This window comes from Aquarana catesbeiana, linkage group LG03 (genome assembly GCF_042186555.1).
Source record: "Aquarana catesbeiana isolate 2022-GZ linkage group LG03, ASM4218655v1, whole genome shotgun sequence".
NCBI lineage: Eukaryota > Metazoa > Chordata > Amphibia > Anura > Ranidae > Aquarana > Aquarana catesbeiana.
The window spans coordinates 126,050,089-126,194,267 of NC_133326.1; the positions used below are offsets into that span (position 1 = coordinate 126,050,089).

The following is a 144,179-nucleotide window of genomic DNA, read 5'->3' on the forward strand; positions in this document are numbered from 1 at the left end:
ATCAACATGGGGACAAGGTGCTTTGGGGGGACCCCAAAGCACCCTCCCCACATTGAGGGCATGTGGCCTGGTACGGTTCAGGAGGAGGGGCACTCTCTCGTCAACCCCTTTTCCTGTGGCTTGCCAGGTTGCGTGCTCAGATAAGGGTCTGGTATGGATTTTGGGGGGGACCTCTATGCCATTTTTTAAAAAATTTTGGCGCAGGGTTCCTCTTAATATCCATACCAGACCTGAAGGGCCTGGTATGGAATTTGGGGGGACCCCCATTGCAATTTTTTTTTATTTATTTTTTTTATTTTTTTATTTGGGTGCGGGATTCTCCTTAATATCCATACCAGACCCAAAGGGCCTGGTAATGGACTGGGGGAGGGAACCCATGCTGTTTTTTTCAATGATTTTTATGTATATTGCCGGGACCCGACAATACATTACAGCCGCGAGCAGTTTAATGAAATGTAATTTTGCTGTGGCACTGTTATAAACATGGGAAAAATGCGCTACTTTACAGCCATACTAAGGACAACTCCCAGGCACAATATTGAAAGGAATATTTCATTTTTATTGTTTCACTTTAAGCATTAATAAAATCACTGCTCCCGAAAAAACTGTAATTTTTAAACTTTTTTTTGCAATGATACATGTCCCCTGGGGCAGGACCCGGGTCCCCAAACACTTTTTATGGCAATAACTTGCATATAAGCCTTTAAAATTAGCACTTTTGATTTTTCATGTTCGCGTCCCATAAACTTTAACGGTGTTTGAGTGTTCGTACAATTTTTTTGCCTGTTCGCAAGCTCTGGTGCGAACCGAACCGGGGGTGTTCGGCTCATCCCTATTATCAAGGGTAACAAAGGTTTCTCTAGCAGCCTGTCATAAGTGCGTATATGTGACAGGTGAAATGTTGTAGGCACTCCTTCTGCATTGACCCGTCTTCTATGGGAACAGGAGCAGATCTGCACCACCGGGGCCCTCAGCCTGTGCACAAGTGCGGAAAAGCAACAGTTAAGTGAAGAGCACCCATGGAGTCTGTGATAGGTGCACAGCGGGACCCCATCCTAGATACCAAGCAATTGTGCTGCAACTTTAAAAATGACTTGCTAAGCTATTGCTAGACTTGCCAGGCTGACACTAGTTTGTTTCACAATTGCAGCAAGTCCGCATTGTATGAATCTAGATCAACTTTCTTTGCAATTATTCAGCAAGTCTACTGCAAGTTCTGGTTCAGTTATGTTGTGCAATAGTCATCCCACCACAGGGGTCACTGTGGCTGAATTTTCATGCTGTAGACCTGCAGAGTTCTTGCTGTAGACTCACCACTGCAACTTTGCTCTTGCTAGAGGCTTGCCATGCAAATTGGCTACAAATTGGAAAAGTGTCAACTAGAACTTGTGCTTCAAGTGCTCTGCAAGTGTACAACTTCCCAGTGAAAATGTACAGCAAGTTAACTGACTTACAAGACAACACTGTCACAAATTTGTGGCAAGTTATTCTTGCTATCTGGGATACCGTTACTGGGAGTGAGATAGCGGTAATACGCTGGATAGATGGAGTGGGTAAGGGCTCTGCATGTTCCTCCTAATTGCAGAAGTGACTGTGGTGATGTACATTAATGTGATTAACATCAGGTGAGTTTATTAAAGTTTAGTCATCTGTTCAAGTAAAGGTATGCCCCTTGTGTAATATAGTGACCCTATCCAAAGTGCCTAGCAGAGCCCAAAAGGACCCACCCTGGGGTAGGTCTCTCATGTGACCCTTGCTTGGTGCCCAACGAGGAGGGGAACCACCCCATCATACTACAACCTGCCCTTGCTAACAGGTATCCCTCCAAACAAGAGTATATGTTTCTTTTTTTTTTTTTAAGTGCTTCAAATTCACAATGAGGCATTAAAAAAAAAAGTGTGGACACTTGTTTAAATTCGATGCACTTTTATTATTCACAAAGTGGATACACATTCTATTGCTTTATTAGCATTTGTGTGGTATTTTGTGGATTTTAATCAGTGGCACATGAGACAATTAGGTTGGTGTGCATAGGTTTAATGTTTAGTAGGGTATATTTATAGTTTTATAGATCACGAGGAAGCGCTGCTGTGTATTCACTTATTTATTTTCATTTGATAATAAAGTTGGCAGTGCCTCCACCAAGGACAAGGCCTCTATGAACAAAGGAGATTTCCTTTCTGGGAAATTAACCAGTAATCTATTCAGAGTAATTGGAAGCAGAGGAACTACTGCAACCAGTATATATAGTATCTCACAAAAGTGAGTACACCCCTCACATTTGTAAATATTTTGTTATATCTTTTCATGTGACAAAACTGAAGAAATGACACGTTGCTACAATGTAAAGTAGTGAGTGTACAGCTTGTATAACAGTGTAAATTTGCTGTCCCCTCAAAATAACTCAACACACAGCCATTAATGTCTAAACCGCTGGCAACAAAAGTGAGTACACCCCTAAGTGAAAACGTCCAAATTGGGCCCAATTAGCCATTTTCCCTCCCCGGTATCATGTGACTCGTTAGTGTTACAAGGTCTCAGGTGTGAATGGGGAGCAGGTGTGTTAAATTTGGTGTTATCGCTCTCACATACTGGTCACTGGAAATTCAGCATGGCACCTCATGGCAAAGAACTCACTTTTGTGAGATACTGTAATATTGAATCCCAACCACGACACTACCTGCCTGGAGTTTGCATGTTCTCCCTGTGCCTGCGTGGGTTTCCTCTAGGTACTCTGGTTTCCTCCCACACTCCAAAGACATGCTGGTAGGTTAATTGAATCCTGTCTAAATTGGCCCTAGTATGTATGAATGTGAGTTAGGAACCCTATATTGTAAGCTCTGTTAGGGAACGGACTGATGTGAATGTATAATATATATATGTAAAGCACTGCGTAAATTGACAATCTTATACAATTACCTGAAATAATAATAATAATATTAACTATAACTATACAGATACACATCAGTATGGGAATAATGTGAGCTTTATATAATAGCTTAATAATAGTACAAAGATCCAATGAATAAACAGGTTTAAACAGCAAAGGGCCCAACAGGAGTCCTGGTTAAATTGTGCACATATACCTGGATACAGAATATATGGTTATTAATAAAAATACCTCCAGGTGAATTTTGCAGTAAAGTTCAAAAGTTTGTTTGCAGTGGCCCTTGAGGATGATCACGATGTTGTGTCTGTCTTGATGCTGAAGAATTGATGACAAGATCAGCAATAATGGGGCGTCCTTCACCTGTTGTACAACCGGCCTGTAACCCAGCTTTTTACCAGCAGAAATCTTGGTGTGGCACTCAAATTCAGAATCAGCCTATCTACTTCCTTGTAGCTTCTAATCTGTCATGCAACCTGACCTCTAATTACCAAGTGACCATCAGATGCCCAACCTGACTCTAGTCTATGCTGGTTATTGAGCTCTGAGCTAAAACTAGCTATAGAATCCCAGACCAGAAGGGACAAGGTTATCTAAAATAACAGAAGCTGCATATAATTTCAATTGCAATACACAGGTTCAACTACAAATATATTGGATGGTGACCACTACACACATACAGTAGCACAGACCTAGCTATCTGGCACTGTGCATGTGAGATAATAACAACAATAGGTTAGAGTTATGTCTGTCACAAGCATTCAGATACATACTCAAGACGCTATGGGCAGCTGCATTTAAACTATTAGAAAATAGGAATACGTGCCCAATAGTCTCCTCTTCTGGTCTGGGTAAAATACAACAGCAGCTCCTGTGTGTGTGTGTAAGGTTGTATGGCTCAGTTCCTCTCTCTCGCCACTTCTTTCTTCAGGGGTTTCCAACCCAACAACCCAGAAACAGGAAGTGCTATAATTCATTCTGTGAAAAGCAGCATAGTTAGGTTATTCACAAATACAAATACAGTAGAGGGCGTATATATATATATATATATATATATATATATATATATATATATATATATATATATATATATATATATATATATATATATATATTATATAAAAGGTCCAGCCATTGTTAATATAATGAGAATGGTTTGTGTGACATCAATATAACCTGGTAGCCAAGGATAGTGGACTAGCATGCGCGTCCGTGAACAGTGATGGCTTCACTGTACTAGTCAGTCGGGGCACTAAAGGTCATTGAACGAGCATGTGTATTGTGTGGCCGTCACATTCAAATTTGATGCAGATCTGAGCAAAGAATCTGCATCAAATTTTGCAGTAAGCTTGAACATTCCTTTGCAGAACCTATTCAGAAGGCTTCGGGACGATGCAATGAGTACAGCGCAAATAGTTTGGCGAGTATAGTCCAAACACTTCAAAGATAGTTGAGAATTTGTTAAATGTGATCCACATTCTGGAAGGCCTGCAACAAGCAGAACACCTGAGATTGTTGAATGTGTATGGGCTGCAATTAACAAAGATCGGCAAGAGCTAGAAGCTGATTCCAAAAACGACTGTTGAGATTGTGATGCAGGATCTTGACATAAAATGTGCCGTCACAAAAGTCGTTCTGTGGTTTGACTGAGGCCTCATTGTCCTATGTACAATGTTTCTTGTATCTTCTTCAATGAATGTTATAAATTTCATATCACATGGCTGGATACTTTCCAGAAGAAAAAAAAGTAGGATAGATAGATATAGTCCTTTTAGTCAGGGTTTGAAGGTTCTTCCCTCCCAAAACTCTTCGAACCTGGATCTGGATCCCTGATAGGAACTTACAGTACCAATTCAGAGAGTACTGACAATCAGTCCTCTCTTTCCAACCAGACTACCCTAAAAAAACCTCTCACCCTGCATGGTTAAGAACCCAAGTACCCCCAGTACTCAACCAATTCTTCAAATTGCCCCACTTAAAGAGACTACAACTCAAATATTGGGGAACTATACCTGACATTCAGGCCACACTTATGGTGTCTTATATATGGTGCCTTCTGTTTTGTCTCTAGCACTGTTCACAGCAGAAGGAGACTGAGAGCTAAAGGCAGAGAACACACAACAGGAAGGTCCTCAATGCTACAACGCACTTACAGGTCCATGTGAAACCCACCTGGTGGACCTGGAGCTGCTCAGTGACACATGCATGGCGGGAGCTGTGAGTGAAATCGCACCTGCAGAAGACAGTTGTGCATGCATATTGGGAGGAACAGATAATGTAGATTGGCAGCCAACTGTGAAGTTGTGCCCCACCCAAATTTTAAAACTATACAAAAAAGGAGGGTTCCCTTAGTAGTGGACTTTACAAGCACATATAAAAGAGCGTAAAAGAGTATATAAAGTACAAAATATGGTTTTGTAAATGGAAAAACAATAAAAAAAATGACAATAATATAGCAACAATTATTGGGAATGCGAATCAAGCAATTTTACATTGGTACAGTGTTTAAAGCAGCCGACGCGTTTCGAAGTTAATTAGCCTCCTTCCTCAGGGGTGGGTGTGAGTTACAGATAGTTCTACATTAAAGCAAATATGTTGAAAAAACAGTGGTAAGCATATAGGTATACATATACGTAAAAACAGTACATGGTGTGCTTTTCATTTCATTTTCACTTACGTTAACACTGTATTAAAAAAAAACTCACTCGGGATAGAAATGCCTTCAAAGATGGCAAAGCATACAAATGGACCCAAAGTAGACCCAATCAAAATAAAAATAATCAATACCAGGGACATCAACCTACCCCCCTCCCAAATCCTTCACAAATCAAAAACAGGGCAAAGCACAAAACACACGTACCACGGTGATCCCACTGAGGGACAACAGGCTAAGAAATTAACTTTGGACATCCCTAGGAAAATAAATCCCCCCACATCAACACACGAGTCAATGACGAAGACATTGAACACACAAACCAACACGCACACCCAAGGGAAGCCACTTCCCAATCCAACATTTCAACCACTGGTTCACTAGACACAATTTCTAATGATCCTTCTTTTTTAGAAAAGATCTTGATGGGTGCTCAACCCACACAACCCAATCTCAACACATACACACAGATAGCACTTTAATCGCCTCTGAATTTGCTAATGAGCAAGAAGCAAATGAGTTGAACATAATCAATTTATCATCGTACAAACTTTCACAAGATGAAATAGCTGTCCTTAAAAAAGACCTAAATTTCTGCCCAAATCAAGATGTAAATAAATTCAAAATATATAAAGATTTTCAATTCTTTGTACAAAAACTGATCCCGAAAAAACTCTATCACAAACAAGAAGTGTCGATGGACTTTACCCCACAAGAAAACCAGGCATTAGACCAGTTGGTCTCTCCCCTTGAGGAGAGTGACCAAACCGATCTTATTGATAATATCGATCTCTCTCAAATCCTAAATTCAATCGAAACACTAGGTGGGCCCCTTAAGATGAACAAGTCTATACTAAAGAAAAAGTCAGATTTCTGTCTGGCACCGAGTATCCATCCAAACGCTGCAGCCTTTCTTAAATTAGTCGATAAAGAACTAGATAAGTTGAAAATCCGTACAACACATTCCAATAATTTAACAAAAAGAGAAACCTCAGCACTAAAAGCACTTTTCAGTAACGACCAAATTACAATGAAGGCTGAAGATAAAGGTGGAAATATCGTTATGCTCGACATCGATAAATACGCCAACATGTGCAACAGAGTATTAAACAACTTGGAATGGTACCGCCGGATACCGGCAAGCGTTGCCAAAAAATATAACGATGATTTCTCTCTGTTAGTAGATACGGCCTACTCCAACTCTATAATTACCAAATCACTATGGGAATTTATTAGAAATAACTTTCCCCGTACCCCGGTATTTTATGAATTACCGAAAATCCACAAGGACACCCAAAACCCACCCGGAAGACCAATCATGTCCGGTGTGGGGGTGATTAGTGAAAATGCCAGCAAACTAGTGGACAAAGTTCTAAAACCGTTTGTTTCATCCCTACCTTCCTTTGTCAAGGATACACTTCATTTTTTGCAAATTATTGACAAATTGAAGATTCCCGAAAGTGCACTATTAGTAACAGTAGATGTTGAATCCTTTTATAGCTCAATCCCCCGTGAAAAAGGCGTAGCGGCTATAAAACACATTTTACACAAAGCTAAAAATGTGGATCCTGTCTATGGAGAGTTTATTACCTCATTGCTAGAATTCATCCTTAATCATAATGTATTTACTTTTAATGGTTTCCACTACCTCCAGATGCAGGGGGTTGCGATGGGGACATGTTGTGCCCCATCGTATGCCAACCTGTACCTGGGGGAGTGAGAGGCCATGTTCCTAGGTGATGAGGCTCTATCGATGTACACGGACCACATCCTTGGGTGGTACCGGTACATCGAGGAGATTTTTATCATCTGGGACGGACCATCAGATTTACTTCAACAATGCCTCTTGAGGATGAATCGTAACGATTTCAATTTAAACTTTACCATGTCATTTGACAAACAATGTGTTACATTTTTGGATGTAGAAGCCTATAGAGGAGAAGGGGGAGCCATTTTGAGTAGGCTGTATAGGAAACCCACTGCAAGCAATGCAATTCTGCATGCCACCAGCTTCCATCCCAAACCCCTTATGGACTCGATCCCATATAGCCAGTACCTCAGGGTGAGACGAAACTGCTCAAACGACAATACCTTTAAAATAGAGGCAAACAAACTACGGGAGAGATTGCTACTACGGGGCTACTCTCACGCTTCACTAAAACGAGCTTTTAAAAAAGCCTCCTTACAATCAAGAGACGAGCTACTCCACTCTGAGAAATTTAGAAGTAAAAATGACATGAATGCCATCAGAATCATTCCAAAATATAGTAATCAACAAAAGCAAATTAAAAACATCATAGAAAAATACTGGCATATGTTACAATGTGATCCAGCACTGGGACCGTTTGTTCCTCCCAAACCTCTCTTTACATTTAAACGGGCCACATCCTTGAGAGATAGAATCATCACCAGTGAATTTAAGGGGGAATCAAATAAATCTCACTGTAAATACAAGGGAACTTTTAAATGTGGGGCATGCAATTATTGCAAATTTATGCTCACAGAAAAAAAACCCACTCTTCCGAACGGTCAGATCTTCTACCCTAAGCATTTCACCAATTGTAAAACCCACAGGGTAATATATATCCTTCTATGCGAATGCACATGCTTCTATATTGGCAAAACAAAAGTGGAGTTCTGGAGGAGGGCGTACAGACATATACTATGTATGAAAACCTGTGATCCCGATCTCCCCCTTGGGAGACATACCACACTAGTACACAATGGAAAGTTTCCTAAAATAAGATTTCTTGTTTTAGACCGTGTGCACCCGGGTCTCAGAGGGGGAGACTGGAATAAGATCTTATTACAAATGGAATCTCGATGGATATACAAATTAAAGGCTACCCAGCCTCCGGGCTTGAATGAAACAATTTGGTTCAAGCCGTTCTTGAGGGCTATTCCTCAGGTGGCAGGGAACAATAACCATCACTGTTCCACCGCCCCAGTCTCTCCATCTGGGACCCGGATGCATGCGGCTGGTTAGCACCTTTTCTTTCTTTGTCATCACTTCTTTCCACCTATACTCGTGTTCTATGGTTGGAATTTATAGGCCAACAGCGAATTCCTGATATACATAATTATTCTAGCAACACATCTTTTACAGTATTGAAATCTCAAATATCTTGGGTCCAACTGGCAATGCAATTCAATATGCATATGAGTTTGTCCATATATATTCAAATACTACATCTCACGGTGAGCCCATGAAGCATATATCACTCTTTGCTATTTAAATTTATATACATCCTAGGTTACCAGTCTAATCTTTATGTCTTTAGACTACATATGTTTCCGGCCTAATGCTTGAACACCTTTGGAAATTTCCTTTGTTTAGAACAAGTGCTATTACTGTCTGTTTTTATTATTATATTACATTGTCTGTGAATGAAAAGATAAGATAACTGATCCTGCCACAAATTCCTTTTTTATCTAATATGTAAACTAATTATCCCAGTATGATGTGATTTGATCCCTCTGCTTATGCTTATGGTATGTTGTACATTTTATTCTATAATGTCATGTAAATTTATACCTATCCATTCCATTATGTCATATTAACCTGTGAGACGTTGCCTGTCACCAGCATTTTCTTGGTTTCAAAAAATGCAAACTACACTGATGTTAACTATATACTCCTATATTTGCCTTCATACAAAATGGTGATGTTCCTTTAACATCACGTCAGTACATTGCTTAATTAACTTGTAGCTCGCCCGGCACACAAAGTGTCTGGGCTTCACAACCCATGGCGGCGTTATGTGAGGCTACAGTACATTTCCATCTTCGACTGGCCTCCATCTTGCGACCCCAGCGGACATGCGCAGTCCGCCGGGGAAGCATACTGTGTCGGCAGGTGGAGTGGGCGCAGCTACGTCCCGACGCGAGTGCTCATGCATGCGCGCCGCGGATGAAGCGGCGGTCACTCCTCCCAGGGGGCCATACGTGGCCCATACCTGCCTTTCCTCCCTCCCATACCATCAGCTGTTGTAATTTTCATCAGCAGCTGACTGGGGGAGGGAGGCTTTATATACACAGCACTCGTTCATGCCGGACATCCCTTGCAGTCTGCGGGATGACACTGGCCTGAACAGACACCCATCTATTTGCTTGGCATGTAAGTAAACTATATCTTTTAAATGGTTGTTACTCTAGCCCAGGCTTACTGTCTACACCTCTGAAAACTTCTGTATTAAGACCCTGTCTGTGGTCTTTTTTGAACAATCAAAATGGCTCAATTTAATATAAAATCTACTACACCCTATATACTCTATACACATCAACTAGTCTCTAAAGAAGTAATATAATTCTATTAGATGCCACAACATCGCAGTATTTTTCATGCTCTTTATATAATTTTTTGCTTTGAGAAACATATATCTAGGATTTAGTTATTTAATTCATTGAACCTCTATTTATTTGTTTGTCACTATTTTTAGCTACCTACTATACACCCTTTAACGCCATCTACTGAGCCACTTCCAGGTATGGGTTAACTTTTATAGTTTTCTAAATACCATACTAATTTTTGAATTTTTACACCTCATTTTTTCCTGCAGGACCTGCCCTTCGGCCTCAGTGGAGCCTCAAGTTTCTATCCTTTTACACGTCTTTCGTGGGCCTTCTCTTCTTCCTTTTTTGAAGAGAATACTATATACATACATTTCGTACCTAGATAGAAACCTCATTGCTACCTATATAGAAATCCTATTTTTGATATGCAAATAAACACTTTTTTCCTGGAATCAAGAATATGCTGGGTAGACAGACCATGTCAGTGTCACTGTTTTTAATTCAAAGTGTCATGGAATGCCAAGTCAGCTAGTACAGTGTTAACGTAAGTGAAAATGAAATGAAAAGCACATCATGTACTGTTTTTAGGTATATGAATCAATGTACACATAGGCTTTTAGCAGGGTTTTTTTTTTTTTTAACAGAAAAGTTTTTATTTATCTCTATTTATTTATAAAGCCCTCACTGGACCCATCCAATCTTAACAACCTACGCCCCATTTCCTTGCTCCCCTTCTTATCCAAACTCCTCGAACGTCTGGTCTACAACCGACTGAGCATCCACCTCGCTGATAATAGCCTTCTTGATCCCCTTCAGTCTGGATTTCGTCCTCAACACTCCACAGAAACTTCTCTCCTAAAACTAACAAACGATCTACTAATGGCCAAAACCAATCAACACTATTCTGTATTCCTACTCCTAGATTTCTCTGCTGCCTTTGATATGGTTGACCACCCCCTCCTCCTCAAAAAACTCCACGCCTTTGGTCTCCGTGACTGTACTCTTCGCTGGTTCTCTTCCTACTTATCCAACCGCACCTTTAGCGTTTATTACAACTCTACTTCCACCTCTCTCTTCCTTTCTCTGCTGGGGTCCCCCAAGGTTCTGTTCTTGGACCTCTCCTACTTTCAATCTACACCTCCTCCCTGGGTCAACTGATGGCCTCCCATGGCTTCCAATACCACCTCTATGCTGACGACACCCAAATCTATTTCTCTACCCCCCAGCACACTCCCTCTGTCTCCTCACGTATCACTAATTTACTATCAGATATATCAGTCTGGATGTCACACCACTTCCTCAAACTCAATCTATCCAAAACCGAATTTATAATTTTTCCTCCCCCATATTCCCCACATGCCAAGGTTCTAGGTGTAGTCCTGGACTCTGAACTCTTCTTTAAGCAACATGTCCAATCACTGTCCAAATCCTGCCGCCTCAACCTCCGCAACATCTCCAAAATATGCTCCTTTCTGACCAATGACATAACAAAGCTCTTAATTCACTCGCTGGTCATCTCTCGCCTCGACTACTGCAACTCCCTTCTCATTGGCTTACCTCTACATAATTTATCACCTCTTCAATCCATCATGAATGCTGCTGCCAGACTCATCCACCTTACCAATCGCTCTGTCTGCTACTCCTCTCTATCAATCCCTCCACTGGCTTCCGCTTGGCCAAATAATTAAATTCAAAAAACTAACAACTACGTACAAAGCCATCCACAATTTCGCCCCCAGCTACATCACTAGCCTAGTCTCTAAATACCAAACTAATATTTCTCGTCATTCCTCTCAAAACCTTCTGCTCCCTAGATCCCTCGTCACCTCCTCCCATGCTAGCCTCCAGGACTTTTCCAAAGCCACTCCAATCCTATGGAATGCCCTACCCAAATCTGTCTGCTTATCTCCTACTTTATTAGCCTATAGACGATCCCTGAAAACCCTTCTCTTCAGAGAAGCCTACCCTACCCACACCTAACAACGGTATTTTCATTTTCTCCATCAGCTCATCCTCCACAGTTATTACCTTTTTGTTTTGACTTGACCCTCCCTTCTAGATTGTAAGCTCTAACAAGCAGGGCCCTCTGATCTCTCCTGTATCGATTTGTATTGTCAGTGTACTGTCTGCCCTCATGTTGTAAAGCGCTGCACAAACTGTTGGCGCTATATAAATCCTGTATAATAATTTTATCTCCAACGGGAGAGAGGTTTCCATACAAAGTACAATTATAAACATAAAAAAGGGAAAAAAAAGACCATATATATCAACGGAGATTACATCAGGATGTAAGACATAGTAAGCTAAAGATTGTTTACATGTGTTTCTTAGTATATTACATCAGGAATACATTTGCTGTAGAGAAGATGGTAGGGTCATCTCTATTCAAAAGACAAGGTATCTTAAATTTACAAGTAATCCTATCCTATAACAACAATATTATAAGACTCGCCAAAGGAACTCCCATTCGACTGAGGCGAAAGCCTTTTCGGCATCTAAAGAGGCCACCACTCCCAGGGATTCCGTGGCCACCGCAACCGTCCTGCTAATTTGTTATCCAGAAACCCGAGAGTCGCCAGAGGCTAGTGCCCTATGGCGAGTCCCTGTTGAGCTGTAGGAGGAGGGGAGCGTGATCAGATCAGATCAGAAATGCCACGTGGCAGGATTTTAACCTCTTAGGTGCGAGAGAGTAGGGGGCCACTAGCATAGAATAAGTCTATTCTAGAGAAGGAGGCATATGTGGCTGAGTGACAGGTATATTGCCTTTCCCTGGGATATCGCCACCTCCACACATCACTGAGGCCATATTCATCCGCCCAACGGGACAGTGGGGAGTCAGAAGCTACGTCAGTGCCGAGCTTATCCATGCTGGGATTGGGGGTCATATTAAAGTCACCAGCTAGCAACTCAGCTGCGGCTGGGTATTGAGCTAGTATAGGGGTCAGTTTATGAAGAACATTTAGGCAGGCCGAAGGTGGGTTATACAGTCCAACAACAACCATTTCCATCCTGTCACATATGGCATTTATAGCGACATATTTCCCCTCTGGATCCAAATGGAGATCCAGGAGGGTAAAGGGTAGTGCTTTGTGGATCAGGACACTGACTCCCCTGGAGTAGGTGGAGTGGGTAGAGTGATAATAGGAGCCCACCCAGGGCTTCTTTAGAGCCAGTGTCCTGCTCCCAGTTAAATGCGTCTCCTGCAGTATGCAGATATGGGGGTTGTATTTTTTTATGTAATTGAATACTAGGGAACGTTTTATCTTGGAGTTTAGCCCACAAACGTTACAAGACAAAACATTAAGGGGGGTCATTAAGTCATCAAGGTGAATATCTGACAGGATTGGAACAGCCTTAAAATTATAAAGAACTTACACAATATAGCAGCAATTCTAATAAGTACAGTTATCCATGCACATTTAGTTGGGTAACCTTCTTCCTCTAGTGGCGAGAGACCAGTATTACACATCTTACTTTTAGCTAAAAAATCATCATAAAAACCAAGGAAACAAGAAAAAAAAAAAAAAAACTTGGAGTAGAAACAGCTACTCCAGAACTTCCCCCATTCCCCCCACCCTGCACTACCGCCCAAACTGTGGGGTGCTTGTTACCGAAAACGATTTGTGACAACTGCCTATGGGGCACGTGAACAGTGAAACACCAGAGCGACACAGTCTGTGCTCTGAGAATCCAGTCAGCGAGACAAAAAATCAGGATAAACGATCCCTGCAGATTAATGGGTCTCCCAGAGTATTCAGGGAGTATTAGTCTTAAATTTGAACAAGTTGCAAACCTGGAACTACATTCCCTACTGTCAGTGGTACCGACAGGAGCGGGAAGATCACTCCATCACAATTTCACATACTAAGCGTAGTTTGCATTTGTGACGTGTTTGGCGTTTTCCCACAGTCAGGCAAGGCTAGTGTAGCTGTAGCCTTAAAGTAATGTGTATCAACATAATATATGTAGACATTTAGGCAGCTTTATGGGGAAATATGTGGTAAGAGTTTAACATTCTGTAGGAAATGGCAATGTATGTTAGGCAGTTTGCCAAGTCTGATCATGTCAGTATAAGGTCTACATTGGTAGAGTTGTTCATGTTTTTGGAGCCCAGCAGACACCCTCACATTCGGTCATGTACTTGCTATTAAAAGATGTTGGTTTGATTGTTCCTTCCTGACATGCATCAGTTCTGTACTCTCTTCATGTTTCCTTCTCCCTTTCCTCATAAATGTGTTCCATTATGCACTCCCTCCTCTGCATGTAGACCACATCCTATTTTCTGTTCTACTTACCTCATGTTTATGAAATAGAAAAAAAAAACTAAAACTTTGGAGCAAATACCATTCTCGTGTTATGAAAACTAGCTGAATTTTTATCTCCTTTTATGGAAACGTCTTGCAAAATCTATTATTCTTTAGCTCTGGATATTGTGATAAGGCAAAAAAGTAAAATAGCCTCAAAATTGATTGCTTAGGTATTGATGGATTCTGGCAGCTTCAGTTACCTTTCAGTAACATTTGAGAAGCCTAATGGGAGAATTAAATTAGATTAAATCCAATGAATATATTTCAGCATAATATATCTTTGGACTGTGTAATATAGCGCATTCAACATTGGCCAGCCCACACATCAAGGTGCCAGCATGAATGAATGCTAATGGGCACACATGTACATTGGAGTCTGCAGGCACAATGAAGTTGTTGTGAGGAGAGCAATACAGTACATTCATGTACTACACGTACCACAAAACTGGATATTTAGGAGAAGTGCTTCGGTTAGGGTTGCCACCTGTGCAGGATTCACCCGGACAGTCAGGGTTTTGGATCATGTGTCCGGGTTTCAGTCGTCGAAAAACCCGGATGCATACCTCCCGGCTATCCCGAGATTTCAAGTAAAATTATCCAGCGGATCTGTGCTGGAGTCCTGGAGCCAATGCCAGATCATGTTCTGCACTTGGCTCTACTCTTTGGGGTATCCTCATGCTCTCACACAGTGCACCCAGCAAGGATACCTATCAGCAACCCCTGCCTGTGATTTAGCCTCTCCCCTGACTCAATCCACTTTGCAGTCATTGGTTTCTAGGACCACTAGGACATGCTTTTCCGCTGTGCACAGGGGGAGGAAAATAGTGCTATGGCAAGCTGCTCCACCTCCCAGCTCCACCCCCCAAATCCTGGCTCCCACTTTAGGGCTAACAGCGGCTTCCACCTGGTAAGAAAGTCTAATGGGGTCTTTAACGGAGCTCTAATATAAGGGGGTCTCTGATCTAATGATGGTCTGTAAGGGGGGGTGCTGATCTAATGGGGGGGGGGTCTCTAGGAGGGGGTTCTACTATAGGGGGACTCTGATCTACAGTAATGGGGGTCTGTAAGGGGGGTGCTTATATAAGATGACTCTGATATAATGGGGTTCTCTAAGGGGGGATTGCTTATATAAGGAGACTCTGATCTAATGGGGGCTTCCTGGGGGGAATGTTGATAAAGGAGACTGTGACATAATGGGGGTCTCTAAGGGGGAGGGTGCAGATATAAGGGGACTCTGATTGAATGGTGGGTCTCTAAGGGGGGCCCTGATATAAGGGGACCTTGATCTAATGGGGGGCTTCTAAGTGGGGCACTGATATAAAGAGACTCTCATCTAATGAGGGGTATCTCCTAATAGGCGGGAGCTTAGATAAAAGGACTCCGATCTAATGGGGGTCTGTAAAGGGTGGGGGGGGGTGCTGATATAAGGTGATTCTGATATAATTGTTGGGTCTGCCATGTGCCGCTACAGTGGCAACCCTAGCTTTGGTGGATAGTCCTGTGAAAAAAAGCAAAGTAAACATTTTCTTTTGCTGATCATAATCAAGAGCATATGTTTTAAGATGCTGGATTGAAAATGTATTTTGGCTGGAGGATTTAGTGAGTGATACTTAAAGCGGTAGTAAACCGCTGTGGAATTAATAAAAAAAAAAATCTGTAAGACAATAGCATACGAGCACATTATGAAATACTTGTCTTAAAATGAAGCCCTGGCAATCACCACTGAGAGGGTTGACACCTTTCCCCGGCCTTTCTTCAGGGTTCGCAGGCTCTTCACAGTATGCCAGACCTTCAGAGCGCATGCGCCTTTGACGTCAGCGGCTGCATGCAGGGTGAATATCTCCTAAACGGTGCACGTTTAGGACATATTAATTTTACCTATGGGTAAGCCTTATTATAAGCTTACCTGTAGGTAAAAATAACAAAGCGGGCTTTACTACCGCTTTAAACGACCCAAGATTCCATGATCCCATGAACTACTCTGGCGCCACCTTGCTTAATGCATAGGCTAAAGAAAAAAAAAGAAAAAATATAGCCAGGCTGCAAGAATACATTACTTTGCCAGTGAAAGACCAGGAATATTAAAGTGTTTGTTACCCCAACATTTCACATTTCACATTCCTGATGTGTTGCTTCCTTCGTGTGAAATCCCTGGTGTTCCTGGCAGTCCCTTTGCTTTCCTATTAAAAACTGACCACACTAGGCAAAGCACACAGTGGACTGCCCCCCCCCAGAGCAAGGGAGGATACTCTGGTGGGCCTCAACTATGTGGCCAAAAATGTACTTAATGGAGCTTTAATTTCCACCTGTCAATGTCATGCTTGCCTCTCAGCTGAACATCCCAATCCCAGAGCCCCCTGGCATGTGCTTTCCATCAATGAGCAGTTTGTACAATGCATAGCTACTTCAGCAAGCGTCATGTGTACCTATTTTATGTCTGCCACCTGGCTGTGAACAACCCTCCTCCTTCCCATCTTCCCTAGTGATGAAGCTGAATCCTGGGGCACTGTAAGAATTATATAATTTTGGGGTCAGTAACTCATTTCAAATTTGGCAGTGCTGAGATTTGTAGGATGTTGACACCATCCTCTTTGGTAAGTGAATCAGAAAAGCTTAAGGTAATCAAAATCATTTACTAACTACAAATTAACAAACTATATCCAAGTGTAGAGCTGCACGATTCTGGATAAAATGAAAATCAATATTTTTTGCTTGGAATAAAGATCACGATTCTCTCATGATTCTCAGCATAACATCATCTTTCACATTATACAAAAAAATTGGGCTAACTTTACGGTTTATTATTTTTTTAAAATTAATTGAAGTGTATTTTTTCACAAAAAATTGCATTTGAAAGACCGCTGCGTAAATTATATATATAAGTGTCAGAAAAAGGCTTGGTCTTTAACCACTTCAGCCCCGGAGGATTTTACCCCCTTCCTGACCAGAGCACTTTTTTCGATTCGACACTGCGTTGCTTTAACTGACAATTGCGCGGTCGTGCGACATTGTACCCAAGCAAAACTGACGTCCTTTTGTTCCCACAAATAGAGCTTTCTTTTAGTGGTATTTGATCGCCTCTGCGGTTTTTATTTTTTGCACTATAAACAAAAAAAGAGTGACAATTTTGAAAAAACACGCAATTTTTTTAACTTTTTGCTATAATAAATATCCCCCAAAAATGTATAAAAAAAGCGACGCCGTTTCTTAACCGGTTCAATACAGGGCAATTTCACCCCCTTCCTTCCCAGGCCAATTTTTAGTTTTCAGCGCTGTCGCACTTTAAACGTCAATTGCGCGGTCGTGCGACATTGTACCCAAAAAAAATTGACGTCCTTTTTTCCCCACAAATAGAGCTTTCTTTTGGTGGTATTTGATTGCCTCTGCGGTTTTTATTTTTTGCGCTATAAACAAAAGAAGAGCGACAATTTTGAAAAAAATACAATATTTTTTACTTTTTGCTATAATAAATATCCCAATTTTTTTTTAAAAAACTAATTTTTTCCTCAGTTTCGGCCGATACGTATTCTTCTACATATTTTTGGTAAAAAAAAATCGCAATAAGTGTATATTGATTGGTTTGCGCAAAAGTTATAGCGTCTACAAAATACAGGATAGATTTATGGCATTTTAAAAAAAAAAATATTTATTTATTTTTTTTAGCGGCGATCGCGATTTTTTTTCGTGACTGCGACATTATGGCGGACACATCGGACACTTTTGACACATTTTTGGGACCATTCACATTTATACAGCGATCAATGCTATAAAATTGCATTGATTACTGTGTAAATGTGACAGGCAGTGAAGGGGTTAACCACTAGGGGGCGGGGAGGGGTTAATATGTTTCCTAGGGAATGATTCTAACTGAAGGGGGAGGGGACGCTCAAGGGGAGGAGACCGATCAGTGTTCCTCTGTTCTGGGAACACAGATCGCTCTCCTCTCACCTGACAGGCTGTGGATCTGTGTGTTTTCACATACAGATCCACGGTCCGGCCTGGTTAACGGGCAATTGCGGGTGCCCGGCGGACATCGCGGCCGCCGGGCACACGCACCGGGTCCCGAGCAACGCGCGCGCCCCCTAGACGGCCGGGAATCCCAGGACGTCATATGACGTCCACCCAGGATGGGAGATCCCATCCCAGGACGTCATATGACTATAGGCGGGTAGTGAAGTGGTTAAAGGGGACGTACCTGCACGCCCTTTTGCCTACCAGGGCCATTCTGCCGATGGATTTTAAAACAAACATGTCATACTTACCTCCTCTGTGCAGTTGGTTTTGCACAGAGCAGCCTGGATCCTCCTCTTCTTGGGTTCCCCTTTGCTGCTCCTGGCCCCTCTCTCCTATCGAGTGCCCCCTCAGCCAGCAGCTCTCTAAGGGGGCACCCGAGCCGAGTCAGAGCTCCATGTATAAATTCAGACACGGAGCCCCGACCTGGCTGATTGGCTGACTGATTTTGATTGACAGCCGCAGGAGCCAATGGCAATGGAGCCCGGTGCCAATCAGAAGTGTCCCAGATGGCTTAGACATTAGTGGACATCGCTGGAGAGAAATGGGGCTCAGGTAAGTAATTAGGGGGGTGCTGGGGAGGCTGCTACACACAGAAGGTTTTTTTTTATCTTAATGCATAGCATGCATCAGGATATAAAAGACATTCTGACTTTACAACTCCTTTAAGTGGTTAAACTGACCTAATTTGCAGACCAAAGTTCATTCCATTGATCTAAAACAGGGGCAGGCAACCTCGGCACTCCAGCTGTTTTGAAACTACAAATCCCATCATAGCTGTGATTGTCAGGGTCCTGCAATGTCTCATGGGACTTGTAATTTCACCATAGCTGGAGGGCTACCCCTGCTCTAAAAGAACCGAATGATACAATGTTTCTTTTCATCTCTCAGCGCTGAGCAATGTTGTGATAAACTTTGCCGGTTTTCTGTCAAAAGAGCCAACACATCAAAATCTCCAACCATGTCACTTCCAGCGACTCTCCAGCAGAGATGGAGATTCGTCAAGTAGAGATTGACAAATTGCTGTTTTTACAGAACACCGGCAGAGTATACACTACGGTACACGATGGGTTGGCTGTTTTGACAAAACTCCAGGTAAAGAGGAAAAAAGTTGTCACCGCCTTGGAGGTGGCCATGTTGTTGGTTATTACCATGGGTGGACTAATAATGTATACTGATTATATTGTCTACCGTAGTGTCTACGCTGCCGATGTTCTGTCAAAACAGCCAAGTCGTTGAAATCTGAGATTACTGCTGCTGGAAAGTCACCGGAAGTGACGTAATTGGAGATTTTGTCTCTTTTGACAGAACACCGGATGCTTTTTTTTTTTTTTTGGACAGCTGTGAGCAGGGAACAGCTCTGCACTTGTTACATGAATCATGGAAATGCTGGATTAAGATCGTGAGGGGGGTTGAATCAAGATCGTGATTTTTTAACAATTAATCATGCAGCTCTGCTAGGGTGTAGTAGGAATAGTATAATTTATTTGCAGGCCACTCAGTCACTATCGTACTAGTAATGTTGGGATTTAGATGGTCATCTTCTTTAGTGAGAAAATCAGAAAAGTCTAAAGTAATCTCAATAAACGACTGACTAAAAATTTAAAAAACATGACAAATGAATTATACCACAGAATGGCAAGGGAATGTTTGGGAAGAATATGATTGGGACATCCAGGAAAAGACAGATTGCAGTGTCCATCTTCTTTACGAGATTAATAACCAGGTAACCCTGCCCTGCTGATAGGATGACATCATCGGCAGGGTGGGAGACTTGGGAGAGGACACATGGGCTCAGTGACATGCCCACACAGCAGGAGGTGGGAGACAACCGTGGTCTGTGATAGTCCTGTCCCGACCCCGGTCGCCGCTCCCCTCCTGCTGCGTGGCCCAGTCATCCACAGGTCATGAACCTTTACTGATCCGCGTCCCAGGGGCTGGGGATCCCTGTTTCAGCACACAAACTCCCTCTCCTAATAAATGCCTTTCAGTTCCAGACAGGCTCTCCACATGACCCCCCCCCCAGTTTCAACCCTAAATTTTGGGGGTCACTCACACACTATATAAAACTTTCTAGAAAGGCTTTTTTCAACCACACAAGGAACTGCATGTGAAAATGAACTGAGAGCTCAACTTCTGGGCCAAATATGTAAATTACAATCACAGGCACAAAGTAAAGCCTGTAGGGCATGTGACAAGGAACAAGGAGCTCCATCTGTTGGCTGCAAATTACGGTAATAAAACATTTGCAATGTTGCATGTTCATACGACTAAAATTAATTTTTTTGTAAATGTTATAGTGAGGCAAAGTATAAATAAATTATGATTTTAAGTGTATATAACATACTATGTCAGTTGCATAAATAGGCAGCTGCAGGGATTGTTTTCTTATTAGTACTGCAGTATAACTAGTGTTTAATGTTCATTATATCATCCTAAATGTAGTTTACTTTATTTTGCAAGGTACCTCAAAACTGAAATGTCTAAAACATTAGTGAGAACCGTAATCTTTGAAAACCTCAAAATATGCAACAGAATCATTCCTAAGCCCATTCCCAGGCCAATGGAGACACTAACCATGATGAAGCACAAGGATGTCCTCCAGTCAGCCCAGCACCACAGCTTCAGTCCTGATGCCATTCCCAAGTCAACTTACACCAAGGAAGATATAACAAAGTGACATGTTTCTGCAGTTTTTGACCTGTGGAGCCTTTGTTTGAGGCAAGCATACCAAATTTTCCTAAATTTAGACCAAAATGTTGTCATATCTTATAGCCTAGTTACAGTAATAATTTAATTTTTTTTTTGTTAAAAAAAAAAAAAGTCACCAGGCAGCAAGCTGAATACAACAGTGGCAGCCGTCCGTAGGCTAGTCATAAAAAAAAATAATATAAAAAGTCCTTTAAGTGCACTGTGTTCGGCGCTGGACACAGTGCACTATGGGCAGAGTGACGTCCATGCAATCATGTGATTGCAGGTTAGACGCTTAATTTGCCTGGTTTTCTGAGTGCTTGTGGTGCGAAGCAATGCACCACAACACTCCCTTATTGGTCATTCTCCCTGTTGTGTGGTTTTCCTATTGGCACCACCGTAGGACATGGGCAGTGCTTTCCTTTGAGCCGCGGCATCACTTCCAGTTTCTCTGTGCCAGAGGGATAAAAAGCATGGCCGAGCGGCGCTTTTTTTCATCTCTCGGCCAGATTGGTAGGTTCTAAGAGAGTGCTGGGCTTTATACGATATCTGTGATGCTGGGATGTATACGATATCTGTGATGCTGGGCTGTATACTCCTGACACTATGAGTGGAATACAGGGAACGGAGTGGATGGACTCTATAAGGGGTGGAGGCTATGAGAAGTGGGAGGGGTCAAAAAGGAAGGACGGGGTCTGGCGCCCCCCCATTCTAAAACTTCATCAGCCACCACTGGAATGCAACAAAACCTTTGCGTAGGAATTTTAATTAATAGTGTAACAAAAAGCAAGTTACTCCCAATGGCTTATACGCAGCTTACAAGTAATGAAAGATACTTGCTTTGTATAAAAAATATTGTTTTTATTTTCAGTGAGTAAAATTGCATCAATAAAGGTAGCAATAACAAAAAGGACAAAAATAACAAAAAGGAAAGGGGATGGGAAGGGGAACATGTGAAAAAGGAGGAACAACAACAAGAGCTCTGGTGTACACAAAAATAAACAAACATATTAGATGTCTATATAATGATATCTGTATAACGTTTTACAAAAAGAAATCCACAAATGGTATATCTGTGGATATTACTGTGTAGAGTAACCCCAACGCGTTTCAATCATAATTTTGTATACAATCTTCTTCAGGGGGATACAGACATCTATAACACATTAATACAGAATTTTAGCAATATTGACATCAATAACATCATCATCATTGGGAATAAAGAGCCTGTATATGCAGGAATTCAAAAGGGTCCTACCTTTTATATGAGAAATGTTTAAATAGCCAGAGCAAAGAGACAAAACGTCACAACCCATCAGGTTATGCTCACAGTGGTCCACCATCCAGAATGTGGAAAGTCCAATTCTGTCTACAAGAGGTCATACTTAGATGTGCAAGGGTGGGAGGAGACACAAATGCGCGTATGATATATATATTTAGGGATGAATTACCTTCAACTTTTAAATTATTTTTGTAAGGATATCCTATGCACTGATACAAATCCTGTGCTTTATGCTGAAGGAATGTATTTCCCAGATTAACAGAAGAGAGGGAAAGAAACCTAAAAAAGCTAGGCCTTGCTTACAGAAGGAAGTTTGAAGATGCTCATGCTTAGTGTAACCCTGATGTAAGCCATGGTAACGTTCTTGAGCTTGTCTTGCTTATTAGCAAAGTGTTAGCAGTAGGTCAGCTAACATTTGTTCTAAAAGAAGATCATCTACAAGTGAGAAATTGAAGCGGTGTGCCAAAAGAAAAAAAAGTAAAACCGATTCACAAAAAAAATAAAAGGACTGGCTGAAGCAGGACCAGTTTCTGGTCAGCAGAAATGTTCTACTACTTCTAAACTCTACACAATCTGGTCAGGTAACCAAGCAGGCATGTTTAGAGGAAACTATAGTTGGTGACACGGGAAGACAAGAGTGTGACATATTATTAGTGCATCTAAATTTGCTAGTTTACGGCTAGCGCCCTCCTCCCCCAGGGTGTTAGTGAATGAAAAGAAGAGTGGCGGCTGGTGGGTTCTGCTTTTGGGGGGGTAGCAAACAAACAACACCCCCCATCGGCGGCGTGGCACTGAGACAGCACCCCCCCCTCGCTCGTGTGGCAGGGATGTGGTGTCCTCTCCTGCTCTCCTGGAGTGCAGGCAAGCTTCCTCTGCCGCGTGTCTCCTTTTCCACCAAAGCGCTAGGCATCCAATAGGATCACCTGATGCTTTGGCGAATTGGGAAATAGGTCTCACGACCTGCCTCCTGATTGGGCGGGGAGGAACTTTAGTGTGAAAATAGCGAAAATTTATTCGCTATCGTCACACAACAGGGTGGGATCGGAGCGTAGAGCCTCTGGCTCTAATCAGGTGCTTCAAAAAAACACCCACCCTGCATTGGAATCCATAGTCCGGTGCCCTGATATGTAGATCAGGGGGCCGGACGCATGGATAGGGGAGGCAGCGCATGTGTGCCCTCTATGAACGGGCCGCCACTGGTAAAGAGGAGAAGATCGCCGCTGCTCCCAACCAGCCTAGGTGAATAAACGATAAACAGCTGCCTCACCTTACATGTCTCCACCACACCACACTCCCCAATGCATTTCGCCCTGCCAACCGGGGCTTAATCATAGGTTGAGTTACTAGCCAGATCACCAGGTGAAAACAGAGGGAAAGAAGCCTAAAAAAGCTAGGCCTTGCTTACAGAAGGAAGGTTGAAGATGCTTATGCTTGGTGTAACCCTGATGTAAGCCATGGTAAAGTTCTTGAGCTTGTCTTGCTTATTAGCAAATATGAAATCAATCTTCGCCAGCATGTAGAAGAGGTTGGGGCCCTGAATAATAAAAGAAACACAAATCACTCTAATAGTACAGGAAGAGGTGTTCTGGTAACATTGATCTCCATCATGGGAAACATGATGAAACAAAAATAGACCAGGATGTTAGAGAAGCTGTTGTATTCGGCGTGGAAATGGACATGTAACTGGGTGCTCTGCTGGCTGTGTGCAGCGCTCTCTTACTGCTCAACCCCTCCAACCATGCTGTGAGCAGTGACAGAGCCAGGACTTCTGTGTGTTAGCTAGCAGTTGGTTCTCACCCCTCTCTTCCCTGCTGTGTGAGCAGAGCAGGCTGCGCTCCTCTCACCCATCACTTGCCTGCTTTGTGCGTAGAGCAGTCTGTGTTCCTCTCACCCTTAACTTCCTTGGTGTATGAGCAGAGCAGGCTGCGTTCCTCTCGCCCCTCACTTCCCTGCTGTGTGAGCAGAGCAGGGTTCTGTGTGAAATCTCCTGCCACTCCCCCTCCTGGCAGCAGAGGATCTGAGCCAATCAGCAGCAGAGGACATACTATGCAGCAGCAGCCGCAATGGATTCTAGGAAATGTAGTCCTAAATGGGCACAGTACAATGCAAGTGAACAGAGGCTGTGGACTTCCCTGCACAACAGAGGAGTAGAGATAGAACTTTTCCTGGGCAATTCTGGAGAAATTGGGGTCTTTTGTGAGAGGAAGCCCAACTAAACAGACATATGGCCTTGGCTGGGACAGTGCAGAGACCAGAGTGCCATTTAAAAGTGGTGCGGGTAGCAGAAAATGTAGATCAGTTGCCTTTGCTGTGCCTGTGCAGAGAGTGCCCTTGTTGCATGCATAGGAGCCTGAGGACTGAGCCCCAGAGGGATTGCTGCTGTGTCTTGGGACCAGAGCTGGTTCCAGGTATGACTTCATCAGAGAGGACAGAGCCTGTGAGGACCAGAGCTGTGAGATTAAGCTGAGTGAGGACCTGTTCAGGAGGAGAGAGTCACTGGGTCCTGGGAACCTGAGGAAAGCAGACAGTCAAATGATCTAGACCAGAGTCATGTGTACTAGGAAGGTTGAGTTGAATCCTCTGTGCTTATACAGTATCAAACAATGCAATTAATGCAATAGAGACTTCACTTAGCAGCCCATCAGCCATTTATTACACACTCTCCACAATGCACCACCTTACAGAAGGGCCCCAACAAAAGCCAGCTAATACTGACAATTAGATGCCAAATACCTCCCGGGGTAATCTTTGTTAGGAATGCAGAAGGGAAAATACAAGCGCAACCTCCATAGTGTAGTAAATAAAGTGAACAATATTTATTAATGATTGAAAACACACTCTCAAAAGAGGAGCTTGTGCAAAGGGGTAAAAGTCAAAGCTGCTGCCTCTGGAGCCCGGAGCTGCTGTGGAATTTCCCTGCTTCGACCATGGGAAGGGGGAGAAGAGCACAGGCAGAAGGGAGACGCTTCTGCATGGAGACAACCCAACCAGGGATGGAAGCCGGAGCCCAGATAGAGAGGATGCCTGACAGCGCTGGGAGCGCGCTGGGAGATAGGCATGCGTTTCAAAGTATGTCCCTTCTTCTTCAGCCTGTATAAAAGTGGCGACCCGCCGAAAATAAATGCAGCACTATAGGGGCAGGTCCAGGAATGGCTATGACTACTCACCAGGAGGGTCAAAAAGCCACAGGTGCTGGCAACAGGAACCTGTTTGTTTGGAACGCCTACAGACACCTCCTAGTGGGGCTGTATGTGTAGTGTGCACACTACGACCTTTATTTTTGGGTTAGTTATTACCAATAAACTTTATCCCTGTTTGCATCAGTTTTAGTTTGGTTTAGCATAACAACAGTTCAGTTGATTGCCATCTTATGTTTCAATGTTCACATTATCTAGTACAGTATCTGGCTTTTGACAATAAAGAATTTCATCAAGTAATTCAAGATTCCAGTGTGCGACCAATTTGTTTTGTTCAATAGGAGGGACACTAACTGACTGACTGAAACTGCTGTCGCTAGTGGCACTAATACAATGATCAGTGATAATACTGTACACTGTACACAATACCGTACACCGTTAACTGTGTGCCTAACAAGTGTGTGCTGCTTTTACTTAAGGACCTGACAGATTTTTCTCTCAGAAGTCAGATTTGATTTCAGGGAGAAGTAAGTGACAGATCGCTCTCTGTGTACTGAGTTCTATGTGTTTGTCAATACAGAACTCTGTGCTATGATTAGCCATAGCCTCGTGCTGTGTTCAATCACAGCAGGGGATGTACGCATGCGCTCCCCAACAGTGTTGCCAACCGCCAGCATTTTTACTGGCAGCCAGTAAAAAAATGGGCACTTTTCTCCTGCCAGTAAATGCCAGTGAAAGAAAAAGTTTGCCAGTAAAAAAATATGGCTGTGATGCTTGGCTGAGACCATCCAAGTGCCTGCTACAGTGTGTTCGGACTGTGCCGGCAGTGTGTGATGTGAAGTCATCGTGCAAGGGAACAGAGCAGCCGGAGCCTCATGTGCAGGTCTACGGAACGGGAGGAATGCAAGCTGGGAGTGGACTGAAGGGACTACCTGGCATGGAGAGAAAGGGTCACTGCGATTCAGGAGGGGACGTGTCATGTTGGTGAGGTGCCATCATCATCTGTGCTGCTGTCAGTGTCACTGTGAGAGTCAATTTCATGTGTGTGTGCCGCCCATTCTAATTTCTTTCCCTTCTCGATTCCTGTCCCTGAGCTACTTATTTACTATATCGAAAATAAAATAAGAAATATGTTTTTGCCTTAATATCCACCTTAAATCACTTTGCTAATTGCATATTGTAACTTATTTGTAGCCTAAATACTGAAATTTGCACTTAAACTGTCATTTTGTAACTTTTGGATATGCCAGTAAAAACGTGACTGTGTCAGTAAATTGTAGGTGTCGTGTCAGTAAATTTCAATCTGGTAGGTTGGCAACACTGCTCCCCAAATCCAGACGAAAGGCCGCAACATACGGGTACATCGCCTAGCCTGGCAGTGCCGACCCCCACAGTAAATGTACAGACAGCGATCTGTCAGTTACTTCTCCCTGAAATCAAATCTGACTTCTGAGAGAAAAATCTGTCAGGTCCTTAAGTAAAAGCAGCACACACTTGTTAGGCACACAGTTAACGGTGTACAGTATTGTGTACAGTGTACAGTATTATCACTGATCATTGTATTAGTGCCACTAGCGACAGCAGTTTCAGTCAGTCAGTTAGTGTCCCTCCTATAGAACAAAACAAATTGGTCACACACTGGAATCTTGAATTACTTGATGAAATTCCATTCCCTGTTATTTGTCTGGCTTTTGACAATAAAGAATTTCATCAAGCAATCCAAGATTCCAGTGAGCAACCAACTTGTTTTTTTCCATTGCTGTGGACGGTGGTGAGCCGAGGTCTGTACCTGGTCTCTATTTGCACCCATGGTCAGCCTGGAGCGGTGTGTTCTTCTTTCGTTTAGTGTCCCTCCCAGCCAGTGTCTGTTAGCGCCAGATTGTCCGCCACACTATCACAGTCACACTATAGGTTGCTGATCACCGCCATTACAAGTATAATGTCTATAGCTGTGTAAATTCCAGTATATATACAGGGGCGGATCCAGAGTCAAGTCTCGGGAGGGACACTGCCAGAAAATAAATTTTTTGGGGGGCAATTTATCAGGGAAATGGCTGGTGTTGGCACTTCAATCATCAAGGCACCATGGTTGTTATGGTGTCAGGATGCTTGAAGCACATTATTTCTATTATTACATTGTTATATAAAATGAAATAGTTCAACTCACCATAATGCAGAATCAGTGGGAGCCCTGAGCGTGTCACTTGCCACCGTTGCCTGCCACCAGATGCAGCTTGTCACTTGCCACCTCGCTTGTCACCAGATGCAGATTGTCACTTGCCACCTCGCCTGTCACCAGATGCAGATTGTCACTTGCCATGTCACCTGTCACCAGATGCAGATTGTCACTTGCCACGTCGCCTGTCACCAGATGCAGATTGCCACTTGCCATGTCACCTGTCACCAGATGCAGATTGTCACTTGCCACGTTGCCTGTCACCAGATGCAGCTTGTCACTTGCCATGTCGCCTGTCACCAGATGCAGATTGTCACTTGCCACCTCGCCTGTCACCAGATGCAGATTGTCACTTGCCATGTCACCTGTACCAGATGCAGATTGTCACTTGCCATGTCGCCTGTCACCAGATGCAGATTGCCACTTGCCACGTCACCTGCCACACGTTGCGGATTGTCACTTGCCACGTCGCCTGTCACCAGATACAGATTGTCACTTGCCACGTCACCTGCCACATGTTGCAGACTGTCACTTGCCACGTCACCTGCCACACTTTGCGAATTGTCACCTGCCACATCACCTGCCACATGTTGCAGACTGTCACTTGCCACGTCACCTGCCACACGTTGCGAATTGTCACCTGCCACACGTTGCAGACTGTCATTTGCCACGTCACCTGCCACACATTGCAGATTGTCACTTGCCACGTCACCTGCCACACTTTGGGGAATGTCACTTGCCAAGTCACCTGCCACACATTGCGGATTGTCACTTGCCACGTCACCTGCCACATGTTACAGATTGTCACTTGCCACGCCGCTTGCTATACGTTGCGGATTGTCTCTTGCTGTGTCACTTTCCTGCTAAGGTGGTCTCTTGCTGTGTCCCAGAGTCAGGCAGCAGATTACCAGTCAGGCAGCAGAGAGATGATGTCATCTCTCTGCTTCCCGTGACTGCCTGCACAGTGAGGGCGGAAATTACCTGTTCATGGTTTAATGCACAGTTTAACTTCATTGCCAAAATACTGTACATCCTTTCACTTTACCGTGCAGTTGCTTGTGGCCTATTTTCTGTGCAGTATAGAGTTTTTTTTATATATAAAAAATGTAAAGTGCCCCATCCCTCCGTGCTCGCTCACAGAAGTGAACGCATACGTATGACGGGCACACATATGTAAACGGTATTCGCCCCACACATATGAGGTATCACCCCGAAAGATAGAGCAAGAGCAATAATTCTAGCACTATACCTTCTCTGTAACTCTAAACAGGTAACCTGGAAAGGTGTTTAAAGTGTTGCCTATGGAGATATTTAAGTACTGCAGTTTGTCGCCATTCCACGAGCGTGTGCAGTTTTTGTTCCAATTATTTTTATTACAATTTCAAAACAGCATACAGAACATTATGCTCAGATATTCTTCATAGGATTATTGAAACAAGAATGCAATATTCAATATGATCAGTGACCCTTATCAAATACATATAGACACAACGTAAGAAAGGCTGTATTTTGGCTAGAGAGACTTCCTTGTCCCCTGGTAGCATCCTACAAAACAATATACCCCCCCCCCCCCCTTCCATTATTATGGTATAACGGAACCAACTTCTAGAAAAGTTGAGGGAACGGGGAAAGGAGAAAAAAAAAGAAGGAACATCCCATAAAACAAAAAAGGGAAAAGAAGAAATTAAGAATTAGATAGAGTAGAACAGCGTGGGATGGGTCCGCCTGACCCCGGCCTCTCATCACAAAATAACCCAGCATTCAGGGAGCCTGGAGATAAGCAATCCAGGGATTCCACACTTTCTCAAACCTAGCTTGCTTATCTTGTCTTATACTGGCCAGTTTTTCATTGATCATAATCCAGGACAACTTGTGTTTCACCCAGGTAACATTGATTACAGGCGATTTCCATGCATGTGCTATAGTTATTTTACCTGCTAAGAGAATGAAAAATATGAGAGATCGTAGATATCTGGGGATCTCCTCCGACAGGTCAGTAAACAACCCCGTTTTGGCTTCTCTAGGTATATTTTTTCACCGCGCCGTCCCAAGTAAAGTGTGCTGTACTAAGTACTTCCTCCGCTCCGGCCCCCTACACCTCATATGAGACATATCGCAGGCATTGTGAGTAGAATCTGGTAGGTCAGTGTAGTGGGCAGTATAGTGGATAGGTAGGTCAGTGTAGTGGACAGGTAGGTCAGTGTAGTGCACAGGTAGGTCAGTGTAGTGGGCCATATATTGGATAGGTAGGTCAGTGTAGTGGACAGTATAGTGGATAGGTAGGTCAGTGTAGTGGGCAGTATAGTGGATAGGTAGGTCAGTGTAGTGGATAGATAGGTCAGTGTAGTGGGCAGTATAGTGGATAGGTAGGTCAGTGTAGTGGATAGGTAGGTCAGTGTAGTAAACAGTATAGTGGATAGGTAGGTCAGTGTAGTGGATAGGTAGGTCAGTGTAGTGGACAGTATAGTGGATAGGTAGGTCAGTGTAGTGGACAGTATAGTGGATAGGTAGGTCAGTGTAATGGATAGGTAGGTCAGTGTAGTGGACAGTATAGTGGATAGGTAGGTCAGTGTAGTAAACAGTATAGTGGATAGGTAGGTCAGTTTAGTGGACAGGTAGGTCAGTGTAGTGCACAGTATAGTGGATAGGTAGGTCAGTGTAGTGGACAGTATAGTGGATAAGTAGGTCAGTGTAGTGGACAGGTAGGCCAGTGTAGGAATCAGGTAGGTCAGTGTAAGGGTAAGTGTAGGAATCGGGTAGGTCAATGTAAGGTTCAGTGTAGTGAACAGATAGATCAGTGTAGTGGACAGGTAGGTCAGTGTAGTGGATAGTATAGTGGATAGGTAGGTCAGTGTAGTAAACAGTATAGTGGATAGGTAGGTCAGTGTAGTGGACAGGTAGGTCAGTGTAGGAATTAGGTAGGTCAGTGTAAGGGTAAGTGTAGGAATCGGGTAGGTCATTGTAAGTTAGGTGTAGTGGACAGGTAGATCAGTGTAGTGGACAGGTAGGTCAGTGTAGTGGATAGTATAGTGGATAGGTAGGTCAGTGTAGTGGGCAGTATAGTGGATAGGTAGGTCAGTGTAGTGGATAGGTAGGTCAGTGTAGTGGATAGTTAGGTCAGTGTAGTGGACAGTATAGTGGATAGGTAGGTCAGTGTAGTGGATAGGTAGGTCAGTGTAGTAAACAGTATAGTGGATAGGTAGGTCAGTGTAGTGGATAGGTAGGTCAGTGTAGTGGACAGTATAGTGGATAGGTAGGTCAGTGTAATGGATAGGTAGGTCAGTGTAGTGGACAGTATAGTGGATAGGTAGGTCAGTGTAGTGGACAGTATAGTGGATAGGTAGGTCAGTGTAATGGATAGGTAGGTCAGTGTAGTGGACAGTATAGTGGATAGGTAGGTCAGTGTAGTAAACAGTATAGTGGATAGGTAGGTCAGTGTAATGGACAGGTAGGTCAGTGTAGTGGACAGTATAGTGGACAGGTAGGTCAGTGTAGTGGACAGGTAGGTCAGTGTAGTGGACAGGTAGGTCAGTGTAGTGGACAGTGGACCTTTTGTAGTATAAAGTATGTTTTTTTTTATATGCAACTTTAGTGCCTTAGATATAAAGAGTGTTTGTTCAATGTTTGTATGTCAGCCTAACATTGAAAAAACAATTACATTCTTTGAATCTAAGTAGCTGCCTGCAACTACAATGTTAGGATAACATATATGAAACAAATGCTTTTTCTATCTAAGGCACTAAAGTTGTATATAAACCTGCTCGCTCTCAAGCCCGACCACCCACCATCTGCATTGTAAGCCAAATTACATTTCTTAAATAGGTAAGGGGCGGTGCCACCCAGTGATGTCACATGGTGGCACCACCCTCTTGTGATGTCACCGACCAGTGCATGCTGGGGGGGGGGGTGTCCCTGAATGGCAGTTTGGAAATGTGGTTACTCTACCCATCAGAATTTGTAACGGAAATGACGTTCCGTCGCCGCCATCTTGCTACACCCCGCACTCGTCCACAGTAAGGATACAGTGAGAAGGCGGCAAGCGGACATCTTGTTACACCCACCGGAGTCTTGCATTGCACACTTATTTTTAACAGTTAACTCAGCTTATATAGTGAAATTCAGTATTTTGAAATCCCTCAGATTTTTTTGATGTTGAATTGTAAAGCAGCGATGTTCTGTCAGATTAGAAAAACCTGTCAAATCAGCTTGCTTGCCGCTGCTTTTAAAATTCAATATCTAAACAGTCAGACGGATTTTTAAATACTGTATTTCACTATATAAGCTCTATTAAAAATAAGTGTGAAATACATGACTCTGGTAGGTGTAACAAGATGTCTGCTTGATGCCTTCTCACTGTATCTTCTTTCACTTCTTTACTATGGACCAGTGCAGGGTGTAGCAAGATGGTGGCGACGGAACGTCATTTCCGGTACAAATTCTGAAGGGTCGCTTAATCTGACGAAACAGGATATGGGAGTCACTCATACAAGTTCTGGGAGTAGATGTGGGTAGGTCCTAGGGTTACTATGGGTGTTTCTGGGCTTTCATGTGAGTGGTGAAAGGAGAGGAATGGAATTCTGCTCTCACCAATCACACTCCATTCTAGACATGTGCACTACCGAAAAATGTGTTTAGTTTTGTTTCATTCGTTTTTTTGGGGTTTTTTTTGTTTATCGGATCATTCGTTATGATCGCCATTCATTACTTCGGATAATTCGTAACTTCGGATGCATTCGTATTCACTCCGTTTCATTTGTTTTAGTTGCAGCATTCGTTACTTTGGATAATTCGTAACTTCGGATGCATTCGTATTCGCTCCGTTTCATTCATTTAGATGCGGCATTCGTTACTTCAGATAATTTGTAACTTCAGATGCAGTTGTATTCGCTCCGTTTCATTCGTTTAGATGCGGCATTTTTTACTTCGGATAATTCGTAACCTTGGATGCAGTTGTATTCATTCCGTTTCATTCGTTTAGATGCAGCATTCATTACTTCGGATAATTCGAAACTTCGGATGCAGTCGTATTTGCTCCGTTTCATTCATTTAGATGCGGCATTCGTTACTTCGGATAATTTGTAACTTCGGATGCATTCGTATTCGTTCCGTTTCATTCGTTTAGATGCGGCATTCGTTACTTCGGATAATTTGTAACTTCGGATGCAGTTGTATTCGCTCCGTTTCATCACTTTAGATGCAGCATTCGTTACTTCGGATAATTCATAACTGCGGATGCAGTCGTATTCGCTCCGTTTCATTCATTTAGATGCGGATTCGTTACTTCGGATAATTCGTAACTTCGGATGCAGTCGTATTCGCTCCGTTTCATTCATTTAGATGCGGATTTGTTACTTCGGATAATTCGAAACTTCGGATGCAGTTGTATTCGCTCCGTTTCATTCATTTAGATGGGGCATTCGTTACTTCGGATAATTTGAAACTTCGGATGCAGTCGTATTCGCTCCGTTTCATTCGTTTAGATGCGGCATTCGTTACTTCGGATAATTTGTAACTTCGGATGCATTCGTATTCGTTACGTTCACTAACAGTTACTTTAGCCAAATTTAAAAGGAAATTCCAATAAAAAATGTAAATCAAATCCATCCCAAATTAGCTGCTAGAAGAATTACTGACTTCAGCTATTTTACCTATAATTTAAAAGTTTATAATACCAATATGTTTTTAACGCCCCACAATTCTAAGGAAGCCCTAACAGAGGCCACAATGGCAGTTAAAAAGTTCTAATCCTTCCCCACTCTATCCAAAACAAGAAAATGTTTTGGGCTTGACGCAGACTTTTCACAAATTTGAATAGCTAAGAAAGTACATAAATAAAGCCATTACAATAATAACATAAAATCTAAATATAGTGAGCTGTAATATTTTGTTGACTCCCAGCTAATAGATGATGAATGCTACAAGAACTTTTATGTGACTCCTACAGAAGGGACTTCACGCCAGGTCACATGCTCCACTTTATTCTCTAGTTTCACTTTCATCAGGGGCAGCGCGCTGATTGGTCGGCCTGTCGCTCACTCTCAGTGAGATCAGACTTTAGCAGGCAGATGAGGAAGTCACACTGTTGTTTGAAGAATGATTTGGTGTCTGCACTGCTCTCCGAATCAGTACTGGGGTGAGTCCTCTGTTCTTTGTAAACCGAGTGAAAAGAAAAAGCTTGATGATAATTACGCTCCATACGCAGTTTTGTTAAGGGCTGACGTAACGACTGGAGGAAAAGCAGGGAAAACACCGCAGTCGTAATCAGGAGCAAGAACAAGAATCACAACAGAACAGGTGAGATGAACTTTCAATGACTTTTCAAATCAAAAAGCTGGTGCTAAGGCTGGCCATACATTATACAATTTTCTTGTACAATTTTCCTTTATTTACCAAAACCATATAATAGGAGGTCAAACCTAAACACTTTCAATTTGTATGCAATCAGGCAGGCCCTTTCTACTACACAGTAGAAATAAAATTAGAATATATATATTTCTACTATATAATTAGAAATAGTAGAAGTAAAATTAAATAAAGAAAATTGTATGGTGTATGGCCAGCTTAAGAGTGGATCCAATCCAACATAATGCCAAGACCCAATCAGATGTCAGTGGATGGCACATACGATTGTGTTGGTTAAAGTCTACATTGTGACAAGCAAACCAATGTAGCACCTGATAATACAATATGTAGCACAAGATTCCAAAGATCCTAAACTTGAGGATCAGCTGAAAGCTGGAAAGGCCCTTATGACAAATGTTAGCATTCTTTTTCTATAGGCAAAAAAGTAATAGTTGTTTCTCCTCCCTAAGGCTGGGTTCACACTGCAGTGATGCGGGTACCCTGTGAATGGTGCCATACATTATACACCAGATGCAGTGATCACCTGTGAGTGATAGGTCCTGGATGCAAACTGCCTGTCTCTCACAGATTAGTGCTGCATAGCAATAATATTCAAGCAGCCATGATTAGATGGGAGAGCTGGGAGCCTCCTATAGCTTTCGATTGGGGCTGCAGCTAATTGCCAGGAACCCCCTCTTGGGTTCTCACATATATATGCCATTGCAGGTGTTTATGTGGCCTTAATAAAAATAGAATTCTGTGTATCCAGGATCCAATTAGAAATCTAAATGTGGCTAAGCATACCTAAACGCATGTAAAAGCCAGGAGCATGTAAACGTAGGAAAATGAATCTGAGAGGCTTGCAAGTTTATACTTCCAAGTTCTCCTGTATTTAGCTTTTTTAAATGCCAGTGTGAATGAGGTTTAACCCCTACACGCCAATGTAGCACATATATGCGGCCTCACTGCACTGGGCTTTCTTAAGTGGGGACGCATATATGTTTTGCTCCCTTTGCGCTGGGAGCAGTTTCACTGGAGAGCCCCGGGCTCCGTACTATTGATCGGGACCCGGATCTCCCGATTCCCAGGTCACCTGATCGCTGTGATAGCCTCTAATTGGCTACCACAGTGATCCATACCTCCCAACATTTTGAGATGGGAATCAGGGACACCTACTAACAAACGAATGTAGGCATAGGGCACGCCCCCGCCACACCCCCTTAAAGGAGAATAAACCAAAAAAAAGGTTAATTAAATCCACAAGGACTTTTTTTTACCACTACTATTCCTTTATATTGGCTTTTAAAATGTACAAATGCAGCAAGTTAGAAATTGAATGAAAGGTTTAGCACTGGGAAAAACTTTTTGAAAGATAAAAAGTGCATTTTATATACACCTATATGGATCAGACTAAAATGAGGGACAAATGAGGGGGAAAGAGGGACAGAGAGACATTGCTCCAAATCAGGGACAGTCCCTCAAAATCAGGGACAGTTGGGAGGTATGGTGATCAGTCACTGTGAAGCCCGCCCCTGAGAAAGAAAGAAAGAAAGAAAGAAAGAGAAAGAAAGAAAGAAAGAAAGAAGTTTGTAATTTTTTTTTTAACAAATAAATAATAAAAAATAAAGAAAAATACCTATATCAAAGTTTGGTCTAGGTCAGTGCCAGGGTTAGTGCTTGAGTCAAGTAAGGGTCAAAGGTCAGGGTCAGTATATTTTGGACATGATTTTTAATTCTTTTTTAAATTAGCATCAGTGTCAGTTCGTGTCGGTGTGTTTTTTTTTTTCCAAATAACATTTTTTATTGATATCATTCGTGTTTGCAGTACAATTCAGAGAAACAAAAGAAAAGATAAAACAGAGGTTTTTAATACCATAGATATACCTGACGTGCAGTATTTGCTTACATACATTTCGATACATCTATATGCCCATAATATTTTAGTTTTAACATCTTTTAACAGTTCTATTGGCATGTAGGTATTGCTGATATTTTTAATAAATTGTAACTTGTAGTCTGTGACTATAGGAATCACAGGAAAGTGTAGTATTGAAGAATATAGAGAAATACTAGAGAAAAAAGGGGGGGTAGAGGGGGTAGGAAAGTCATCTAAGTGGGGATAGTACCTGGTCATGGTGGGTCCTCCCGGAGATGCCATAGCTCCCAGACCCTGTTGTGTGCCTCCAATCTGTCCTGTATTCTGGCCGTCATTTTCTCCATCAGTTCTACATCCTTGATTCTAGTGTATAGGTCTTCCATAGAAGGTGGGGTAGTGCTTTTCCAATGTAACGCTACAAGGCATTGTGCTGCTGTGAGTGTGTGGCGCACTAACTTCTTAAGTGGCTTAGTGAGCTTTAGCGGTGATAAGCCTAAAAGGAAGAATTTCAGGGTCGCCTGGACATGCGTCTCCAGAAGGTGAGCCAATAGCTGCTGGACTGCAGTCCAGTATGGAGCCAATAATGGGCAACTCCAGTATATGTGGAGAAAAGTGCCCTTTGCGCCCCCACATCTCCAACATTTATCAGAACTATTGGGGAAGATAGCGTGGATCACTTCCGGGGTCATGTACCATAGTAAGATAATTTTGTAAGTATTCTCTTTGTATAATGTGCAAATTGAGCTCTGTGCAGCTTGAGACCATATCATCTGCCATTGTGTCATGGGGATTTCCTCATTAAGGATCTTCTCCCATCTAATCATATATGAATGTTTGGCTCGTTCTCCTATGAAAGCTTCATTCAAAATCTTATATATACTTGATATAAGGCCCTTCTGCGCTGTACCTGCTAAAATTATAGTTTCAAATGGAGATGGGGGGGAGAATTGTAGGTCGGGAGCTATGGAGAGTGCGTAATGTCGGATTTGCAGATATCCATAGAATACCTGTTTGGGGAGTTCATGTTTGGTCTGTAGATCAGAGAATGTTAAAAGTTTGCGTGTCTTAGGGTCTACCAAAGTTCCCAAAATGGAATAGGTTCCGGGATGTCCAGTGGTATGACATTTGGTGAGTGAGGCTATCCGGCACCTTAGGGTTACAGATGAAAGAGGTCAAGAGTGATTTTTCTGATGTCAGTCCATGAGCATACGCCAGTGAACGCCACAGCCATCTCAATTGGGACATGGATCCTAGCAAATAATCGGGAGCTACCTCCGCATCTGCACTCCATAGTAAATTATTTGGGTGTATGGGGGCTAACCATATTTTTTCAATTTCCGTCCATTTATTGTATGATTTTTGGGTGAACCACGAAGCAACTGCTCGCAACTGAGCTGCTTGATAGTATTTGATTATGTTAGGAAACGCTAAACCGCCCTCATTACGTGACGCCATCATCACTGAGCTCGGTATCCTGTGTCTCTTGTAATTCCAGACAAATTGGAGTAATTCAGATTGGAGTTTCTTCAGATGTTTGTATGGAATTGGAATGGGCAATGTTTGGAAGAGGTATAGGAGCTTCGGGAGGATTGTCATCTTAATTAATGCAATTCGTCCTAGTAGGGAAATCTGATGTTTTTTCCACTGCAGCAGAGAGGATCTGATGGAGCGGAAAAGGGGAGGGAAATTTTCTTGGTATAAAGTGTTACATTTTGAAGTGATGTGGATCCCCAGATACTTCAGGGCCGTCGATTTCCAGGTGTAGGGAAAGTTAGTTTTTAGGAGTGAGACCTCTGCTTTGGGGATATTAATAAGCAATGCTTCTGATTTTGATGGATTGATTTTGTAACCTGAGAGAAGACGAAAGCGATCCAATTCTGCATGCAAAATCGGGAGGGTAGTGTGGGGTTGTGTTAGAGTGAGAATGATGTCATCGGCAAAGAGGGAGATTTTAAACTCTCTATCTCGTACCGATATTCCCCGTATATCTGGGTTGTTCCGAATAGACGCGGCCAGGGGTTCGACGCAGAGTGCAAATAGCAGGGGTGAGAGTTGACACCCCTGTCTTGTGACATTGGCGACCGAGATGGATGTGGAGAGCGCAAAGGGGGTCCTGACCTGAGAGAAAGGATTTGAATAAAGATATTTAATTGCTTGTAAAAAAGGGCCCCGGAATCCCATGTATTGTAGCGTGGCAAACAGGAAAGGCCACCCCAAGCGGTCAAAAGCTTTCTCTGCGTCTAAGCTTAGTAACAGAGACGGGGTGTCTTCCCTGCTCGCCACATCCACCAAATCTATAACCTTTCTGGTATTGTCGCCTGCCTGTCTGAGTGGGACAAACCCCACTTGGTCTTTGTGGACCAGTGAGGGCAAAATCATATTAAGGCGGATGGAGAGTAATTTGGTGAATATTTTCAGGTCTGAATTCAGTAGGGCGATAGGTCTGTAGTTAGTGCACAGGGATGGGTCTTTGTCAGGTTTGGGGATTAAAGTGATAAAGGTATAATCCACCTGGATACACAAAGTAGTTGCGGTGATATGTACGGTTTTACTAACACTTGTCAAAATTGCAAAATTGAGCTTAGGCATTTAGATTTGTTTTACCCTTAGGTGTGAAGAGGTTAATGGTAAGTGTCAATCTTGTGAATTGTCACTTTAAAAAAAAAAAATGGAATCTACTAACATTCCCAATTAATGAATTTATCATATTCACCAACAGCATAGATAGATCTGGAAATGTATCTGTGTAGACCATTTGCATGAGAACAGGTCTCTTTTTATCAGTTTCAGATAGCATATGGGATGGTAAGAATGTCTATCCGTTTTTTTTATTGCTAGCTGTCCCTGCTGGGGAGATTTATCCTCTCAATTTGTTCTGGTCTCACTGTAACCAGGACAGATAGTGATGGGAAATTCAAACATCTGCAATAGAAGGCAAAGGGAAATCTTCCAGTGGAGACACTTGTTCCTATAACAGCTCTCTTTAATTTGTAGAGATTTTCTCTCTTTAAGCCCAGGTTCACACTGTTGCCATGCAGAAATCTCAGCACATTCCTGTGCGAATTACATGTGGTATCTCTGGGGTGCGATTTGGGCCATAGATTTGTATGGCTCAAATCGCACCGCATGTGCACTAAACTGGTGCAGGACCCTTTTTTATGTCAGCACTAGAATCGGATCCAAAATGTGAACACCCATCCGATCCGATTCTGCAAATCACGCTGTGTATTGCAAACCGATTGCCGGGTGTTGTTAATGTAACATACACTCCACAAATTGGCTCTCATGGGTTGTGATTTACATGCTGTGCCGAATCCACAGTGAATTTGCTCCGCAACTAGTGTGAACCCAAGCTTAGGGCTTGTTTACATATGTCATTTCCACCCACTCTAAAAAGCAAGTACCTCTAAATACCTTTCAGAGGCATTTGACAGGTGATTCGGAGGTGATATGTTGCCTCCTCACTGTCTGCGTTAACTACTGAAAGCCTCTGGCACCACACTGCAACTGCATGCATTACACGCAGTGGCACAGTGGTTGGGGCCCAGCCCTATTTATTTGAATGTGTCATGTTTGGCAGTGGTACTACTTGCCGCGACCACAGCAGCGTGAACTAATATGACCGTTAGCCTTGTTAACCGTTAATTCTAACTAGTGAATGGATACGCATCGGCTTTACAGATACATCTGCGCAGCCGAGTTTAACAGGTCAGCTGGGATGGATGCATGGATTTCGATCCAGAGCCAGTGCAACCAGGGCCTGCATAACTGTCAAACTCATTCATGCAGGTGAGTCCGTACAGCTGAGTCCATGGGAAGCTTGCACGCCACTCAGCATGTGGACAGGGGAAAAAAGGGATTCTCACACTGTATGGATCTAAGCGCCTGTTTGAATGAGCCCTAAAGGGGACCTTTTCCCACTTTCACTAAAAATCCCATGGGCATGCAGTTCTGTTAGGCTGTCAAAGACATTGCTTGCAGAGCAATGTCACTGCTGGGAAAAACTGTGAATTGAAATTGGGTTCCAATCTTCACAGTCCGGTCACATGACCTAGAAAAATTGGATTGTAGTACTTACCTGTAAAATCCATTTCTTGGAGTACATCATGGGACAAATGTGAGGCTATATAAATCATGACTACCTGGGTTATGCGCCACCTATAGATAGTCATGATTTATAGCCTGTTCTGTGTTCCATAATGTATGAAAAATAAACATCTAAAGTATTTCTGTCTCTGTGGCAGACACATGTTGCTGATGTAAGATGATGAAAATGAAAGCTGGGGACACCCTACAAACCATGTCCACCCACAAAACCACTCTCCCATTTTCTGCCACACCCACTAAATTGTACCCCTATTTTTTAACACGCTCTGAAACAATTGGTCACAGACTTTTGGTACAAGAGGCAAAACACTTAAAGCGGAGTTCCAGCCATTTTTGTGTTCATTAAAAGTGAGTAGCTACAAAAAGTGTACCTGCTGACTTTTAATAAACAGACACTCACCTGTCCCACGGTCCAGCGATGCGGCCGCCCGAACCCTCGGCCCTCTCCCTCGTCTCTCCCCAGCGCCGGCCTTGCAAGTGTGGGCACCTGGCTGTGACAGCTTGCGGCTCCACAGCCAGGTGCGCGCTGCGCCTCCTCAATGGCTGGGCAATCTTCTGGGACCTGTGGCATGTCCCAGAAGATTGCAGGGAGAGAGGGGGAGAGAAGAACTTCCATTCGAGTCGCCTAGACGGTCCGAGTGGAAGTGGGAGCAGGTACCTGTCAAAACTAGGTACCTGCCCCCCCCCCCCCAAAAAAAATGACATGCAAAATGTGGCATGTCAGGGGGTAAGGAGTGCTTAAAGCGGAACTTCCACTTTTGGGTGGAACTTCACATTAAGAAAGACAAAATGCCTTCAACACCAAGAATAGAGGAATGATGTGGTGAGCTATGGCAAATTGTGGTCATGGTCAAATTGCTGTAACAGTGAGAGGGATTTAAAGGGGTATGGTTAAATAAAAAAATGACCCTTTGCTGCTATCGGTAACATACAGGGTGCATGAATGAGTAACTTGTATAGTGCTACATATGCAAACTTAATCACTTCAAGGTGCTTTTGCCACCAGTGTCTATCTGGGTCAGAAGAGATGGGTCTTGAGCTTCTTCCCGAAGGCCGGATGGTTTTCTCCCGAGCGGATGTTTATATAGCACGGTCGTTTACCCCGCAGGGTCCCAACCCGCTTACAAACACATTCACGTACACATACTAGGGCCAATTTATAGACAGGATCTGATTAACCTACCAGCATGTCTTTGGAATGTGGGAGGAAACCGGAGTACCCGGGGGAAACCCACGCAGGCACAGGGAGAACATGCAAACTCCAGGCAGATGGTGTCGTGGTCGTGTTTTGAATCAGCGACCCTATTGCTGCTAGGTGAAAGTGCTAACCACTACACCACTGTGCTGCTCACATGGTTCAGGAGTAAGTAACACACAAAGTACAGAGGTCAGGAGTAACACACAACGGTCAGGAGAGAGTAAAACAGAGTACAGTGGTCAGGAGTAAGTAACATACAGAGTGCATGGTTCAGGGGTAAGTAACACACAAAGTACAGAGGTCCAGAGTAACATGCAGAGGTCTGGAGTAAGTAACACACAGAGTGCATGGTTCAGGGGTAACACACAAAGTTTGGCACAAATGCATGTGTAGTTTTATTCAATTATATTGTACCTCATTGTTTGACTTGGTGACACACTGGTTTCCTCATGTGAAATTCCCTGCATCCTTCGGTTATCTTTACTCTCTATAGCAGGCATCCCAGCATCTTCTTCAGGAGCCAGGCAGCGAAGCCTAAATCTTGCAGTGCGCAGGCCCCAATTCAGCCGCACCACATCATTTAAAAAATAGCGCATCTGGAGTCTGTGTGTGCAGCAACCTAGGCTGCATCTGTGTGTACGGCAACCTAGGTTGCTGTGCACGTGTAGACTGTTCCAGCAACAATCATTTCAATTGACGCTTGCACAGTTAGACTGGAAATGGTGCCTGTATGCTGCAAGATTTAGGCTATGCTGCCAGTTTCCCAGATGACAATACTGAGGATGCCCATTTCCCAAGGACAGACCTCTCATAACGAGATTGTCCCCAGGAAACAAAGACTAATACTAATTTTAAGCTGACGCTGTTTTTTAAAAAAGGTTGTTTAGTAAAGTGTATGTAAATTGAAGAACAATTTTGTTATTTCTATGTCCATTAATAACCCTTTTGCTGGCTATAGTTTGTTGCTAATCAGAAATGCAGAGTAAATACCTAATGATCCTGCAAGTTACCTGCATATAGTAGCACTTCCTGTTATGACCTGACAGTGCAACCCTTAGCTACAAATCCCATGGAAGGAGTTGTCAGCTTGTTTTCTGGCCTCCAGACGGGGGCACATTTTTTTTACAATTGCATTTAAGAGCTAATCTAATTGAACTGGCGTGCTTATTCTATATTTCACAGATGCTTTTTTCATTGTTGGCTGCGGCTATAAAATTGTCTACCTTACATTATTCTAATTTTCTGATTAAAATGACATGGGGCTAGACAATGAGTTCTTGTAAAGGGCTTGGATTTTCAGTCTAATAAAATCCCAGACATTACAAGCTCTCATTGTACTCAGTCACTGACTTTATTATGTGTATCCCTGCTACTTATGATGTGTTGTTCATCTGACGTCTCCCTATGACTGCTCCAATCTTTCCCCCACCTAAGTGAGAAGATCAGGTCTAGCCTGATTAGAGTAAGTCATCCCATGTTATAAGGTTTAACTGTAGAATGGTGGAATTCTTTGTTTACAATGTAGGCCAGTTCCTCAAAGAGTTTTATATTCAAAGAATAGGAAACCAAGTGAAAATCAGAAACCGGGGCATAGTGACTAAATCTGATGAAATGGAAAGAGAATCTGATAAAATACAGCTTTATTTTGATGCATCATACATTTCATGCATAGATCAGAAGAAACCTCTTTTTCTTGTTCCCAGTGCTATACAGTATTTCTACCCTCTAGGTATGCTCTGCTATGGCATTGTTCACATTCTACAAGTGTATTTGGAATTTAATTACATTTGTGATAAATGTTTTCATTTGTGCATTAGTGGACCGCCTGTTTCTCTGACTTCCACCATTCCTTCTAGGTATGGGTGAAAATAGAGCTCACTCCTCTTCACCTATTCTATGCGACAATGCTAGGTACCTTAAGGTTGGTCCAGCACTGTCAAATGGGGCCATAGAAGGTGTTCATGGCCCTGTGTAAGTTCTACCAAGTTAGTTTGGAGCTGAAACACTAATTATTAAAATTGTGGACACTATTTCATTTTAATAAATACTAGCAACATATCCCCCTTTTAGGGGCTTATGACTGACACGGGCTCTTAGTATAGATACCACCAGAATTAAAGTGTTACTAAATCCACAACAGTAAAATCAGTCTGTACATGCAGTAAAGTATGCTTGCTATACTCACTGTATAGTATATATGCTATACTCACTCAACCTAAGGGGCAGTGGCGGCCGGTGGAATATTTTTTTGAAACAGTATGCCAACCCCCCCCCCCCCCCCCCCCAATCGGTCAGTCAGTAGGTAGGTAGGAGGACCTCAGAGACAGGATTGTTTCGAGGCACAGATCTGGGGAAGGGTACAGAAACATTTCTGCAGCGTTTAAGGTCCCAATGAGCACAGTGGCCTCCATCATCCGTAAATGCAAGAATATAAAAAAGAAAAGTTTGGGCCTTTTTTCATGAGGCAATGTCCTAGTCATATGCCTCCATTCCTGCAATATAAACAAAAGGGAAAAAGGGAGAGTGAGACTTTGAAGTACGTGGTTGCAAAACAATAAGTTGGTAAAAAATAATATTTATTGGTACATATAACATATAATATATACAATCCTTACATAGGTCTGTATCAAGGTACAATTGTACATAATAGTAACTAAGTATTAAATAAAATAAAATGTATACACCTTATTTTACAAAATAATACCTAGGTGACCTGTATTCTCTCTAATTCCTGTCATTGTTTTTGGATAAAGATCATAAAATTATAAAAGTGCATGATTGTATGGAATTCATGTAAAAAGCCTGGAACACATGATACATGTAGAAAGTTCCATAAAACACCTGAAAAAAGTATGATAATATCGAACACGGCATCTGATAGCTCGACGTGTTTCGTGGCTTATAGCCACTCTTCACGTGATACGTATCTGCAATAAATCACATGGGTTCCTAAATTGTCTAGCATGGTAAAAGATATAAAAAATTATATGAAAACAAAAATGATAAAAGGCCGATTACATTAATTACAAAATGTATCGGTATGTTGGTGATAAGGTGCTAAGAGTTGTATGCCAACTTATTGTTTTGCAACCACGTACTTCATATAAAGTCACACTTCCCCCTTTTTCCCTTTTGTTTGTAAATGGAAGAAGTTTGGAACCACCAGGACTCTTCCTAGAACAGGCCGCCCGGCCAAACTGAGCAATCAGGGGAGAAGGGCCTTAGTCAGAGAGGTGACCAAGAACCCACTGGTCACTCTGACAGAGCTCCAGTGTTTCTCTGTGGAGAGAGGAGAACCTTCCAGAAGAACAACCATCTCTGCAGCACTCCACCAATCAGGCCTGTATGGTAGAGGGGCCAGACCGAAGCCACTCCTCAGTAAAAGGCACCTGACAGCCCGCCTGGAATATGGGCAGGAGAGTGGTAGTGGCCCTCAATATTGAGAAGGCTTTTTTTGCTTTGGTGGACTGGATCTACATGTGTGCAATACTGGAGTGTATGGGATTTGGCACCTCTTTTCTGAAGAAGATAGATCCTCTATAGATGCCGCCAAGCTTCTATTTAGCTGAGAAACATGGTCTCCATCCATTTAATGGTTAGGCGAGATACTTGACAAGGTTATCCCGTCTCCCACAATTTTTGCCCTGATGATGGAACCTATAGCTGTGGCTCTCTGAACTAATCCCCTGTTGAGAGAACTTCATAATCTTGAAGAAAAAGTGGTGTTACACACCGATGACATGCTAATTTTTTTGCAAGACCCTGATATTTCTTTGCAAACCACATTGACAACATTAGATCATTTTGCTGGCTTCTGAAGGCTAAACATTAACTGGAGTAATTTGCAGATACTTTTGATAGATCTGATCCCACTGGCAGATCTGGTTGGTACCCTGCTTCTTCAATGAGTAACCAAAATGAAATACCGGGGGTATACCATTAAAATTTTCTCCCCCTTTGGCATTTAGCGAAATCAGGATTTGAATCTTGTAAGTCACTGCCCTTGCCAATCATTGGCAAGATTCATTTGTTCAAGATGAAGTTGCTCCCTGTCTTTGTACATCCTTAAAAATACACCTGTTTGGACCCTTACACCCCCCCCCCCCCCCCCCGTCTCTATTTAAACAATTGGACATACTGTGAAATTACTAGCAGAAAAGAATAAGTACGTGCATCCAATTCTTTAGCCCTCTGCCTGCATTTTTTGGGCACAGTTTCAAGAGTTTAGTTCCTCTTTGAATGCTAAGTCCATCCAGAAGCACAAACTCATTTAGATCATGTTGGGAATGTTAAAGCACATGCCGCATGCTTGTTTACCTGCTTGGCAGCAGAAGAGAGATCTGTCCCAAACTGTCAGATGAGTGTTCTTTTCTATCTTGGTTAAGCTGGTATAGAGCAACAACCCTCCACCCTCTAACTTCATTCTTTATCTCCATGGTGCTGACATTCATAGAATTATTTTTAATTCATAACATGCATAAAATCAGCCTAGGTAACCATGATAGTATATTAAACTTTCATTTGAGAAATATGGCAAAATATGCTATAGCTGGTAGAAAAGGTTTCTTCATTGATCAGGAAAAGGCGATCAGAATGACCAGAATCTTTGTTTCAATTTTTTTCATTATGTTTGGAAAGTTCTGCTTATTAGCTTATATTTTACTATGTCCATTTGGAGAGATTGCCCTTTACTTCCTGTCCTGAACTTGAGGGAATTCCCCTCTTGGACAGCTTTCTGCTAAATGTTCTAAAGAGTGCTGGAGGACAAACAGCTATAAATAGGAAGTTCAGTAGTCTGAAACATAATTGAAATGCTGATTTGCCGCCAGGTTAACTGGTTGTTACATCATAAGGAAAACAAGGAAGCTGTGAAAGCATCAAACCACTGTTAGCATTTAATCACTGTGCTCTTCTTGGTAATCTGCTTCGCTCAACGCTGAACATAATCGTCTCACCAGCCCACCAAAATAGTCTGCTTTGATAACTTTTATTGCGGATCTCATCCTGAAACCAGTAATAAAATCAAAAATGTAATATATTGCAGCTTACCAATTATTAGATGTGGTGGCTGCATTAGTTTTCTTTTTTTGTAGCCTTTTTTCCCTCTGTTTTCACCTTGTGAAAACCCAAGGACGCCTATTACGGATGAAATGCGTAAAAGCAGAGTTGTGCAGCTTGATGTCACATCCAGCCACTTCCAGTAACCTCACTTCCTGTTGGTGGAACACCCGCCGTCTCACGGCAGCGTTCGAAGGTGCTTGTATATTCTGGATGTACTAAGTGCCAGTATAAAGGCACAATTGTATGTGGGTGTATAATAGTGGTTTTATAAAGAGGGATTCCAATTTTAATAAAATGTTGTGCAATGATGGTTTTGTGGTCGTATTTCTTCTTGTAAGGCACATTGAGGACTGTCTGGGAATCATCCATTGTACCATTGGCATACTGAAGGAGTTTGGTTAAAAGCAATAATGGACCCCTTTAGAAATAAATGGGTCAAGGAGCTCTGTTGTGGAGCTTTGGTGAGTCACTTCACTGCTTGAACCAGTTTAGAATGTTTATTGGAGCACATATTAAGTAGACTATCACTAATATTGGTGTATCACAGTGGACTTTCACGCAATGTATTTATTTATCATCACTGATTTGGCAAAGACACAAGGAGCACTTATATGTTGGTTTTGCTGTGTTTACAGTATTTACCATAATTTTAGATGATTTGTAGAATTTATAGTGGTTTAGCACGTTGGTTTACTAAGCATGGCTCCTTCATATTATATATGGTATTTGGCCTTGCCAGTATCACTCCTTTGATAAAAGCCAATTGTTCCGTTGACTTTTGTTGAAGGAGCTTGTTGCAAAATTCTAGGCCAAACAGAACCTGCATCCAATCCAAAACAAACACTGTTTGGGTACTCTGACAGTGGCTGCAGTGGCTGTCAGAACACAATAGCTCAGCAGAAGGTCTGTCCATCCTCACTGTTATGGATGTAGATGGAGGAATCCTTGTAGATTTTTTCTCATTTAGCCAGCAGGATAAACAAAAGAAATCTACACATATATAGCCAGTTTAAGAGATGGAGAGTGCAAATTCACACAGGTAAAATACTGTGGCATCATGTGACTCCTGGGGTGGGGCAAAATAGCCTCACCGCAACCAGCATCAGGTGGTGATTACTTGCTGGGGCCTGCTGACTGCTTGGAGACAGACACTAGTGAACAATGGAACTACACCATTTAATACCAGCCATACACAGTTCGAATTTGGAAAGAATTTTCTTTCGAAAACCGTATCTAAGAATTTTCGTACGAATTTTGCACCATTAGTGGGCTGCAGCAACGGCCGATTTTTGTGCGGCAATCAAATTTGAGGAATCGGACATGTTGGAAATTTTTAGAAAAACTAACAATTTTCTAATCAATGACGGGAGAATCATGCAAGAAATGTAATAAGAAAAGAAAATTTACGGAGAGAAAAGAAGATTCCCGGCCACGAAAATTCTTTTTTGTAGCAACATGAGGTGAAATTGAAGGCTTGGTCGGCCAAATTTCAAAAATCAATGGTGGCATCACCATTAAAGCGGGGTTCCACCCAAATTTTGAACAATATCTGTATGTATTCTCTTCCTTGCCTAGATGCTGACATGCCGTTTAAAAAAATTTAAATCGCCGTAATTACCTTTTATTTTTCTATTCTTCTTTGCACTTCCTGGTTCTCCTCCCGTGGGAGTAGGCGTGTTTCTAGCCTCTCCCAGACTCCTGGGAGCTAGTCTCAGGCTTCCCAGGATGCCACTGAGCATGTGCGGGAACGAGCGGTGAATGCTGGGAGCACAGCATTCACCACTTCCAGGAAATAAATGCTTGTGGGCTTCAAATGCCCACAATGAAGATGGAAACCGCCTGCAGTGAATAATATAAATTATTCTTTCCGACGAAATCTGACACAGGCGGACATATTACACACAATATGTGAGTATGTAATGCTGAGAAGAAAAGTTTGTGAATGAACTCAAAAAAAAAAAAACGATAGATAGGTGGACCCCCGCTTTAAGTCTGGAGACCACACTGCCACCAGCAGGTGTTCTAGTACCTGACAATCAAGGCCCAGGTGTGCCAAGCTACTCCACTGATGGTGTTTGTATAATAGTATGATGGCATATACATTTTTTAGCTTCAGCTACAATTACCTTTTTTTGTGATGTTCAAATGGCAATGCCAAAGTGAACTTATCACTTTGCTCACTGTGGGCAAACTAACAGGTCATTGCAGCCCACCTATTTTACTACTAATACTTACCTTCTCATCACTCATAGCTATGGTGTGCATCAGCCGGCGCCCTTGGAAATATTTAGTACTTCCAGGTATGGGGGAACATGTAACCTTTTCAGAGCATGACAGTGTGGTTCTCATAAGCACATACTGTATATCTTGCTGTGCCAACGTGCAAAGTATTACTCTTCTGGTTTACCTTTCAAAATTGCATTCTCCAGTTTTAGTAAATAAGCCCAACTGTCTCTGCCTCTATACTATATATATTGTATAATATGCCCCTTATTTTGTCTCCGCTTATCTGTGATCAGTTCAGTTTCTTTCCATATTCCATAGTCACTATGGGGGGACCTTTCTGAATTCTTAATTTGTATAACTTTAAAGAAAATAGAGAAAGATGATTGAGTCTTCTTTTAGGGCTTAATAACTGCTACAGTGGGGTGCAGAACGATGAACTGCAACCAGGAATTGTGAACTCTGGAGTCTCTGGTGATTCAGTACCAACACAAAACAAATATATTGGTTGGGTATTGTATATTGAGCACACCACTTCCCATAAATAATCCAGTCAAGTGGTTTCCGGCGCTTTAGAGTGTCACTAAACCCACATCATAAAAAACAATTAATAAATGCTGTATTATATGTTGTTCATACTCATTCAGTCACTATGAGATTTGTTTTCTGTATTCTGCAAAAATCTAGTTGATCATGTTGCTCTCCATCTCCAACTTCTGTTCAAGTTCCCAATTTCGCTAGGGATTTTGCAGCTGTTGAGGCAACTCTGCACATGCTCAGTTTTCAGTGAGTTTCTATGCTGAGCATTTCCTCCCTATCACATCTGAGCAGCCCATGTGACTATACAGTCACCCATGTGGGCGTATACATAGTGGTAAATGACAGCCCACTCCCTCCTCCTCCATGTCCACTGACCAGCTAAACACAATGGGGGTGGGATATTACATGTAGATTGATGGAGGCTTCATCTCCCTCTTATTCTAAGTCACAGGCTGGAGGGGCATGACACAGCCTGTGACTGGCAGAAATCTGCCCACATCATGTTATTTCTACAAAATAATAAAGATTTAATTTTAAATATATATTTGTATGCCAATTTAAAATAGTTTATTGATATTATTTATATATTTTTACTCTGTATTCCAAAGGCAGTTTTTTTAACATGAGACCAGCAGCTGAGCACTAGAAGCTCCTTCTCCTTATGTTTCCCTGCAGACAGGCTGGGAAAGATCTGGGTCATGTGACAACTGTATATCAGTTAGGGAAAAGGTACTGTTTTTTTTTTAATATAAATTAAAATAATTACAGTGCCATCTTCCACATACAGAAATAGAAGGGACAATGTAAATTAAACAGCATGTGTTTAGCATCACTTAAAGGAAATAAAGGGGGGGGCAAAACCAAAATGAATGTGCTCGGGAGCTGTTCTGTAACAGTGGTTATTTTTTATTTATTTATTTATTTTTTACTAAATGACTTTAATATGATTATTCTTTCTTTGTCCCCAGCTGGCTAGAAGAATAGGATGAAGTAAGGTTGTGCAATGTACCCTCTGTGATGTCTTCCATATGTCCACAGGCCCAGCAGATGAGTAATCATGCTGAAAGGTAGGAATAACAATTTAGTGCACTTTTTTAAGAATTTGCAGCAATGAACCAGCAAGTGACTAACACACCAGTTTGTCATTTAACAGATTAGGATTGCACCATTTTTTTTATTGTGTAGCAATCTGCCTATTCAATTGTTATAAGGAAAATTAATCTTTTTAACCACTTCAGCCCTGGAAGGTTTTACCCCCTTCCTGACCAGAGTACTTTTTACAATTTGGCACTGCATTGCTTTAACTGGTAATTGCGCGGTCATGCAATGCTGTACCCAAACGAAACTTACGTCCTTTTTTTTCCCACAAATAGAGCTTTCTTTTGGTACTATTTGATCACCTCTGCGTTTTTTATTTTTTGCAATATACACAAAAAAAGGTCGACAATTTTGAAAATAAAAAACAATATTTTTTACTTTTTGCTATAATAAATATCCCCAAAAATGTTTTTAAAAAACAAATTTCTTCATCAGTTTAGGCCAATATATATTCTTCTACATATTTTTGGTAAAAAAAATTGCAATAAGCATATATTGATTGGTTTGCGCAAAAGTGATAGCGTCTACAAACTATGGGAAAGATTAATGGCATTTGTATTATTATTTTTTTACTAGTAATGGCGGTGATATGCGATTTTTAGCAGTATTGTGACCATGCGGCGGACAGATCGGACACTTTTGACACATTTTTGGGACCATTGACATTTATACAGTGATCAGTGCTATAAAAATGCACTGATTACTGTGTAAATGACACTGGTAGGGAAGGGGTTAACACTAGGGGGCGATTAATTGGTTAAATGTGTATTCCCTAGGTGTGTTCTAACTGTATGGGGCTAGGACTGAGTAGGAGAGGAGACATTTCGCTGTTCCTACATAATAGGAACAAACGACATGTCTCCTCACCTCTGACAGCACAGAGATTTATATGTTTACACAAACAAATCCCCATGCTGGCGCTCGTTCACGCGATCGCGCATGGCCGGCGGCGACCGTGTCCGCCGGCCAAGCGCATCGGGTCCCTCGCCACGCGCCCTCTGACGGCTCTTAAAGGAACCCCGTACCTTTTCAGGGCTTAGTGCAGGGGAGCCATTCTGCCCCATATATGTACGCGAGTCGGTCGGGAACCGGTTAAATGTACGATTATTGTCAAAGCAAAAAATAATATAAATAAGTGTTAGGGTGGGGTTTATATATCCACTTGACTGTACTGTATATAAGTCAGTAAAACCATGTATAGGCTAGCAGACAAGGTAACCTAGAGAAACCTTAGGGATAGCTCTGCCACATTTTGAAATTTTGGCCTAAGGTTCACAGATCACAAATACATTTTAATCATTCTCTAAAGCAGTGATGGGCAACTTACAGTATCTCAAAAAAGTGAGTACACCCCTCACATTTTTGTAAATATTTTATTATATCTTTTCATGTGACAACACTGAAGAAATGACACTTTGCTACAATGTAAAGTAGTGAGTGCACAGCTTGTATAACAGTGAAAATTTGCTGTCCCCTCAAAATAACTTACACAGCCATTAATGTCTAAACCGCTGGCAACAAAAGTGAGTACACCCGTCAGTGAACATTTCCAAATTGGGCCCAAAATGTCAATATTTTGTGAGGCCACCATTATTTTCCAGCACTGCCTAAACCTTCTTGGGCATGAAGTTCACCAGATCTTCACAGGTTGCCACTGGAGTCCTCTTCCATTCCTCCATGACGACATCACGGAGCTGGTGGATGTTAGAGACTTTGCGCTCCTCCACCTTCCGTTTGAGGATGCCCCACAGATGCTCAATAGGGTTTAGGTCTGGATACATGCCTGGCCAGTCCATCACCTTTACCCTCAGCTTTTTTAGCAAGGCATTGGTTGTCTTGGAGGTGTGTTTGGGGTTGTTATCTTATTGGAATACTGCCCTGCGGCCCAGTCTCCGATGGGAGCGGATCATGCTCTGCTTCAGTATGTTACAGTACATGTTGGCATTCAGGATTCCTTTAATGAACTGTAGCTCCCCAGTGCCGTCAGCACTCATGCAGCCCCAGACCATAACACTCCCACCACCATGCTTGACTGTAGGCAAGTCACACTTGTCTTTGTACTCCTCACCTGGTTGCCGCCACACACACTTGACACCATCTGAACCAAATAAGTTTACCTTGGTCTCATCAGACCACAGGACATGGTTCCATTAATCCATGTCCTTAATCTGCTTGCTTTCAGCAAACTGTTTGCGGGCTTTCTTGTGCATCATCGTTAGAAGAGGCTTCCTTCTGGGATGACAGCCATGCAGACCAATTTGATACAGTGTGCGGTGTATGGTCTGAGCACTGACAGGCTGACCCCCCACCCCTTCAACCACTGCAGCAATGCTGGAAGCACTCATATGTCTATTTCCCAAAGACAACCTCTGGATATGAGGCTAATTATGTGCACTCAACTTCTTTGGTCAACCATGGCGAGGCCTGTTCTGAGTGGAACCTGTCCTGTTAAACCGCTGTATGGTCTTAGCCACCGTGCTGCAGCTCAGTTTTAGGATCTTGGCAATCTTCTTATAGCATAGGCCATCTTTATATAGAGCAAAAATTGTTTTTTTCAGACCCTCAGAGAGTTCTTTGCCATGATGTGCCATGTTGAACTTCCAATGACCAGTATGATAGAGTGAGAGCGATAACACCAAATCTAACACACCTGCTCCCTATTCACACCTGAGATCTTGTAACACTAACGAGTCATGACACCAGGGAGGAGTCATGACACCGGGGAGGGAAAATGGCTAATTGGGCCCAATTTGGACATTTGTACTCACTTTGATTGCCAGCGGTTTAGACATTAATGGCTGTGTGTTGAGTTATTTTGAGGGGACAGCAAATTGACACTGTTATACAAGCTGTACACCCACTACTTTACATTGCAGCAAAGTGTAATTTCTTTAGGGTTGTCACATGAAAAGAAATAATAAAATATTTACAAAAATGTGAGGGGTGTACTCACTTTTGTGAGGGCCTAAAATGTAGATCCCAACATCACCAAAGGGTCACGCCTAATATGCAGTATACTGTATATAATGCTATAAACAACTGTCAGAGATTGTAGAAATATTACAGTAGATGGTCAGAGATTGCAGACCTGCTACACTAAAGGTTAAAATAAAGCATGTGCTGTAGGGGATAGTTGGGGACTGGAGACACATTGCACAAGATCCGTGCCTTCATGATCAACTTTAAAAATACTGGCACTGCATATAATATATACGTATAATATTCTTATTCTCATTTACAGTGGGGCAAAAAAGTATTTAGTCAGCCACCAATTGTGCAAATTCTCCCACTTAAAAAGATGAGAGAGGCCTGTAATTGTCATCATAGGTATACCTCAACTATGAGAGACAAACAAATCCAGACAATCACATTGTCTGATTTTTGAAAGAATTTATTTGCAAATTATGGTGAAAAATAAGTATTTGGTCAAATACAAACAAGCAAGATTTCTGGCTCTCACAGACCTTTATCTTCTTCTTTAAGAGGCTCCTCTGTCCTCCACTCATTACCTGTATTAATGGCACCTATTTGAACTTGTTATCTGTATAAAAGACACCTGTCCACAACCTCAACCATTCACACTCCAAACTCCACTATGGTCAAGACCAAATCCAGACAATCACATTGTCTGATTTGGAAAGAATTTATTTGTCAATATCAAAAGTTCATCTCAATACTTTGTTATATATCCTTTGTTGGCAATAACAGAGGTCAAACGTTTTCTGTAAGTCTTCACAAGGTTGTCACACACTGTTGCTGGTATGTTGGCCCATTCCTCCATGCAGATCTCTCTAGAACAGTGATGTTTTGGGGCTGTTGCTGGGCAACATGGACTTTCAACTCCCTCCAAAGGTTTTCTATGGGGTTGAGATCTGGAGACTGGCTAGGCCACTCCAGGACCTTGAAATGCTTCTTACGAAGCCACTCCTTCCTTGCCCGGCGGTGTGTTTGGGATCATTGTCATGCTGAAAGACCCAGCCACGTTTCATCTTCAGTGCCCTTGCTGATGGGAGGAGGTTTGCACTCACGATACATGGACCCATTCATTCTTTCATGTACACGGATCAGTCGTCCTGTTCCCTTTGCAGAGAAACAGCTCCAAAGCATGCTGTTGCCACCCCCATGCTTCACAGTAGGTATGGTGTTCTTTGGTTGCAACTCAGCATTCTCTCTTCTCCAAACACGACGAGTTGTATTTCTACCAAACAGTTCTACTTTGGTTTCATCTGACCATATCACATTCTCCCAATCCTCTTCTGGATCATCCAAATGCTCTCTAGCAAACCTCAGACAGGCCTGGACATGTACTGGCTTAAGCAGGGGGACACGTCTGGCACTGCAGGAGCTGAGTCCCTGGCAGCGTAGTGTGTTACTGATGGTAGCCTTTGTTACGTTGGTCCCAGCTCTCTGCAGGTCATTCAATAGGTCCCCACGTGTGGTCCTGGGATTTTTACTCACCGTTCTTGTGATCATTTTGACCCCACGGGGTGAGATCTAGTGTGGAGCTCCAGATCGAGGGAGATTATCAGTGGTCTTGTATGTCTTCCATTTTCTAATTATTGCTCCCACAGTTGATTTCTTCACACCAAGCTGCTTGCCTATTTCAGATTCAGTCTTCCCAGCCTGGTGCAGGTCTACAATTTTGTTTCTGGTGTCCTTCGACAGCTCTTTGGTCTTCACCATAGTGGAGTTTGGAGTGTGAATGTTTGAGGTTGTGGAAGGTGTCTTTTATACAGATAACAAGTTCAAATAGGTGCCATTAATACAGGTAATGAGTGGAGGACAGAGGAGCCTCTTAAAGAAGAAGATACAGGTCTGTGAGAGCCAGAAATCTTGCTTGTTTGTAGGTGACCAAATACTTATTTTTCACCATAATTTGCAAATTAATTCTTTCAAAAATCAGACAATGTGATTGTCTGGATTTGTTTCCACATTTTGTCTCTCATAGTTGAGGTATACCTATGATGACAATTACAGGCCCCTCTCATCTTTTTAAGTGGGAAAACTTGCACAATTGGTGGCTGACTAAATACTTTTTCGCTCCACTGTAGCTAGCAAAGTCAGGTGAATGAATGATTTTCTGTCATTTGCCCTTGGTTAGCTGCAAGGTAGAGAAAGCAAGGACTGCGGGTTACCGGGGGCCAAGGAATGTACGAGAGGCACCCAAAAGACCACATCTGGTCTCATAAGGCTCTAAAGTTCAGGAGTGTCTTTAGACTTTTCATGTTTAGACATGTACCACGGTGTATGCTGCCATTTGCAAACAGAGTCTCCATTTATATTATAAAGAATAATCTTGGTTTAGTAGAAATTAAAGCAAAAGTCCAAGCTACAACTAACTAAGCTTAAAACGGCTCCCATCTTCTTTTAAGGCCTATACTAACTACCCTATAGAAGGAAGATGCATATATTTACCCATTCTCATTGGCACTCCAAACCAGTCACATGACTGGCTCCCAGTGGCAGCTTCAGAGGAGAGGAGGGACAGCCAACAATGGGTGCCTCATAGCAAGCCTAAGGGTGGCGTCATCACCCAGAAATTCTATCTGTTGTAGGCGCTCTTTCCTTTCTCCTGAAGCCACTGAGGAGATCACGTGATCTGCATGCATCTTCATTTTACAGCATAGTTAGCATAGGAGTTAGAAGGGAGGTGGGAGCAGTTTTACGCTAGTTAGATCTAGCTTTGAATTCCACTTTAAAAGGTAAGTGCACTTTTAGTCAAATCTTCATTCATTTTTCTGTCCTTAGGAGCTCTGTAATCTAAACTAACTAGAGATCCACTGCCAAGCTGCTCATTTATCTCAGCATGACAGCCAGGGTCTGCTGTCGGACAGACCACCATACACAGAATGTTGGCTGTTTTTTTTTGTACCGGCAAATGTCTCCCGACATTCTGCATGTGTGTACAGGGCTTTTAATTGAACATTTGATAGCCATCAAATGGCAATTAACACTGGGGGGCGTCTGTAGATTAAGCTGAACTCCAGACATAAAAACTAATATTTAAATCTATTCTTCAATAACCGCAAAAAATTTAAATCCACTTTGTGTGCGCCAAATGTCTTTTTAACGGTATTGGTGACATAATTAACTTTGAGTTTTCAGGCAGTCATGGGAGCAGTCGCTGTCTGAATACAATAGTAAACAGTGTAGATTCCTCCCCATGGACGGAGATATCAACAAATTTTCTCTTGTTCGGCCTGCGGGCTGTACAAGAGAAATGTATCTGTGTATGGCTAGCTTTATTATCAAGCTAACCAACACATACTGATGGTTCTAAATTTGGTCTGGGCATCTAGGCATCAAAAACCTTTGGTCATGAAGGGGTTAATCATATAGATATTTACAGAGTTTTAATATTAAAGTATGCAAAAGTGTATCTAAATCCAAATTGTTTTGTTTTCCTTTTGGATGGAGTGGGGAATGAGTTTGGACCTTTCTGTTTCGTATTGCTTTTTTTTTTTTGTTTGCCGAGGCGGGGTGGTGATGTCACTATTTCCACCTCATCCAATCAGGTGGGGTGGTGATGTCACAACCTCAACCTTGTCCAATCAGAGAGCGCTTTGCATTCATTGAGTAAAGTGTTTTCTGAATGGCGCTTGTGGCGAACGAGTGACCTCCTGTGGAAGCTGGTGGCGATCACTGTAGTAGTGGTGTAACGGTGTCTACTACAGTGATTTCCAGCTTCAATGGGGATCAGCCTGGTATGGAACATGTATACTTAGGCAGGTCAAATTTGCACGATTCCCCCATAAACGCAGACAGTGCTGACAGGGAAATCCCTCCTGCCGAGACATTGTCTGGTCCCGGCAGGGGAAGCCATCCCCTCCGGGAGAGACAGTAAATATCGCTAGTGGTTACTATAATTGCAAGAGAATCCGGCAGGCTGGTTGTACCGAAGTTGATCAATCGAGACATTTGGCCTGTTCATTAACAGTTTGAATCTCGGTCAGTTCCTGCTGAACCGGCCGAGATTCGAACTGTGTATGGCTGGCCTTACTTTAGTCCAAGCTGGACCAAGGTAACTATGCACAAATATCCATTCCTGGAATTCTGCTTTAACATAGCTTCTTAGATGTAGAAAACTTATTTTTACGTATTTGACACGTGAGAGCTTGTTGCAATATTTTGTCAACGGAAATAACACGCCTTCTCCTTTATTTATAGAAATCCGAATCACAGAGCAACCTGTGTGTGCCTGTGTTCCCCCAGACTTTCCCCTCACCCTACGCTGTCGGGCCCAAGGTCCTACGAGGCTCTGTTATCAGTGGTTTGTGCAGTCAGAGGTAATACTAACAGATTTACTTGTATAAGTAATCCACAGTGTTTATTAATAGAAATCTGACCTCACCAAGCAAACATGTTTGAAGAGTCGCTTCCTTTTTTGCTCTGCTTGTCTGAATGAACCTACATTTCCACTGCAGAGGAAATGTTTTACAATAAATCACCTTCTTTCTCTGCTGGTTAGCAGCTTTGGTTATTCATAGTGTTATTCTTCCGTCTGCAGTACATTGAAGCAAGGTTTCCACCTTAATACACTGGGGGAATTTATTGACTTTACTAGTCAGTGACACATCTTTTGTGCAAGCTCGTCATTGCCTGGATTCATAAACATACTGTCCGGGATCCTTCAAGTTGGAACTGTGGCCCTTTTCTCCCTAGTACCCCAGAACCTATTGTGAGCACTACAGCAGCCAATAGAGAGGTGGCCACTGTGGAATGGGTGGGGTGGGACACCAGCTTGGAAGATGGGGATAGGCTGTACCATGGTACAATGAACATATTATACTGACTAATGAAGGCACTTTTTGTGTAGACTTTTTAGGAGATATTACATTTAAAAAGTTAGTTCCATGTTATGTTCTTCTTTTTTTTGCCTTCTTTATTCATAAGTTTTATTATAGTATAAAACATTGTAGACATATCGTTAGAAAACAACATAAGGTACATTTGGCACATCAAACATCAATAGTGGCAATACAAGTTTTGTGAAATATGAAGACTAGTTATCATACCTTTGAAAGAATCAAACATAAGATGGTTGGGGGATATGGGTCATTATTAAAAAATGTAACACACTACATCCGCGCTTACAATAATGATATATACACAAGCAGCTAGCACAATTCACTAGTGGCGAATAAATGTATTAAACATATATAAGTGCAGCGCTTCAAAAACAAAGGAAAGAGTCCTTATCAGTAGCGCAATAAGGATTCAGAGTTGAGGGTCCAACAAGTGCAGTTTCCAAACAGAAGTGCTGTGAGAGATCCTCCATCGACAGCAATACACACACTGACCCTAACCATCAGGAGTGGACCACTATACATAAAGCGGTTAAATGCACTTAGTACAATTCCCAGTTGCCAAGAATGCCTGGTGTCTGCAATCTTCACATCATAAGGAACTCCACCACAGATGGACCTCAGAGCATGCAGGGTTCAGAGATAGGCAGAAGTCACTGCAGATACTCTGAGGTCCATTTGTAGTCCAGCTCCTTATGTCATAACAGCTTGGGATATTTTTTATAACCTAACCCTGCTTTAAACTTCTCCACAACTTTATCCCTGACCTGTCTGGTGTGTTCCATGGCCTTTATGATGTTTGTTCACTAAGGTTCTCTAACAAAACTATGAGGGCTTCACAGAACAGCTGTATTTATACTGAGATTGAATTATACACAGGTGGACTCTATTTACTAATTACGTGACTTCTGAAGGCAATTGCTTCCACTAGATTTTAGTTAGGGGTATCAGAGTAAAGGGGGCTGATTACCAATGTATGCCACACTTTTCAAATATTTATTTGTAAAAAAATTTGAAAACCATTTATCATTTCCCTTCCACTTCACAATTATGTGCCACTTGTCCCAATAAAATACATTTACGTTTTTGGTTGTAACATGACAAAATGTGGAAAATTTCAAGGGGTATGAATACCTTTTCAAGGCACTGTAACAATTTTTTTTAATATTCCTTGGGCACCCTATTTGTGAGAGATCTGTGCATGTGTTTCTGTACACCTGTTGTGGCCAATATAATGGATTCTCACCTTCCCAGTAGGTGGGAACAGTAGGTGCTGCAACACAAAAGGGTGGATGGGAACAATCAAACATGAAGGTAGTTGGAAACACAGTTATATAGGAATTCCAAGTTTACTTTATAAATAATTTATTTAGGCCAAACTTGGCCCAAACAAATTATTTAATTTACTAACTAATGCAGCTGCTGTGTGCTGTACTATACTGTAGCTGCATCAGCTACATACAGTAAGTATTCCAAAGCAGTAAGGTTAACTTTCCATCTGCTGCCGGAACCAAACTGAGTCAGTCTGAATGGTTCTCAACCAAGAGACGCTTTGTATTTTTATCAATACAAGATCTTCTTGAATTGGCCGAGGTGGAAAGTGTGACATCATCTGTCCATCTCTCAACCTCAGCCAATCAGAGGATGCCTTGTTTTCATTGCTAAAAAGACAAGGTTTTTCCTGAATGGCAGGGAAGAATTCAGGCCTACTCGATTTTGTTCCGGCAGAAGACAGGTAGTCGCCCGTACTGTTGCGGACCACAGCACTCCATACTGTATGTAGCTGATGCTACTACATACGTGTGCAGTGGCTGCATCAGTTAGTAATGGAAATAGTTTGTTTGGCACAAACTATTTAAAGTCAAAGTAAATTGGAATTCTACTTTAAAAATTATGGCAGGGGGTCTAACTATTATCCTTGATGTCTTAGAAAACAAGAGCTAACTCTAGCACCATCTGTAATTAAAGTGGAATTATAGACAAAAGTTTTTTCACTTTGGATAGAGTAATGGAGGGTGATCCAAAGGACATTGGGGTTTATTTACTGAAACTGGAACATGCAAAATCTGGTAAAGTAAACACATGAAATTTTCTGCATGAAGATGCATTTCAAGCAGAAATCCAGTTCTTTCCTATGTGGTTGGTTTGCATCTGCAGTTTGGTGTTTTTTAAGACCCCTTTCACACTGGGGCGGGGGCGTCGTCAGTGGTAAAACGGCACTATTTTTAGCGCCGCTTTACCGTCGCTTTAGCAGCGGTATTCTGCCGCTAGCGGGGCAGTTTTGCCCCCCTGCTAGCGGCCGAGAAAGGGTTAAAACCACCGCAAAGCACTGCTGCAGCAGCGCTATGCTGGCGGTATAGCCGCGCTGCCCCATTGATTTGCCCCACACACCGCTCCTTCACTGCTCCAAAGATGCTGCTAGCAAGACTTTTTTACTGTTCTGCCAGCGCACCGCTCCAGTGTGAAAGCCCTCTGAGCTTTCACATTGGAGACACAGCAGCGGCTGTTTCAGGGCACCTTCCAGCCGCTATTTTTAGCGCTGTAGCGCCTGCAAAGCGCCCCAGTGTGAAAGAGGTCTAAAGAAAAACTCTTTGGCCCATTTAGACCCCTTTCACACTGGGGCGCCTTGCAGGTGCTACAGCGCTAAAAATAGCGCCTGCAAAGCACCCTGAAAGAGCTGTGTCCCCAATGTGAAAGTCCCGAGGGCTTTCACACTGGAATGGTGCGCTGGTAGGACATTAAAAAAAGTCCTGCTAGCAGCATCTTTGGAGCGGTGAAGGAGCGGTGTATACACCGCTCCTGCCCATTGAAATCATAGCACTGCTGCAGCAGCGCTTTGCGGTGATTTAAACACTTTTAAAAGTGTTAACACATTTAACACTTTTGCCGCTAGCAGGGGGGTTAAAACCGCCCCGCTATCGGTCGAAGACCGCCGCTAAAATGACGGTAAAGCGGTGCTAAAAATAGCTCCCTTTTACCGCCGACGCTGCCCCCACCCCAGTGTGAAAGGGGCCTTACACCTAGGAGTGTGCATTACCATGCACACAAACTGCAAAGCACGTGCCTAAGTGTAAATTAACCCTCAAACTCTTTAACTCAGACAACATTCAACAGAGACATTAGCTCCCTTAAGTCCATACCAAGATTTGCTTTCATTATTTTGTGAGTTTTTATTGGATCCAGTAACATGAATTCTTCCTATTATCAGTCCACAGATTCACAAGAAATTCCAGGGGCCACCCTGCCTGACCTGCACATCGAGGCCAGGCGAACACAACTGTACGTCTGTCGTATAAATAATCAGCATCATGTCTTATTCAGCCATTGGGTGAAGGTGAAAGTGTTGAGAAACCTTCCTGAGGGTAAGATGTCCATGAAAGTAGAGCAAAATTTGCACACACACAGATAAGCCTCCTACTGTTGAATAGAATTACATCTGCAGACATATCAAACATAAATTATTTTTTTCTTGAATATCGAACCTATAGGAATTAATGACTGTATTCAGCATTGCCAGGTCTGTATGAGTACACAGAACTATACAGTAAGCCTTTTTACCTGTTTTTTTTTTTCTGCATATATTGTCCTTGAGAAACACAGAGAGTAGGGCAAAGAATAAAGCCAAAAGCAAAATGTAGTAACCTCGCAGTAAGAAGTTAAATTTCTCATTGCTAAAAATGAGATCTCTTTGGTTGCTATTTTATTAGACTTTATGGCAGAAGTTAGTTTAATAAGTTGAACAATAGTGGAACTCCAAGATAGTATTGGAGGTAATATTATGTGAACAATATGTAAGAGCAAAATATGTGTAATCTGGATATGTTATCTCCATATGGTTTACAGGTGAACAAATCAAAGGATTTATTATTTTACTTTCTATTTTAGACTGCCTCCCATACAACTGGAAAGGTGAGCCTATCATAATCACCAATCCGGTCTCTGCACATGTGCAATGCCACAAACCTGCCAAGCTTCAGTGCAGTGCTTTGGGAATACCAGCACCCGAATACCAGTGGTACTACAATGGGCTCTGCCAGCCTCATCAAAGGGAGATGCAGATCACGGTGAGACTGCAGTTTTTCCATTGTACTCCTCTTTGCCAAAAACTGTATATTATATTATACATATTATTAAAATAATACAATAGAATGCAAAGACAGCAATTTGTACACTACCTCAATTCATTGTGGCCATCAACTGGTCCATATACAGAATATATACAGTATAATGTAGTGCCACATGTGCAGCAAAAGACAGAGCTAGAAGTGTCATGCTTGAGAAGTTGATTCTAAGACCACAAAATGATGGCAAGACAGTAATTGGTTTCAAATATATAAAATATGGCATCGGTTCATCATGCTCTGTAAGCAGTTTCTTCAATTATCCAGCTGACAGTCCTTTGTTCTATACATTTTATGCATTCAGTCTTGGAGCAGAGTTAAAGAGTAACTCCACTTTTGTTGAAAAAAAACATCCCCTCTGGGTGATCTATGTAAGATCTGAACAAATGAATGGGGTGGGCAACTACATGGCAAATGAGGTTCAATGTAGAAAAATGTAAAATAATGCATTTGGGTGGCAAAAATATGAATGCAATCTATACACTGGGGGGAGAACCTCTGGGGGAATCTAGGATGGAAAAGGACCTGAGGGTCCTAGTAGATGATAGGCTCAGCAATGGCATGCAATGCCAAGCTGCTGCTAATAAAGCAAACAGAATATTGGCATGCATTAAAAAGGGGATCAACTCCAGAGATAAAAAGATAATTCTCCCACTCTACAAGACTCTGGTCCAGCCGCACCTAGAGTATGCTGTCCAGTTCTGGGCACCAGTCCTCAGGAAGGATGTACTGGAACTGGAGCGAGTACAAAGAAGGGCAACAAAGCTAATAAAGGGTCTGGAGGATATTAGTTATGAGGAAAGGTTGCGAGCACTGAACATATTCTCTCTGGAGAAGAGACGCTTGAGAGGGGATATGTTTTCAATTTACAAATACTGTACTGGTGACCCCACAATAGGAATAAAACTTTTTTGCGGAAGGGAATTTAACAAGACTCGTGGCCACTCATTAAAATTAGAAGAAAAGAGGTTTAACCTTAAACTACGTAGTGGGTTCTTTACTGTAAGAGCGGCAAGGATGTGGAACTCCCTTCCACAGGCGGTGGTCTCAGCGGGGAGCATCGATAGTTTCAAGAAACTATTAGATAAGCACCTGAATGACCATAACATACAGGGATATACAATGTAATACTGACATATATAATCACACACAGGTTGGACTTGATGGCCTTGTGTCTTTTTGCAACCTCACCTACTATGTAACTATGTACAATGCAAGGATTTTTACAAACTTTTGTTGCAGATTCGTACTTGTTTCTGCTCTGATAGAATAGCTCTTTCTTCCTCTATGCCTTTTGGGTACTGATTCTGAATGGGAGTTACTTTTTCATTAATGCTCAGCTGATGCATTTGCAGTGTTCTAATGAATCCCTTTAGAAGCGATTAACCCATTAGAGAGCATCTCAACAAAATGCGATTTGTATTGCAGAAGATGCCTAAAATCTGACTTGTATCTTAGTGCAGACATCTGGGAAAATCAGCCAGCCAATCACACAATCAGGAAATTACATTTTTGGGAAAGTTCTGTACATCACCTCCAGGTTGCCATATTGCATTGAATGTTACCAAAAATGACAGTGTTGCAGATTGAAAAGGAAAGGTAATTTTTAAAAACATTCAATTACAATAAGGCTTGTGTCGCAATTATATACGCTATATTTCTTTTTTGTTTGATCATTTTTTTCACATGAAAGTGGAGTTACCCTTTAAATTTTTTGGATACTTCTAATTGCTTGTCATGTAAAAGTAGCTAATTTTTTTGTTGGCTTTGGTGACACTTTTAACAACTTACTCAAAATCATGATCTTGATGCTTGGAATGGTGACAAAGGTAAGTAAATTAGTGTCTCTAATCCATAAAGAAGCAAAACAAAGACATTGCCAAACTTCATGTTTCATTTCACTCTCTGTACTTTTGAAGCAGAACTAAACTCTCTCAATCAAAGTTAAAGTGTTACTAAACCCAGAACCCTGCATTCACTTTAACTGGTCTCCCACAGTGCACAGGACATGGAAATGCAATTATTTTAGTAAATATAAACTGCTAAATACCTTTTCTCATCAGCAGTTTATAGCAGTCTTATGACTTCTATCAGTGTCTGGTTAAAGCTTGTAGGAGGAGTTTTCATTCTCCTCTGACTGTCCTATGAGGCTGCAGGACCTCTGACTCTCTGTCTGGACAGTGCTGACTTGCCCTGTGCTGATCACATGCACCCTCCCAAGAAATGAAAAATACTCTCTAGCAATATACACCAAACTGAGCATGTGCAGAGTGACTCCAAGGCTCTGTACAATGAGGAGGTAGATTGAGGACCGTGGAAGAAGGAGGATCAGAGACAGGACGAAACAGCCCTTTTACACAATGCAGAGGATTGACCCCTTAGGTTCCACAGTCAGTATAACACGTATGCTTTACTACATATACAGACTGATTTTACTGTTGTGGGTTTAGTAACGCTTTAAATATTATTAATCCTTATGCTGCTAGCCTTAGTAAATAACTAGGAAGGTTTATTTTATTTATTTATTTTTACATTTCTTCAGTTACTTCCTGGTTTCTGGCCAAGGCCAAAATGATGGCATACTGTACATCTCAGGGGTCTTAATGGGCATTTTCTTTTCTTTCTGGGGGAGGGGTGGATGGGCTTTCTCAGCTAAGCACATCCTCCTGCTGCATGCCTGAGCTAAGGGGCGAATGGATTCCAGAAAGTGAATGCAACATGAATTATCTGCCCTTTTTCAAGATGGCCACATCTACCAATGCAAGGGTTTTTTTTCCCAAAGTGATTTCTAAATAAAATAAAGCATGCAGATTTGGATATAGAGTGCCTTGCAAAAGTATTCAACCCCCCCCTTGGCATTTTTCGTGTTTTGTTGCCTCATAACCTGGAATTAACATGGATTGTTTGAGGATTTGCATCATTTAATTTACAGAACATTCCCACAACTTTGCTTTACAATAAAAAAAACATCTTCAAACCACAAATAGAACAAAATAACAGAAAAGGTCAATGTACATAACTATTCACCCCCCTAAAGTCAATACTTTGTAGAGCCACCTTTTGCGGCTATCACAGCTCCAAGTCGCTTTGGATAAGTCTCTATGAGCTTGCCAAATCTTACCACTGGGGTTTTTGCCCATTCCTCCTTGCAAAACTGTTCCAGCTCCTTCAAGTTGGATGGTTTGCGCTTGTGAACAGCAATCTTTAAGTCTGACCACAGATTTTCTATTGGATTGAGGTCTGGGCTTTGACTAGGCCATTCCAACACATTTACATGTTTCCCCTTAAACCACTCAAGTGTTGCTTTAGCAGTGTGTTTGGGGTCATTGTCCTGCTGGAAGGTGAACCTCTGTCCTAGCCTCAAATCACACACAGAGTGGTACAGATTTTGCTCAAGAATATCCCTGTATTTAGCACCATCCATCTTTCCCTCAACTCTGACCAGTTTCCCAGTCCTGACTGCTGAAAAACATCCCCACAGCATGATTATCACGGTACTCATCGAAGCCGAAATGCTGGGAGTGGCTAAGCGCACTCTACCTCTGAAAGTGGTACAGAGGGTATAGGACACAGAGAGGCACAGGTCGCCAGCAGGTAGATGGTTCTTGAAAGGAGGACTCCTGCAGCGTCGAGATGTGGAGCAGCGGTGAACCTGGCACCTGGTTTGAGGTAGGAGACCCGGCTGGGGCTCTAACCCACTGGACCCAGTAAAGATTGGGACTGGGCTGAGCGCTGGAGATCAGGCACGGAGAACTTAGTAGGAGAAAGTCTGTGATGCAGGCCAGGGTCATACACTGAAAACAGGTGGATAAGGAAGTCCTTTAAACAAGCCGAGGGTCAAACACAGCAGTAAGTCAGCAGAGAAGTCCTGAAGGCGAGCCAGGGTCGTGCACTGTAGGTAGGTAGCAGAGAAGTCCGTTAGACAAGCCGGGGTCATACACTGGAAGGCAGGAGAATCCTTAAGACGGGCCGAGGGTCAAACACAGCAGGCAGGTAATAGAGAAGTCCTTAAACAAGCCGGGGTCAAAGCACTGGAGAGAGGCAGAGTAGGTCAAGGCAATCCGGGTCCCAGCAGGTAAACACAGGCAGAAGAACTCAGGAACGGAACACAGGAAGCTGAAAGACAAACCAGCAGTTATACAAGGAACAGATCAGTCTTTTATAGGCCAGCATGGGGGTGTACGCTAACGCGCGTATGCTCCTGCGCCGTGTCATGAACCCGTGATCATGGCACGGCGCATATAATTCAGATTAAAAAAAACATTGAAGTAAAGGCTGTAATGTAACAAAATACAGGCATACCCCACTATTAAATACACAATGGGGTTTATTTACTAACATCACCATCACATCATCATCACATCACTAACATGTAGGTAAAAAGCCAAGGGGGTGAATACTTTTGCGTTTACTTTTACTTTGAGTTTACTTTGAATATTAAAAACAAAATAAAAAGTGTTTTCAGTTTGTGGTGCTCAGATAAAGTTGAGTTCCACTTTAACTATTAGGATAACCCTGAGAAAAAAGGAAATTCACTGTTTTTTTTTTTTTAATCCTAAAGCCTTATTAACTACAGAATCCATTTACTAATATCAAAAAATGACAAAAACACATAAAAATGTATTCCCTATTAAATAGCAGAGTGTAATAGAAATAATAATTTGTATACTTTGTTTTAGATCGAGACAATGATGCCTACAGACTGTGGTAGCTACCTGTGTTGTGTGTCTAATGCCCATGGGGAAAGGTGGAGTGAAGCTGCTGAACTAAGCATAGGTAAAAATACACATAGTTCCGTTTTGTTTAGTAAATCATCAGCTGGTATTTATGGACTGTGAGGGCTAATACAGAATCCCTGGAAATAAAATGTTTTTGTCTTTCAGAGGAAGACATTATTTTCCAGCAAACCCCACCACCTTCTGTAAGAGCAGGTAATGAATTTGTTTTGCAAGTTTCATTACAGACTAGAGAAAACTTTTATGTGCATTTAAGTTGGACCTCAAGCCTGAACTTTCTTGCTTTAATGGGTTTAAAGCCCCTGTCAGGATTTTACTGTCATTTTTTTTCCCTTGGGAAGGATTTCTCCCACTTATTACAATGACAGTGCTCACCGAGACAGGAATGAGGGGGTCATAGACCACAATAAAACACATTTTGTAGAAGGCTGTGGAAGGGTTAAAACCTCTATCAGAGTTTTGTTGCTACCCGTGTCCTGGCTGGGCAGGTTTTTGATCCCTTTCTTTAACCACTTGCCGCCCCATAGCACATTTATTGTTACAGGGCGGCCGCGCTGCGCAGAATCACGTATATAGACGTGACATATATACGTGATTCTGTACTTCTGGGTTTTGGGTGCGAGTGCGCACTGTCGGCGGCTCCCTTCCGCTGTGAATTTACACAGCAGAAGCTGATCAGCGGTTCCTGTGGACCCAGTGTCCGCCAGCACCCGCTGATCATTTGGCACACTGACAGAATGGCAGTCTGCCTATGTAAAGAAGGCAGATTGCCGTTCTGTCAGTACAGAAGGCATGGATATTGTGTCTCTGTAAAGCAGGAACACCGATCAGTGCCTTCCACTAGTAAAATCACCTCCCCCACTACACTAAAACATTATCTAGACACACAGTTAACCCTTTGATCGCCCCTGATGTTAACCCCTTCCCTGCCACTGTCATTAGTACAGTGACAGTGCATAATTTTAGCACTGATCACTGTAATAATGTCACTGGTCCCCAAAAAACTGTCAAAAGTGTCAGCCTTGCACTAGTAAAAGCACCTCCCCCACTACACTGAAACATTATCTAGGCACACTGTTAACCCTTTGATCGCCCCTGATGTTAACCCCTTCATTGCCAGTGTCATAAGTACAGTGACTTTGCATATTTTTTGCACTGATCACTGTAATAATGTCACTGGTACGCAAAAAACTGTCAAAAGTGTCAGTTAAGTGTCTGATTTATCCACCACAATATCGCAGTCCCACAATAAATCGCTGATCGCCGCCATTACTAATAAAAAAATTAAATTAATAAAAATATCTCATAGTTTGTAGACGCAATAACTTTTGTGCAAACCAATCAATATACACTTATTGGGATTTTTCTTTACCAAAAACATGTAGCAGAATATGCACTGGCCTAAATTGATGAAGAGATTTTTTTTTCTTTTATATTGGATGTGTCTTAGAGCAGAAAGAAAAAAAAAAAAAAAAAATATATATATATATATATATATATATATATATATATATATATATATAATATATATATATATATATATATATATATATATATATATATATTTTTTTTTTTTTAAATCATCAATCAAATAAAAAATGCCGAGCTGATCAAATACCACTAAAAGAAAGCTCTATTTGTGGGAAAAAAAGGACATCAATTTTATTTGGGTATACCGTCGCACAGCCACGCAATTGTCAGTTAAAGTAATTCAGTGCCGAATCACAAAAAATGGCCTGGTCAGGAAGGGGGGATAAACCTTCTGGGGGTAAAGTGGTTAAGGCCCCTTTCACACGTCCAAGCGGATACGAGCGGACACAGCACGCTGTTCTCTATAGGGCGGTCGGATGGAAGCGGACTCCTTGTCTGTTTCCATTCGATTGCCATTCTATACGATCTGCCGGATGAATAGTGAACGTAACGGCATACGTCTGTTTTTAGCAGAGCGGATCAGATTGGATGCTGGCGGGGAATAGCTGACACACGTCTGCCGACATCCGCCACCCCATAGAGAACAATGGGTGGTCCGATCGGGGTCGTCTGAAAAACGGACAAGTGGACCAGATCGGCCCAGCTTCACTTTATATCAGTTTGCACACCCATCTTCAATTTAACCCAGTTTACATCCATTTTTGCATTGTTTTTTTTTAGTTGCTGAAGAAACTAATCATAGGTGACAAACATGTAAACAAAAAATATGTTATTTGCCTAAAAATGGATATAAATGGATTGGACATACACAAAGGACATCCGTTTACATCCGTCTAAACAGAAAAGGAAGCTGCCTGAATGGACACAGATGTAAATCGATGTAAACCGATGCTCATTCGTTTACATCTGCAAGCCCATAGGAATAAATTAACAAGAGAAAACTCACCCAAGCTCTCCCGCTTTATAGTGCAGGTATGTGTACAGGGTAGTCAGTGCTCTGGCTAATTAAATACGCAAGTACAAGCCGGAAACTCGACAGCTTCTTCTTTGGAAAACTTTTACTAAAGCATTATAGCAGTAATATAACCCAAAATGTGGATGCGTGTTGGCCTAGGCCTTCATCATAGCATCACAATGAAGGCTATGATGAAGGCTTAGGCCAAAACGCATCAGTTTTGGATTATGTTACTACTATGATGCCTAAATAAAGGTTTTCCAATGAAGAAGCTGTCGAGTTGCCAGCTTGTACTTGTTATGGATCCATAGCAATAAATTGTTGTCCATTTTTCATCTGAAAACAGACAGATGAAAAAAGAATGACGGAAAGCCTATGTGAATGGACCTTTAATCAGATAATTTTTTATCGAAAACATTTTGATATTTTTTGGAATGAAATAAAAAGCTTACAAAACTGAAAACTAAGTTAAAAACAAACAAGAAGGAAATAACATAATTGTGTTGCACCCACCATAAAGACAGTGTGAAAATTCAAGGAGAACAGTATCATTGGATTGAGAAACCCATTAGAGCCATAAATGCGCTAGTCTAATGTGTGTGCTTTGCAAGGTAAAGGGTTTGGAAATGTTCACACAATAAATTGTGTTAACAAGAATTTTCTTTTCATATGATTAGGTAATTGAAATGAATCTTCACACACTTTAGTAAATAAGCCTCAATGTCTCAAGAAATACCTGTTACCTGACCTCTGTTTTGTTATTTGTTAAAATACAGAGCAATACAATTACTGTAAGGCCTCATGCACACAGGACCGTTTAGAAACGCCCGTTTTGCCGCGTTTGCATGCCGTGTTTAGCCGTGTTTGCGTCTAGAGGCGTCTGCAGAGCAGAAAATGACATTTTGTGACCCATTTTTGGGGCCCCATATCTCGGGGCCACTTGGTGCTAGAAACCCCGAGATACGGGGCCCCAAAGTCAGGTCGCAAAATGTCAAGCACTTCTGCAGCAGAGAATGACATTTTGTGACCCAAATTTGGGGCCCCATATCTCAGGGCCACTTAGTGCTAGGAACCCCAAGTGTAGATATGTTATAGTGTTAGTCCAACTTTGTTAGCACACCAAATTTGGGGTTCCTAGCACCAAGTGGCCCCGAGATATGGGGCCCCAAATTCAGGTCGCAAAATATCAAGCACTTCTGCAGCAGAGAATGACATTTTGTGACCCGAATTTGGGGCCCCATATCTCAGGGCCACTTAGTGCTAGGAACCCCAAATTTGGATATGTTATAGTGCTAGACCAACTGTGTTAGCATGCCAAATTTTAAACCCAAACGCAACTAAACGCGGTACCGGCGTTTAGCCGCGTTTAGCCACGTTTGGCATCTGAAACGTGGAAAACTTTTGCGCCTGAACCCATTTTTTTGCTTCTGGAAAAACAAGGTTAAACGCAACTGCCTAAAAACGCCAAAAAACGAGACTGTGTACATGGACACATAGGATAACATTAAATGGGTTCAGGGGCAGTTGAAAAAAGTGTCCAACTGCCTCTGAACGCGAGTTTAACAGCGTCTCGTGTGCATGAGGCCTAACCGAGATAAACCACAAGTAGAGGGCCTGCCCTATCACATTAGGTCACAGCTTTCCATTTGCATGAAATCTCCCTTAGATTTTTTTTCTATGTCAGCCCCTTTTCTGGTACTTATGTTTTTCAATCTAGAATTGGATTAATTAAATTTAGAATTGGCTTCCTCTTTCCACATTGTTATAGTGAGAGGGCATTGTATAGCTTTTTTTTTTTTTTTTGCTTTTTTTGGAGTTTGACAATCATCATCTATTTATAGCTCAAAATAACCCGAAATACAAGTCATGGGGTTGTTCTATAAAAAACCTAGTGTATCCTATTAACCGCTTGCCTACTGGACACTTTCACCCCCTTTATGCCTAGACCAATTTTCAACGTTGTCACAATTTAAAAGGACAATTGTGCGGTCATGCAGCACTGTATTCAAATTAAATTTTTATAATTTTTTCACACAAATAGAGCTTTCTTTTGGTGGTATTTAATCACTGCTGGTTTTTTTGCTAAAAAAAAAAAAAAAAAAAAAAAAGACCGAAAATTTTGAAAAAAAAGAAAAAACGTTTTTCTTAGTTTCTATCAGTAAATTCTGTAAATAAGTAATTTTTCTCTTTCACTGATGTGCACTGATAAGACGGCACTGATAGGCTGCACTGATGGACACTGATGAGGCAGCACTTATGTGTACTGATGAGGCGGCACTGAAGGGCACGGATTAGGTGGCACTGATGAGGAGGCACTAATATGCGACACTGATGAGCACTGATAGGCAGCACGGATAGGTGGCACTGATGTGCACTACTGATGAGCAGGCACTGATGGCCACTGAAGAGCAGCACTGACTGGCATCACTGATGGGCACTGATTGGTGTCACTGATGGGCACTGCTGGTACTGTAATCAGGGCACTGATGATCAGTGTCCTGATTACCTGTACAGGTCTCCCCTGCGAGGAAATTCTGCTGATCGGCTCTCCTTGCCACACACTCTGTCAGTGTGAGCCGAGGAGAGACGATAAATGGCACTACCTTGTTTACATGTGACTGGCTGTGATTGGACACAGCCGATCACATGGGTAAAGAGCCACTTCATCTGCTCTTTACCAAGATCGGGGTCATGTTGTGTCCTAGGAACAAGGTGGGGCCACGATCGGCGCGGTGCGTGCCCCCCTGTTAGCACAAGAGGGGCAGTTCTGGGGCGCCGTCATATGACGTTGTCCCAGAACGAGAGTGCCACCCTGCCACCGTCATTTTACTATACGGCGGGGGGCAAGTGGTTAATGAGAAAAATTTGCTACCAAAGTTAGGAAAATGTAGAGCATGTGAAGCAGGAGTTGGGATCAGCGTGGTAAACAGGCACTTGACAGACAGTTCAAAAAACTTAAAAACTGCTTTATTTATCACCAAAGTGACAGGCTTTGTCTTCTGATTCAGGTAAATCTTCCCATCAGTACAACACAGTCTTATATGAATACCTTTCAGCGTCCCAGTCAGTCACAGTATTTCAAAGTCTCTGTTAAAGACAAGCTCATCCAGCAGGTCTAAGTCAGATTTTGGAGACTTCCAGGCAGGGTACCCAAATCAACATGACATGTGGGGCAAGAGGTGGCGTCCCTTTATTCAAAGCAGTAGAGCCACTCTGGGATTTTATAGACTCCATATAGAATGAATGAGTTATCTTCCAGCTGCTGAAACTATGAATGTATTTTGTACATTAAAATCTTATTGTTCTTCAGCGATTTGTCCAATGTTGAGTGTAGTGATAGCTGTACTCCAGACATTCCATACATCTGTCAGTTGTAAATAAAAGAGATTAGTCACTGGATGGCATTGGACTTAACTCATAGTAAGACAGCACATTTTACAAATTATCTGATTTCCTGGAGTTCAGCTTAAGGCTGGGTTCATACATGCTGTGGCCACGGCTCACAGCAGGGGGTCCTGTGTGTCCCTGTTCACCGATTCAGGTGCGAATCAGGTCTGAATTTTTGCCTGAATGCGCACCTGAATCGGAAGACTCACGGGATCCTTTCCAAGTGTGGACCGCGGCCGCCCAAGAGCTGTGTGAACCGGCTCCATTGAGAGTCGGCACACTCTCCTGTCATGCGAATTGGATGCGGCTTTCGCATATATGTGAACCCAGCCCTAAATGGAAGTTGTAAATATTGGCAAAATGTTGGAGGTTTGGAATTTGCTCTGCAATTGTAATAAAGGACTTCAAGATATTTTAAGCTAAATCTTGATGGACATATTTGATTTATAATACTTTTCAGGATTCGAATGTGCCCAGTTTTTGTATCTCCCATAACATAGTGTAAGCATTATTGTTGGTGTAGGGTAGCAGACTTTTCATAGTGTTCCCTATTTCTTGTACACACAGGATGGGGGAGAACAAGAATTTAGCAATACTGTACATGTATTTCAAGGGAACAGGCCAGAGATCCTGCAGGAAGTATACAGCTCTGCCAGATAAATGTTGCAGCTGCTCTGCTATATAATACAACCTTGGGTTCAGGACTGCTAACCCTTTCCCATCAGTAGGGCACTGTAAATGTTCTAATTTATTTTCTAGATTAGCCTCTTTTCTAGATTATCTCACATAACAAAATATCTATCTATAGTTTTAAACTAGTATTTAGGTAACCATTTTTGAAGCATACTAAGCATTCCTCTCACTTTTACTTGGACAGAAGGTAGGGGTGACTCTCCCCAATTGGAAGCTGAAGAGCCAATTAGACAGATAGACATATGCGGCCCAAAACAATGAAAATAATACCAACTGTCAGCACTGAGAAGTCCCTCCATACTAAAGGTGAGCCAGGAACGTACACGGCAGGTGCCGGCAGGGGCCAGCACAGAGGCGGGTGGAGACAAAGAGGTGCAGGCACTAGCAAAGTGTAGATGGGTGACAGTCAGGAGGGGTAGAGGGGGAAGTGCCAGGGAGGCCGATCCAGGACTGGAGCATCCCAATAAGTACGCTCCATTGAGTGACATTGGTGTAACCAGTCAGGGACCAGCACTGCTGGAGATGAGGGACTCTCCTAGCTGCCAGGGGAAGAACTCCTCCAGTGAGAGTGGGGGGGCAGCAAAGGGAAAGGAAAGACAGATTCTGGTGGTAGGGGACTCAATTCATAGAAGGACAGAGAGGGCAATCTGTAACCAAGACCTGAAGCGCCGAACAGTATGTTGTCTACCGGGCGCTCGGGTTCGGCACATCACGGATCTTGTGGACAGATTACTGGGAGGGGCTGGGGAAGACCCGGCTGTCATGGTGCACGTTGGCACCAATGACAAAGTCAGAGGCAGATGGAGTGTCCTAAAGAACGATTTTAGGGACTTAGGAGCTAAATTGAGGAAAAGGACCTCCAAGGTAGTGTTCTCAGGAATACTACCGGTACATCGAGCCACACCAGAAAGGCAGAGGGAGATTAGGGAAGTAAACAAGTGGCTGAAGAGCTGGTGTAGTAAGGAGGGGTTTGGGTTCCTGGAGGACTGGGCCGACTTCTCCAGTACTATAGAAGGGACGGACTGCACCTAAATGAGGAGGGTGCAGATCTGCTGGGAATGAAGATGGCCAAAAAGTTAGAGGGGTTTTTAAACTAGGCGATGGGGGGGAGGGTCCAGAGACAGTGATAGCCAGCGCGGAAGATATTTCAGAGGGTAGTATTGGGGGCATTAGTGGTAGGTTAACCAAAGCACAAAAACACAAGGTGAGTATAGTAGCAAGTCCAAGTTGCAATCTTGAAACACCCAATACGAGGACAATATGCGACCGGTCTAAACTATGTGGCATGTTCACCAATGCCAGGAGCCTGGCGGACAAGATGGGTGAACTAGAGATACTGTTGTACAAGGAGGATTTGGATTTTGTGGGAATTTCAGAGACCTGGTTTAACAGCTCTCATGATTGGCTGGCAAACATTCAAGGGTATACCCTATACCGCAAGGATAGAGAGGGTAAAAAAGGGGGAGGGGTATGCCTATATATCAAGAATAATGTACAAGTGAATGTGAGAGATGACATCACTGAGGGGGCTAGGGAGGAGGTGGAATCTTTATGGGTAGAGCTCCAAAGGGATGAAGCTAAGGGGAAAATAATACTGGGAGTATGCTATAGGCCCCCTAACCTGAGGGAGGAAGTGGAGACGGATCTCCTATCACAAATTGGATCAGCAGCAAGGATGGGAAGTGTTATCATAATGGGGGATTTTAATTATCCAGACATAGACTGGGCGGAGGGAACTGCGCATTCATTTAAGGCTCGCCAGTTCCTTAGTGTCTTGCAGAACAATTTTATGGGTCAGATGGTAGACGCACCAACTAGAAATAAAACATTACTAGATCTACTGATTACCAACAATACAGACCTGATAACAGATGTGGAAATACGGGGCAATTTAGGTAACAGCGATCACAGGTCAATTAGTTTCAGTATAAATCACACAAATAGGAGACATGAAGGGAACACAAAGACACTGAATTTCAAAAGAGCCAACTTCCCTAAACTACAAACCTTGCTAAAAGGCATAAATTGGGATAAAATATTAGGAACAAAGAATACGGAGGAGAGATGGGTTTGCTTTAAGAGCATATTAAATAAGGGCATTAGCCAATGTATCCCATTGGGTAATAAATTTAAAAGAGCGAACAAACATCCTGGATGGCTTAACTCCAATGTAAAAATGCATATAAAAGCAAAGGAGAAGGCCTTCAAAAAATACAAGGTTGAGGGATCATCCACAGCATTCAGAATTTATAAACAATGCAATAAGAAATGTAAGGGTGCAATTAGGATGGCTAAGATAGAACATGAAAGACACATAGCGGGGGAGAGCAAAAAAAATCCCAAGAAATTCTTTAAGTATGTAAACAGTAAAAAAGGGAGGACAGACCATATTGGCCCCATAAAGAATGAGGAAGGACATCTGGTTACAAAGGATGGGGAGATGGCAAAGGTATTGAATTTATTCTTCTCCTCAGTCTTCACGAGTGAATCGGGGGGCTTCAGTAACCAAAACTGCAGTGTTTATCCTCATGACACAACACAGGAAGCACCTACATGGTTAACAGAGGACGGAATTAAAATTAGACTTGAGAAACTTAACATTAATAAATCACCGGGACCAGATGGCTTGCATCCGAGGGTACTTAGGGAACTCAGTCAGGTGATTGCCAGACCGTTGTTCCTAATTTTTACAGACAGTCTATTGACTGGAATGGTACCAGCTGATTGGAGAAAAGCCAATGTAGCACCAATATTTAAAAAGGGCCCAAAAAACATCCCTGGGAATTACAGACCAGTTAGCCTAACATCAATAGTATGTAAGCTCTTGGAGGGGATGATAAGGGACTATATACAAGATTTTAGTAATAAGAATGATATCATTAGCAGTAATCAGCATGGATTCATGAAGAATCGTTCTTGCCAAACCAATCTATTAACCTTCTATGAGGAGGTGAGTTGCCATCTAGATAAAGGAAGGCCCGTAGACGTGGTGTATCTGGATTTTGCAAAAGCATTTGACACAGTTCCCCATAAACGTTTACTGAACAAAATAAGGTGCGTTGGCATGGACCATAGGGTGAGTACATGGATTGAAACCTGGCTACAAGGGCGTGTTCAGAGGGCGGTGATAAATGGGGAGTACTCAGAATGGTCAGGGGTGGGTAGTGGGGTTCCCCAGGGTTCTGTGCTGGGACCAATCCTATTTAACTTGTTCATAAACGACCTGGAGGATGGGATAAACAGTTCAATCTCTGTATTTGCAGACGATACTAAGCTAAGCAGGGCAATAACTTCTCCGCAGGATGTGGAAATCTTGCAAAAAGACCTGAACAAATTAATGGGGTGGGCGACTACATGGCAAATGAGGTTCAATGTAGAAAAATGTAAAATAATGCATTTGGGTGGCAAAAATATGAATGCAATCTATACACTGGGGGGAGAACCTCTGGGGGAATCTAGGATGGAAAAGGACCTGGGGGTCCTAGTGGATGATAGGCTCAGCAATGGCATGCAATGCCAAGCTGCTGCTAATAAAGCAAACAGAATATTGGCATGCATTAAAAGGGGGATCAACTTCAGAGATAAAACAATAATTCTCCCGCTCTACAAGACTCTGGTCCGCCCGCACCTGGAGTATGCTGTCCAGTTCTGGGCACCAGTCCTCAGGAGGGACGTACTGGAAATGGAGCGAGTACAAAGAAGGGCAACAAAGCTAATAAAGGGTCTGGAGGATCTTAGTTATGAGGAAAGGTTGCGAGCACTGAACTTATTCTCTCTGGAGAAGAGACGCTTGAGAGGGGATATGGTTTCAATTTACAAATACTGTACTGGTGACCCCACAATAGGGATAAAACTTTTTCGCAGAAGAGAGTTTAATAAGACTCGTGGCCACTCATTACAATTAGAAGAAAAGAGGTTTAACCTTAAACTACGTAGAGGGTTCTTTACTGTAAGAGCGGCAAGGATGTGGAATTCCCTTCCACAGGCGGTGGTCTCAGCGGGGAGCATTGATAGCTTCAAGAAACTATTAGATAATCACCTGAATGACCGCAATATACAGGGATATGTAATGTAATACTGACACATAATCACACACATAGGTTGGACTTGATGGACTTGTGTCTTTTTTCAACCTCACCTACTATGTAACTATGTAACTATGTAATACCACTCGAATGTGCCCCTCCAAACCTGTGTCAGTCAGATCAGCAAGTGAAAAGACTGGTGCAAGATAGACAGAATCAGCTTGTCATGCTCCAGTAGACTACAACAAAATGGTGACCGTTTGCACACCGATGCGTCTCCCCCTTATGGAGCTTCATTGCAGAGGTCTCTACGCTTAAGCTCTAAAAAGGGCAAAACATGTCTGAAGAGTTCTCTACAGGTGGAGAACAGGAGGGGAAAAAAAAGGTTTGGGTCAGAATTGTATTGTAAAGTGATTTTACTTTGCAAGCTGAATGGGTTGTTTTAGTGAAATAAAGTAGAAAATGCATGATGGGGGAAACCTAACCCCACTTAATGAAACACCATTTGATCTCAGCTGACTTTACTAGTTATAGAAACAGTAGATTAGTAGTAGTTCTGGGCAGGGACTCAGACGGTATTGAAGCCTTTGGATCAACAAAACAGACCGATAAGTATTTGTCAAATGGAGAGCTACTGTATTTATTTTCTCAGATTAGGTTTGCTTAAGAATTATCCTTATTTGTGGAACAGTGATGGGCTACTAAATATATTTGCAGATTTTCAGTTGGTGTGTCAAGTGATCTTCATATATTATTTCTATTTTTCACTTTGCAGGTACAAAACCATCCGAAAGATACTTTGGTGAGTGTTTTATCAGATAATTTGCCATTATGTGGGGTTATCTTAGCATTCATCCCAAGCACCAAGGAATTAGATCCCTTTCTGATTGAACCACTAAGGTGTGACAGGTTTGAACATCCAGTACTTGGGCTGGGAAACAGACAACATATAGTATATGGTGGTGGCCGATGGCTAGCATCTGCTTTGCTTGCAGAACAGTCATGAACAAATTGCTTTTGATAAAAATTGTGTTTAGGCATAGTCAATTTGGGGTTCATCCACCAAAGAAAAAAAAGAAAGAGGAAAGAATTGGACTTTATATGAGGCATGTCACTGAATAAATATCTAGTTTATATTGATCGTTAAATTGTTTATTATTTCAAAACAAGTTAAAAAGTATCAGTAATCTTTGGTAAAAGACATGATATACTGTAAATAAAGGTTCACTTGTATACACATACAATTATTATACAAAGTAAATTACAACAAGATTAGCAGTACAATTTCCTAGATCATTCATCCATTAATAATAAACATAAGCAATTGCTCTTAGTGAGCCAAATTTGTCTGGGCATCAGTTCAAAGTGTACTCGACGCACGTTTCATAGCTTATGCCACTCATCAGGAGTAAAGTGCTCTGAAATTAAATCAATAATATATCTATAAATATAGGATACCCTTTAAAAAAAAGAACCATCTCTCAAAAAAAGGGGGGTCTATAACTTACATAATGGTTCAATAGCTACTCCCAACCTATATCAAAGGGAAGACAGGGGACAGGGATGATGATCTCCCCCGGGGCTGAGGTGAGGAATCCAATCCAAACCGGGGACAGCAGCCAGGTGAAGACCAGGCGACCATATCACAACCATGTGAATCTTGTGTGTGCTTGACAACCCACACTGCTCTGCAAGGATATGTAAATGAGACCCTGTGAGATGAATGAAATGTTGATAAGGTGAACCTATACCAGTGACTAAATGAAGGTGCTATATGGTGTGTGATTGCTGCAGTGAACTGAAGTGTGCTAACTAAAAAGGACTGCTACCAAAAAGGATGTTTGTGCATGTACCCACCAAAATTAAATCCATATCCAAACCCACCATTTGATAACTACGTGCACTCCATAATAATGGTGAAATATAATAAGTGTTACTGAAATAGAAAGAAGATTATTTAAGACTCACCTGCACTTTTCTATGAGACCCGAGATAATAGGCCAGATATCTGGGCATTAGAGTATTTTAGCTGGATTGTGTGCCTTTCACTTTGTCTATTGGTTATGGCACTATCGCTGATTTCCTTGCTACCAAGGGGAATAATAGGCTATAGTTTTATTTTTTCCAAGCCAAGTACTGAAGGATTGGGCTTGTACTGTATATGGGAATCATAATAATGCAAAGATTAAAATACAGTAAGCATATTTCATATGGCAGCTACAAATTTAAATATTTTTTTATTCAAATTTTTTTAATTTAGGCATTTTTTTTTTCTTGACAGCGGCTGGGAAAGTTGCTTTGCTGATTGGTAATAATAGTTACATCAGACATCCCAATCTCTTGGCCCCTATGGTTGATGTATGTGAGCTGTCTGCACTCCTCAGAAAATTGGGCTTCTGTGTAATCTCACTTGTAGACTTGACTCGGGAAGAAATGATAACAGCAGTCCATCAGTTTCTACAGCTCCTGGACAGAGGGATGTATGGTGAGTCTATAGAAAAATGAAAGTGATCTTGCTAAGGAAACTATTTAGGAAAAGTAATACATATTGTAGCCTGTAATGATGTTTATGAACTAAATTAGTTTCCTTTTGGGAGACTTGGTTTTAAAGTATTGCTGATACCTTGGCTTGTGCTGCTCCCTGGCCTGTTGCTGGTGTAGATATATATCTCCCTTCCAGGAACGTTTGCATCACCCGCTAATAATACCCACAGACAGCCACAGACAGCCCTAAATGACCTTGTGAAGGTCAAGGAACTGTGCTTTGTAACCAGCTTGGGCTTAAAAGGAATGTTTGACCTGTTTTAGGTGCATATACTTTTCATGGTGAGCAATGTAACCTCTAACTTCAGCATTCAGTCAAAGAAGAAAATATAGTCTTTGCCAAAATAAAAGTAATGAAGCACTTCTGATGCAGTTGCTGGACTGAATAATGCATGCTGATCACAATCTGTGTAGTAAAAAGTTTTGACAAAACCAGAAGTATCTTCATTTTCAACTATGCCACTGTTTTTAAAGTGGAACTCCAGCCTTCTATCCATCTGCTGCCGCCACCTATCCCTCCACTGTCTTTTTAATAAAAATAAAACCTAAACAATGCAATACTCTTCTTCCTTCTTTTTCCTCCAGTGGCGACAGGCAGTCTTCCAGGACTGAGTGGCACTCACTTAATGGCATGTAAGTGCCACTTAGTCCTGGAGTACTGTGAGACCAGCCTGTGTAATTATGCACCCCCCTAGGGGGCTTGAAAACAACAGGCTGTGCACACAGGAGACTGGCTAGAGAGCTTGCCTGAAGAGAAGTGCTGACACTGGATGGTGGAGAAAGCTGGGGACAGCAATGTAGCATGGAGAGAATAAGTACAATTTGGCAAAGCTTTTTTTTTCTTTTTTTTTTTTTTTTACAAAACAGGAGGGGGTAAGAAGAAAACAAAAAAATTGAGTTATACTTTGAATCTCAATTAAAAGCATACCACTAGCTGAATATAACTCACATTTTCAAAAGAAGAATCATTGTCCTGGTGTTTTACCTTTGTAAATTGAGCCTAAAGGCAATCTAAAGCTGAACTAAATATATTTATTTATTACAGGTACTTAGGTACTTATATAGCACCATCAATTAAAGTATATATATATATATATATATATATATATATATATATATATATACATATATACAGTGGGGACGGAAAGTATTCAGACCCCCTTAAATTTTTCACTCTGTTATATTGCAGCCATTTGCTAAAATCATTTAAGTTCATTTTTTTTTTTCCTCATTAATGTACACACAGCACCCCATATTGACAGAAAAACACAGAATTGTTAACATTTTTGCAGATTTATTAAAAAAGAAAAACTAAAATATCACATGGTCCTAAGTATTCAGACCCTTTGCTGTGACACTCATATATTTAACTCAGGTGCTGTCCATTTCTTCTGATCATCCTTGAGATGGTTCTACACCTTCATTTGAGTCCAGCTGTGTTTGATTATACTGACTGGACTTGATTAGGAAAGTCACACACCTGTCTATATAAGACCTTACAGCTCACAGTGCATGTCAAAGCAAATGAGAATCACGAGGTCAAAGGAACTGCCTGAAGAGCTCAGAGACAGAATTATGGCAAGGCACAGATCTGGCCAAGGTTACAAAAAATTTCTGCTGCACTTAAGGTTCCTAAGAGCACAGTGGCCTCCATAATCCTTAAATGGAAGACGTTTGGGACGACCAGAACCCTTCCTAGAGCTGGCCGTCCGGCCAAACTGAGCTATCGGGGCAGAAGAGCCTTGGTGAGAGAGGTAAAGAAGAACCAAATGATCACTGTGGCAGAGCTTCAGAGATGAAGTCGGGAGATGGGAGAAAGTTGTAGAAAGTCAACCATCACTGCAGCCCTCCATTTGTCGGGGATTTATGGCAGAGTGGCCCGACGGAAGCCTCTCCTCAGTGTAAGACACATGAAAGGCCGCATGGAGTTTGCTAAAAAAACACCTGAAGGACTCCTGAATGGTGAGAAATAAGATTCTTTGGTCTGATGAGACCTAGATAGAACTTTTTGGCCTTAATTCTAAGCGGTATGTGTGGAGAAAATCCGGCACTGCTCATCACCTGCCCAATACAGTCCCAAAAGTGAAGCATGGTGGTGGCAGCATCATGCTGTGGGGGTGTTTTTCAGCTGCAGGGACAGGACGACTGGTTGCAATCGAGGGAAAGATGAATGCGGCCAAGTACAGGAATATCCCGGACGAAAACCTTCTCCAGAGTGCTCAGGACCTCAGACTGGGCTGAAGGTTTACCTTCAAACAAGACAATGACCCTAAGCACACAGCTAAAATAACAAAGGAGTGGCTTCACAACAACTCCATGACTGTTCTTGAATGGCCCAGCCAGAGCCCTGACTTAAACCCAATTGAGCATCTCTGAAGAGACCTAAAAATGGCTGTCCACCAATGTTTACCATCCAACCTGGCAGAACTGGAGAGGATCTGCAAGGAGGAATGGCAGAGGATCCCCAAATCCAGGTGTGAAAAACTTGTTGCATCTTTCCCAAAAATGTATGGCTGTATTAGATCAAAAGGGTGCTTCTACTAAATACTGAGCAAAAGGGTCTGAATACTTAGGACCATGTGATATTTCAGTTTTTTCTTTTTTAATAAATCTGCAAAAATGTCAACAATTCTGTGTTTTTCTGTCAATATGGGGGGCAGTGTGTACATTAATGAGGAAAAAAAAATGAACTTAAATGATTTTAGCAAATGGCTGCAAAATAACAAAGAGTGAAAACTTTAAGGGGGGTCTGAATACTTTCCGTACTGTGTACTGTATATATATATATATATTGTATATATATATATACAGTGAATACTTTTCACTGTGTATATATATATACAGTATCTCACAGAAGTGAGTACACCCCTCACATTTTTGTAAATATTTTATTATATCTTTTCGTATGACAACACTGAAGAAACTACACTGTGCTACAATGTAAAGTAGTGAGTGTACAGCTTGTATATAAGTGTAAATTTGCTGTCCCCTCAAAATAACTCAAATTAACTCAACACACAGCCATTAATGCCTAAATTGTTGGCAACAAAAGTGAGTACACCCCTAAGTGAAAATGTCCAAAGTGCCCAAAGTGTCAAAATTTTGTGTGACCACCATTATTTTCCAGCACTGTCTTAACCCTCTTGGGCATGGAGCTTCACAGGTTGGCACTGGAGCCTATTCCACTCCTCCATGATGACTCACAGAGCTGGTGGATGTTAGAGATTTTGCGCTCCTCCATCTTCCGTTTGAAGGTGCCCACAGATGTTCAATAGGGTTTAGGTCTGGAGACATGCTTGGCCATCCATCCCCTTTACCCTCAGCTTCTTTAGCAAGGCAGTGGTCATCTTGCAGGTGTGTTTGGGGCTGTTATCATGTTGGAATATTGCCCTGCGGTCCAGTCTCCGGAGGGAGGTGATCATGCTCTGCTTCAGTATGTCACAGTACATGTTGGCATTCATGGTTCCCTTAATGAACTGTAGCTCCCCATTGCAGCCTCAGACCATGACACTCCCACCTCCATGCTTGACTGTAGGCAAGACACACTTGTCTTTGTACTCCTCACCTGGTTGCCACCACACACGTTTGACACCACCTGAACCAAATAAGTTTATCTTGGGCTCATTAGACCACAGGACATGGTTCCAGTAATCCATGTCCTCAATCTGCTTGTCTTCAGCAAACTGTTTGCAGGCTTTCTTGTGCATCATCTTTAGAAGAGGCTTCTTTCTGGGACGACAGCCATGCAGACTAATTTGATGCAGTGTGTGGTGTATGGTCTGAGCACTGACAGGCTGACCCCCCACCCCTTCAACCTCTGCAGCAATGCTGACAGCACTCATACGTCTATTTCCCAAAGACAACCTCTGTATATGATGCTCAGCACGTGCACTCAACTTCTTTGGTCGACCATGGCGAGGCCTGTTCTGAGTGGACCCTGTCCTGTTAAACCTCTGTATGGTCTTGGCCACCGTGCTGCAGCTCAGTAGCAAGGTCTTGAAAATCATCTTATAGCCTAGGCCATCTTTATGTAGAGCAACAATTCTTTTTTTCAGATCCTCTGAGAGTTCTTTGCCATGAGGTGCCATGCTGAACTTCCAGTGACCAGTATGAGAGAGTGAGAGCAATAACACCAAATTTAATGCACCTGCTTCCCATTTACACCTGAGACCTTGTAACACTAACGAGTCACACGACATCGGGGAGGGAAAATGGCTAATTGAGCCAAATTTGGATATTTTCACTTAGGGGTGTACTCACTTTTGTTGCCAGCAGTTTAGACATTAATGGCTGTGTATTAAGTTATTTTGAGGGGACAGCAAATTTACACTGTTATACAAGCTGTACATTCACTACTTTACATTGTAGCAAAGTGTAATTTCTTCAGTTTTGGCACATGAAAACATATAATAAAATATTTACAAAAATGTGGGGGGTGGACTCACTTTTGTGAGATACTGTGTGTATATATATATATATATATATATATATACTACATTCACATCAGTCCCTGCCCTCAAGGAGCTTACAATCTAAGGCCCCTTACTTGCATTCATTAATACACATTCTAGGGCCATTTTAGAAAGGAGCCAATTAACCTACCAGCATGTCTTTGTAGTGTGGGAGGAATCAACGTACCCACACTGGCACAGAGAGAACATGCAGACTCCAAGCAGGTAGTAGTGTGCTTGGGGTTTAAACTGTCAACCCTAGTGCTGCTAGGTAGGATTGTCAACCACTTGGCCACTGTGCTATCTAAGACTGTAGAAATGTGCCTGACATTGTTAAAGAAATTCAGTGATAAAATAAATAGAAACGATCATTTATGTTATGTGCAAATTACCCATTTCAGGGTGATCTTTGTTGCTCAAAAATAATAAACATACAGTTTTATGTAATTTAGAGCAGTATAAAAAAAGCAGCATTGGCTTACCACTTCCACATGGCAGCACTAGGGTCAGTTTGAATCCTTGTGGGTTTCCTCCCACACTCCAAAGACATGCTGGTAGGTTAATTATCTCCGGTCTAAATTGGCCCTAGTAGGCAGTTAGGGACCTTGGTTTATAATCGACTTGAGGGCAGGGACTGAAGTGAATGTGCAATAAATATGTAAATTGCTGTGTAAATGAATGGTGCTATATAACTACCTGTAATATATAATTAGGGTGATCTTTATTCCACAAAAATAATGAACATAAATTATTATGTATGTTAGTGCAGTATAAAAAAAAAAAGTTGGGTTACATAAAAAATGTATATCTATGTCTTAAACAATGGCTTTTCTACAATACAACATAGGATAAGATGCATACAATTATACACCCATAACTTTTATCACTCTACCATGTACCTAAATTGTTTTTTGTTTTCTTGCACACTTAGGGCTATTTTATTATGCTGGTCATGGATATGAACGTTCTGGGAGGAACTACATGGTCCCCATTGATGCTCCCCAACCATACAGGCCTGAAAATTGCATCAGCGTACAAAGAATACTGCAGAAGATGCAAGAAAGAAGGACTGCCTTGAATGTGGTTCTCCTAGATACCTGCAGGAAGTGGTATGTGTGTTTTCACTTAAGGGGAACCTATGTACTTAAAACCATACATTGAATAACATCAATGTATCAAAATCGTTTGCACTCCTCCTCCACAAATAATTACTGCAGCCAGCACCATGTATGAATAATTACTAAGTAAATACAAGAAATCGGGTATCAGTAAAAACATGTTGCACTGCCTCTTTTGATCTATACATTCAACAGATATACGTTAAAACACAGATATTCTGTTTAATCTATTTACTATGTCAAACACATAGTAATATCTAATCAATATGAATCACAATGCTCAATATTCATTAATGACAAAACACAATTGGGTGCAGCTCTATATAAATATATCTATTCTACATCAGACAAAAATCTACAAAACATGCATTGTCTCTTTAAGGTGAACCCAAAAGTGTAAAATATCATTCAAACAAGGTCCATATATCTCCTGCTCTCAGCACTCTATTTTCCCTGTGCTTTATCTAATAAGTGTTCTCCACACTGTGTGTTCTTCTGTCCAACACACTGCTTACATCCAAGCTTCACGTGCTATCGCCTTAGAAACAGGGTCACCTTTAGGCTGGGTTCACACTGCAGCACGGAGCAGCTCACAGCAGGGGTCCAGTGCGTCCCCATTCACTGTTTCCAGTCCGAATTTTTGGCTGAATTCAGACCTGAAATGGACCAGAAGACGCACAGGACTCCTGTTCAGTTCGCACCGGAGCCGCTCTGGAGATGTTTGAACCAGCTCCATAGACAGCCGGTCGCAATCTCCTGACATGCGAATAGGATGCAAATTGGAATTTGCAATAGTTTGCAGCCTTCAAGTATTTGAACACACTGATACAAAGGCACATTGTTATATAGCAAATAATATGTTTGTACTTGCATTTGATTTGGAAAAAACAATGAATTTACCTTTCTTTTTTAAGTTGTATTGTGTGCAGTCACATGACTTAAGTAGCTCCTCCTCCCTTTATCTTGGGCTCTGTCTGTTTACTGGAGGGGCAGTGAATCATGTCACTCATACATCCCTGTTTTAGCACAGTGGTATTTGTTCATATTCCTCCCAGACAGCATTGAATCTTATACTGGCTGAGGCCATTTAAAAGCACCTGCCTTGTTTTATCTTACATGTAAGTGCATGTTTTATAGTTTTAACAAAGTGTTTTTTAGCAGTGAGCACTATGATTTGCTGCTCTTCCTATTGAGCTTGAGAGATGGATATCCTTTGTGGTGAATTTATTCTAGTAATGTGGTTGTGAAGCTGGGTCTTGTGGTTCCTTTGGTTTATTGCATATGCAAGCTGAAGCAAACTGAAGATGTTTTCTGGGTGCCTGTCAACATGCTAAATTGACCTTTGTGATGAGGGTCAATTACTGAAGATGACCATTCACCTTCTTGCAGAAGCCTGATTTTGCATTACTAGGATTTGTATTTTTTTTTACTCTGGACTATTTACAGTGCCTTGAAAAAGTATTCATATCCCTTGAAATTTTCCACATTTTGTCAACCAAAAAACGTAAATGTATTTTATTGGGATTTTATGTGATAGACCAACACAAAGTGGCACATAATTGTGAAGTGGAAGGATAATAATAAATGGTTTTCAATTTTTTTTACAAATAAATATGTGAAAAGTGTGGCGTGCATTTGTATTCAGCCCCTCCTGAGTCAATACTTTGTAGAACCACCTTTCGCTGCAATTACAGCTGCAAGTTTTTTTGGGTATGTCTCTACCAGCCTTACACACCTAGAGAGTGACATATTTGCCCATTCTTCTTTGCAAATCAAGCTCAAGTTCTTGCCACAGATTCTCAATTGGATTTAGGTCTGTACTTTGACTGGGACATTCTAACTCATGAATATGCTTTGATCTAAACCATTCCATTGTAGCTCTGGCTGTATGTTTAGGGTCATTGTCCTGCTGGAAGGCAAACCTCTGTCCCAGTCTCAAGTCTTTTGCAGACTCTTAACAGGTTTTCTTTCAAGATTGTCCTGTATTTGGCTCCATCCATCTTCCATCAACTCTGACCAGATTCCCTGTCTCTGCTGAAGAAAAGCATCCCCACAACATGATGCTGCCACCACCATGTTTTACGGCGGGGATGGTGTGTTCTGGATGATGTGCAGTGTTAGTTTTCCACCACACATAATGTTTTGCTTTCAGGCCAAAAAGTTCAATTTTGGTCTCATCTGACCAGAGCACCTTCTTCCACAGCTTTGCTGTGTCCCGCACATGGTTTCTCGCAAACTGCAAACGGGACTTCTTATGGCTTTCTTTCAACAATTGCTTTCTTCGTGCCACTCTTCCATAAAGGCCAGATTTGTGGAGTGCATGACTAATAGTTGTCCTGTGGACAGATTCTCCCACCTGAGCTGTGGATCTCTGCAGCTCCTCCACAGTTACCATGGGCCTCTTGGCTGCTTCTCTGATTAATGTTCTTCTTGACGGCCTGTCAGTTTAGGTGGATGGCCATGTCTTGGTAGGTTTGCAGTTGTGCCATAATCTTTCCATTTTCAGATAATGGATTGAACAGTGGTTCCTGAGATGTTCAAAGATTGGAATATTTTTTTTTATAACCTAACCCTGCTTTAGACTTCTCCACAACTTTATCCCTGACCTTTCTGGTGTGTTCCTTGGTCTTTATGATGCTGTTTGTTCATTAAGGTTCTCTAACAATCCTCTGAGGGCTTCACAGAACAGCTGCATTTATACTGAGATTAAATTACACACTGGTGGACTCTATTTACTAATTAGGTGATTTCTGAAGGTAATTGGTTCCACTAGATTTTAGTTAGGGGTATCAGAGTAAAGCGGATGAATACAAATGTCTGCCACACTTTTCAGATATTTATTTGTAAAAAAATTTGAACACCATTTATCATTTTCCTTCCACTTCACAATTATGTGCCACTTTGTGTTGGTCTATTACATAAAATCCCAATAAAATACATTCACGTTTTTAGTTGTAACATGACAAAATGTGAAAAATTTCAAGAAGTGTGAATACTTTTTCAAGGCACTGTATACTTTTGAACTTTTCAACAAGTTATTTACAGTATGTACAACATATGAATTATTTTTGGATAAATTATTGTTGTCACATTTATACACATACATTTACACATTTTTTAAGGAGATTTTTATGTAGTTTTCAGCGCAGAACATTCATAAACATTCATACACCTTTAGGGTGCGTGCAGCTATAGTTTGGAATATATAGAGGCTGTTCTTCAAATTTTTTCTTTATCACATGTCACTCATACAGCTGGGAAGTGCCTTCCCCGTGTGCAGGTGGGCCTTACTATCTGTTTAGTTAACACCTATTATTAAGTGTGAGCCTGTTTCTAAAGGGATAGAACATGGAGCTTGGGGATTTGCACAGTGTGATGGAAAGAAGAAAACACAATGTAGCGAACACTTGTATTACATGAGAAACTTGAAGCACAAGGAATATTAAGCCTTGGGATAAGAAGATATATGGTCACTGTTTGAATGATAATTTACACTTTCGGATTCACTTTAAAGTGGAACTAAACTGCTAAAAGGAAGTTAGTTCAGCTTTAACACTCCCCCCTTGATCTTTTTCTTACCTAATTACCCCCACCCCCTTATGTCGCTTTTCTGGCGTAGGCCAGAATGACGTGTACTTGGTCCTGTAACCACCTGGGAGACTTGCGTTATATCTTACCAGGGGCTGCAGGATCAGCACACAGAGTGCCCGGAGGGTGGCAGGGGCAGCGGGTCCAGCTCTTCATCAGAACATCATCTGGAAGGACCAAGATGATGGCGCAAGTTCCACTGTCTAGCACCTGAATAGTGGATCTGTCACGTACCTGACTGTGGAGCCCGAGATGACAAGGGTAGCCTCTTGTGCAATTCACATCCAAGTACCCCTGGTAGCAGAGACAGGGACTGCTAGGGCAGTGGAAGGGAGCAGGTGCCGGAAAGCTGTTGTAGTGAGCTTAAGCTTGAAAACACAGGAGTCCTTCCAGTGGTAGTATGGAGTCTGGTCACAAGTCTTGTTCAGCAGCAGACAGGATCAGGACCAAGTTCAAGGTCAAAAACAGGCAGAAGTTGGGAATGTGCTGGCAGCAAGGTACCAATTCAGGAGGCGGAGATGTAGTCAGAAATCCTAGTTCCTAGTTAGTCAGGTTGAAAAAAGACACAAGTCCATCTAGTTCAACCAAAAAAAAAAAATACAATCCCATAATCCCACAGAAGAAGGCGAAAAACCCCAGCAAAGCATGCTCCAATTTGCTACAGCAGGGGAAAAAATTCCTTCCTGATCCCCTGAGAGGCAATCAGATTTTCCCTGGATCAACTTTACATATAAATTTCAGGGCCCAGTTATATTATGTACATTTAGGAAAGAATCCAGGCCTTTTTTAAAGCAATCTACTGAGCTGGCCAGAACCACCTCTGGAGGGAGTCTATTCCTGTCAGAAACCATGAATCAAACTGAGACAGAAGTACAGTTAAATCTCACTTGTTTAATAATAATTAAAAAAGGTAAACAGAGTAAACGTAGTCAAAACACAGCCAGAATTCAGGAACCGGAACAGATAGTCAGACAAGCCAAAATGTCAGGGAGAGATGAGCGTAGTAGAACAGCAAGCAGGATCTGGAGCCAGAAGGAATGTCAGCCAAGCAAGTCTTTAACAGGAACACAGGAGAGCGTCTCTAGAGATGTGACTAAGGCGAAGGTAGAGATCATCTGGGCTGGGCAGCTTAATTCCACATTTTCACAGCTCTTACTGTGAAGAAACCTTTCTGTATTTGGAGATTAAATCTTTTTTCCTCTAGATGTAAAGAGTGCCCCCTTGTCCTCTGTGATGACCTTAAAGTGAATAACTCAACACCAAGCTCACAATATGAGCCACTTATGTATTTATATATGTTGATCATATCCCCCCTTCATCTCCTCATCTCAAGAGAGAATAAATTAAGTTCCTCTAATCTTTCCTCATAGCTAAGCTCCTCCATGCCTCTTATCAGTTTGGTTGCCCTTCTCTGCACTTCCTCCAGTTCCCCGATATCCTTTTTGAGAACTGATGCCCAAAACTGAACTGCATATTCCATATGAGGTGTAACTAATGATTTGTACAGGGACAAAATGATATCTCTCTCTGGAGACCATACCTTTCTTAATATAATGCTCGCTTTGGAAACCGCAGCTTGGCATTGCATGCTATTATTGAGCTTATGATCTACCAAAACCCCCAGATCCTTCTCCACTGTGGATCCCCCCCCCCCCCAGTTGTACTCCCCCTAGTATGTATGATGCATGCATATTCTTAGCCCCCAAGTGCTTAACTTTACATTTATCAACATTAAACCTCATTTGCCACTTAGTTGCCTAATTAGAAAATACATTGAGGTCGGCTTGTAAATTGAGGACATCCTGTAAGGACGTTATTCCATTGCATAGCTTGGTGTCCTCTGCAAAGACAGAAATGGTACTTTTAATCCCAGACCTATATCATTTATGAAGATATTAAAATTTAAGGGTCCCAACACTGAACCTTGGGGTACACCACTGATAACCTTAGACCATTCAGAGTAAGAATCATAAACAACTAGTCTCTAAATTCGTTTTTTTTTTTTTAGCCAGTTTTCTATCCATTTACAAATTGATCTTTCCAAGCCTGTAGACTTTACTTTACATATTAGCCATGTGTGGGGAACTGTGTCAAACGCTTTTGCAAAATCCAAGTATATCACGTCCACAGCCACCCCTCTGTCCAAGGTTTTAATTACCTCCTCATAAAACGAAATCAGCTTTGTTTGACAACTTCTGTCTTTCATAAATCCATGCTGTCTGTTGCTTAACATATTTTTTTCCAGCAAGAACTCGTCTATGTGGTCTTTTATTAAACTCTCCAGTATCTTCCCAACTATAGAAGTTAAAGGACAAGTCCAGCCTGAGCGTTTTAGGCTGGGCTTCTCCTAAGGGTTACAGGAGTGCAATTTGTTTTGCACTCCTGTGGCCCGTTTTCAGCAGAGAGTGGTCTAAAGTTCGCTCTCAACTGACGTCACTGCCATCAGACGTGTCAGAGCGTCATCCCGACTTCCAAGTCTGGATCCGCCAGCTGCCTTGATTGATGGCAGTCTCAGCGTCTCAGCAAGACGCTGAGAGGGCCACTCCCCGCCCCTCCACAGCTCAGCACTCTAATGAGCGTGGAGAAGCAGAGAAGAGAGATGCTGACTGACAGTCAGTAGCTCGCCTCTCTGGGATCTGTGAAAACCGAGCCATCGGCGATGTTCGGTAGCTCGGTTCTCAGTGCAGAGACGGCGGGGGACAGCTGCAGCATCTGATGCTGCATTCACATAGGTAAGTATGAAACTAAAATAAAATAAAAACCCATACTTCTCTTTTAAACTAACAGGTCTATAGTTACTGTAGTTGATAAAGACTTTGATCCTTTTTAAATATGGGCACCACAATGGCCCTACGCCAATCCAGTGGTAACATTCCAGTCATTAACGAGTCCCTAAAAATTAAAAACAATGACTTTGAAATGACTGAGCTCAATTCTTTTAGGATCCATGGGTGGATGCCATCTGGTTCAGGTGCTTTATCCACCTTTATTCTGTCTAAATATTTCTGGACCATATCACTTTTGAGCCATTGGGGCTGTGTCACTACCACCCCCATTATGGACATGAGCCTTTGTACACACAGGGCTGAAGAAAGTATTTCATGAATTTGCCTTCTCTTTGTCCCCAGTCACGCACTCTAGATTATTTTGTAAAGAGCCTACATGTTCTGGCCTGACCTTTTTGGTCAGTGACACAAGCGAGCAGCAGACATAACAGGTAGGGGTGATCCAAGAGAGGTGTCAGATGTAGCCGGGTCAGGAACAAGGTTAGCAGACTTTCAAGAACCAGGAAGACAGGACCCAGAGCTGAAGACAATCCAGCACTGAAGCCAGCAGACTCTCAGTTTAAATAGGCTGCTGTGTGCCAGGATCTGTGGATGTAATGCACACACCTATCTATACACGCATGTGCCCTGCAGGTATGCGCCAATGCTCAAGTGTGTGCACATTCTAGTCCTTGATAGGGTTCCGTTCTCACAATCTTGCACATGCACATAAGAATGAGCACCTGCTGCAAGAAAATGAGCATCTGCTGTAGGAGATCCCTGACAGGATTACAGTGGGACAACGCTAGATTCACTGTGCAGGTGTGTATGTGCTTTTGAAGTGCTACATACTGCAGGTAAGTACAGAAAAAAACATGGAGGGGTGGGGAGAGTTGAGTACTCCTTTAAAAAGAGTATTTCGTGTTTAGTGAATATTTTCTGATGTATAATAGAGATATTGCATTTTAGTGCATATTTATTAATTTGATGACATGATGGTGCTGCACCCAATTTCTTATATTTTTTTTGCATGTGTGCGCTGTAATATTTTTCTTCTATTGTATGGTCTTATGGCTGCACCAGCTTTAATGTGAAGGTGTGCCCCCCAAATATCTTATTTGTGCAATTTCTTATACAAACACATTAAGAATGTAAGATGTGCAACAGCATGATACTTTTTAGTAATTTCTTTATAAGCACACATTTATTATTGATCACATTTTGGTGAGCATATTAAAAAAAAAAATGTTTTTTTTTTAACTTTATGTCTATATACTTAGCATTGCTGAAAAGAAAAATGGCAATAATTTCCTAACATTTGGTGGGTATTAAGGCAGAATGGAAGTAAGGTTGTCAAAGAGATGGAAATGTGAAGAACAGTCATGTTGGTATCTAACTGTCCATCCATGTTATTTCAGTGAGTGCACTCATCAGCCATATACTAGAAACACAGGATCTGATTAGTATTGTATTAAGGCATGGATGCTCAACCTGTGGCCCATGTCCCATGAGGCATTGCAAGGCTGACAGATACAAACATGTCTCTCTAAGGCAGAGGCATGATGAGACTTGCAGTTTTGCAACAGCTGGAGGGCCACATGTTCAGCATCAATGCATTAGGGGAAGGTTGTGTAAATTAAAAGTCAGATTTCTTTGTCCTATTCTGCTCAAGGTTCCCTTTTTTCGGTTTTCCATAATTCCCCATCCTACTATCCCATGGTCCATAATTCCCCACCTGGGTTTGTTACCACACTGGGCCAAGTTGTCCCATTCCAGAGGCTTGTGAGCAACTCTGCTTGTTACACAAATTCTTACATAAATGGTTTAATTTTGTAGCACATTTTAATAGCACTTCTCTTTCATAGGTATAATTCTGACTGTGCAGTATCTACAGTGACTCCTCTGAAGCCTCTAGGGAATACTGTTTATGGATATGCCACGTAAGTCATTTCGTTTGCTATGGGATGCAGTGTTGGTTTTAGATTGTCAAGTTGTTCTGCTTCAATGTTTCTATAGCAGCCCATAGAGAATAGTGTCACTAAGAACAAAATAGAGGGAGTCAAAAAATCTGATAAAAACAAACAGCCCTAACAAGGCCTTAAATCAGTCATAATATACAGTATAAGTCAACTGAAAAAGGTGACAGTTATTACACTTAAACTTAATCTGGCCTTAGATCGAAATTTGGCTGGTTCAACAGGGACTGGACAAATTTCAATCCATCTATGGCGGGCACATTTGATAAAAGTCGATCATAATGCCGCGCACACACGGTCGGACTTTTCGACTACAAAAGTCCGACAGCCTGTCCGACAGACTTTCGACAGACTTTTGTCGGACTTTTGGCGGACTTTCGGCAGACTTTCTTACGAATGGACTTGCCTACATACGATCACACAAAAGTCTGAGTCGTACGTGATGACGTACACCCGACTAAAATAAGGAAGTTGATAGCCAGGAGCCAATAGCTGCCCTAGCGTGGGTTTTTGCCCGTCGGACTAGCACACAGACGAGCGGATTTCTGGGTCCGGTGTAGTTACGACGTAAAGATTTGAAGCATGTTTCAAATCTAAAGTCCGGCAAATTTGAGGCTGGAAAAGTCCGCTGAAAGTCCGCTGAAAGTCCGGGGAAGCCCACACACGATCGGATTGTCAGCCAGCTTTAGTCCGTCGGCGTCCGTCAGACTTTTGTAGACGAAAAGTCCGACCGTGTGTACGCGGCATTAGACTTTGACTTTTGACTTTTGACTTTGTCAAATGGGAATGTTAGAAAACTTTTGTTAATCAGCGGCTGCAGCCACTGATCAGTGTATTCTGACAACTGAGGAGTCCCGCTGTCAGAATATATAATCCCATTAGGCAGGATTCCTCTATCTACCTCACTCGCATGGATGAAGGAATTTGTTTGTTTGTTGTGTTCGATTATCCAGTCATATATGAACAGCTTAAGGTCCCTTTCACACGAGTGGTCTGATCAGGTCCACCTGTCTATTTTTCAAGCAGACCCGATCAGACCTTTCATTCTCCTCTATGGAATGGTGGATGTAAACAGACTTGTGTCCGTTTACACCCACCTGCCTCCAATCCAATCTAATCTTGCAAAAACAAATGGAAGAGGATCCATTCCCCTTAGTCTGGCTGGATCAGAGCGCAGTTGGATGTAAACGTACAGCCAGCCTGTTTACATCCAGCTGCCCATAGAGCAGAGCGGGCTGTGTTGGTGTCTAGCCAGTGTTAAAGGGGCTTTAGGCTACCTATAGTCAGGCAGGAGATCTACCTGTTCTTGTCACAGACTTCAGTCTGACTAGGTGCATGCACAATGAAAAAACTATGTCTTTTTATGATGAAAGGAAGCCATCTTGAATCAGTGATTTTGCTTGGTCGAACACATTATGCCTCAGGTGTTTGCCCTTTAAACTGGCAAGACACTGTGAAATCTGATTGTACAATAGATTTACCTCTGTAGTGCGAAGAAACAGATAGAATATTCAAGTAATATGGAGCAGTGATGAGAAATATTATTTCCAGATTTCATTGACCAGCCCTGCCTGTGTTACTCTTGCCCTCAATCCCTTCTGCAAGCCCTGATGTGCATTTCTTCATATGTGAGCTAACCCAAGTTCCTGTGTCACAGCACAGGGATAAAAAGAAAACATTTCTTAGAAGTTGTATATACTTTCTCTCTAAATAACTTTTCTGTTAGCCTTCAAACCTTGCATTTGATGCTGAGCTCTTACCACAATGGGTGGTTTTAGCTTTCATGTGTATATCTGCAGCAGTTGATAAGTTTCACAAACCGTGTTTGTTCCTGCTAAGTGGAAGTGGTGCTTCCTCTCTTCATATGTGGTCAAAGCTTCTGTTACTTTTGTTACTGGTTGGTTCCGCAAAAACTAATGCCTAACTATGCTTAACCCAAGCATATTAAACAGCTTACACCTTTCTGGGTGCTAAAATGGCTTGCCAGCTTTGTTATACTAAACTCTCCATTTTCACATAAACGTTCTCAGAAAAAGAAAAACGGGGCTATTTTAGTAAAACAAAAAGCGAAGTGATTTCCCTGGTGACTAGGATTTATTTTTTATTCTCTTGCCGCGTCCACACGACCGGACTTTACGGCAGACTTTGCCCGGCGGACTTTTCGACGGACTTTACGACGGACTTTCCGAATGAACGGACTTGCCTACACACAATCAACCAAAGTCCGACGGATACGTACGTGATGACGTACGACCAGACTAAAACAAGGAAGTTCATAGCCAGTAGCCAATAGCTGCCCTAGCGTCGGTTTTTGTCTGTCAGACTAGCATACAGACGAGCGGACTTTTCGACCGGACTCGAGTCCGTCGAAAAGATTTGAAACATGTTTCATTTCTAGGTCCGTCGAACTTTTGGGGAAAAAAAGTCCACTGGAGCCCACACACGATCGAATTGTCCGACGGACTCCGGTCCGCAGGACCAAGTATTCCGTAAAGTCCGGTCATGTGTACGCGGCATTAGGGACACTTACTGTCTGCAGTGGGAATTAGTATTTGAGACAAGGTTAACCCTTTCGCTGCCAGAGCCGTTTTTGCGGGGTTTTTTTGCACACATGTTTAAAAAAAAACATTTTAGGCCTTAAGATTACACAAAACCCACAAATATTATATATTTTCTGAAAGCGGACACCCTAGAAATTAAAATAGCGGTAGTTCTAATTTTTTTATGTCACGCGATATCACCGCAAAGGTCTAGGAAATTCAGAATTTCAGTAAAAAACGTGAATGTTAGGGCAAACAAATGCAATAAATTACACAAATTTTTTGGAAAAATTTAAAAGACGAGGTTGCACAGAGTAAATAGATACCCAACATGCCAAACCTTAAATTTTTCTACACCTGTGAAATGGCATCAAAACGTCGGCACACTATATTTTGTATAGGTGACGCTTCAAAATCCCCCTATAGGTATCAGTTTAGTGTTAAGGAGGAGGTCTTGTGTTAGAATTATTGCTCTCACTCCAGCGTGCGAGGTGATATGTAACATGCTCCGACGCATGTGTTTATGTTTGTGCATCTGTATATGTGGGGGTGGGAGGGGCCTCAAAATGTTTTGAGGGGGGGATTTTATATGTATATATATTTTATATTTTATATATATATTTTATATGCATTATTTCCTGGCTGAGCTAGCCGGGGACACCGGGAACTTGACACAGAAGTGACATCTGAGATGTCGCTTTCCGGGTCACAAGAAGAAGGGAAGAAGAGCAGAACGTGTGTACACTCTTCTCCTTCCCCTCCAGCCACCGGCACCCGCCATTGAGATCCCGGGCCTGCCAATGGGCAAGCAGAGCCCAGTAAGCATGGAGGGGGCACGGCCGTTACCGGGGCAATAGGGTGACAGCGCTGCTGCAGGAATACTCTCATCTGACACGTAGGAGTCTGCGTGTCAGTTTCGCACACAATCCCGGTGGCTGCAGTCACTGGATTGTGTGTAATACCCCCCGCTGTCAGGTCTGTATGACGTACGGACTCGGTGGCGAAAGGGTTAAAGGGTAACTCCACTTTCGTGGGAAAAAAAAAAAATTACAAAAAAAATAATATAGCGTATACAATTGCAACACAGGTCATATTGTAATTGAATGTTAATAAAAATTACCTTTCCTTTTCAATCTGCAGGGCTGTAATTTTCAGAAATGCAATGCAATATGTCTACTTGGAGGTGTTCTGTACACAGAATGTGTACAGAACGCCCCCCAGAAACATAATTTCTTGCTTGTGTGATTGGCTCACTGATTTTCCCAGAGTCAGATGTCAGGCATCCCCTGCAACAAAATTTTCATTTTTGGTGAGATACTCCCAATAGGAAATCACATCTAAAGGGATGCAGACCCTGCAATTTAAAGGGAAGTGTTTTTTTTTGGAGTTACTCTTTAAATGGCACAATATAATAATTTGCTTTTGATTAATTATGATGTTTATTGGTTGTGGCTAAAACTGATCTCCAGCTTTTAATGGAGTTTAAATAGTTCATTTGGACCAAGCTGGCCCAAACAAACTATTACCTTCACTAACAGGTGCAGCAGCTCTAAGCGCTTTATAGACTGTATGACTCTATGTTGCCTCAGCTATATACAGAATACAGGGCTGAGTTCCAACAGTGGAACGGGAGCTTCCCTTCCCACTCCCAGAGCAAAATCAAGTTGGGCTGAACGGCACTCAGCCTTTCACGGAGAGTTTTTTATTCTATGAATGAATACAAAGATTTCTCTGATTGGCTGAGTTGGAGAAGTGGGCGGATGCCGTCAGCCAAAACTGTTTTTTTTCATTTTCGATGAAAAGGGAGGTTTATAACCCCTGTCAGTTTCTTGCCATTTGTGTGCTGATATTTTCCTTCACTTCCTGTCAGATAGTCACTACAGGAAGAAAGAAGAAATCTCTCTAAATTGAGGGAAATCCCTGGTTGTCACCAGGTTCATCAGAACTAGTGTCCTGATTAGAAAAGTTCCCCTGTAGTGCTTCTTTCCTTGATGATGGTTACCAGGACATACAGAGAAGGCAGTCTCCCTATCAGGGACACAGACAGCAATAAAAGCCTGGCAGGTATTCTAACCCGTCTCCACTCTATCCAAAACTGAAAAAAGATTTGGCTTTCATTCTACTTTATGTGTACTTTTTAATGCATGTAGTCCAAAAAGAGAAAAAACAGGAAATTGCAATATACAGCATTAAACGGCAAAATATAGATAAAAAAACATAAGTATGTTTCATAAACCGTAGGAAACACATGTATACAATAGACATGTGCCACACTAAATTGTGATATATGAATGAAAATAAATAAATTAACCACTTGCTGCTCTGCCACAGTACATTTACTGTAGCACAGCGGCAACTGCAGGCTCTGCAACATACTGTTACGTCGCTGTGCACATGCGCACTGGCACACCCCCTGGGGCGCCACAGGGGCCCGAGTGGATCACGGTGCTCGGTACCCAGCCGCTGTTAATGGCCGGGGTATCATGTGATCACTATGATTACGCGTAACATGTAGAGCAACTTGAGCGATTTTTTACACTGTCTTCTTTGAAATCTGTTACGACTGAAACAAGTAAAATGGTCGAACATTCTGTTTATAAATATATTTACTATGTAGATAGTGTATGTAAACTGCTCTCAGGTATAAAAACTTTGTGAATTTATGTAAGTCAATGTACATTTCTCAACAATTTTTGTAATAAATATATTTTTATTCTTTTTTATTTTTGTGTTATGCCTAAAAAGTCACAGATCGCAAGCTGTCATGAATGACAGCTAAAATTATTGCTTATAACAGTGATTATCACTATTATAAGCAACAGTAGTGTAAACCCCCCTCTACAGAGAACTACTCTGATGACAGAATGCAAAAAAAAAAAAAGCGTTTTGAAAACGGAAAAAAGAATCTTAAAAAGAAAAAAAAAAGGCTTCCTTCTGGGACGATAGCCATGCAGACCAATTTGATGCATTGTGCGGCGGATGGTCTGAGCACTGACAGGCTGACCCCCCACCCCTTCAACCTCTGCAGGAATGCTGGCAGCACTCATATGTCTATTTCCCAAAGGCAACCTCTGGATATGACACTAAGCACGTGCACTCAACTTCTTTGGTCGACCATGGCGAGGCCTATTCTGAGTGGAACCTGTCCTGTTAAACAGCTGTATGGTCTTGCCCACTGTGCTGCAGCTCAGTTTCAGGGTCTTGGCAATCTTTTTATAGCCTAGGCCATTTTTATGTAGAGCAACAATTCTTTTTTTGAGATCATCAGAGAATTCTTTGCCATGAGGTGCCTTGTTGAACTTCCAGTGACCAGTATGAGAGAGTGATAACACCAAATTTAACACACCTGAGACCTAGTAACACTAAGTCACATGAGACCGGGGAGGGAAAATGGCTAATTGGGCCCAATTTGGACTTTTTTATTTAGGGGTGTACTCACTTTTGTTGCCAGCGGTTTAGACATTAATGGCAGTACGTTGAGTTATTTTGAGGGGACAGCAAATTTACACTGTTATACAAGCTGTACACTCACTACTTTACATTGTAGCAAAGTGTCATTTCTTCAGTGTTGTCACATGAAAAGATAGAATAAAATATTTACAAAAATGTGAGGGGTGTACTCACTTTAGTGAGATTATGTATGTATGTATGTATGTGTGTGTGTATATATATATATATATATATATATATATATATATATATATATATATATATATATATATATATATATATCAGTGTGTGTAGATAGATAGATATAGATATATAGCTATATTCTATAGAGATATATATCTATATATCTCTATAGATATATATATATATTCTCTAGAGATATATAGACATACCATAGTTTGTGGACTCTATAACTTTCACACAAACTAATTAGTATACACTTATTGGGATTTGTTTTTTTGTTTTTTTACCAAAGACATGTAGCAGAATAGATTTTGGCCTAAATTTTGAAGAAAATTGATTGCACCAAAATTGCAGCACATAATAAAAGTCAGTGGGAAAGCATGGCTAATCTTTGCAAACAACGCTGGTACAGTGCACCGGTACACTACACTGTGCTGCGGCCAAAGCACAGTAGATTAGTGTGAAGCTGCCCTAAAACGGATCATGAGAGGGAGGCTGCACAATACAAAATAATGAAACCAAATTCACAGTGAAAAGTCTGATGCATCCTGATTTCAAGGAATTACATAAAAACGAGTTTAGGTGATAGCTGTGTAGGTATTCTGAATGTAAAGATTCTTAAATAATATTAACAGTTGACTGCCTGATTTCAGTTCTTCCCTGAAGTGCTCTTTAAATATAGATTATTTTCATTATTAATTATATTTTTTCCTGGTGTATAATATGTTACAAAATGTCAGATATTTTTCACCTCCATAAACAGGAGTGAGAATGCAGAAGCCTATGAAGTTCAGGATGAGGAATTCAGCTCAGGAATCTTTATGACATATCTAAAGAAGCACATTCTGAAGGAAAAAAAAGTTACTCACATGCTGGAGGATGTTCTTGAAGGTAAATCTTAGTGGGTGGAACTGGCATAGTAATCCAGAGAAATAATTGTAATTAAAATTACAAAAACAAAACCACAGAATTGCTCTTTCCTTGTCTGCAACAAACATTAAAATAGACGCGTGCTTTGTCTATGCATGCCAAAGAGAGAGATTTACTTTATTTGGCAGCCCCGAAAGCAATTAATACTCCTTTTTTTTTTTTTTTTTTTGCTTCCCTTGATCTCTCTTTGCTACAGAAAGTGAAGAGAGTTGTCTGGGGCTTGGGTATTGGAAAGCATGCTTTCTATGTGATAGATACAAAAAACAAAAAAGGCAATCAAATAACCTATAAGGTATCCAATGGGTACCTCTAGTCACTTACCCACACACTATAATTATAGTTGGGCTCTATGGCCAAATCAATGCCTATAGAAAAAGGACAGCAGGTAGAAAAACTACCATAAGGACCATAATCACAGCCGCAGAGGTATAGTGACAGAATGTAAACTGAACTGAATCTAAAAAATACAAAACTTACTTTATCATACAAAAATTAAGTAATCAAATTAATAAATACTTATACAGAAATCGCCCACCATCACCAATAACAACAGACAACGTTGTCTTAATAAAGCCAAAAAAGTGCGTCAGACGCCACCCTCACATGCACACAGCCAAAGCATACTGCATAAACCTCACATGGAAATGTAAACTATGATGAGATGCCTGTATGTATATCTTCCATCTGAGAAATCACAAAGTAGTGCAGTAGGAATGTGGATAATGGACAAAGCCTACCAATTTGGACAGATTCCAGGCCATCGTAGGTCAATAATTAACTAAAACTGCTGCAACATCAATGTATAGACTCCCCGAAAAGAAAGTACTATGGACATGAGGACAACCGGTAAGGCTGACAGTTTCTATAAATGACAGGATCATGCCAAGGGCTAATGCCTATCAATAGATTCCCAGCTTGAGGTGAGTGCAAAATACAACCTATAGTGGAGGCAGTTAGTGTCCATATACATGTGGAAGAACAAAGGCAACAGGCAGCTAGGCGACAGCAGAACACAGGTAGCAGATCATGGCAGCAACTTGGCATCAAACAGGTGTGCCTCAGGCATTACTAGTCACGTCCCCTACACCCTCAATCTAACCCAGAAAGAAAGAGGAACCTAACTCTTGTTAAGTGAGTCTCTGAAGTCAGTAAGGGGTTCTCCATGTCTGTCTACAGGTACCTACAGCATAAAAATACCTGAACCTCTTCTCAGTAACCAAAGGCTACCAGTGGAGAGGAACTGGTGTCAAGTAAAATACCCCTTAGGGGATCAATGTGTGTGGGGCCAATGCTATACAGTGTCATCAAGCACAGGGAGCAGAATAACTTTCCTGAGGCAGGAAGGACCCCCATCTGTTCTCATTAGTGAAGATAGAGTAATATCTCAATGATTTCAAACATAGCCTGACCCAGGAGACCCGCCGAAGGTGAGATTTCACAACTGAAGGTGAGGTTGTGTAGATACACCAGGCACTACCTGGCCCATGGAAGCAGGCATGTTAGACTGTTTAGGAACTAAATCTGCAACAACGGAGATAATGGATTAAGTAGGGTGAGAAGAAATTGTGGAAAAGGTGAATGGTCCCCCTACACCTAACACTCCTAAAAGGAAGGAGAGAAAGAGTCTAACACAAGAGTCCAAACACTGAAGAGTTTTAGGTGTACCTGTAGGACACTCATGTCATACAGTGTAATGCCGCGTACACACGGTCGGACTTTTCGTCTACAAAAGTCCGACAGCCTGTCCGACATACTTCCGACGTACCTTCGGCGGACTTGCGGCAGACTTTCTTACGAACGGACTTGCCTACACACGACCACACAAAAGTCCGACGGATTCGTACGTGATGACGTACACCGGACTAAAATAAGGAAGTTCATAGCCAGTAGCCAATAGCTGCCCTAGCATGGGTTTTTGTCCGTCGGACTAGCACACAGACGAGCGGATTTCGGGGTCCGTCGTACTTACGACGTAAAGATTTGAAGCATGTTTCAAATCTAAAGTCCGTCGGATTTGAGGCTAAAAAAGTCCGTTGAAAGTCCGGAGAAGCCCACACACGATCGGATTACCAGCCAGCTTTAGTCCGTCAGCGTCCGTTGGACTTTTGTAGACGAAAAGTCCGACCGTGTGTACGCGGCATAAGGGACAGTCAAGGCTGGTCCAAAAGACCCACTGAGAGAAAGACCCTCTGAAGAGCGGTACAAGGTACAACTGGGAAACTAGCATATTTCAAGGAAAAGGAAACTCTTTGAAACAGAAACAGGTGGCCTGGACAGGGCCCAGCTCTAGAACCCTAGCTGACACAGGGTTTGGAACAAGAGGTCCAGGAGTAGGAGGAATGCAAGAGAACCAAGGAAGGTGCAGCAGTCAGTGCAACAGCACAAGGAAAAGCAGGAGGCACAACCAGAGAGAGATGAGGCCAAGGAATTAGCTTCCAAAGGGTCGCTCTCTGCACCTAAATACCCTAAAAGTAAACTTTCCCTGTGCCCAGAATGAGTCACAAACAGGCCACACTTGTAGAAGAGGAAACTAATCTTCATATGGAAGGTTTGTCAGCATCATTGTGACGTAACTTCCACCGACACCATCTTTGAACGGGGACCTGGGCTGCACTTCCCAGCACAGAAGCAGAACGGCGGGCTCTGTTTACAAACAACCAATGCTGTACACACCAGGTGTTAGGTAAAAACCAGCACTATAAAAAGTGAACGTTTCTCTTACCATTTTATTTAATAAGGTCCAAAAAGCTAGTTTCACGCTATGGGCTTCCTTCTTATTATTTCCCTGAGTGGTATTATCGAATTTTGGAACTATATGTACCATATTTATCGGCGTATAACACGCGCAGGCGTATAACACGCACATTCATTTTAAGAGGGACGTTTCAGGAAAAAAACTTAAATTTTAAATAAGGAACTTTGAAGTAAAATAAGGGTCAGTGCCCATCTGCAGCTTCACAAGTGCCATCAATGCAGCCTCATCAGTCCACATCAATGCAGCCTCACCATTGCCATCAGTGCAGCCTGATCGATGCCCATCTGCAGCCCAGAGGGGACAGTGAGGGGGGCGGGACGAGCGCCAGATTACATACAGTGAGAATCTCCTATGATAGACAGAACAGTGGTCCAATGGCGGCCCAGGAGACAGGACTTTCTATTACAGAGGCCGCCAAGTAAACAGGAGATTCTCACTGTATGTAATCTGACGGTGCTCGTCCTGCCCCCCCTCCCTGTGCCCTCCGAGGCAGCTAAAACTGAAGTATTGGCGTATAACACGCATGCACTATTTGCACCCGATTTTCATGGTGAAAAAGTGAGTGTTATACGCCAATAAATACAGTATATGAAGGAGTATTCAGAATGTTTTTTTAGTATGCATACTCTAGGAATGTTACATTTATATGTGATTTTGAATGTTATCTCCTGTAATGTTTTGTCCTTCTAAAGGAAAATCAATAAAAAGATTTTAAAACAATAAAGGGGACATGCCCCATAAGCACATTTCACCATACCAGTGATAGTTGGTCATATGCATCCTGTGAGTGCAAATCCATGTGGGGCACTAAATGCACAAGTGGAACCAAGTACCAAGTCTAATACTTTATTTAGAATACCTGCACTTTCAGGTCAAGAATATGTGTATGGGACTTTATCTATTGTTTTATATTTTGTTCACATCTTTATCAGGTGTAAAGCACATTATATGCATTAATATTTTTTTAGCACATGACATGGTATTTGTGACAAGCGTTGTACAAGTAGCCAATCAGGTGTGCTGCAGTGCAAGGTGCATTCTTACAAGAGGAGAAGCTCGCAAGTGTGCTATCTTTTGCTGACTTGTAACAGGATGGGAGGGAACCTGCAAGTGAAGGTGAAACTGCAGCAGAGAAAGTAAGGTTGCCTTCCATGCTAGACAGGGCTGTGCTGTGTAAATCACAGGACTGGATGAACCAAAAAACAAATAATTTGACAGGTAAAACAGCTCTCATAGACACATTTTATCTGTGTATTTAGATGTATGCTTGGAGTTCAGTTTTAAAAATTGCTTATGTAGTCACAAACAAAAAGGGCTTTTAATGAGATGCATACCTCCCAACTTTCTGAAATGGGAATGAGGAATCTATTAGCAAAGGTATGTAGTCATAGGACACACCCCTGCCACACCCCCATTAAAGAAGAATTGTATGGAAAAAAAAGTGCTTTTTTACCATCACTATGCTTTTTTATTGGCTTTTGAGATTTAAACATGCATCAATTTAGAGATTGGATAAAGGTTTGGCACTGGGAAACACTTTTTGATAGATAAGAAGTGCATTTTATATACGACTATATAGATCAGACCAAAATGAAGGACAAATGAGGAGGAAAGAGGGACAGAGGGACTTTGTTCCAAATCAGGGACAGTCCCTCAAAATTAGGGACAGTTGGAAGCTATGGAGATGATCAATGTTCACAACAAGTGGCAATTTCAGGGACAAATATACAAACTCAGGAGCAGTTGAACATTTATTGATATTAACTAACTTTTCTGGTGACAGCAAAAGAACTCAAAAGGACAGGAACAGTGACATTTTTGTAACTATCTTTTTTTTTTTTTCTTTCTATACAACTTGAAGACATTGGCAAAGACCCCCTGGTAATTGGCAAGCAAGTTATGGAAATACGGCACTCCCTTAAAGAGTGCAGAACTCTAACTGACAAGATTTGCTGCTCAGCCAATGAACGACTCGATAGGACTGTGTGGGATCACCGAAGCAGTAAGTAGAGGAGATGGTGCCCTCTAGTGTCTGCATTATATAATACCTCACTCTGTATTCTATATAAACTGCCAAAACCACTCATACTGTGGCCATTTATGATTATGTTTTTATTGTTTCATATAGTTCAGTAATAATTATGCTTCCACTTTTAGAACTCTGGAAATAAGAAGCTAACACTTTGAACATCTATGTCACTGTAGAAAAATATCACCACATCGTCATGTAACAAGAACACAATTCTCATTCACGCTATCCAAGTTATGGTTTCAGTTATGCTTTGTTGGCTAGCTGCACTTTCCTTTACATACCATAATGTCCATTATGTCATGTTGCCTCGGCTATCATTCTTCCAGTGGTTTCTATCCTCTAATGCCTTACTCTAGTTCAGCTACTAACAGGGCCGTCTTAATAGCATCATGGGCCCCTGGGCAAGTAATGCTCTGGGGCCCCTAGAATGGAGACAGCGCAGGTAAACAGACATCAAGTAGGTAGGAGGCAGACAAGCAGAGCTTCCCCTTTTGGGTGGAGCTCCACATTAACTACATGAACAATCATTCTGTACAGCAAAGTAACAGTGGGAAAATACTACATACAAAAAGTAACAAAGCTGTCCTGTGCATATAATATATCTGCTAGATTGATGCCTCCCCAGCACTATGGCCCCTCTACACCCCAGATTTCCCCCCAGCACTCTGACTCCTCTACACTCTAGATATCCCCCCAGCACTCTAACTTCACTACATCACAGATACCCCCCCCCCCCCCCCCAACTCTGACCCCTCTACACCTCAGATATCCCCCCAGAACTCTGACCTCTCTACACCCCAGATATCCCCCCAGCACTCTGACCCCTCTACATCCCAGATATCCCCCCAGCACTCTGACCCCTCCAAACCCCAGATATCCCCCCCAGCACTCTGACCTCTCTACACCCCAGATATCCCCCCAGCACTCTGACTCCTCTACACTCTAGATATCCCCCCAGCACTCTGACCCCTCTACAGCCCAGATATCCCCCAGCACTCTGACCCCTCTACACCCCAGATATCCCCCCAGCACTCTGACCCCTCCAAACCCCAGATATCCCCCCCAGCACTCTGACTCCTCTACACAGATATTCCCCAGCACTCTGACCCCTCTACATCCCAGATATCCCCCCAGCACTCTGACCCCTCTACACCCCAGATATCCCCCCAGCACTCTGACTCCTCTACACTCTAGATATCCCCCCAACACTCTGACCCCTCTACATCCCAGATATCCTCCCAGCACTCTGACCCCTCTACACCCCAGATATCCCCCCAGCACTCTGACCCCTCTACACCCCAGATATCCCCCCAGCACTCTGACCCCTCTACACCCCAGATATCCTCCAGCACTCTGACCCCTCTACACCCCAGATATCCTCCCAGCACTCTGACCCCTCTACACCTCAGATATCCCCCCAGCACTCTGACCCCTCTACACCCCAGATATCCTCCCAGCACTCTGACCCCTCTACACCTCAGATATCCTCCCAGCACTCTGACCCCTCTACACCTCAGATATCCCCCCAGCACTCTGACCCCTCTACAGCCTAGATATTCCCCCCAGCACTGTAACCATATACCATAAGATACCCCTTGTATTGTTACCCCACTACATCCCTGATACCCCCTACACTGTGGCCTCTCTACATCCCGGATACCTCTAGCACTATAGCCACCCAAGCTACCCCAAGCATTGCTATCCCCTATACACCCTAGATCTCCCTTCAGAATTGTTTTCCCCCCTACACCCTTGATATCCCCCAGCACCATTATTCCATCCATTTAGTACCCCCTTACAGTGCATGTAATTTTTTGGCTCTGTGCCCACCTCCAGCACTGCACTTATCTATACCAATCAAGCAGGCAGAAGGAGGGGTGGATGAGGGAGCAACCCTCCAGGCATTTCAAGCCTTTCGGTGAAAACAGTGCTGGACAGCTGGGCTCACCATGACGCCATCCACAATGCTACTTCCACAGGTGGGCTCTTAGTGCTGCCGACTCAGCAGCTCCCACTCCAGCTCCTACCCCGCAGCCTTCGAGTCCCGAGCATTTAAGCTGCATGGGGCGGGGTTAGAGCATCACTGGTGCTCCGGCTCTGCCCCTCTCTGCTATACAATAATATAATAGGTCTTGCTCTGCACAGCATGGCGCACCGCTGCCAGCCTGCCTCCCCTGTGTATTTATCACTCTCAGTGCCATCATGGGGCCCCCAATTTTGGGGCAGCATGGGCTCAAGGACCAGCTGCTTTGGGGAAAGTGCAGGGCCCCCAATGCAGCTGGGGCCTCTGGGCAGTGCCCAGGTGTGTCCTCTCATTAAGACAGCCCTGGCTACTAAATAGAATACTACAACTAAATCAACTCAAAAAAGCATGAAACAATAGTTACCTGTTTTCGATGACTACAGTTAGGCTGGCCTTACAAAAATCTTTTTTGTTCAAAGAGCGGGTTGAACGAAAAAAACTGTTTCCCCCAGCCACACATTCGAGGTGGATGGGGTAATACTCCTGCTCTGCTATCATGTTCTGATGGCAGAAAGACTTCTCAGCAGTCAGAATACACTGATCAGTCCTGCCAGCTATGACCGGTGGTTCTGATCATTCAGGAAAAACCCTCCTGAACTGGCCAAATTTAGATCCATATATGGTCATCTTTAGATTGGGAAATTGCAGTATGTTTATGAACTCCTCCAGACCAACTGTTCTTGAAGGAGAATTTTAAAATTTAGGGAAGATTTAAAGGATAAGTTCACCTTTTGTAACATGTTACATGTTATACCCATGCTTAGGGTGTAACGTGTACAGTAACATGTTACAGATGCACTGGACCCCGCTTCCCCGTTCAGCTAGCGGGGGATCTTCTCCACCTCACCCCCCCCCCCCACTAGTTGTCACACTTTGAAACAAATGTGGCTGTGCCGTGCTCTACGCCCATGCCACCACCAACACCCCCCCATCCCCCCCACCCACCCACATCATCCATTCACAATGTTGTGTCAATGGAAACAATACAAGGTCCAGCAGCCTTTGCAGCTGTCTGCTTGTAGTTTTCAATGAATTACCACGCGCTGCGGAGCGCTATAATAGTTCATTATCTCTTCCTGTCAGATTGTATCTGCTTGCCCATATGGGATGTACAGGGAAGCAGATACACTGGCAGATCTGCTGGAGACCTGCATGGCACCAGCGAACTACTGATCGCTAGTGCAATGTTTTACAGCCTCCAAAAAAATTAATTCAATAAAAAGAAAATTTTTTTACCTGCAAAAAATGTGCATATATTATTTTTTTCTAAAAAGTGAACTTATCCTTTAAATGAACAATAACCATTGTTGTTGTTGTTATTATTATTATTATTATTATTATTATTATTATTACTATTATTATTCAAGATTGATATAGCAACAACACCAACCGTTTGCACAGCACTTTACAATATAAAAGGGAGACAGTACAACTGGATATAATATAAGACCAGAGAGTTGGGAAGACACTGCTCATGAAAAGGTAGCAACTGTGAGGTTGATGGAGATAGTAAAAGTTTGGTTTTTAGGTAAATGCAGGATAGGCTTCCCTGAAGAGATGAGTTTTCAGGGATTCACTAAAGGTGGCTAGTATAACAGATAGAGCATCTCACAAAAGTGAGTACACCCCTCACATTTTTGTAAATATTTTATTATATCTTTTCATGTGACAACACTGAAGAAATGACACTTTGCTACAATATAAAGTAGTGAGTGTACAGCTTGTATAACAGTGTAAATTTGCTGTCCCCTTAAAATAACTCAACACACAGCTATTAATGTCTAAACCACTGGCAACAAAAGTGAGTACACCCCTAAGTGAAAATGTCCAAACTGGGCATAATTAGCCATTTTCCCTCCCTGGTGTCATGTGACTCGTTAGTATTACAATGTCTCATGTGTGAATGGGGAGCAGGTGTGTTAAATTTGGTGTTATCGCTCTCACTATCTCATACTGGTCACTGGATGGCCTAGGCTATAAGAAGATTGCCAAGAACCTGAAACTGAGCTGCAGCACGGTGGCCAAGACCATACAGCGGTTTAACAGGACAGGTTCCACTCAGAACAGGCCTCGCCATGGTCAACCAAAGAAGTTGAGTGCATGTGCTCAGCATCATATTCATAGGTTGTCTTTGGGAAATAGACGTATGAGTGCTGCCAGCATTGCTACAGAGGTTGAAGGGGTGGGGGGTCAGCCTGTCATTGCTCAGACCATACGCCGCACACTGCATCAAATTGGTCTGCATGGCTGTCATCCCAGAAGGAAGCCTCTTCTAAAAGATGATGCACAAGTGAGCCCGCAAATTGTTTGCTGAAGACAAGCAGACCAAGGACACAGATTACTGGAACCATGTCCTGTGGTCTGATGAGACCAAGATAAACTTAACTTATTTGTTTCAGATGGTGTCAAGTGTGTGTGGCGGTGAGGAGTACAAAGACAAGTGTGTCTTGCCTGGTCAAGCATGGTGGTGGGAGTGTCATGGTCTGAGGCTGCATGAGTGCTGCCGTAACTGCAGAGCTACGGTACATTGAGGGAACCATGAATACCAACATGTACTCTGACATACTGAAGCAGAGCATGACCACCTAGCTTTAGGGACTGGGCCACAGGGCAGTACTTCAACATGATAACGGCTCCAAACACACCTGCAAGATAACCACTGCCTTGCTAAAGAAGTTGAGGGTAAAGGTGATGAACTGGCCAAGCATGTCTCCAGACCTAAACCCTATTAAGCATCTGTGAGGCATCCTCAAATGGAAGGTGGAGGAGTGCAAGGTCTCTAATATCCACCAGCTCCGTGATGTCGTCATGGAGGAGTGGAGGACAACCCCAGTGGCAACCTGTGAAGCTCTGGTGAACTCCGTGCCCAAGTTGGTTAAGGTAGTGCTGGAAAATAATGGTGGCCACACAAAATATTGACACTTTGGGCCCAATTTGGACATTATTACTTAGGGGTGTACTCACTTTTGTTGCCAGCGGTTTAGACATTAATGGCTGTGTGTTGAGTTATTTTGAGAGGACAGCAAATTTACACTGTTATACAAGCTGTACACTCACTACTTTACATTGTAGAAAAGTATAATTTCTGCAGTGTTGTGACATGAAAAGATATAATAAAATATTTACAAAAATGTGAGGGGTGTACTCACTTTTGTGAGATACTGTAGCTGGGTAATTTGGGGTAGGGAGTTCTAGAGGATGGGAGAGGCTCTGGAGAAGTCCCGGAGGTGAGCATAGGAGGAGGTGATGAGCGAGCTGGAGATCAGGAAATCTTGGGAGAAGCAAAGAGAATGGTTTGGGTGATATTTTTGGCACTTTTGGCAGTGGTGTTACCAAAGTGCAACTCTGCTTTGCCTAAAGAACATCACTGACCCACTGGCGGAATCTCAGCTACTGTTGAGAGCAGCGATGGAGCAACATCTTTCTGGTCCAGCCAGTGAGGTAGTGATGCCATAGGAGAAAGTAAATTGAGCCTTAGTGATTCTGTCGTTGGCAAGTTGTTACCAGGCACCAAATTGCTAGTGTGACATGGCCTTAACAACTGCTCAGCAGAGCCCTTCTCCACTTATCCACACACCTACTTTTGCACCCCTGTCCATTACTCTGTGTACCCTCTGCCTATACCCTGAATAAGATTTGTTTCCAGTACACCAATAAACTTGTTTCAAAATGTTAATCTCCTCATTCTGGTATGATCACATAGAAAAGCAATGTTTTTGGACTGCGTGGTCCTGAAACAATGTTTTTCTATGTGATCATACAAGAATAAAGGGATTTGTACTTATCCATGATGTTCACCGTTACCAGTTGGGAGTTGTTGCAGCACCCCAACCACATAGTTGATTTAGTATGGTGTGTGAAAGGAATATACTCCATCTCTCCATATACCCATCTCCACCTGTCTGCACCCCTCTTCACCTCTCTGGCCCCTCTCTCCCTTGGCAGTATAGCAGAATGAAAGATATTCTGATTCGTTACTATCAAAACCAATTGTGCTGGGATAATTCTGCTTTTACACACCTGTAGAAACTAGGCCAGTGCTTCTAACGAGCTGACTGCCATTTTATGTTTGCAAGCCAGGAACTTCCTGAATTGAAGCTAATAAAACACTAAAGTTCAAAAGCTCAGTTCCAGTGTGGTAACCAAATTCGTAGAAGCAGCTTTAGCTGTTATTATGCTTCCTAAAATTGGTAGGCTCAGCAAACAAAAAATACCACATAATGACTGATTCCTGGAGTATGCTTGGTTTTTATGAGGTTTATGAGAAACAAACAGTAACAAAACTTTGATAATAGATTTTTTTCATGCGTCAGACTCCGTTTGTCTGTGATGTTCTACATAAGTACAGAAAATCAAACATGTTTGTATGAATATACTTTTATATAGAGCAATCGCTTTAGGCGTATCATCTTCACTATCTAACTGCTGTATTTTGAGGGATATTTGTGGTAGTAGAATGTTGTCAGATGTACACTTGGAAAGATGGACTGATGTTCCAGAACTTGTAATAGTCTCTGATCTGTCCTGTTTTCCAGAAATCCCCAAACAAATGGTAAAGTTCTCATGTGGAGTTGAAGTGGAATTAAGATTCAAAACTGTGTTCTCAAACCTCATTCATACTTTTGCAAAACTGACACACACTCCTGCTCATCTAACCGACATCAAGATTATTCTTTACAAACCTTCCGTAAGTGATCATTTCTTTATCATGATTAAAAATAACTGAAAATAACTGAAAATTTAACATGTGTTTTCTAAAAAAAACATTTTCTGTTTTGTAAAAGGCACAATTTACTCTGTCTAACAGAGACATATAAATGCACAAAATATAAATAGCTACCAATATGGATACTAAATCAAGTATCATTCTAGAATGTTGACCTAGACAGATATTCAAATGCATATAGCAATCAGGTTTTTAGCTTTTTCTGATCAGCTGGATTCAGGATGGATACAGGATTCTTTCTTTTTCAGTTGAACTCAATGGATATGTCTTTATTTTTCTTCAACCTATGTAATAATATTCTTCATCCCTATGTAGTTCATAACTATCTCATTGTGGGCAATTCTTTTTATTCCGGTCCCATTGGGTAGGGAGAAAATGCAATACTTTGTGTATGCAGGGCAGGTGCTACCACTAGGTGAACTAGGTAGCCATGGCCCAAGGGCATAGATAAGGGGGGAGAGTCAGGGGGGTCCAAAAACCCCCTCCCCAAAGCATCCTTCAATGGTGCAGTAGCTAGGCTAATGTAGGTGCGAGACTACCAGCTACAGAAAGCCTCACAACCTGTTTTCTGTCACAGCCACAATCTGTCTCGTACAAGTTGTATAGAAAAGTAATATGCCGCTGGGACTCGGGGAATCCCGGGTGATGTCAGAAGGGAGAGACATTTGAGAAAAGTTCAGCTACACATTGACTGAGGAGGCAGCGGGGGGCGGTGCAACCTCTAGCCTGCAGGCTGTACTGCCTCCTCAGCCAATAGGTACACAAGTTCACTCTACATCACTGCAAGTAAATCCTGCAGGCTTACGGTAGTACAGGCACGGGATCGAGCAAGCAGCAGCTCTGATGAGGGAGAAGCCTGCACTCAAGCTCCTGAACTGTGCAGTGAAGATCCTCCAATGATCAAGGGGAGGGAGAAGAAATCAAACAGATGTTTTGCCCAAAAAATACAGGGAGCTGTTAGAAGTGCCTGTGCTCCATTTTAAAAACAGCCGTTGTAATGCCACCCATTTAACTGTCCTTTGTAACAGGGTGAAAGTAACCTTACACCTGTGCAGCATAGGTGTCAGCTTACTGTCACCATGTTAAAAGAACAAGAATATTGGTGGCATTAGAATGGCTGCACAATGGGTTCACACTAGCCAAAACTCTAAAATGCAGTCCACAGTGGATTGCTTTTTAAAGTGTGGTTAAATGGCTGCTGTCAGGTGTTCAGGAGGTGATCCTGTCTCCCCCTGAATGCCTGTTTTTTGTTTTGTTTTTCGTGCCAAATAGCAATTTATATTGTGTTAATACATCATAACCACAAGCCAAGTTTCATATTTTGAAGTTCTACAAGTAGCTGGTCTTGCCTAGGGTGCAAAATAGTCTAGTACTGGCCCTGTGTGTGATGGGAGGGAGGGGGGGGGGGGGTTGATAGAAAAGCCTCATTAGTGAAAAAGAGTATGTGTGGTCAATCAAGTATGTGTATTACAACACAAGTGTGTAAAGCAGATTTTTGGATCATGTAGCGATGTGACATACCGGCCCTGGTTAGTGGATCTATTCTTTACCATCAGACAATGTTTAGTTTTATCCAAGTTTGTAGCCAATAGACTGATGCAATTCTTAGCAATAGTGTCACCTGTTGGATTAGGCATCACAAGACAGCACACTGGAAGCTAAACGTGAGAGCAGCTGACTTCAGTATTTTGCCAAAACTGAGTTAGTTCAGGACACTGGCACAGTCTACAACAGCCTTTCTCAACCTTTTCAACACAGAGGAACTCTTGAAATAGTTATTTGGTCTTGGGGAACCCCTGCTAAAAATTAGAAATCTACAACTCATGATACATTAGTGTGATGGTCAGTGAGAGGAATGGTCCTTACACTTGTGGTCATTGGGAAGAATTACCGCCTTACAGATAGCTAAAAAGATCAATAATGTGAGTGGGAACTTATCTGAGAGGCAGAAATTACCCAATGCTGAAGGAACCCCTAGCAACCTCTGGAGGAACCCTAGGGTTCCATGGAACCCTGGTTGAGAATCACTGGTCTACAAACTGTACATATTATACAGTATTTTTACATATATAAGTGTGCTTAAGACTTGAGACTTGATGCTTTGTAAAAAACTGCATAACATAATTTACTGAGGAAAACAAAATTTGCTTTGCAGCCAAAACAATTATAATTTCTTCCCGTCATTGGATTCAGTAGATCCAGAAGTTTCTCTTTACCCCTCTGCCTTGAACTCCAGAATTAAATAAAAAGTGATAAAATTGCTAGCCCTTCTGCCAAAGCAGCCCACACAGGTAATTTCTTCCTGTGGGTAGAAAATGATACTTATGAGAGTTTATAGAGAAATGCTACAATGTCACCTCTCCCTGCCCTTTACAATACAATCTGATACTAAAACATCATAGCCTGTCTCTGCTCCATATATCCACTTGTGTCTCCTTTTTTAAGACCTCTATATACTGTGCTTTCTGTAGGACATGGCAGACCAATCAAACGCATGCAAACGTGATCCCTTAGATTCTCTGGTGGCTCTGCAGGATGATGGTGAAGAAGCAGACTACATGCTCAGGCTTTCTAACCTACAGAAATGCCAGGTAAGTAAATGTCAATTTTTAGCCCTAATCAGTTTATCACATTTTTCTTAATGACAATACTAATCATTTATATTTATATTTTGTTTTATGTGCAGAATAACATCATCATAAAGGTCGATCTGCATTTTACAAATCTTGAGAGGGTCAACATTCAGGAGAGTTTGGAGCATGTGATCCCCCAACCATGGATTGCTAAATTATTTAACAGGACAAATCCACTGTGTTTCGTGAGAAGGCATAAAGCTGAAGCTCCAGAGAGCATGCCCACCATGGAAACGCAGCTCACTACAGACTCCTTGGACTCACAGCCTGGAGCACATCTCAAAGATGCTGGGGAAATGCCCATTAGTGGTCAATCAAAATCCAGCAGTGAGCCTGAAGAGAACGATGAAAGTGATATATTACCTATCTAATGAAGAATGCATTAGAACATGAGGAATTGTAAGCTATACTTCCATTCAGAAGCTGATTCACTTTTGGATGGTCCTTTAGAGTTTACAGACTGCAAAGCTGCACATGATTTCAAAAGGCGCTTAGTGACTTCTCATAGTCTTCATTTGCAGAAGACCAATGTTTTGTATCTATAATTAACACATTCAGATGTTTTTTTTCTGATTACTGCTCTCTAGGAGAGATGGGAAATATTGTCAATTTAAAACACTTAGCAAAGTTAATTTAAAGAAAACATATATTTTAGACTTGGACTACATAGGCTGAGGAGCTGTACAACTTGACATAAGTTGACTGCTTCTGTATATGGTTATTGCTAGTGCCTTGTACTAAGACATCTGCAGATCTCAGTAAAGTTGTCTGTTCTTAGAAGGGAGTGGATATCTTGACACATGCACTCCTCCACAGACTTTGACAGCTGTCATGCCCATTCAAAGGAACTGTTGATTTTAGTTTATTTAATCCTCCATGAGATGTAAACAAAAAGGTGGACAAAGGCTTAAAAGCAATTTAAAGAGCAGTTCACACAGAATTATATACTTCATTTTTATTTATACTTTCCTACTTCCTTAAACCGGCCATAGATGGTTTGAATCTTGGCCAGTTCAGCAGTAACCGGCTGAGATTGCAATCATGTAGGGGCAGGCTGAATGTACCCAAGTTGATCAATCAAACAATTTGGGTACACCCAGCCTGCTAGATTTTAGCAGCTGTTAAATTCGCTAGCAGTAATCACTGTGTTTTCCCGGCTTGGACAGTTTTCCACTCTGGGGAGTTGCAGGAAAGAAAATCGCTCCATCTATGGCCGACCTTAATGTAGTGCAAGCTGGACATGTATAGCAATGTATAGCAATCTAACTGGAGCTGTCTCCTACACAGTCTATACCCAATAACAATTCAGGTTTTAATGTTGGCCACAAACCAAAAAACATTTCAGGTAATTTCATCCATTTTCTTATTCAAACAGATGATTGTAATCTATTAACAGTATGTTCAATAGACACCATGAAATGGTCTAAAATATTGATGGTAGGTTTTAGCATTTGGTTGTTTTTGCAACTGAAAGCTGGTTGCAATTTCCTGCACATTGATGTGGGTGACTAGCAAATGTATTGCCAATGACAGACAAAGATGGCAGATAGATAGGAATGTATCTTTAATTTTTGTTCACACATATGTTTTCATCTAAATAACATGTGTAGAATGCAGTCCACTGATGTATAAAAACTGGATGATAGACACACAGTAAAGATGGCCATATACATATAGATTTTTTTCATTCAGGCTGGGACTGAATGTAAAAAATCTTACAGATTCTTCCGTCCACAATATACAGCGCAGATGGATCCTGCTGTTGCTATTGTATTTTGAAAACCGGACCCGCGATTTTCTCCATGTTACATTTTTCAATCTAAAGAAGTTGGGTTGGACAGGGTCACACAGTGTATGGCCAGCTTAAGTCTTGTGTGAACAGTCCATTTATCTGTAGGCTACAGCACACTGCAGATAATGCCATCTCCACATGCTACTCACTGTTCTGACCGTTAACAGTATTTCAGAATTTTGACTTTTAGTATTTTGCCTGTAGTATTTGGGAGGTAAATCAAACATAATTAAACTCTTTATGCTAGTTTTGCAACCATCCGAGTTGTGGAACAAGTAAAAGAGGCAAATGGATTGCAACATAAGGTGCAATATAAGCAGTGACTTCACTTCCACTTTAAATGGACATAGATATCAATTTTCTAAACGTAGTGTAAATGCAGTCTGCATTAAAGCCAAACCTGGAAAACAGCAAGCCAAAAGCTGTGCAGATATCTTTTTTATTTTTTTTATTTTTTTTTAAAATAATACCAAAGACAACACCGAAGCACTAGTAGAAAAGAATTCAACCCAAGTTTGTCTTTGCTAAGCATATGAGAAAGCACATGGGCACCTTTCTAACAAAAATGCACTTGGTACTAGATAAAGTCAAGAGTTCTCATAAACCAGTTTTGGTATAATTTATTTTGTACAGAATATTTTATTTTTTGGTGCACCTACTCAACATAGTTCTGCCTCTGATAAAAAATAAATGGAACACAATAATGTTAGAAAAGTACTTAAACAAAAGAAAACTCAAATCTTTATTATTGTCTATTATTTATTATTACTGTCTATGTGATGGGATATAAACGTCATTTATTGTGAAGTTTAAAGGATAGAATGTGATATCACTCTAGCTTTTTATTTCTTTTATGCAAACTGATTTCTGTTCTAGGATAGCATAGTACGTTGCTATCTTACAAATTCTTTGTAAAGCAAAAATGTTTTTTGTGACTGTGTAAGAGAAAATTGAGTACTGTCCGTGATACTTTTTTTATTTGCACTAACATATCAATCACGGACAGTACTCAATTTTCTCTGTCGCAATTGCACTAATACGGCTACAATCAATGCAAGTGTGATTGTGTAACAAATTTTAATACCTGTAGTTAATTAAAAAAATGTAACTGATTACTAAATTGCAGAAACATTAGGATCTCTGCTAGGATCAGCTTTAGGATCTCTGTCTCTGAAGTGCTGTCATTCATTAGTGCAATGAATGACAGCACTTCAGAGACAGAGATCCTAAAGCCGGCCATTCATTGCTCAAGTTTCGTCCAATTCCTGCTAGCTCAGCCAAAACTAGAGCAGTGTATGGCCCTGCCAGCAGTTCTATTTTCAACAAAAGTCAATCAAAAAATTAACTTGAGCCTGTTGGAAAATTGTCAGTTGAACATCACCTACACCCAATCAGATGCAGGCACTCTTTGGGTATTTTGACAGCTGGCGGCACCAGCTGTCAGAAGGCAATTGCCCCACAGCTGCCTCTGTTATCTATAGGCACAAGCTTACTACGCCTAATAGTAAAATTAGTCAGGTTTATTTATTACATGTAATTATATAGCACCATCAATTTACGCAGCTCTTTACATATATAATGCACATTTACATCAGTCCCTGCCCTCAAGACGCTTACAATCTAAGGTCCCTAACTCACATTCATACATACACATACTAGGGCCAATTTAGACAGAAGCCAATTAAAGTGGATGTAAACCCAATGTCATCCTTTCTAAACTACTGCCATAGGGGTTATCTATAAGGATATACATGCCTCCTGCATGTATCTTTACCTGTCAAATGTCTCCCCTCTGTCTGTTATGAGACCCGAAAAACTGCAGATTCTGTGGGTGGGTCTGTTGTCTGGAGCTCGGTGGGTGGAGTCGTGATGTCAGTAGACTCCCCGCCCACCTCTACACTCCCCTTGTCAATATGCATTTTCTCCTGTGTATTTCTTACACTGAACTTCTGCTATGATCACTAACATCCAGTGAAAAGACAGGAAAGTAACCACATGACTTCAGCATGCCAAATCATGGTGAGGTGTGGAACAGCCAATCCTTGCAGAGCTGCTGAAGAAAGGAGTGGGGGTGGGAATTAAAAAATACTGCATGTCTCTTAGGCTAGTGCACTAGATATGCAAATCACCTGTCACTCACAGCAAGGGGAAGGATTTGACAAAGTTTTTCTCAGTTTGTCAAGATTTTTCTCACTGAACAATAAAAGAGGATTGCTCAGAGCTGGCTTAACTCTGTGTGGCAAGACTGGGCTCAAATGATAGAAAATCTTATACTCTACAGTATGATATAAAAAAAAAAAAAATTCGGGTTTACATCCACTTTAACCTACCAGCATGTCTTTGGAGTGTGGGAGGAAATCGGAGCACCCAAAGGGAAACCCATGTAGGCACAGTGAGTACATGCAAACTCCAAGCAGGCAGTGTCATGGTTGTGATTAGAAATTGTACTTATCAATTCTATACAGTCTGTACCCAGTCAAGTCTTTCTTCCTATTTTAGGTCCAAAAGAATTAGTGGGTGCCGGTCTTGCTCGTGCAAGAATATCCATATGGAGCCAAAAAAAAAAACGAAAATGTTAACAGTTTTGGTGTAATAACCTTAGTATACAATTTATTAAACTGATGATGTGGGAAATCTCTCAAACTGATTCTGTTATTCCATGGAAATTGTATGCTATTAATATGAATTATAGAGCCCGATTTTGTAAAGTGTAAAATTAGGTGAGCCTGTGTTCACATGAAACATCCAGTCATGTACAGCAGAATTTAAAGAAACTTTACAAAAACATGTCCTTCGACTTGAAATTGCTTTGCTCTGGTATGACCATCAGATGGAGACATTTCACTATTAAATTTAGAATTATGTAAATCTTTCTAGCGCAACAAATAACAGGATGGTTGATGAAAAAACAGGAAGATTGCCATGTCATAGAATATGACTTACTATATTCTGCAATAACATATATAGATAGACTGTTCAGAAGTGTTGTAAAAGGAAACCTGTGCAGAGTCTTTAAATTTCAAAGAAAGACATTTTGCCTACAGATGGGATTTAACCACTTAAGCCCCGGACCATTATGCTGCCTAAGGACCAGAGGTCTTTTTCCAATTTGGCACTGCGTCGCTTTAACTGCTAATTGCGCGGTCATGCAATGCTGTACCCAAACGAAATTTGCGTCCTTTTCTTCCCACAAATAGAGCTTTCTTTTGATGGTATTTGATCACCTCTGCAGTTTTTATTTTTTGCGCTATAAACGGAAAAAGACCGAAAATTTTGAAAAAAAATGATATTTTCTACTTTTTGTTATAAAAAAAATCCAATAAACTAAATTTTAGTCATACATTTAGGCCAAAATGTATTCGGCCACATGTCTTTGGTAAAAAAAATGTCAATAAGCATATATTTATTGGTTTGCGCAAAAGTTATAGCGTCTACAAACTAGGGTACATTTTCTGTAATTTACACAGCTTTTAGTTTATGACTGCCTATGTCATTTCTTGAGGTGCTAAAATGGCAGGGCAGTACAAAACCCCCCCAAATGACCCCATTTTGGAAAGTAGACACCCCAAGGAAATTGCTGAGAGGCATGTTGAACCCATTGAATATTTATTTTTTTTGTCCCAAGTGATTGAATAATGACAAAAAAAAAAAAAATATTTACAAAAAGTTGTCACTAAATGATATATTGCTCACACAGGCCATGGGCCTATGTGGAATTGCACCCCAAAATACATTTAGCTGCTTCTCCTGAGTATGGGGATACCACATGTGTGGGACTTTTTGGGAGCTTAGCCGTGTACGGGGCCCCGAAAACCAAGCACCGCCTTCAGGATTTCTAAGGGTGTAAATTTTTGATTTCACTCTTCACTGCCTATCACAGTTTCGGAGGCCATGGAATGCCCAGGTGGCACAAAACCCCCCCAAATGACCCCATTTTGGAAAGTAGACACCCCAAGCTATTTGCTGAGAGGCATGGTGAGTATTTTGCAGCTCTCATTTGTTTTTGAAAATGAAGAAAGACAAGAAAAAACTTTTTTTTTTTCTTTTTTCAATTTTCAAAACTTTGTGACAAAAAGTGAGGTCTGCAAAATACTCACTATACCTCTCACCAAATAGCTTGGGGTGTCTACTTTCCAAAATGGGGTCATTTGGGGGGGTTTTGTGCCACCTGGGCTTTCCATGGCCTCCGAAACTGTGATAGGCAGTGAAGAGTGAAATCAAAAATTCACGCCCTTAGAAAGCCTGAAGGCGGTGCTTGGTTTTCAGGGTCCCGTACGCGGCTAGGCTCCCAAAAAGTCTCACACATGTGGTATCCCCGTACTCAGGAGAAGCAGCAGAATGTATTTTGGGGTGTAATTTCACATATTCCCATGGCATGTTTGAGCAATATATCATTTAGTGACAACTTTGTGCAAAAAAAAAAAAAAAATTTTGTCTCTTTCCCGCAACTTGTGTCGCAATATAAAATATTCCATGGACTCGACATGCCTCTCAGCAAATAGCTTGGGGTGTCTACTTTCCAAAATGGGGTCATTTGGGGGGGTTTTGAACTGTCCTGGCATTTTATGCACAACATTTAGAAGCTTATGTCACACATCACTCACTCTTCTAACCACTTGAAGACAAAGCCCTTTCTGACACTTTTTGTTTACATGAAAAAGATATTTTTTTTTCCAAAAAAATTACTTTGAACCCCCAAATATTATATATTTTTTTAAAGCAAATGCCCTACAGATTTAAATGGTGGGTGTTTCATTTTTTTTTTTCACACAGTATTTGCGCAGCGATTTTTCAAACGCATTTTTTGGGGAAAAAACACACTTTTTTAAATTTTAATGCACTAAAACACACTATATTGCCCAAATGTTTGATGAAATAAAAAAGATGATCTTAGGCCGAGTACATGGATACCAAACATGACATGCTTTAAAATTGCGCACAAACGTGCAGTGGCAACAAAATAAATACATTTTTAAAAGCCTTTAAAAGCCTTTACAGGTTACCACTTTAGATTTACAGAGGAGGTCTACTGCAAAAATTACTGCCCTCGATCTGACCTTCGCGGCGATACCTCACATGCATGGAGCAATTGCTGTTTATGTTTGACGACAGACCGCCGCTTGCGTTCGCCTTAGCGCGAGAGCAGGGGGCGACAGGGGTGCTTTTTTTTTTTTTTTTTTTTTCTTTATTATTTTTTTGCTTTTTTATCTTATTTTTAAACTGTTCCTTTCATTTTTTTTTTTTTTAAATCATTTTTATTGTTATCTTGGGGAATGTAAATATCCCCTATGATAGCAATAGGTAGTGACAGGTACTCTTTTTTGAAAAAATTGGGGTCTATTAGACCCTAGATCTCTCCTCTGCCCTCAAAGCATCTGATGACACCAAGATCGGTGTGATAAAATGCTTCCCCAATTTCCCAATGGCGCTATTTACATCTGGCGAAATCTAAGTCATAAAATGCTCGTAGCTTCCGGTTTCTTAGGCCATAGAGATGTTTGGAGCCACTCTGGTCTCTGATCAGCTCTATGGTCAGCTGGCTGAATCACCGGCTGCATTCTCAGGTTCCCTGTTGAGACAGGAGAGCCAGAGAAAAACACGGAAGACGGTGGGGGGGGGGACATTCCCTCCCACGGCTTGTAAAAGCAGTCTAGAGGCTAATTAGCCGCTAGGATTGCTTTTACATGAAAGCCGACCGCTGGCTGAAAAGAATGATACCAAGATGATACCTAAACCTGCAGGCATCATTCTGGTATAACCATTCAAAGTCGTGAATGGCGTACCTGAAGACAAAAAAATGGTTAACAATAAAGCACAGTAAACGGTAAAGTATAAATAATTACATACCTGAAAAACAAACATGATAAAACATAATAACAATAAAACATTGCAGAATAGAATACAGTAAAAAAGAGCAGAACAAGAGAGAGAGAATAGAGAGAGAGAGAGAGAACAATAAAACGACAACTATTTTTTTTTATTTTATATATATATTTTTTTTTTTTTTTTTACACTTTTTTTGTAACTAACTTTTATAACGGTAACCGGTTCCAGGTTCGGGTCTCTCAAAATGCGATGGCATCTTGGGAGACCCTGTGAAAGTGTGCCTAGTCTGTGCAATGCTGTACCCTACGCTAATACTCAACTAGTGAATGGTAGCGTTCAAAACATTCACCAATGCAAAGACCAGGATTGTCAGGACAGGAGGGACAATAATAGCGGGTGTCACGCCTATATCCGCGCTTGCTGCAGACACAACATCTTTTTTGGGGGGCGTTGGGTAGGGGTACTCGGGAGGACATAAAGAAAATGCCTCTCATGCAGCCGACTGCATTTGGTTGGGGATGTGAATGGGGGAAGTACGGGTGCTGCAGAAGTGGTGGGTTCCCAATTAGGATTGGCGAATGCAGCAGGAAGGGCATTATGGGCACGACGGGCCTGTGTTTGTCTTCTTGGTGGCAGCGGGACACTACTTGTGCTTGCCACCTCACCAGCTTGAACTGCACTTATGGGACTCACCACGTCACCAAGTGTTACTGCAGTGCTGGTTTGACTACGACCGGGGTGTACTAGGCCGCTGGCGCTTGCCAGTTCAATAAAAAGCTACCAAAAAAACTGTTAGCGATCGCAGGGATCAGGCCTGACTCTGCGAACGCTGCAGTTATGCATTTAGTGTTTTGTAAGTGTCGGTGATCGATCGATACTGCACTTGGGTGGGCTGGGCTGGGCCGGGCGGAGGGGCAAAACGCAGGTGCTAGCAGGTATCTGGGCTGATCCCGCTAACACTGCGTTTTTGGGAACCCTAAACTGCTGGGGACGCTAGTATAGATCTGATCGGATCAGATATTGATCCGTTCAGATACTATACCACTAAGGGAGGCGTATGCTACATGCGTGGGTGTTAGCGGTACTGGCGCTAATCTGACGCTGCTTGGGGCTGGTGCTTGCCAGTTCACCAAAATACTACCAAAAAAACTGTTAGCGATCGCAGGGATCAGGCCTGACTCTGCGAACGCTGCAGTTATGCGTTTAGTGTTTTGTAAGTGACAGTGATCGATCGATACTGCACTTGGGTGGGCTGAGCTGGGCTGGGCGGAGGGGCAAAACGCAGGTGCTAGCAGGTATCTGGGCTGATCCCGCTAACACTGTGTTTTTGGGAACCCTAAACTGCTGGGGACGCTAGTATAGATCTGATCGGATCAGATATTGATCCGATCAGATACTATACCACTAAGGGAGGCGTATGCTGCGTGCGTGGGTGTTAGCGGTACTGGCGCTAATCTGACGCTGCCTGGGGCGACGCATATCACCGCCGGGCGATCAGGGGGCTAAACCTTTATTCGGTAATAAACGGCGGGTGCCCTCACACTAAAAAAAATAAACAAACTAACCAGCGTCACCCGTAACACTTATACGGTGATCAGTGGTGAAAGGGTTAACTAGGGGGCAATCAAGGGGTTAAAACATTTATTAGATAGTATATGGGGGTCCCTGTCGCTATAAAACGCTGACGGCGAACCTAAATATTTACGTCCCTAACTAGCGTCACCAGCGACACTAATACAGCGATCAGAAAAATGATCGCTTAGCGACACTGGTGACAGGGGGTGATCAAGGGGTTAAAACTTTATTAGGGGGGGTTAGGGGGGTATCCTAGACCTAAAGGGGGGTAATATTCACTGTCCCAACACTGTAACTGTCACAAACTGACACCAATGCAGTAATCAGAAAAAAAAACAAAAAAAACCAAAAAACTGCTGGTGTCAGTTTGTGACAGGGGGGGGGGGGGGGTGATTGGGGGGGGATCGGGGTGTTTTGTGTGCCTGGCATGTTCTACTGTGTTGTGTAGTGTTGGTGCACTCACAGTGATGTCTTCTCTCCTCGGCGCAGCAACGGAATACCGAGCCGAGGAGAGATGACATCATTTCCTTTGCTGCTGTTTAGCATACAGCAGCAAAGGAAGTTATCTGATTGGCCGGCGGCGATCGCGAGGGGGGGGGCCACGAACGGATGGCCTCCCCCTCATCTCCGATCGCCGTGGGACCAAAGACGACCGCCTCGGGCACCGGGGGGGGTCTGATCGGACCCCCCACCCGCGGAAGGCAAATCACGTATATATACGTGATTTTGCCTGTCCGTGCCACCTTGCCGACGTAAATCGGCGTGAGGCGGTCGTCAAGTGGTTAAACAAAATTAAACAAATTTTTGCAAGCACAGAATAATAATCAAGGATGCATGATGTAGGGAATGGAAATAGAAATGTTAAAATTAGTAAATTATGTACTTACATATATAAAAGTACATACCCTGTTTCCCCGAAGATAAGACCTAGCGTGATTGTCAGTCATGGCTGTAATATAAGCCCTACCCCCCAAATTAGCCCTACCCCATTTCCCCGAAAATAAGCCCTACTCTGAAAATAAGACCTACAAGGACTTTAACTAGGGCTTATTTGGGGGGTAGGGCTTATATTGCTGCCATCACCGACAATCACGCTAGGTCTTATTTTCAGGGAAACAGGGTAGTTGCTTGGGACTTTAAATGTACCCCTTTAGGTATAATAAACACTAATCAATCAGTTATAAAAGTTAAACATTTTTATTCAAAATATCACAGAGTTAAAAAAAAAAGTTTTTGTTTTAAAAACATATCCTCAAAACAGTTGTCCAAGGTGATGTTATCTTGGCCTTGAGATCCAATTTTTTTAAGTCAACGCGTTTTGAAGGCTGACCTGCTTTATCAGGGCCTCAGATTCTGTTATCTAATACTGTACAGTAGTGCATAATAGTTGGTGATGGATAGCCTGGTTGCTCCGTGGGGAATTTTTCCAAATCCTCAATTTGTCCAAAAAATGGCAGCCTGCAATTCTTTGGACACACACCATGCTGGACACAAGTCACATTACATAGGACCAAGTAAAAGGATTGAGATGGCAACTCTGTATTCCATATAGCGATTTTAATGGTTGGTTACAAAAAGTGACAAACAAAATACTGACGCGTTTCGGCAACAGCCTTAGTTGTAGCATGTTGAATATAAAAATGGCAATAAAGTTATACTCATATAAGATCCACCCCAAAATCAATTTACATGGTAAATTGAAGCAATTAACTGAGCAATTAAGAGGTTAATATCAAAGTGCCAAAATGCAGGAAAAAGATTGAGACAAAAGATATACATCACGTGACATCAAAAGATATAAAAGCACAGTGAAATAGCATACATGATCATCCTACACATACACGGGTCTCTAAAAACAAATCAATAATCATAAATCATAAAAGAGAAAAGAATCAGTATGCTGGTGCATGTAGCCCATGTGTAAGGGTCCATATGGCATCATGTTCAACCACTGTGTATAAGACAGTACAAAGGACCTCATACAACATGTTTCAACAAAAGTCAAAAATACTAGGTAGTTAGTGAAGACTAGAAATGTAGGAACTGAGACAGAGAAGCATAATGTCAGAAAGGAATGAGGGAAGTGGATTGCATTATTTAAGTGTCCCCGGGGAAAGAATCTATCTCACTTCCTGTTCTAGAAGTCTTCTATGTGTATTCCCTCCACGTGCCGCTTGTTTAATTTTCTGCACTGCACAGAAGGAAAATTAGGTCATATTGCCATCATGCATTGTTTTAAAATGTTTTGATGTATTAGACATCTTTTTTTATATTGCTTGAGGCAGTACCATTATAATGCTCACTTATCCTAGTGCGCAGAGACCTTGTAGTGCATCCTACATAGTGTAACCTGCAATCAATTACATATATCACATATTTTGTACTGCAATAATATCCTTAATAGGAAATGTTTTTCCTTTGTGATATGAAGTAATAAATTTGTGATTATTATTATTACGTTTACTGCAGTATCTGCAGGTGTTCAGATCACAGCTGTATGAGCCTGTGGTACTAAGCCAGGTTTTGGGAGGTAAGGCTGACCTGTATAAGCTGGGGCACAGTGAACTGCTCAGGGTGCATGCCCGGCAACAAGAAAAACTGCAGCCATTGGTCAAAACCTTCACCAGATCACCAACTCCTTTTAAAACAGGGAGATATTTATTAATTATTTGTTTAATTTGATTGTATCTTTGGAGAAGGTGGTTACAAATGTTACAGGGCGATCACCATTGCCTCTCATATAATTAGTCTTGGATTTACTTCTATTGGAGATCAAATTGTCTCTATTCTTATTGGCGGCAATGGCAATGGCTCTATCTAGATGACACTGTTGGTAGCCACGATTTCAAAGACGTTTAGAAAAATGTTGACACTCATTATAGAAGCTATCCAAGGTGGAGCAGTTTCTCCTGGCTCTAATGAATTCCCCAATTGGGATTGAGCGGATAGTGTGGAAGGGGTGACAACTGGTAGCCAGGATCAGGGAATTTCCTGCACTTGGTTTGTGGAAAGCTCTGGTATCAATACTCCCTGTTTCCTGGCTGCCTATAAGTGTGATGTCTAAAAAGTTTTTGGTGTCCTTACTAGGCTCATATGTAAATTCAAGGTTGAGAGTTTTGTGGTTCAAATACGTCACAAATTAAGATAGAGCAGCATCTGTGTAATTCCAGATCATAATCAGGTCATCTATATACCTCCCATAACAAAAGATATGGGAGGCAGGGCCGTCTTACTGAGCGGGCACCCCTGGGCACTGCCTAGGGGCCCCAGGTTCACCTCCCATCAGTGCCAGACAAATAGAAGTAGCAATGGGGTAAGGGAGTCAGGCTTAGTGGGCACAGGCAGTCTGACGGGCAGGGCCGCCATCAGGGGGGCACAGCCCATACACTAGTAAGGGCCCGCGTGTCTAGAAGGGCCCGGCTGTCTGGCGGGGATGGGAGAAGGCAGGGGCGGGTGCAGGAGAGCTCCGTGGCTGTGCTGGCTTTTGGAATGTGTGTGAGTGTCATTGAGCTGACATCGGGCTCTTTGCTGCTTTGCTGCCCCCTCTGGTAAATTCCTGCATGTGCACCCCTTGTGTGTCCTGCACAAGAGCTGGGAGTGGGACAAGAAACACCACCTAACAAGTAAGGGGGGGGGGGGGTTGTGTGTGTGTCTGTGTGTGTGTGTGTCTGTGAACATGTGTGTGCCTGTGTACATGTTTGTGTAGATGTGCATATGTGTGTGCCTGTGTATATGTGTGTGTCTGTGTGTGTGTGTCAGTGTACATGTGTGTGCCTGTGTACATGTGCACATGTGTGTGCCTGTGTACATGTGTGTGTCTGTGTGTACATGTGTGTGTCAGTGTACATGTGTGTGTGTGTCTGTGTAAATGTTTGTGTGTGTCTGTGTACATGTGTGTGTGTACATGTGCACATGTGTGTGCCTGTATGTGTGTACATGTGTGTGTGTGTGTGTGTGTGTGTACATGTGTGAGTGTCTGTGTACATGTTTGTGTGTGTGTCTGTGTACATGTGTGTGCCCGTATAAATGTGTGTGTGTCTGTGTACATGTGCGTGCCTGTGTACATGTGTGTGTGTGTGTGTGTGTCTGTGTACATGTGTGTGTGTACATATGTGTGTGTGTCTGTCTGTCTGTCTGTGTACATGTGTATGTCTGTGTACATGTGTGTGTGTCTGTGTATGTGTGTCTGTGTGTCTGTGTACGTGTGTGTGTCATATATACACATGTGAGGGGGCTGAGAGCGTACAGGTGTGAAGGGGGCTGTGAGCGTACAGGTGTGAGGAGTGCTGCGAGCGTACAGGTGTGAGGAGTGCTGCGAGCGTACAGGTGTGAAGAGGGCTCCCAGCGTACAGGTGTGAAGAGGGCTCCGAGCATACAGGTGTGAGGAGTGCTGCGAGCGTACAGGTGTGAGGGGGGCTGCGAGTGTACAGGTGTGAAGAGGGCTCCGAGCGTACAGGTGTGAAGAGGGCTCCGAGCGTACAGGTGTGAGGGGGGCTGCGAGTGTACAGGTGTGAAGAGGGCTCCGAGCGTACAGGTGTGAGGAGGGCTGCGAGTGTACAGGTGTGAAGAGGGCTCCGAGCATACAGGTGTGAGGAGGGCTGCGAGTGTACAGGTGTGAGGAGGGCTGCAAATGTACAGGTGTGAAGAGGGCTCCGAGCATACAGGTGTGAGGAGGGCTCCGAGCGTACAGGTGTGAGGGGGGCTGCGAGTGTACAGGTGTGAAGAGGGCTCCGAGCGTACAGGTGTGAGGAGGGCTGCGAGTGTACAGGTGTGAGGGGGGCTCCGAGCGTACAGGTGTGAGGAGGGCTGCGAGTGTACAGGTGTGAGGGGGGCTGCGAGTGTACAGGTGTGAGGAGGGCTGCGAGTGTACAGGTGTGAGGGGGGCTGCGAGTGTACAGGTGTGAAGAGGGCTCCGAGCGTACAGGTGTGAGGAGGGCTCCGAGCGTACAGGTGTGAGGGGGGCTGCGAGTGTACAGGTGTGAAGAGGGCTCCGAGCGTACAGGTGTGAGGAGGGCTGCTAGTGTACAGGTGTGAAGAGGGCTCCGAGCGTACAGGTGTGAGGAGGGCTGCGAGTGTACAGGTGTGAGGGGGGCTGCGAGTGTACAGGTGTGAAGAGGGCTCCGAGCGTACAGGTGTGAGGAGGGCTGCGAGTGTACAGGTGTGAAGAGGGCTCCGAGCGTACAGGTGTGAGGAGGGCTGCGAGTGTACAGGTGTGAAGAGGGCTCCGAGCGTACAGGTGTGAGGAGGGCTGCGAGTGTACAGGTGTGAGGGGGGCTGCGAGTGTACAGGTGTGAAGAGGGCTCCGAGCGTAGAGGTGTGAGGAGGGCTCCGAGCGTACAGGTGTGAGGAGGGCTGCGAGTGTACAGGTGTGAAGAGGGCTCCAAGCGTACAGGTGTGAGGAGGGCTGCGAGTGTACAGGTGTGAAGAGGGCTCCGAGCGTACAGGTGTGAGGGGGGCTGCGAGTGTACAGGTGTGAAGAGGGTTCCGAGCGTACAGGTGTGAGGAGGGCTACGAGCGTACAGGTGTGAAGAGGGCTCCGAGCATACAGGTGTGAGGGGGGCTGCGAGTGTACAGGTGTGAAGAGGGCTCCGAGCGTACAGGTGTGAGGGGGGCTCCGAGCGTACAGGTGTGAAGAGGGCTCCGAGCGTACAGGTGTGAGGGGGGCTACGAGCGTACAGGTGTGAAGAGGGCTCCGAGCGTACAGGTGTGAGGGGGGCTGCGAGTGTACAGGTGTGAGGGGGGCTCCGAGTGTACAGGTGTGAAGAGGACTCCGAGCGTACAGGTGTGAGGAGGGCTGCGAGTGTACAGGTGTGAGGGGGGCTCCGAGCGTACAGGTGTGAGGAGGGCTGCGAGTGTACAGGTGTGAGGGGGGCTGCGAGTGTACAGGTGTGAGGAGGGCTGCGAGTGTACAGGTGTGAGGGGGGCTGCGAGTGTACAGGTGTGAAGAGGGCTCCGAGCGTACAGGTGTGAGGAGGGCTCCGAGCGTACAGGTGTGAGGGGGGCTGCGAGTGTACAGGTGTGAAGAGGGCTCCGAGCGTACAGGTGTGAGGAGGGCTGCGAGTGTACAGGTGTGAAGAGGGCTCCGAGCGTACAGGTGTGAGGAGGGCTGCGAGTGTACAGGTGTGAGGGGGGCTGCGAGTGTACAGGTGTGAAGAGGGCTCCGAGCGTACAGGTGTGAGGAGGGCTGCGAGTGTACAGGTGTGAAGAGGGCTCCGAGCGTACAGGTGTGAGGAGGGCTGCGAGTGTACAGGTGTGAAGAGGGCTCCGAGCGTACAGGTGTGAGGAGGGCTGCGAGTGTACAGGTGTGAGGGGAGCTGCGAGTGTACAGGTGTGAAGAGGGCTCCGAGCGTAGAGGTGTGAGGAGGGCTCCGAGCGTACAGGTGTGAGGAGGGCTGCGAGTGTACAGGTGTGAAGAGGGCTCCAAGCGTACAGGTGTGAGGAGGGCTGCGAGTGTACAGGTGTGAAGAGGGCTCCGAGCGTACAGGTGTGAGGGGGGCTGCGAGTGTACAGGTGTGAAGAGGGTTCCGAGCGTACAGGTGTGAGGAGGGCTACGAGCGTACAGGTGTGAAGAGGGCTCCGAGCATACAGGTGTGAGGGGGGCTGCGAGTGTACAGGTGTGAAGAGGGCTCCGAGCGTACAGGTGTGAGGGGGGCTCCGAGCGTACAGGTGTGAAGAGGGCTCCGAGCGTACAGGTGTGAGGGGGGCTACGAGCGTACAGGTGTGAAGAGGGCTCCGAGCGTACAGGTGTGAGGGGGGCTGCGAGTGTACAGGTGTGAGGGGGGCTCCGAGTGTACAGGTGTGAAGAGGACTCCGAGCGTACAGGTGTGAGGAGGGCTGCGAGTGTACAGGTGTGAAGAGGGCTGCGAGTGTACAGGTGTGAAGAGGGCTCCGAGCGTACAGGTGTGAAGAGGGATCCGAGCGTACAGGTGTGAAGAGGGCTCCGAGTGTACAGGTGTGAAGAGGGCTGCGAGTGTACAGGTGTGAAGAGGGCTCCGAGCATACAGGTGTGAGGGGGGCTGCGAGTGTACAGGTGTGAAGAGGGCTCCGAGCGTACAGGTGTGAGGGGGGCTCCGAGCGTACAGGTGTGAAGAGGGCTCCGAGCGTACAGGTGTGAAGAGGGCTGCGAGTGTACAGGTGTGAAGAGGGCTCCGAGCATACAGGTGTGAGGGGGGCTGCGAGTGTACAGGTGTGAAGAGGGCTCCGAGCGTACAGGTGTGAAGAGGGCTGCGAGTGTACAGGTGTGAAGAGGGCTCCGAGCATACAGGTGTGAGGGGGGCTGCGAGTGTACAGGTGTGAAGAGGGCTCCGAGCGTACAGGTGTGAGGGGGGCTCCGAGCGTACAGGTGTGAAGAGGGCTCCGAGCGTACAGGTGTGAGGGGGGCTGCGAGTGTACAGGTGTGAAGAGGGCTCCGAGCGTACAGGTGTGAGGGGGGCTGTGAATGTACAGGTGTGAGGGGGCTGAGTACAGCTCTCTCAGGGATTTTTTATACCAAAGACATGTAGCAGAATACATTTTGGCCTACATTTATGAAGAAATGTTTTAAATTTTTGTAATATATTTCATAGCAGAAAGTAGAAAATATTGTACTTTAATTCTTAGGAGTAGGTGCGTAAATTTGGGCAGGCTTGTAGGGGTCCCATAGCATTACTTTGCCCAGGGGCCCATGATGCTATTAAGATGGCCCTGATGGGAGACATATAGATTGTGACACGAAAAAGAAAGCACTCCTCCCACCAACCCATATAGAGGTTGGCCAACATAGCCCCATTGAAGCCCCTCAGCACTGCAGATAGTATATTCCATCGAAAACTAAATAATTATGTTCCAGCAAAAATGCCACTGATAAAGAAATGAACTCTCTTAATGGGTGGTCATATGTGCTATATTTTGATAGATGGAACTCGAGTGCCATAAGTGCCAGGGAGTGTGGGATGCTGGAATATAACGCCCTGACATCCAGGGTGACCCAGGAAAAAGAGTCCTGCCAGTGAATATCACTAATGTGTTTCAGGACTGAAGCTGTATCTTTAATACATCCTGGTAAACTCATCACTAAATGTTGTAGAAATTGATCCACCCACTCCCCCAGTCTCTTAAAAGGGGACCCTATACACTATGGGGCGCCCCTTAGGTGGAAAATCCCCCTTATGAATTTTGGGTAGGTGGTAAAATCACGGAACGATTGGGCTATCCACCAAAAGATGTTCAGCTACTTTGTTTGTTAAGACTCCCAGTTCTCGTCCCATATCCAGCAGATTTTTTAGCTTGTTCTTAAAAGCTGGAGTAGGGTCGGAACCAAGAGTGCGGTAAGTAAGAGGATCCCTGAGATGCCTCAGAGCTTCAGATTTGTAATCTCTTTCATTGAGCACTATTACCGCCCCCCCTTTATCCACACCCCCCCCCCCCCCCCCCCCCCCCCCCCCGTATTATAACATCTTTCTGGGCTTTAAGTTTAGTCAGAGCTTGATTCTCTGCTTTGCTAAGGTTGCTTTAAGCGGAAGCTGGAGGTGGTACTGGGGGGGGGGGCATGTCTGCACTAGTGAATGTTTTTTCAGCAAGATGTTACAGACAAATTTGTTTACATCTAAAAGTGTGGAAAAAAAAAAATGTGCTGCTGGAGCAAAGGAAAGACCTTTGGACAAAAGAGACACTTCAGGGGGTGTAAGCAGGACATCAGACTGATACAGATACCTGTCTGTGCTCTACTTGTTCCACAGAGCCATCAACTCCATATAGCAATTTTAATGGCTGGTTACAAAAAGTGACAAGCAAAAGAGCTGACGCGTTTTGGCAACGGACTTATATATAAAAATGGCAATACATTTATACTTAACGGAACAATTCGGAGGTTAATATCAAAGTGCCAAAATGCAGGAAAAGGATTGAGACAAAAGATATACATCACATGACATGTTTAAAAAGATATAAAAGCACAGTGGAATACCATACATAATCATCCTACACCAGTGTTTCTCAACTCCAGTCCTCAAGGCGTCCCAATAGGTCATGTTTTCAGGCTGTCCATTATTTTGCAAAGGTGATTTGATCAGTTTTAATGCCTTAGTAATTACCACAGCCATTTCACCTGAGGGAAATCCTGAAAACATGGCCTGTTGGGACGCCTTGAGGACTGGAGTTGAGAAACACTGATCTGGAGAGTGAAATTTTTGCCCATTCTTCTTTGCAAAACAGCTCAGGCTCTCTCAGATTGGATGAGGAGCATCTGTGAACAGCAATTTTCAGGTCTTGCCACAGATTCTCAATTGGATTTAGGTCTGGACTTTGACTGGGCCATTCTAACACATGAATATGCTTTGATCTAAACCATTCTATTGTAGCTCTGGCTGTATGTTTAGGGTCGTTGTTCTGCTGGAAGGTGAACCTCCGCCCCAGTCTCAAGTCTTTTGCAGACTTATGCCGCGTACACACGACCAGTTTTTCCGTCAGATGGACGGAAAACCCTGATGGTTTTTCTGACGGAGTTCCGACGGATTTCCGCTGAAACGGACTTGCGTACACACGATCACACCAAAGTCCAATAGTTTAGAATGCGGTGACGTACAACACGTACGACAGGACTAGAAAAAAGAAGTTAAATAGCCAGTAGCCAATAGCTGCCCTTGCGTCCTTTTTGGTCCGTCAGAATAGCATACAGACGAATGGTTTTCCTGATAGGAATTGATTCCGTCGGAAAGATTTAAAACATGTTCTATTTCTAGGTCCGTCAGAATTTTTGAAAGAAAAAGTCAGATGAAGCCCACACATGATCGGAATATCCGATAAAATTATTCCGTCGGACCTTTTCTGCCGGAAAGTCCGGTCTTGTATATGCGGCATAACAGCTTTTCTTCTAAGATTGCCCTGTATTTGACTCTTTCCATCTTCCCATCAAGTCTGACCAGCTTCCCTGTCTCTACTGAAGAAAAGCATCCCAACAATATGATGCTGCCACCACCATGTTTCACGGTGGGGATGGTGTGTTCAGGGTGATGTGCAGTGTTAGTTTTCCACCACTAAAAAAGTTCAATTTTAGTCTCATCTGAGAACATTCTTCCACACGTTTGCTGTGTCCCTCACATGGCTCCTCGCAAACTGCAAACAGGACTTCTTATGGCTTTCTTCCAACAATTGCTTTCTTCTTACCACACTTCCATAAAGGTCAGATTTGTGGAGTGCATGACGAATAGTTGTCATGTGGACAGATTCTCCCACCTGAGCTGTGGATCTCTGCAGCTCCTCCAGAGTTACCATGGGCCTCTTTGCTGCTTCTCCGATTAATGCTCTCCTTGTACAGCCTGTCAGTTTAGGTGGACGGCCATGTCTTGGTAGGTTTGCAGTTGTGCCATACTCTTTCCATTTTCGGATGATGGATTGAACAGTGCTCCGTGAGATGTTCAAAACTTGGGAAATTTTTTAGCACCTAACCCTGCTTTAAACTTCTCCACAACTTTATCCCTGACCTGGGTGGTGTGTTCCTTGGCCTCCATTATGCTGTTTGTTCACTAAGGTTTTCTAACAAACCTTTGAGGGCTTCACATAACATCTGTATTTGTACTGAGATTAAATTACACACAGGTGGACTCTATTTACTAATTAAGTGACTTCTGAAGGCAATTGGTTCCACTAGATTGTAGTTAGGGGTATCAGAGTAAAGGGGGCTGAATACAAATGCACGCCACATTTTTCAGATTTTATTTGTAAAAAATTTTGAAAACCAGTTATCATTTTCCTTCCACTTCACAATTATGTGCCACTTTGTGTTGGTCTGTCACATAAATAAAATCCCAATAAAATACATTTACGTTTTTAGTTGTAACATGACAAAATGTGGAACATTTTTTCAAGACACTGTAGATGGAAAATTGTTTGCTGACCAGTGACTGCGTCTAGTTAATTTCAATCACTGTTCAGGTATTCAGGCAGGAGTGAGTGCTGCAGCTGCCAGAATACCATAAATTCTTGCTGTTTAGCTTGTATGGAGGCATGTGTATGGCTAGCATTACCCTTTAACCACGTGCTGACCGGGCCATAGCCGAAAGATGGCTATAGCGCGGTCAGCTTATTCTGGGTGGGCGTCCGTGGGATGTCCTCCCAGAATGTCCGTAAGACCCGGCGCATCACGGATCACGGTAAATGGCTGCTTGTAGCGGCCGTTTACCACATGATCGCTCAGTAAAATGACGGAGCGATCACTTGTAAACAAACCGGCGTCATGTCGTACCGATCTGTACAGGGAGAGTGGGAGAGATCGTTTTTAGCAGCGCTGTGGGCTGAATCTGTAGTGCCCACAGCGCTGCGCTGTGCCCATACTGTGCAAAACTCTGCAATAATGTGCAATACTCTGCAGTACTCTGCAATAATGTGCAATACTCTGCCAATACTCTGCAATAATGTGCAATACTCTGCCAATACTCTGCAATAATGTGCAATACTCTGCAATAATGTGCAATACTCTGCCAATACTCTGCAATACTGTGCAATACTCTGCCAATACTCTGCAATAATGTGCAATACTCTGCAATAATGTGCAATACTCTGCCAATACTCTGCAATACTGTGCAATACTCTGCCAATACTCTGCAATACTCTGCAATAAATTTTAACAGAAATAAAGATTTTTTTTTTACCGAATTTTCAGTCTTTTTTGATTTATAGCGCAAAAAAAAACCCAGCTGTGATTTAATACCACCAAAAGAAAGCTCTATTTGTATGAAAAAAAAGGACAAAAATTTCATATGGGTACAGTGTTGCATGACTGAGTAATTGTCATTCAAAATGTGAGAGCACCGAAAGCTGAAAATTGGTCTGGTTAGGAAGGGGGTTTAAGTGCCCGGTGGTCAAGTGGTTAAAACTGACTTCAATCGTATTTAAATTGTGGCCAATCTGTGGTTAAAACAATGCCCCTTTTATTATCAATACTGTTCTGTCAGATCTCTGAATTAAAGTGGTTCTAAAAGCTGAAGTTTTTTTTTTTTTTTACCTTAATGCATTATCTGCATTAAATTTAAAAAATCCCTTTCCTTATATTTACCTAAGCCCAAATCTATTATTTCTGCAAGCATGAAATATTTGGCCAGATGTCGCAGAGGTGAAGAAAACAAAGATAGTGAGAAGTCCCGGTTGGGAACAGGTATTATGGCTTCGGTAACACTTGTGTGTCCTATGTAATGCTTCTCTGTTTCAGTTCCTGCATTTCTAGTCTTCACTAACTACCTAGTATTTTTGACTTTTGTTGAAACATGTTGTATGAGGTCCTTTGTCTCTACTGTCTTATACACAGTGGTTTAACATGATGCCATATGGACCCTTACACATGGGCTACATGCACCAGCATACTGATTCTTTTCACTTTTATGATTGATCATTATTGATTTGTTTTTTGTGGCCTGTGTGTGTGTAGGACAGTGTTTCTCAACTTTCTCTTTCCCTCAGATGAAACGTCTGTGGTAATTACTAAGGCAATTAAACTGATCAAATCACCTGTGCAAAACAATGGATATCCTGAAAACATGACCTGTTGAGGCGCCTTGAGGACTGGCGTTGAGAAACACTGATCTAAACTTCCAGCGCTGTAATGGTTAGCGGCTTTGGGTCTTCAGTCAGAACATCACTACAGATGGTTTAACAGGTACACACCCCCTCCTTCCTCCTCCTCCACTGACAAAAGTTCTTTCATTGATTACACTACTTGTAACACAATCTTTGAATGGAGGAGATAATCCTGTGATGGATCAGGCTCTCCCCTATTCACAGATCATGTTATCAAGATCTAAAAAGCTATCCTGATATTCATGGCACTGTGTATGATGTCTACAGATCCCTGATTTGAATCTCCCGGGAGAATTATGACAATTGTCAATTTTAAGTTGTATGTTACAATGTACAGTATGTGTACCATACAATGTGACAATGCTAATGTGCAGAGCTATTACTTTTTTTAAATATGTGTTTTTTTTCTAATTCTCTCATTTTAAAGTATTGTATGCCCTCATTTACCTATGTGTGATGGTAATTATCACACAATTATTAGTGTTCCCATCGGTCGTCAGGGGTTCTTGTCAAGTACTGCCTTTTGCATTTGCATATGTTCTAAAGCAAGATGCAAAAATGCTCCATATTATCTACTTTGCCTGCTGTGGAAATAAATCTCAATAGGACCTGCTACATTTAAAGTAATGCAAAGCAAAGCCGGTCAAACAGAACTGTCACCTAAACCCCATAGGCTCCATTTACACTTGCGAATGTGGCTATGTACAATTACGTAAGGGAGACCCAGCAGAGGTTCCCAGCGATTAGCTGCAGGAGGAAGTCCCTATGACAGCAATGGGAGTAGAAGGACCTCTAGTCCGAAACATGTCGGGTTGCGATTAGCTATTTTTTCTGGTACCACGCTATTTTTAAAACGTTTCTATTTGTGATCACTTTTATCTTGACTGCTGTCATTTGGATTTTTACTTTGGTTTGTAATAAACCTATCTATGTGGATTCAAGCACTATGTGAGGTCCTTTTTTCCCTGCTACATGTCCCCATGCTGGCTGAGTGAAGGTTATACTCTTCCATTACACCTCTGCGGATGAAGTACCTACATCTAGCCTTGGACCATCCATCCTCCTCAGCTCATCAACGCTTGCCATATAGGAACCAGAGGAACCTGCTGTACACGTCCTCCCATCGAGTTTCCATTTGGATCGGTGATCCACAAGATGACACCTAGCCGTATGGCAAACGTGTCCATCTATTCTGGTAAGGGTATTTGCTCCTTCTACTCTTTTTTGTGGATATCAATTAATGGAACACCACCTCTGTTATGGATATGACATTCAAGAACATTAGGACACCATCTGTGTGATTTTTATGGCATCCAAGAGTAACTGCTTGTCAACCTAAACACACACTGTTTCACTTATTGGACACTTACACGATTATTTTGCTCACTAAGTTGGACACTTATACAGTCATGGACTAAACAGTTATTTCATGCAAATTATTCCTTTTTCACATATAGTCATCATATTATTTTGTTGCACGTTTTTTAGTCACACATATGTGCACCATTTCAATTTTATTTTGATTTTATTCAGCGCTGCATTTATATTTTCCATTTGTTTCACTTTGTCACTACATCGTTGATGCTGGCTGCTTTACGTGTCATCTCACCATCTTTGCGAGTAGCGCAACAATATTGCATTTTCGTTGTAGCAATGGGAGGCTCACAGCTCCCAAAGCTATCTGCAGCTGCTTGTATGGAATGATTACCTTTGAATGATCAGCCCTGGATTTGTCGCAAGAGCTGTCCGCCAGTGCGTTTTTTTGGCAGCAAATTTCAAGTTAATTTCAGTCTTATGCCACGTACACACGGTCAGAATTTCCGACAAAAAATGTTCGAGAGCTGGTTCTCAAATTTTCCGACAACAAAATTTGTTGTCGGAAATTCCATGCATGCTTGGAATCAAGCAGTAGAGCCGCACTGGCTATTGAACTTCATTTTTCTTGGCTCGTTGTACGTCTTGTACATCACTGCGTTCTTGACGTTCGGAATTTCCGACAACATTTGTGCGACCGTGTGTATGCAAGACAAGTTTGAGCCAATATCCGTCGGAAAAAAATCCACGGTTTTGTTGTCGGAATGTCCGATCGCGTGTACGCGGCATTAGTCTTTTGACTAAAATGCCATTTTAGTTTTAGTCCCATTTTAGTCATCTGCAATTGTTTTAGTTTTAGTCGACTAAATCTGCAGTACATTTTAGACAACTAAAATGCCCTACATTTTAGTCGACTAAAATCATTTTATTAGACTAAAATCTAATGTGTTTAGTTAAATTGTAATGCATTATTTAACCACTTCAGCCCCGGAAGGATTTACCCCCTTCCTGACCAGAGCACTTTTTACAAATTGGCACTGCGTCGCTTTAACTGCTAATTGCGCGGTCATGCAATGCTGTAACCAAACGAAATTTGCGTCCTTTTCTTCCCACAAATAGAGCTTTCTTTTGATGGTATTTGATCACCTCTGCCGTTTTTATTTTTTGCGCTATACACGGAAAAAGACCGAAAATTTTGAAAAAAAATGATATTTTCTACTTTTTGTTCTAAAAAAAATCCAATAAACTCAATTTTAGTCATACATTTAGGCCAAAATGTATTTGGCCACATGTCTTTGGTAAAAAAAATGTCAATAAGTGTATATTTATTGGTTTGCGCAAAAGTTATAGCGCCTACAATCTAGGGTACATTTTCTGGAATTTACACAGCCTTTAATTTATGACTGCCTATGTCGTTTCTTGAGGTGCTAAAATGGCAGGGCAGTACAAAACCCCCACAAATGACCCCATTTTGGAAAGTAGACACCCCAAGGAAATTGCTGAGAGGCATGTTGAGCCCATTGAATATTCATTTTTTTTGTCCCAAGTGATTGAATAATGACAAAAAAAAAAAAAAAAATTACAAAAAGTTGTCACTAAATGATATATTGCTCACACAGGCCATGGGCATATGTGGAATTGCACCCCAAAATACATTTAGCTGCTTCTCCTGAGTATGGGGATACCACATGTGTGGGACTTTTTGGGAGCCTATCCGCATACGGGGCCCCGAAAACCAATCACTGCCTTCAGGATTTCTAAGGGCGTACATTTTTGATTTTACTCCTCACTACCTATCACAGTTTTGAAGGCCATAAAATGCCCAGATGGCACAAACCCCCCCCAAATGACCCCATTTTGGAAAGTAGACACCCCAAGCTATTTGCTGAGAGGCATGTTGAGTCCATGGAATATTTTATATTTTGACACAAGTTGCGGGAATGTGACAATTTATTTATTTATTTTTTTTTTTTTTGCACAAAGTTGTCACTAAATGATATATTGCTCACACAGGTCATGGGCATATGTGGAATTGCACCCCAAAATACATTCTGCTGCTTCTCCTGAGTATGGGGATACCACATGTGTGGGACTTTTTAGGAGCCTAGCCGCGTACGGGACCCCGAAAACCAATCACCGCCTTCAGGATTTCTAAGGGTGTACATTTTTGATTTCACTCTTCACTGCCTATCACAGTTTCGGAGGTCATGGAATGCCCAGGTGGCACAAACCCCCCCCCAAATGACCCCATTTTGGAAAGTAGACACCCCAAGGGTGGGCTGGGCTGGGCCGGGCGGAGGGGCAAAATGCAGGTGCTAGCAGGTATCTGGGCTGATCCCACTAACACTGCGTTTTTGGGAACCCTAAACTGCTGGGGATGCCAGTATAGATCTGATCGGATCAGATATTGATCAGTTCAGATACTATACCACTAAGGGAGGTGTACGGTGCGTGCGTGGGTGTTAGCGCTACTGGCACTAACCTGACGCTGCCTGGGGCTGGTGCTTGCCAGTTCACCAAAACGCTACCAAAAAAACTGTTATGCCGCGTACACACGGTCGGACTTTTCGTCTACAAAAGTCCAACGGACGCTGACGGACTAAAGCTGGCTGGTAATCCGATCGTGTGTGGGCTTCTCCGGACTTTCAACGGACTTTTTTAGCCTCAAATCCGACGGACTTTAGATTTGAAACATGCTTCAAATCTTTACGTCGTAAGTACGACGGACCCCGAAATCCGCTCGTCTGTGTGCTAGTCCGACGGACAAAAACCCATGCTAGGGCAGCTATTGGCTACTGGCTATGAACTTCCTTATTTTAGTCCGGTGTACGTCATCACGTACGAATCCGTCGGACTTTTGTGTGGTCGTGTGTAGGCAAGTCCGTTCGTAAGAAAGTCTGCCGCAAGTCCGCCGAAGGTACGTCGGAAGTCTGTCGGACAGGCTGTCGGACTTTTGTAGACGAAAAGTCCGACCGTGTGTACGCGGCATTAGCGATCGCAGGGATCAGGCCTGACTCTGCGAACGCTGCAGTTATGCGTTTAGTGTTTTTTTAAGTGACAGTGATCGATCGATACTGCACTTGGGTGGGCTGGGCTGGGCCAGGCGGAGGGGCAAAACGCAGGTGCTAGCAGGTATCTGGGCTGATCCCGCTAACACTGCGTTTTTGGGAATCCTAAACTGCTGGGGACGCTAGTATAGATCTGATCGGATCAGATATTGATGCGTTCAGATACTATACCACTAAGGGAGGTGTACGGTGCGTGGGTGTTAGCGCTACTGGCACTAACCTGACGCTGCCTGGGGCTGGTGCTTGCCATTTCACCAAAACGCTACCAAAAAAACTGTTAGCGATCGCAGGGATCAGGCCTGACTCTGCGAACGCTGCAGTTATGCGTTTAGTGTTTTGTAAGTGACCGTGATCGATCGATACTGCACTTGGGTGGGCTGGGCCGAGCCGGGCGGAGGGGCAAAACGCAGGTGCTAGCAGGTATCTGGGCTGATCCCGCTAACACTGTGTTTTTGGGAACCCTAAACTGCTGGGGACGCTAGTATAGATCTGATCGGATCAGATATTGATCCGTACAGATACTATACCACTAAGGGAGGCGTATGCTGCGTGCGTGGGTGTTAGCAGTACTGGCGCTAATCTGACGCTGCCTGGGGCGACGCATATCACCGCCGGGCGATCAGGGGGCTAAATCTTTATTCGGTAATAAACGGCGGGTGCCCTGACACTATAAAAAATAAACAAACTAACCAGCGTCACCCGTAACGGTTATACAGTGATCAGTGGTGAAAGGGTTAACTAGGGGGCAATCAAGGGGTTAAAACATTTATTAGGTAGTATATGGGGGTCCCTGTCGCTATAAAACGCTGACGGCGAACCTATTTACCTCACTAACTAGCATCACCAGCGACACTAATACAGCGATCAGAAAAATGATCGCTTAGCGACACTGGTGACGGGGGGTGATCAAGGGGTTAAAACTTTATTAGGGGGGGTTAGGGGGGTACCCTAGACCTACAGGGGGCCTAACACTCACTGCCCTGACACTGTAACTGTCACAAACTGACACCAATACAGTAATCAGAAAAAAAAAAAAAAAAAAAAAACCTGCTGGTGTCAGTTTGTGACAGGGGGGGGGGGGTGATTGGGGGGGGATCGGGGGCGATCGGGGGGGGGATCGGGGTGTAATGTGTGCCTGGCATGTTCTACTGTGTGTGTGTGTGTTGTGCACTCACATTTCAGTCTTCTCTCCTCGGCCCGGAACGGAAAATACCGAGCCGAGGAGAGATGACATCATTTCCTCTGCCTCTGTGTACAATACAGAGGCAGGGAAATGATCCCATTGGCTGGGAGCGATCGCGAGGGGGGGGCCACGAATGGATGGCCTCCCCCTCACCACCGATCGCCGGGGGACATTTGCCGACCGCCGCAGGCACCGGGGGGGGGTCCGATCGGACCCCCCACCCGCGGGCAGGCAAGGACGTACATGTAAGTCCTTTTGCCTGCCCGTGCCATTCTGCCGACGTATATAGTCGTGCGGCGGTCGGCAAGTGGTTAAGCATTTCTCTAGAATTTCCGAACTTATATACTCCTGGAGTAAAAACTTCTAATATGTTATTATTTATGGTATTAAGGTTTGAACAAACTCACAGATACAGATTTAGCCACTCTGGATGGTCTGAGGAGGTCTGTAATGCTGCACAGTGCTCTGAACGGTGGTCTGAGGAGGCCTGTAATGCTGGAGAGTGCTCGGGACAGTGGTCTGAGGAGGCCTGTAAAGCTGCAGAGTGCTCTGGACAGTGGTCTGAGGAGTCCTGTAATGCTGCAGAGTGCTCTGGATGGTGGTCTGAGGAGGTCTGTAATGCTGCAGAGTGCTCTGGATGGTGGTCTGAGGTGGCCTGTAATGCTGCAGAGTGCTCTGAATGGTGGTCTGAGGAGGCCTGTAATGCTGCAGAGTGCTCTGGATGGTGGTCTGAGGTGGCCTGTAATGCTGCAAAGTGCTCTGGATGGTGGTCTGAGGTGGCCTGTAATGCAGCACAGTGCTCTGGACGGTGGTCTCAGACTGGTCTGAGGGATGGCCTGTAATGCACTGTGCCCTGGATGCCGGTTGTCAGAAGAGGCCTGTAATGCACACACAGTGCTCACTGCTCTGGATGGTGGCCTGAGTGGAGGCCTCAGTATTGTAATGTACACAGTCATACTCACAGTGGGTGCTCTCTGCTCTGAACGATGGCATAGTTGCCAACAGTCCCGATTTTCCGGGACAATCCCGATTTTGGGACCCTCGTCCCGATTTGAGCCTTTCCCGAATTGGGATTTTCCATAAGGAAAATCGGGAATGTTTTTTTTCGTTTTTGGAGCAGCAGGCTCCAGCAAAATGGTGGCCGGCGCCGCCGCTCTATCTTCCCCCTAGTGTTGAGTGGAGAGAGGAAGGGGGCTCGATCCGTGCAGCCAATGAAGCGGCTTCTTTAGCTGCACGGCCCCTCCCCTCTCCACTGAAGCAAGCAGAAGACACGGCGCCGTCGCCGTGTCTTGCCGAACGTTCCCCAGCCCCGTACTGCGCAAGCGCTGTGCCTGCGCAGTACAGGGGGTCCTTCATTGCCGAGGGGAACTTTCTCGGCAGAACACCAGCCGCTCCTGCACTGAACGGGGGCTGCATTGAGGGGGGGGCTGCACTGAGGGGGGGTTCTGCACTAATTGAGGGGGGTCTGCACTAATAGAGGGGGGGCTGCATTGAGGGGGGATCTGCACTAATTGAGGGGGGTCTGCACTAATTGAGGGGGGCTGCACTGAGGGGGGGCTGCACTAATAGAGGGGGGCTGCACTGAGGGGGGCTGCACTAATAGAGGAGAGGCTGCACTGAGGGGGGGTCTGCACTAATAGAGGGGGGGTCTGCACTAATAGAGGGGGGCTGCACTGAGGGGGGACTGCCTTGAGGGGGGGCTGCACTAATAGAGGGGGGCTGCACTGAGGGGGGCTGCACTAATAGAGGGGGAGGCTGCACTGAGGGGGGCTGCACTGAGGGGGGATCTGCACTAATAGAGGGGGGTCTGCACTGATGGAGGGGGTCTGCACTGAGGGGGTCTATACAGACACCTGATGCAAGGACAGACTCTGCCGGGGGCACCTGATGCAAGGGCAGACTCTGCCGGGGGCACCTGATGCAAGGACAGACTCTGCCGGGGGCACCTGATGCAAGGACAGACTCTGCCGGGGGCACCTGATGCAAGGACGGACTCTGCCGGGGGGCACCTGATGCAAGGACGGACTCTGCCGGGGGCACCTGATGCAAGGACGGACTCTGCTGGGGGCACCTGATGCAAGGACAGGCTCTGCTGGTGGCAGGCGACTCGGCTAGTGACACGC

General features: G+C 42.8%; 1 protein-coding gene across 2 annotated transcripts; it reads left to right on the top strand.

Annotated features, from left to right (window-relative positions):
- Positions 1-33,435: 33,435 nt before the first annotated feature.
- On the top strand, positions 33,436-119,328 carry LOC141131650 (mucosa-associated lymphoid tissue lymphoma translocation protein 1 homolog). Of its 2 annotated transcripts, none has more exons than XM_073619181.1 (16): positions 33,436-33,731; positions 49,753-49,851; positions 57,050-57,168; positions 60,896-61,049; positions 61,573-61,751; positions 66,488-66,584; positions 66,692-66,739; positions 77,811-77,837; positions 79,317-79,520; positions 84,962-85,139; positions 93,367-93,441; positions 100,414-100,541; positions 105,197-105,337; positions 111,926-112,077; positions 114,588-114,707; positions 114,803-119,328. In XM_073619181.1, exons 2-16 carry the CDS (start codon positions 49,842-49,844, stop codon positions 115,118-115,120), a joined length of 1,950 nt encoding a protein of 649 aa, XP_073475282.1. In that variant the 5' UTR covers positions 33,436-33,731; positions 49,753-49,841; the 3' UTR covers positions 115,121-119,328. The 2 variants fall into 2 exon arrangements, with proteins under 2 accessions (XP_073475282.1, XP_073475283.1); XM_073619182.1 differs by having other exon boundaries at positions 33,489-33,570.
- The last annotated feature ends 24,851 nt before the right edge of the window (positions 119,329-144,179 follow it).

Excerpts from the sequence above, each read along its gene's own strand:
- LOC141131650 (XM_073619181.1), top strand. Across the intron at positions 61,050-61,572 it reads GTTGAGAAACCTTCCTGAGG|ACTGCCTCCCATACAACTGG; the intron begins GTAAGATGTCCA and ends TTTCTATTTTAG. Across the intron at positions 66,585-66,691 it reads AGCTGCTGAACTAAGCATAG|AGGAAGACATTATTTTCCAG; the intron begins GTAAAAATACAC and ends TTTGTCTTTCAG.